We start from the raw sequence: 144,179 nt of genomic DNA on the forward strand, positions 1-144,179 counted from the left end.
CACAAAATAAAAACTAAGGTCCAATTTGTATTAAAATTTACTGATTAAATTTGTGTAACCAAAAATTTGATTGTTAGATTTGTTGATATCTAACTTTATATCATAGTAAAATGCATCAAGTCTAATAATACTGAAAAACACTATTGTTAGTCTAATATTAAAATTAAAAAGTGACATTTTTCTTCATAATATTTATGTATTTCTGTACTTTTATTCGTAAATTATGATAGTTTGAGCCAAGGTTAAATGTATCAGAGAGAGATTTTGTTTTTTCCCCTTAATAAATTCATAAATTAATATTTTCTAAATAAAAGGTCAAACATGCCATTATTATTCTTGTTTTCCCTAAGAAAAATTTATATTAAGCATGGCAAGCCATTCGTTTTCGGACAATAATTATTGAAAGTGATGTTTTCGTAAGATACATGAGGCTAAAACAAGAATGCATCCAAAAAACAGCACATATTAATGGCATAAGAATAAAATTTATTCTTCTAATAATTCATTAAATAAGTAAAATTTTATATATATTTTGAAAACATTTAAAAAATATAAAAATTCCAAAATTTTCTTTAATTAAAAATTTGAAGAATAATTAAAGACTTCCAACCACTTTTATATTGTAGTTAAGTTCTTTTATATATATATATATACACAAACCTTAAGTTTTTATCTATAACACACGGATATTAATACTGACGTAAAATACGACACGAGACATGTAAATACATGAATTTTAAAGTCTTATAATATATAGAAATATGAGATATATATAAAATATAAATTAATTTTTTTTACTATTTTTAATATTTTTTATTAAATAAACTCTTTAAAATATTTTTTATTTTAATAAATAATAATATATATTATTCATACACTAGCGCAAAGACATAGCCAGACCCAAAAAGAATAAAAGCCCACACAAGAGATCATGCCTCCTCTATAAGGTGATTTTCTTTTCTACTATAAATATACTAATACACTCAGATATATTCAAAACCCAATCTATTAAAAAACCTGCTTTAAACCCTTACTAACTTAAGCATTGGAGTCCCTTGCAAGTACCACTCCCACCTCCTCACAAGGAACTCGGACCGTAGTACCTCGGCATCAGCAGAAATCAGGTGCTGCTCTAAAAGGAGTCTGGACCTCACATTCAAACCCAAAAGCAACTCCGTTTCAGGTAACTCCTAGAACATTAGTGCCGTTGTCGGGGAACTGGAAGTTTATACCCAACCATGGCGGACAATCAGTTCAAGGATGGTCACACGGCGTCTGAGTCAAAACCAGAACCTCACAACGATGACTAAGTACTCATGATACCTATACGACATAAAAGAACGAGTGGCCCCCACGGAAAGGGTATATCGGAAAATTCTCCACCACAGTGAATCCATTTGAAAGTTCATCCACCCAAGGATGAGGAGCCCCCTCATCCAACAGAGATCATGGGACTTGTACACGGGCACCATGATCGATTAGAGCAACTTGAGCAAGAGATTGAGTGACAAAGAGAGGCGAAAATAGATTTGCAAAAAGAGGTATGACGACGAAGATAGCTGGAAGAAAAGCTCTCAAAATTAGAGGCCGACCTTTGAAGTTGGAGTAATTGGAGAGGATCCGTTCATTGAAGAGATCATGCGAGCTAGGGTTCCTAGGAACTTCAAAAGTCCCGACATAGATCTCTATGATGGAACGACCGATCCAAGACACTACCTTAGCAATTTTAAAAGTCGAATGTACCTAGCTGACGCGTCCGATGCAACTCGCTACAAAGCTTTTCCGACGACGTTAACCAAAGCAGCGATGAAGTGGTTTGATAGTCTACCACCTAGGTTAGTAACTTGTTTCGACGACCTAGCAAGAAAGTTCCTCACCTGCTTTTCGATCCAGAAAGGTAAAGTCAAATATGCTCCTAGCCTACAGGGGGTCAAACAAAAAGTCGGAGAAACTCTTTGAGTTTACATGGAGCGATTCATCAAAGCCTGTTTGGAGATCTAAAATTTATCCACAGAAGCAGTAATAATGGGGTTGGTTAACGGCCTTGGAGAATGGTCGTTTTCTCAATCTATATCCAAGCGACATCCAACCTCTTTGTATGAAGTACAAGAACAGGCAGAAAAATACATTAACATGGACGAGCATTGCCGATTTAGAGAACCAGTTCCAAGGTCAAACCCTCCCTCCCAAGTTCGGGACAAAGATAAAGAAGCAAAGAAAAAAGTGGAATACAGCTCGGAGAAGCCTCAAAGATATCATAATCTGAGTTTCTCTTGTCGACATCTACAAAAAAATCTGCCACACTAAAAAACTTCCACCTCTTTGTCCTATTAAGCATAAGAAAGTTAGAAGTCGGAAGGAATATTATGAGTATAATAAACTATATGGGCATTCCACCAATGATTGCTATGATATGAAAAATGTGATAGAGAAACTGGCCAGAGAAGGTCGGTTAGAAAGATACATTGCCAAAAGGTCAGCGATCTGGGAAAAAAGGAAGAGAGGTGATGAAGATAGGGGACGACGAGATTGGTCATCACAAACGCCTGATAGGCACATCCACATGATAGTTGGAGGATTTGCAGGAGGAGGGGTAACTAAGTCTTCTCACAAAAGACATCTAAAAAAAGTCTACTAAGTCGGTGAAGAAAGTGAAGTTCCCGACTTAGCTTACCCACAATCTCATTCACTAAAGAAGATACCCAAGGAATAACTCTAGGGCATGATGATCCTGTTGTAATTATAATGATACTTGCCAATGCGAATCTCCACAGAACTCTGGTAGATCACGGAAGCTCATTCGACATCTTATTCAAGCCTGCTTTTGACAAGCTTAGACTAGAAGAGAAAGAACTAAAAGCCTATCCCAATAATCTTTTTAGGTTAGGAGACACATCCATCCAACCCCTCGACTTCATCTCCTTGCATACCACTTTTGGTAAGGGGTTGAAGTCCAGAACTTTGAGCATAGACTACATTGTAGTCGACGTAGCATCAGCTTATAATGCACTGATAGGTCGGACAACTTTGAACCGACTAGCTGCAGTTATTTCCACTCCTCATCTCTACATGAAATTTACGACTTCAGAGCAAATTGCCACCACAAGAGGAGACTAGAGGTTGGCATGAAAATTCTATAATAAGAGCATGAATCTGCAGTAAAGCATAAACAGTAAAGAAGTCAACATTATTGAGCTCAGCAGTGTCTGAGCATGAGAAGAGCTACGACCCTAACCTGGCAGAAAAATTGTAGAGGTACAAATTGGAGACCAGGCAGAGAAAACAACGACTATCAGAGCCAACATTCAGAAAGAGTTAAAAGCAGACCTCAATAAGCTCTTATAATAAAACTCCGACCTCTTCACCTGGAAAGCTTTGATATGCCTGGGATAAACCCTAACCTCATGTGTCATAAGCTCGCTGTCTACCCAGGGTCACGACGTGTTCAACAGAAGCAATAAAAGCACGGGCCTAAAAGAGCACAAGTCGTAGAAGAATAAGTACAAGCCTTATTAGAAGCTAGGTTCATAAAGGAAGTGAAATATTCTTTGTGGCTAGCTAATGTAGTCTTGGAGAAGAAACAGAACAGAAAGTGGAGAATGTGTGTTGATTATACTGACTTCAATAAAGCTTGTCCCAAAGATCCATATCCTCTTCCTAGCATTAATTCCTTGGTAGATTCAGCTTCAGGATATAGGTACCTTTTCTTCATGGATGCATACTCGGGTTATAACCAAATCCCGATATACAAGTCGGATTAAGAGAAGACCTCTTTCGTCACTCTAAAATCTAACTATTGTTATGTAGTAATATCTTTTGGATTGAAGAATGCTGGAGCCACATATCAACGATTAATGAACAAGGTATTCTCACCTCACCTTGGAAAATTAATGGAAGTGTATGTGGACGAAAGACGAATACTATAGACCAGATGCTACAATGGGCAATAGAGTTATCCAAGTTCGACTTAAGGTATGAAAGTCGGACAGTAATCAAATCTCAATATTTAGTTGACTTTGTGGCCAAATACACTGAAGCCAAGGGAAGCCCTACATCTTGGAACTTATATGTAGACGAATTATCCAACAAAGATGAAAGTGGAGAAAGAGTTATTCTAGAGAACGAAGAGGGAACTCGGATAGGACTTTCATTGAAATCCGAGTTTCCAACTTCCAACAATCAAGTCGAGTACGAAGCCTTACTTGCTAGCTTGAGGCTAGCCAAAGAAGTCGGGGCAGTAAAGTTGATTGTGTTTAGTGATTTTCAAGTAATAACCTCTCAAGTTAATGGGACTTATCAGGCTAAAGATCCCAACATAAAGAAGTACTTAGAAGAAACATGAGAATAATTAGCTTACTTTTCCGAAGCAGAAATCCAACATATAGCTCAGGAAGAAAATAACCGAATTGATGCCCTTTTCAAGTTGGCCAGCACCAAAACAGGGGGAAACAATAGAAGCTTGATCCAGAAAACTCTCCACACACTATCAGTAATTAAGGAAGGCAACAAGTCGGGCATAATGGCCATATCCAATCTAAGTTTAGAGTGGATAACTCCCATCATCGAATATCCCAAGTTTGAAATCATCCCTAAAGAAGAAAGGGAAGTAAAGAGGCTTATAAAGGAAGCACAAAAGTACACCTTGGTTCACAACGTCCTCTATAGAAGTGGAATATCAACACCTCTACTAAAATGCATCCCGACCTCCAAAACTAATGATGTTCTAGAGGAAGTCTATAGAGGCATATGCGAAAACCACTTAAGAGCACATTCACTAGCTAAAAAAGTTATTCGAGTCTGCTTTTTTTGGCTAACCTTGCAAAGGGAGGCAGCCGAATTCGTCAAAAAATGTCCACCTTGCCAAAAACATGCTAACTTCCATGTAACACCTCCAGAAGAGCTCATTAGCATCACTTCACCTTGGTCATTTGTAAAATGGGGTTTAGACCTCCTCGGACCATTTCCACAAGCCCCCGGACAAGTAAAGTACCTCATAATAGGTATCAATTATTTCAATAAGTGGATCGAGGTAGAACCTTTGGCAACCATCACAGCTCAAAGAAGTCAAAAATTTCTCTACAAGAACATTGTCATCCAGTTTGGAGTTCCACACTCCATTACCACGGACAATGAAACTCAGTTCTCCGACTCAGCCTTCAGAAGCTTGGTGGCAAGCCTCAAGATTAAGCACCAGTTCACATCGATAGAACATCCTTAAGCCAATGGACAAGCAGAAGCTATGAACAAAGTCGTGTTGGTCGAGTTAAAACACCGACTACAAGAGGCAAATGGAGCATGGGTAGACGAGCTTTCTCAAGTCTTGTGGGCATATTGAACAAACCCTCCACTCAACAACAGAGGAATCTCCTTTCTGACTTGCTTACGGCATAGAAGTTATGATCCCTATAGAAGTCTCTGAAGAATGTCCAAGGGTTAGATTCTATGACGAAATAGAAAATGTCTGAGCTCAAAAGGAAGAACTAGACCTCCTCCCAGAAATCCGAGAACACACTCGGATAAAAGAGAAATCACTAAAATAGAGAATGGCCTTAAGGTACAAAAAGAAGGTCATCAAACGAAGCTTTCACACAAAAAAAATCTTGTACTAACTCGAAATGACATCGAAATACGAAAATCGGGTTATGAAAAACTGGCTGCAAATTAGAAAGGACCTTACAAGATCATTGAAGTCTTATGAAAGGGTTATTACAAAGTGTCCGACCTAAAAGGGAGCGGGTTCCCAAGGTCGTGGCACGCATGTAACCTAAAGAGGCACTACAATTAGAAAGCGCATCTTGTTCTCTAGTGTACTCTTTTTCCCGATTTCATGATTTTTTTTCCGAGAAAGGGTTTTTCTGAAGGGGTTTTAACGTGGCACCATAGCAAGAGCTAAGAGTAACAAAAACTCTTAATAGCAACAAAACTTATGTAAATAATTTTTTATTAATGATAATTCGTCTTCTCATAAAGTTTTTCATTTCAAACACACTAATTTAAGTTCGAAAAACTGCGAAAATCATTGCCCGACCTACATGGTTAGCAAGATGAAACGACGAGGTACAAATTAGCATAAGAAGTTATATAAGCATATCGGTCTGACCTCATTCAAAACATAATAGTACAAAATGGGTGGATCTAAAATGAATCACAAAGTAACTTGTTAACACCGACTACTTAAAGTTGGAATAAAACTAAGGAAAGTACATAGTCCCGATCTTATGCAAAGATTAATAAGGACCGACTTACTTCAACCAACATCTTTAGCAACTTAACAAAATTATCATTAAAAGCTATTAAGAAACTTCGGTTTTAAGTCACAAAAAGCTAAAGAAACAACACCAAGCAATATTAAAGTAACATTCATCCATACTAAGAAAGAGAGGAAAAGTTTTTTAAGAATAATAAAACAAAAAGGAAATTGTTCCAAACTACAAATATTACAAAGCTAGATTGTTCACAAAAAACCATAAGACAAGCCATCCAAGTACTTAGAAATTAAAAAGCTAAGGAAGAGGGATGTGTTCACTGGAAGTCATGTCTTCGGGTTGCGCGAAAGAGATCGGAAGAATTTTTGGCTGAGAAGGAGTAGGCCTGTCGTCCATCCAAGGAGCCCCTCAGCTCAGACATCAGAAGCCTTCAGGTCGGGCATAGGGGTGTCCTCCTCATCCTCAGGCGCAGGGACTATCTTCCCATTCACTACAACATTGTCAGAGCTAATGAGGGAAAGGTCCACCTTAGGAGCTATAACTTGGAACTAGGCCTTCAAATTTTCTACCAACTCCTCCATTCCTTCTGCAATAGTCCCCTCCATCTTCACATATTTCTCCCTAGACTTGACGACCTTGTGCACCAAATCAAGTTTTTCCCCAAAGACCCTAGTGTAACTCTCTTCAACCCTTTTTTTAAGCCCTTCACCATAGCTAAGGCGGCCTTAGATTGTTTTACCCTCTCCCGAGCCTTGCCAAGGTCAGAAATAAGTAACTCCTTCTTGCCCTCCAACTCCTTTTTTTATTCCCTTAAAAATGTCACATCAGCTTGTAGATCAGTCAAAGTACGTTGAGTGGTGCCAAGGGGGTCTTCTCTAATTCTCTCAACAAAGCTGCACACACCCCGACCGTCCGAATTCTACCTCAGGAAAGCACTTGAAGACTACTTTTTACGAAAATATTATCCAGGCTAATAAATCTATTTGTAAGGATGTGTTTCTCGCACCAAGGTACTGCATCAAAGCCTTGCTCATAAATGCCCACCGATTCTGTAGTCTTACGTTTTTTAAGGTTCAGTTCTGGATTGGGAAGTGCAAGAGGAATTGTTTGCTTCCCTAAGCTAGAAGGGGGGAGTCGGGTCAGTAATAATTCTTACCGAAGCTGAGGCGACTGAGTCCAATTTAGAAGGAGAGGAGAGGATGCCAGATTCACCAACCTCGTTTAGCTGTATGTTTCGAGCAACAACATTTTTTCTGGTAGTTCGAAGAGTTTTCTTAGCAGCCTACTTGGGAGCCATCTTTTCTGTACGACATTAAAGTCAAGTCATATTAGCCACAAAAACAAATCAACAAAACTATATCTACAAAAGTACAAAAGAAGGCTACCTAGTTCAGACTGAAGTTGGCTTGAATTTCCTAAAAATTTATTGATATCCAGATAAGGAGTTCGGCCCCAACACTCCTGGAACAAACCGACTACGCTCTTCTCAACTTCATCTAAGTCATCCAAATTATACTTAACTATTACGGGATATTCTTCCCAATACAAAGGAAAAAAGGGCTCATCTCCCTTACCCAGGAAGAAGGGTCAGACACCTTCAACAGAACAAATCTTAAAAAAGTAATTTTTAAAGTCATAGAAAGAATCATCAAAAATGACAAAAATCTTCCTCCTCTAAATAGCTCAGAAAGAGATCCAGCCTTGTTTTTCGGAGCTGAAAGGTTTGGTCAGGACAAAAAGATAAAAGAAAACCTTAAGCGAATGAAGGACATCAAGTTCCCGACAAAGAAGTTGATATATTTTTAAGAAACCCCTGGAATTAGGATGAAGGTGGAAAGGGACAACATTAAAGACCTTAAAGACCTCAGATTGAAAATTGAAAAATGGAAGGCTAACTTCTAATTTTGTGAAAAAGCAATCATACACGTAGATGAAATGATGCTCTGACTTATCAAGTCGGGAAAAACAAACACTCTTCTCAGCGTCGATAACCACAATTTCGTATCTTCTCTCATCCTCCCGATTCAAACATAACCTATGATGCCTATCAAAGGTTTCAGCATACTCATTATTAATAACAGGGACGGGAGTAAGAACAGATATATCTACCCAAGTCAGGTCGAACGGGATTTTAGAAGACATGTTGTGAATTACTGGACAAGACATAAAAGCTATACCTACATTACAACAAACAAAGGGAAATCATCACAAAAAGTTGAAAATAATTTGGATAGAGCAAAGTATCTACAAAATCACAAGAAGTCAGGTCATCATCAACCACACCAACAAACGATATCGTTCTTGAAAATTCTCATAAACATAGCAACCACCACCACATTATCAGATACAGAAATGGTGCTATCTTCAATAGATAAAGTTCCACCATTTAGGGGGACACAGTGCAAAAATCCCACTCAGATTCGCAGTGGTGATAACAAGTTCAAAACCAAGAAAGAGGAAAAATTTCAAAACTAGCAATATTTCAAAACCACCATTCTTTCCAGACAAACACAGATTCATTACCAGATCATAAAGGAGAAAGATTACTACCCAGAATGCTGAAATAAATAAAAGAAGCTCAAAAAGGTTAAAAAAATCAACTTTGAAGAGAATGCGAAGCAGAAATGGTGCACAATAACAAAAAGCTACAGGTAAAGCCTCCTATGCCTCAAGATAGAGACAGTATTGAAGGAAAAATAGTTGTAGAAAAAGAAGTTGAAGAAAAGGAAGAAATGAGCGCAAACATTTCAGAAGAAAGGCGAAAAAGAAAAAAGAGAAATGAGCTTTTTTGCCATGCTTCAAAAGTGTGGCCATAAAGAATAACAGACACGCTTTTAAAAGGTGCCAACAGAGTTACATTACGGTAACATTTTTAAAATCTTGTCACCATGCTTTTTATTGCCACCCTTCAAAAGTGGTTTAAAGGGATCAATCATCACGCTTTTAAAGCGTGACTTTTTTTTTGTTTTCATCACTTTTTAAAAGCGTACCCGTTTCCTATATATATATATATATATATATATATATATATTGATGAGTTTGGAAAACTCTTTCTAAATTAGTGATGATCAAACATTATTAATGTGATTAATTTAATTTTCATATGTTGATTTAAATATTTTTGCAATGCAGATTTTAGTGTTGGGCCGAAAAATATTAGCTAGCCCAATTCATATACTCAGCCTTGGAATTGAATTTATATGGCTAAAATAATGGTTGTGTTAGTTGGTCCAGAATTGATGAATTAAGCCCAATTGATCTTATCATTAGCTTTGATATAAATAATCAAAGAAGTGTGGCTGAAATATTTTGAATGGGCCAGATTCAATTCACACTATTATTAGCCCAACTCAAAATCTTGGTTGGATACTCCAATGCTTGATCTGGAAATATTTCATCAGGAAAGCAAATGTTACTATTTGCTTTATGCCTTCCAACGGATCTAAGCCTATTACCATGTGATGGATCCCAAATTCATTCAATTATCATTTATTGCATGGGGACAATGAGAGAGAAAAAGGGACATCTGATTTGATTGCAGCATCTAATGCTACACTCTACTCAAAGGGAAGAATCATTTCAATTAATTTCATTCTCTTTCCTAATTCAATGATGTTCAAATTTCATTCTTCTCTCTCATCACTTTCCTTCTCTTCTTCGGTCCTTACACAGCAAACCATGGAGACTTTGAGCTATCACAATGATGGCAAGAAAACATAAAAAATGTAGTGGCTAAGATCTGCAACCATAAAAGGAAAGATACGGTGATGGGATCTCAGCCTTTCCATACCAAAAATGGTTAAGGAGATTCAGCCAGCAGGAAAGAAGATCTTGGAGGAGATGGCTTGTCACTACTTTTGAGTTCACTCATCACAGAAGGTAGTTAGGGTGACTACGTGAGGAAGGAAGCAAAAGTGGAGCAGAAGAAGTCATCATCATCATGAAGCATCAAGGGCCAGAAATCCATCTTGGAGAGCAAGCCAAGGATGGAGAGCTCGGATTGATGAAGAATGATGACCAAGGAAGGACTAGAGGTAATTGCATGTTGGTTATTGCATGGATTATCTCTTCTCTCTCTCTAGCCGAACCGGTTTTGTTACTTGGAGAAGAAGAAGTTGGCTAGGTTTGTTGGTTTCAACCTTGGAGGCTTCTCCCTATAAGTAAGGGTGAACAGTCAGAGTTTGATTCAAGGAGAAAGTGTGAGAGTGCAAGGCATAGAGTTCTCAGAGCTACCTGAGCTAACAGATTTTTCTTCTCCTTCAATGTATTCTGTTTTGTATTTTTCTGTTTAATTTTGTCATGTCTTGTGTCTCATGAAAAAAGGCAAACAGTGAGGTTTGTATGAAAAAGCCATAGAGCGGAAAAAGGCAAAGAGAGCAAAATTAAAAGAAAAAGCCATAGATGTCCTTAGAGTTCCTTTGTTCATCTATGTTGTATTTCATGATTCTGTGAGAATCCCCTTGTAAGCTGGGTTAGCACTTTACAGTCTGTAATCAGGAAGATTATAGTGAAATTCCATCATGTTTGTGATGGAGACTGGATGTAGGCTGCACTGCACTTAGCAGCTGAACCAGGATATATCTGGGTGTAATTTTCTCTCTTATCTACTCCATTTCTGTTTCTACTGCACAAGAGCAAAAACCAAAAATATCTCGTGTCAAGTGACGAGACAAAAAGAAAAGTCTCGTGGCTGGGGATGAGACATAAGAAAAAAGTCTTGTGGCTAGTCACGAGATAAAAAGACAAGAAGTTTCCAAAATTGGTTTCAAAGGTTAGCAAGTATTATCAAACAAAAAGGGGGCTAAGATTCAACCCCCCCTTCTCTTAGCCACTAATAACCATCAATTGGTATCAGAGCTTGGTCTCAAAGAGATCAAGCTTTGCAGCTTGGAGTAAAGATCCTCATGGCAGAAAACAGTGGCTCAAATTTGGTATCCTACAATCTGACCGAAGGACAATCAAGCAACAGACCCCCTCTTTTCAATGGGAAAAACTATACCTATTGGAATGAGAGGATGAAGATATTTGTACAAGCAGTGGATTACAGACTTTGGAAGATCATCCTGAAAGGCCCTCAATATCCAACTGTTACAAGTGCCGAAGGAGTTGTCTCTCTTAAACCAGAAGCAAGTTGGACGGATGAAGATAGAAAAAAGGTGGAGCTCAACGCCAAGGCCATCAATCTGCTCAACTGTGCTATCAGCTTTGAGGAGTACCGATGGGTATCACGTTGCACAACAGCAAAGAAAATCTGGGATAAACTCCTAGTCACTCATGAAGGAACAACCATTGTGAAAAAGACCAGGATTGATATGTTGAACAGAGAGTACGAAATGTTTGCAATGAAGGAAGGAGAATCCATTGATGAGATGTTTGAACGCTTCAACACCATTATTGTTGGCTTGGATGCTATGGGAATCAAGTATCCTAAATCTGTGCTAGTGAGAAGAGTGTTGAGATGTCTCACAAAAGAGTGGAAAACAAAAGCTTTAATTATCTCTGAGAGTAGTGGTCTTGACTCTATGACTTATGATGATTTGAGAGGAAATTTACTTGCTTTTGAAAACACCTACTTAAAAAAAGATTCAAAAAAGAAAGAAATAGCTTTTTCATCTGTCACTAACCCTCTGGATGATGAATCCAATGATAACTCATCTGAAAATGAATTTGTGTTGTTTGCAAAAAAATTCAGGAAAATGGTAAAGCTCAAAGGCAAAGGCAGTAGCTCAAGGAAAATGAAGAAAGACCTTAGCAAAGTAACTTGTTACAACTGCAAGGAAATGGGTCATTTCAAATCTGATTGTCCCAAGTTAAAGAAGGAAGAGAAGCCAAAAAGAGGAAAGAAGAAAGGACTGATGGATTCATGGGAAGATTTGGAAAATGACTCAGATGATGATGATGAGGAATCCGAGACCAAGTCACAACCGTGCCTCATGGCAGATCACATAGATCAGGTGTGCCTAGCATCCAAACGAAAAGAAAATATGTGGTATATGGATAGCGGATGCTCTAGGCATATGACCGGAAAGACAACCTTCTTCATAAAGCTTGATGAATATGATGGAGGACTTGTCACTTTCGGTGATGATGCAAAAGGAAAAATAGTGGCTTTTGGGAAAGTTGGTAAAAATTTTTCATCTTGTATAAATGATATTCTTCTTGTACATGGTTTGAAACATAATTTACTTAGTGTTAGTCAATTGTGTGATTTAGGCTTTGAGGTTATTTTTAGGAAGTTTGTTTGTTTAGTTGTTTGTGAGAAAACTGGGGATATTTTATTTGAGGCTAAAAGATGCAATAATGTGTATGGATTGACTCTTGAGGACCTAAAAGAACAAAATGTGACATGTTTCACATCTCTTGAATCTAAAAAATGGCTATGGCATAGAAAGTTGGGTCATGCAAGCATGTACCAAATTTCTAAGCTTGTTAAGAAAAATCTGGTTAGAGGAATTTCAAATATCAAATTTGATAAGGATCTTACTTGTGATGCTTGCCAATTGGGCAAACAAGTAAAATCCTCTTTTAAACCTAAAGATGGAATCTCAACCAAAAGGCCATTAGAAATGTTACATATTGATCTTTTTGGACCAACAAGAACCCAAAGCTTAGGAGGTAAACACTATGGACTTGTGGTGGTAGATGATTACTCTAGATTTGGTTGGGTACTTTTCCTTGCTCATAAAAATGATTCTTTTCATGCCTTCTCCACTCTTTTCAAGAAAATTCAAAATGAAAAAGATTTAAAAATTGCCCATTTGAGAAGTGATCACGGAAGAGAATTTGAAAACCAAGATTTTAAAAAATTCTGTGATGACTTAAGAATTTCTCATAACTTTTCATGCCCTAGAACACCTCAACAAAATGGGGTGGTTGAGAGAAGGAATAGAAGCCTTCAAGAGATGACTAGGGCTATGCTTTGTGAAAATGAGATTCCAAAATTTTTATGGGCTAAAGCTGTGAATACAGCCTGTTACATTTTGAATAGGACAATCATTAGAAAAGGGTTGAAGAAAACCCCTTATGAGTTATGGAAAGGAACCCCTCCAAATCTTAAGTACTTTCATGTTTTTGGATGCAAATTCTTTGTACTCAACAATAAAGAAAATCTTAGAAAATTTGATCCAAAATCCTATGAAGGAATGTTTGTTGGATATTCCACCACAAGCAAGGCCTATAGAGTTTATCTCAAAGAGCATAAAACCATAGAGGAATCCATACATGTTACTTTTTGTGATTCTAATTTAATTCCCAGTACTATGATAGATAATGATTCAGATGGTGAAGAAACTGGAACAAGTAAAGAAAATCCCATATCTATCCAAAATGAAGAATCTGCCAGTCCAGTTTTGTCTCGTCAGATTGGAGGAGATATTTCCATTTTGTCTCCTGAGCAGGCACGAGAAACTGAAACAGTAAGACCACCAGAAGCTCATCAAAGCTCAACACCTGTCCGAAAGCCTAGAGAATGAAAGTCCATGAGGGGTTATCCTTATGACTTCATCATTGGTGATCCAACTCAAAGTGTAACAACAAGATCTTCCACCAAAAGGCAATCTGAACCAAGCAATTTTGCCCTCTTGTCACAAATGGAGCCCAACAATGTCAAACAAGCTCTTGAAGATCCATCTTGGGTCAAAGCAATGCAAGAAGAGCTTGCTCAATTCGACAAGAATGAGGTTTGGACACTAGTACCCCATCCGGATGGTAAGAAAGTTACAGGTACTAAGTGGGTATTTAAAAATAAACTTGGTGAGGATGGACAAGTTGTTCGTAACAAGGCTAGATTAGTGGCCCAAGGTTATGATCAACAAGAGGGTATAGATTTTGATGAGTCTTTTGCTCCGGTAGCTAGAATGGAAGCAATTAGGTTGCTCCTTGCCTATGCTGCCCATAAAGGTTTCAAAATGTTTCAAATGGATGTTAAATGTGCTTTCCTTAATGGCTTTATTGATAGAGAAGTGTATGTGGCTCAACCCCCCGATTTTGAACATAAAGATTTCCCAAATCATGTTTTTAAACTATCTAAGGCTCTTTATGGTCTTAAACAAGCTCCAAGAGCTTGGTATGAAAGGCTTAGTGCTTTCTTGTTGGAAAATCAATTTCAAAGGGGTACCACCGACACTACTTTATTTATTAAAGCATCTAATGATGATATACTCCTTGTTCAAGTTTATGTTGATGACATTGTATTTGGATCGGCCAACGTATCCTTGTGTGAAGAGTTTGGAAAACTTATGACTAGTGAGTTTGAGATGAGTTTAATGGGAGAGCTAACTTTCTTTCTTGGTCTCCAAATCAAACAAACTCCTAGTGTCACTTTTATTCACCAAGGAAAGTATGCAAAAGAACTTATCAAAAATTTTGGCCTAGAAAATTCCAAACTAATGGGTACACCTATGCATCCTAACACAAAACTTGAAAAGGATGATGATGGCCAAGATGTGGATGAAACAAGGTATAGAGGAATGATAGGTTCACTTATGTACCTTACCTCCTCTAGACCGGATATTGTCCAAAGTGTGGGTGTATGCTCAAGGTTTCAATCTCACCCAAAAGAATCCCATCTTACGGCTGTTAAACGCATTATTAGATACATTAAGGGGACTTGTAATTTTGGATTCTGGTATCCTAAATCTGATGACTTTTGTGCAGTAGGGTTTTGTGATGCAAATTATGCGGGAGATAGATTGGATAGACAGAGCACATCCGGCATGTGTTGCTTCCTTGGAAGCTCACTCAACATGTGGTCAAGCAAGAAGCAAGCTGGTGCACGAAATTACAAACACACTTTTGCAACTCCGCACAACTAACCAGCAAGTGCACTGGGTCGTCCAAGTAATACCTTACGTGAGTAAGGGTCGATCCCACGGAGATTTTCGACTTGAAGCAAGCTATGGTTATCTTGTAACTCTTAGTCAAGATATCAATAATTCTCAGATTTAATTGTAAAAAGTAAAAGAACATGAAATAAATACTTGTTATGCAGTGATGAAGAACAAGTTGAGGCTTTGGAGATGTTTTGTCTTCTGAATCTCTGCTTTCCTACTATCTTCTTCTTCATGCACGCAAGACTCCTTCCATGGCAAGCTTTAAGTTGGACATCACCATTGTCAATGTCTACTTCCCGTCCTCTCAGTGAAAATATTCCAAATGCGCTGTCACCGCACGGCTAATCATCTGTCGGTTCTCGATCATGTCGGAATAGGATCCATTGATCTTTTTGCGTCTGTCACTACGCCCAACACTCGCGAGTTTGAAGCTCGTCACAGTCATCCCTTCCCAGATCCTACTCAGAATACCACAGACAAGGTTTAGACGTTCCGGATCTCAGGAATGGCCGCCAATAATTCTAGCTTATACCACGAAGACTCTGATTTGAATCATGAGGCTAAGAGATATGCATTCAATCGAAGGTAGAACAGAGGTGGTTGTCAGGCACGCGTTCATAGGTGAGAATGATGATGAGCGTCACGGATCATCACATTCATCAGGTTGAAGTGCGAATGAATATCTTAGAATAGAAGCAAGCGTGATAGAATGAAAAACAGTAGTAATTGCATTAATTCATGAAGAATAGCAGAGCTCCTCACCCCCAACAATGAGGTTTAGAGACTCATGCCGTAGAGAATACAATAGGAAACATGTAAAGTGTCATGAGGTACAAGATGAATCACTAAAAGTAGTTTTTATAGTAAACTGGTGACCTAGGGTTACAGGAAATGAGTAAGCTAGGGTGTTTAGTGTAAAAATCCACTTCCGGGGCCCACTTGGTATGTGCTTGGGCTGAGCATTGAAGTTTTCATGTGTAGAGACTTTTCTTGGAGTTAAACACCAGCTCTTGTGCCAGTTTGGGCGTTTAACTCCAGTTTTTATGCCAGTTCCGGCGTTAAACGCCATAATTCTTGAGCCAACTTGAAACGCCTGTTTGGGCCATCAAATCTCGATCAAAGTATGGACTATTATATATTACTGGAAAGCCCAGGATGTCTACTTTTCAACGCAATTGAGAGCGCGCCAATTGGACTTCTGTAGCTTTAGAAAATCCACTTTGAATGCAGGGAGGTCAGAATCCAACAGCATCTGCAGTCCTTTTTCAGCCTCTGAATCAGATTTTTGCTCAGGTCCCTCAATTTCAGCCAGAAAATACCTGAAATCACAGAAAAATACAAAAACTCATAGTAAAATCCAGAAAAGTGATTTTTGTTTAAAAACTAATAAAAATATAATAAAAACTAATTAAAATATACTAAAAACATACTAAAAATAATGCCAAAAAGCGTATAAATTATCCGCTCATCACAAGCCACAGTGGCTTTATCCACGGCTGAAGCAGAATACATTTTTGCATCTTCATGTTGCTCTCAATTAATTTGGTTAAAAACACAATTGGAAGATTACAAATTAAAGATCAATAGTATACCCTTATTTTGTGATAATATGAGTGCTATAAACATTTCAAAAAATCCTGTTCTGCACTCAAGAACTAAGCACATTGAGATAAAATATCATTTTATTAGAGAGCATGTGCAAAAGGGTACCATTGATATTCAATTTGTAAAATTTGAAGATCAAATTGCTGATAGTTTTACAAAACCCCTCTGTGAAGACAGATTCTGCACCTTGAGAAAAAGTTTGGGAATGTTTGATTTAAGTTCTATTGATAACTTATAAATATTTGACTCTGTTCAGTTTTGTCTCGTAGGTTTGGACGAGATAAAAATGAGGGCATGATGGAAGAGCTATAATCAAGGGGGAGGCAACGCAGAATTCAATTTTCATGGGCCCTACCAAATATCTTTGACCCCACCATGACAGTTTTGTTAGTTCCTCATTTTTTTTGAAAAATAAAATCACAAAATCTCTTGGTTGTCTTATCAAATCTTGTTGGAAGAAGCATGTTGTCAAATCAAATCTTTCCTTCCAACTAATCCCTTGATTCAAGAAAACTCCTTTTCAGTTTTTTGAAACTTCCCTGGTTAATAACCGCGCCCTTAATGGTTAATAACTCCCTCCACTATCTCTTTCCAATCAGCATTTAAAGTCCCTCTAACCTCCCTCCACTCACCTCACCATTTGGCCATCTCTCTCTCTCCAACTTCCATCACCATTCATCTTCTTCATAATGAAAAAGAAAACAGCACCAAGAAAGAGTGAAAGAATTCGTCTCTCTCAAAAGCCTTCCACTCCCCAAACACATACACACATACACATTCACTCTACTTCTTCAGCTTCTCCTTCACCTCCCACCAAGAAATCCGAACCAATGAGGCACAAAGTTATAGCCCAGAAATCCTCTAGAAGGAGGAAAAGCGACAAGAACAAGGAACCAAGTATGGAAGAAGAGGAAGAGGAATCTCATACATCCCCTCCTGCTTCACCACCGAAGAAATCCACTCCCCATGCATCCGAAAAAAGCTCTCAAAAGACCAAGGGTTTCGTGTTTCACGAGACCAGAGAACCCGCAAACCTTGGATCAATGGAGTTCAAGAACAAATTTCATAAGCCACACTCTCATTATGATCCTTCAAGATTCTCTACATGTGCATTCTATGAACTTCACAAAGAGGTTTTGGAAAAGCGGCATCTGTGTCCCTCATACTTGGTGAATCTTGATTCTCTGGCTGCCAAAGGAATTAATTTACATCCTCTATTTGACAATCTCAAATGGTCTCCATTGCTCCTCATTCACAAAATGGTTTACCCAGGGTTGGTAACACAGTTTTATGCGAATCTGAGATTGATTGATGGTAGTCTTCACTCCTACGTGAAGCGTGTGCATATCACTCTAAATGCTGAGACCATTGGCTCTGCCCTTGGTTACACTGATGAAGGGCTGAGGGTTTATATGACTGACAAATGGGATGCGCACGTTGGGGTCGCATACAAGCAAGTTCTTCATCAAATTTGTGAAAATCTGTCTGGACTAGACGGCACTGTTCCTACTCACAAGGCTCTTGGACCAACCAACTCACTACTGTACCGCATCATAACTCACATTCTTACCCCCACAGAGTGGCTCTCATAACAGGGTAACCGTATCTGATTGTCTCATAATATTTACTCTCGTTACTTCATCTTCTATTTCATTTAGTTATCTCATGATTAGACATATGTGGGAGTCTATAAAGAGTACAAAAAAGGCTAATTTACCTTATGGAATGTTTCTCACGTGCATCTTTGAGTACTTTAAGGTAGATTTAACAAATGAGGATGTAGAAAACAAAGTCTCTATGATCAAAGGAGGCGGCGCTGTTAAAAAGGGAAAGAAATCTATGGCTTCGGATGATGATTTTGAAAGCCGGCCAGAATCCTCAAAGGCGACTGATTCCCTCAGAGACATTCTCATAAAATTCTCAAACATGTCCGATCTCATGGTTCAATTTCATACGTCTGCACACAAACTTGCATATGAAAATGAGTCGGCCTGGAAGAAATGTCAAGAAAGGGTCTGTCTAATGCTAGAAAGCCTGGATGATGAAGTGGGTAGTGAAGCAGGGGCCGAGGGATCTGACGTTAATCTCTCTGATGATTAAACTTATGTTTACTGTTTGATATTGGCACACTTAGGCTCAATTTGGTACTTTGTTTTGGCTTGTTTCTGTTGGAACAATAACTCTGTGATACTTTGTAGACACTTTTGAGTTATATTTTGCATATTATGTTTTCATGTTAAATCTTCTTGCTGGTGCCCCTTTGAGGACAAAAGGGGGAGAAAGTGCTGAAAATTGAAATAAAAAACAGGGGATGAACAGGGGAACAGGGGATGAAATTTTCGTTTGAAAATTCATGATCACCCTTGTTAAAAGGATACATGTTGATAATATTTGATATATGTCACTTGTTTCACTGTGATTACTACTGCTGGAAATGCATTTGGTTTATGAGGTTTGGCAATACATTCGTTTTGATTATATGAATGCCTAGTTATTGAGTTATCTTGATTAATATGCATGCTTCAATTGAAATAGGAAGATTCTAACTCATCTTGGTAAACATGCTGGCTTGATAACTTATTTTTGGCAGTTCCTTTAAATTGTGTAAAATCAAACAGCTGCCATGTTTTGATGTGATCATGTGTGGTTCAAAATTTTTTCCTTACCATAATCATATTGCTCTGATATTGTGACTAGAAAATATTTGAAAATTTTTTTTGAACAAACATTTTTGTACTAAATTGATATGTATAATGTTTGAGCAGAAAATCAATTATTATCAATCCAACTCTGCTCATAAATCAAGCATTCAACATTTCAAAATTAATATGTTGAATAACATTGTTACTTTAAGCTTGATTAAAACTGTTACAGGTTAGTGCTTCCCTTGATAAGAATGACATATATTAAGAGGGAGTCTTGTGACAATTTGAAAGGGGGAGAAAAACAAATCTTCAAAGGGAGTACTCTATACTCTAATTCTTAAATTTCTTTCCATTTCAATTTTAATAATGTTTGTCATCAAGGGGGAGATTGATGAGTTTGGAAAACTCTATTTCTAAATTAGTGATGATCAAACATTATTAATGTGATTAATTTTAATTTTCATATGTTGATTTAAATATTTTTGCAATGCAGATTTTAGTGTTGGGCCGAAAAACATTAGCTAGCCCAATTCATATACTCAGCCTTGGAATTGAATTTATATGGCTAAAATAATGGTTGTGTTAGTTGGGCCAGAATTGATGAAGTAAGCCCAATTGATCTTATCATTAGCTTTGATATAAATAATCAAAGAAGTGTGGCTGAAATATTTTGAATAGGCCAGATTCAATTCACACTATCATTAGCCCAACTCAAAATCTTGGTTGGATACTCCAATGCTTGATCCGAAAATATTTTATCAGGAAAGCAAATGTTACTATTTGTTTTATGCCTTCCAACGGATCTAAGCCTATTACCATGTGATGGATCCCAAATTCATTCAATTATCATTTATTGCATGGGAACAATGAGAGAGAAAAAGGGACATCTGATTTGATTGCAGCATCTAATGCTACACGCTACTCAAAGGGAAGAATCATTTCAATTAATTTCATTCTCTTTCCTAATTCAATGATGTTCAAATTTTTTTCTTCTCTCTCATCACTTTTCTTCTCTTCTTCGGTCCTTACACAGCAAACCATGGAGACTTTAAGCTATCAAAAAGAAGCGAAGGCAAGCTACAAGACCATCACAATGATGGCAAGAAAACATAAAAAATGTAGTGGCTAAGATCTGCAACCATGAAAGGAAAGATACGGTGATGGGATCTCAGCCTCTCCATACCAAAAATGGTTAAGGAGATTCGACCAGCAGGAAAGAAGATCTTGGAGGAGATGGCTTGTCACTACTTTTGAGTTCACTCATCACAGAAGGTAGCTAAGGTGGCTACGTGAGGAAGGAAGCAAAAGTGGAGCAGAAGTCATCATCATCATGAAGCATCAAGGGCCAGAAATCCATCTTGGAGAGCAAGCCAAGGATGGAGAGCTCGGATTGATGAAGAATGATGACCAAGGAAGGACTAGAGGTAATTGCATGTTGGTTATTGCATGGATTATCTCTTCTCTCTCTCTGGTCGAACCGGTTTTGTTACTTGGAGAAGAAGAAGTTGGCTAGGTTTGTTGGTTTCAACCTTGGAGGCTTCTCCCTATAAGTAAGGGTGAACAGTCAGGGTTTGATTCAAGGAGAAAGTGTGAGAGTGCAAGGCACAGAGTTCTCAGAGCTACCTGAGCTAACAGATTTCTCTTCTCCTTCAATGTATTCTGTTTTGTATTTTTTTGTTTAATTTTGTCATGTCTTGAGTCTCATGAAAAAAGGCAAACAGTGAGGTTTGTATGAAAAAGCCATAGAGCGGAAAAAGGCAGAGAGAGCAAAATTAAAAGAAAAAGCCATAGATGTCCTTAGAGTTCCTTTGTTCATCTATGTTGTGTTTCATGATTCTGTGGGAATTCCCTTGTAAGTTGGGTTAGCACTTTACAGTCTGTAATCAGGAAGATTATAGTAAAATTCCATCATGTTTGTGATGGAGACTGGATGTAGGCTGCACTGCACTTAGCAGCTGAACCAGGATATATCTGGGTGTAATTTTCTCTCTTCTCTACTCCATTTCTGTTTCTACTGTACAGGAGCAAAAACCAAAAATATCTCGTGTCAAGTGACGAGACAAAAAAAAAGTCTCGTGGCTGGGGACGAGACAAAAGAAAAAAGTCTCGTGTCTAGTCATGAGATAAAAAGACAAGTTTTCAAAATTGGTTTCAAAGGTCAGCAAGTATTATCAAGCAAAAAGAAGGCTAAGATTCAACCCCCCTTCTCTTAGCCACTGATAATATATATATATATATATATATATATATATATATATATATATATATATATATATATATATATATATATATATATATATATATATATATATATATATATATATATCCTAATTTTAATTATTATTATATATATTATCTATTTAATATATTTATTTCATTTAATTTTATTAAATATATTCATAATTTAATATATAAAATATTCCATCTAGGGGAGATACTCGTTTATTCAGTATCGGACCATCCATATTAGTTATATCCATTATAATAAGCTATTCGGTAATTCATTTTGGATATAATTTTGTTTTATCCAATCTCAATATCGGTGTTTTTTTATGGATTTCTATTTCGAGTATTGCTCCGATTGAGTCGCTTATAGGGATGGCAGCAGTACCCGTACCCGCGGATACCCGCCCCGCCCCGCCCCTACCCGTCGGGACGGGTTTGAACCTGACCCGGAGCGGGGCGGGTCTGACTCGTGGCGGGTTGATGAGCGGGGCGGGGGCGGGGTCGGGTTCAGGCTAAACCCGCCCCTACCCGCCCCGGAGTGCATATATATATATATAATTTTTTAGTGATTAGGGTTAGTTGGCTCAGTTCTCACTGCCACTCAGTTACTCACTCGATTAGGGTTAGCTCACTTCCTCTGTTCCTCAGATCTTCTCCTCTCTAAGACCATAGCCTTGCCGCCTCGGTTCAGTTCAACCCTCCCAGTGCTTGCCGTCGAATCTGCTCCAGTTCAGCGTCTCCTTCAAGTCGCCTGTGCCTGACTGCCTGTCGCTCCTCCTCCGCGCAACTCGTGACCGCGTCTCTTCCGCGTGACCGCGTCTCCCTCAAGCCGCCATTGCCGGTCGCTCCTCCTCTGTGCCGCCTCTCAGTCCGAAATTCTCTGCACTCCATCCGGCCTCCAAGTCGCGCACTAGACGAGCCACCCCCGTGCCTCCTCTGCATCGGAATCGACCCTCATCCAGTCGTCCGCGCCTCTCCTGGTCCCGAAACGCGCCACCTCCACCAGATTCTCCCCGCATAGCATCGGTACAGTTCATACCCCTATTCTGTTTCCTTGGTTAACTTTGATGTCATTGAGTTCCTTCATTCAATAATCTTAGCTCAATTACTTTGGAGGAATGTGTCTGTGATTCTGTGAACAGCTTCCAAATTTTTTTTATTGCCTTTTCACTAATTTGCTTCTTTTTTTTCTTTTTAAATTTCTAGGAAAAGTACTTTTGTTTTTCTCATGGAAATAATATCCAACTAACTAGTAAAATAACGAACTTCAATTTACAAGAGGAGCAAATACTCTAACTTAAAATTTTAGAATTTGTTATGTTAATAAGTTTTGTGGATTGAGGCGACCAAATTAGATTGAAGAATAATGTAACTGTTATCTTTAATGATGGTTTATTCTGGGACTTCAGGTAATCTTGTTAGCTAATATACATTTTCGATATATATTGCTGATTTGGTTGTAAGGAGGTGTCATGGTGCAAGTAGTTGTCAAAGTTTGTCTGACCTGTGTGCCTATTCTCTTCCATTATTGTACTCTTACATACTTTGGACAAATTTATGTTGTTTCAAAAATAATGTAATTGTTATCTTTAATGATGGTTTATTCTGGAAGTGGCTGCTGCCTGCTGAAATTAGATATTCTTGAAGCATAGATATTCTTTTATTGCTAATGATGCCACTTTTGATTAAGTTAATTATACAGAAGAGGTAAAACATGTTTAGTATCCCAAGAAGGAAAAATTTAAAGAAAGCAAATGGTAAAATCCACATCATAGTAATATCAGAAAAGTAATAAGTATGGAAGTCAATTCTCTAGTAATATCTACAATTAAGAAAATGCGAAGAAATAAGTATTAAAAACAGAAGTCGATATTCTTTTACAAATGAAAACATTTTATGCATGTGCTAGTTTATTACAACTCATTTTTTTATAATGATATTTCTCTTTTTCTTGATTAATTTGGTTAGAACTCAAACACTTAATAGCTAATCTTATTACTTCAGCAGACATACAATAAGTTCACTCCATATGTTATACCTTAATTACTTCTCAGTTTCTTGTTTGAACAATTCTACCGGTACAACACCAATAGAATCATAATTATTACTGTCCAATATATCCTTATCCTGCTTCTCAAAAACCAGAATATGTATTAATTCAATTGAACTATCAAACATTAGTCATCACATGCTCAATAAATTAATTATATGTCATGAAATGAAACTTAGAAAATATTTTTTTGAATCATAAAACTCTAGAGAATGAAAAACAATTACCAGGTTGTTTTAAGATCAAACAGTTTCTTATCCATTTTTCTATGACCATCAATATTATTTTCTAGCATTGTAACTGATATAACCTTGTGATTGTGACTCTGGTGGTTATCTCTTGCATTTAGCTTGATTGATTGACTCTGGTCTCTCCTTGGTTCATTTTGATCCAAAGTTTGCAATCCAAATTCATCCAATCCACCAGTTTTGTCACTTGGAAACTACTTTAATTGTGCGTTCTGATTTGGTTTATTCTAATTTTGTAATTATGCAGTTATGATATGATTTATGTTAATTTTATACCCTCATGTATTTTAATTTTATTGATATAGGTGTTTTCAAATTACTTCATGGCTAGTAATGCTAGAGAAGACACACAAAGCAACAGTGCTGCTCCAAATGATAATGAAGATGTTGAAAGTGATCAAGAATAAGGGTTGAAGATCATTTTATATCTAATATTGTAATTTCTTTATTATGGTGTTAAATTTGTAGTGATCTAACAATATTTTTTTTAATTTCAAGTTATTTTAACTAATGACATTGTATGAATTTTATGTTTGTATTTTAATTTATCTATGAATTTTAAACTTTTGTCTTAATTTATATATGAATAGGTAAAAATTAAAATATTTAATTTTTATAGGGGCGGGTCGGGGTGGGGCGGGTACCCGCAGGGGCGGGTTCGGGTTCTGTTATTTACTACCTGCAGGTAGTGATGGGGGCGGGTAGTATATGCATGTCAGGACGGCGGGGCGAGGTCGGGTAGGGCAAAAACCCGCCCCTACCCGCCCCACTGCCACCCCTAGTCGCTTAGATTTATCCATGATTTGTTTATTCCTATCCCAAGAATTCTATTTCTTAACAAAAGGGTTTTTTTTATCTTATACGATGAAATTTATTTTATATGTATGTATGTATGTATGTATGTATGTATGTTCAGAAACCCTAATTCCCTAACCTTTTGTCATCACTCCCTCTCCTCTCACTCTTCTCATCTCTTCACTCAACTCACAGCAAAAACACATTTAACCCTAACACAGTCATAACTCGCTCTCTCCCAACAACGCTGCTATCTACCTCTCTCAACCTGTCACATCCCCTCCCTCCAACCTGTCGCAACACCTCCGTCCAACCCTCCCTTGCGTTGTCATCTCCTTCTCCGTCAGTCTTTGCGTTGCTGTCTCCCTCTCTGAAGTTGTCTTGCCGCCGTCTCCCTCTCCTTCACTCATCACGCCTCTGTTTCCCTCTCTCAACCCTCATTTTCACTACCCGTCAACGCCAACCGTCAATCACGTTCAGCGTTCACAGCGCCTTGGTGTTCTGTCCAGCCTCTCTGTTTTCATCCATCTGTCGTCCCCTCCATTTTTTGTCATTTTCGTCTCCCCTACACTTTCCACTTTTCTTGCACTCTATCTACATCTAAAATAGTGTTAGATGAATTATTTGGTCAAATTTTTTTTTATCAGCATCTCATTCACCCGTTTTTTTATTCCTTGAGACATTAATGTACTTATATTTAAATAAAATAAGTTATCTACATACATAATTTTTTAACGGACTTAAAAAATAAAAGCTATATATATTTTTTCTTTAAAAAAAATGTATTATTAGACAAGAACTTGTGACTTCTACATTGATGTGATAATACTTTGTGAAATTTATAAAAATCATCCTCCAGTGCTAACTCATTCCAAATGACTGAGTTAACGTGGTTAATTGGTTATTGTCTACTTATATATTCTAGGGTTAGCTACACTCTTTGAAAATGTACAAATGAATTAACCATTTAAATATTTTTAAATAAAATAAATATAAAAAAATTAATAAGTTAATATTAATTAAATTTTTATCGTAAAAATGTATGTTATTCCCAATCTTTGGAGGTTTAGAATCTAGGGTTATAATTTAGAGATCAAAATTTAGGATTTTAAGATTTAAGATGACTAATTTAAAAGCACAAATGAGTGTTTGGCATTGAAAGGTGTGTTTGAATGAAAAAAAAAAGTAAAAAGGAAGATTATGAAATTATAGATAAAAAATATTTCAAAAAATATTGGTCGATGGAATGTCATTTTTTTTTTTTGGATTCTTTTAAATATATAAACTCATTTCTTTAATTTTTAAGTAGTCAACATTGAATAAATACTTAAATTGGTTTGTAAGATTGTATGTGTTTCAAATTGGAATTTAAAATTTTAACTTAATTTAATCCTCAAAGTTAACATCGGTGACTTATATTTTTTTTTCAACTATTTTCTATTAACGGCATATTTACTTGACATACTGATATGAACCGTCAATACCACATGTGAAAACATGGTTCGATCACGTATAATGAAATAATAATTTATCCGCTAATTACACGTGGCATGTCAATATATCACATGTACAGTGGTGCCACTTGGTAAAATATGATTTGTTCACATACCGTAATATTATTAGGACATTTAAAGTTTTATATTGAGATGTCTCCATATATATATATATATATATATATATATATATATATATATATATATATATATATATATTTTGGGTATTGTTCTCCCTATATAATATTAAGGGCAATGTACTGAAATAAATTAATTGAGTGAATCCTTTACTTATATACATGATTTAGAAACTGGTTACGTGCATGTGCAATTCTATTATTATGTAACCCGTGGGAGCCAACCACGGTTTCAAGTTTATACATAAACCGTAGCTACCTGGCACGGTTTACGTTTGAAGAAGATGGATCATAAACCGTGGCAAGCTACCACGGTTTACTAAGGGAGACAAATGTACATAAAATCTTGTAAGCAGCAACAGCTTATGAAGGACTTTCAATAGGCATAAACCTTTGTTAGCTGCAACGGTTTATGAGGAGAGAAATTCTATATATATGTGAGTGACATTCAAGCTGCTGAAGAGATCATTGTCACCATGGCAAGTGAGGAAGAGAGTTTTCTTGTCTTAGTGCATTGCTCTGGAAAAATCCAAAGAAGCAAAAGATATGGTGTGAAGTTCACTGACAGAGAACCACTCAGTGTATTCATCAGTTCATCAAGCACTTTGTCAGATGCGAAGAACACCATCTTGTAGAAGCTTGGGGTATTTTGGAGCAAGTGGGTGAAGAAGCTATTCTACAAGATTTCCATCGCAGTTGTCTCGACTGGTGTTAAGTATGATACGTTTGTGCTAGCGCCTGATGAAGATATTAGGGTTCTGTTTCATTGTGTTAGGAGTTTTCTGGAGGTTAGAATACACGAGTTGTTCGCAAAGTTGGAGGTTGGTGTCAATAGTTCTAGGGCATCAGCTCCAGTTCATAGCTCGACTGCCGCAGGCGGTGCGTCTAGTTCGATGCCTGCGGTTATACCATCTGTTCCGCAGGTCGCATCCCCTTCATTCGCGGCTGATTTAGATCGAACGGAGGTTGTTGGTTCTGTACCTTTAGAGAATCTAGGGGTCTAGTAGCAGGCATTTGAGGTGGCCACTGGTAGTGGCTTGATTCATGATGTGCAAGGCTTCGGAAAACCTGATCGAGTAGAGAATGCAATGCGGGACGATGACTCTGACCAGGAGCCTGTAGATATCATTAGGGACAGCGATGATGACACAGCTCCCAATCCACACACACAGCATGGGCCTTCAAGTTCTAGCACACAGCAGTACCCTCCACACTTCTCCACTCTAAACTTGGAGGCTATGGGTCAACAGCCGGACGGTGGTGCAACATTTGAGGGTTCTCCTACAGAATTTCAGATTGGGCAATCATTCCAGAATAAAGATGAGGCTGTGCTGAGCGTGAAGGACTATAGCATCCGTCGAGGTGTTGAGTACAGAGTCGTCGAATCGGATCATCTGAAGTATCATGGAAAATGCAAGGAGTTCGGCAAGGATTGTACTTGATTGATTCGCGTAGCACTGCGTGCACGAAAGGGCACTTAGGAGGTTAAGAGGTACAACGGTCCACACACTTGCTTGGCAACCTCTATTTCCAGTGATCACCGTCAGCTGGATTACCACGTTATCTGTGCAAGGATTCTTCCGTTGGTTGGGGCGGATGCTGCGGTTACGGTAAAGGTCTTGCAACAAGCTACAGAAGCCGATTACGGGTTCAGGCCTAGTTACAGGAAGGTTTGGATGGCAAAACAGAAGGCTGTAGCACAAATATATGGAGATTGGGAAGAGTCGTATGTGGAGTTGCCACGTTGGATGCTAGGGGTACAGTCGACCATGGCTGGCACAGTCACTGTGTTGAAGACCTCTCCTGTTCGACTTGGGGGTGAGGTCGATGAGTCAACAGTGTACTTTCATCGACTTTTCTGGACATTTCCACCCTGCATGGAGGCCTTCCGGAATTGCAAGCCCTTCGTGAGTATTGACGGTACCCACTTGTATGGCAAGTATGGAGGCGAGGCACACTGCTGTTGGCGTTAGCGCAAGATGGGAACTCGAACATCCTCCCGATAGCCTTCGCCCTTGTGGAGGGAGAAAATGCAGAGTCATGGTCATTCTTCTTGCCCAACCTACGATCGCATGTGACGCCACAGGAGGGTATCCTTGTTATCTCTGACAGGCATAATGGCATCAAGGCTGCACTTGAGGTCCCAGAGAATGGTTGGCTGCCTCCGCGCGCTTTTTGAGCGTACTGTATTCGTCATGTGGCTGCGAATTTTGCCCTTAGCTTCAAAGGTAAAGATGCAAGGAGGATGCTGGTCAATGCTGCCTATGCAAAAACTAAAGCAGAGTTTTATTACTGGTTTGACATCATGCAAACTGAGAATCCAGCAATGTGTAACTGGGCCAACCGGATGGAATATGACAAATAGACCCAACACGAGGATAGTGGCAGACGGTTCGGGCACATGACAACCAACATTAGTGAAATACATAAGTGATGAAGGTCCAGGCATGGCCGAATGGCTAGCCCCCATGATCTAAGAACTAAACGTCCAGAGATGAACTCCAGATCATAAGATGTTCAAAAGATATAAATACAATAGTAAAAAGTCCTATTTATACTAAACTAGTTACTAGGGTTTACAGAAATAAGTAAATGATGTAGAAATCCACTTCCGGGGCCCACTTAGTGTGTGCTTGGGCTGAGCATGAAGCTTTCACGTGGAGAGGTCATTCTTGGAGTTGAACGCCAGTTTGTAACGTGTTTCTGGCGTTTAACTCCACTTTGCAACTTGTTTCTGGCATTTGACTCCAGAATGCAGCATGGAACTGGCGTTCAATGCCAGTTTGCGTCATCTAAACTCGAGCAAAGTATAAACTATTATATATTGCTGGAAATCCCTGGATGTCTACTTTCCAACGCAATTAAGAGCGCGCCATTTGGAGTTCTGTAGTTCCAGAAAATTCACTTTGAGTGCAGGGAGGCAGAATCCAACAGCATCTGCAGTCCTTCTTCAACCTCTGAATCTGATTTTTGCTCAGGTCCCTTAATTTCAGCCAGAAAATACCTAAAATCACAGAAAAACAAAAAAACTCATAGTAAAGTCCAGAAATGTGATTTTTAATTAAAAACTAATAAAAATATACTAAAAACTAACTAAATCATACTAAAAATCATGTAAAAACAATGCCAAAAAGCGTATAAATTATCTGCTCATCACAACACCAAACTTAAATTGTTGCTTGTCCCCAAGCAACTAAAAATCAAATAGGATAAAAAGAAGAGAATATACTATTAATTCCAAAATATCAATGAAACTTAGCTCCAATCAGATGAGCGGGACTTGTAGCTTTTTGCCTCTTGAATAGTTTTGGCATCTCACTTTATCCATTGAAGTTCAGAATGATTAGCATTTATAGGAACTTAGAATTCAGATAGTGCTATTGATTCTCCTAGTTCAGCATGTTGATTCTTGAACACAGCTACTTTTATGAGTCTTGGCCGTGGCCCTAAGCACTTTATTTTCCAGTATTACCACCACATACATAAATGCCACAGACACATAACTGGGTGAACCTTTTCAGATTGTGACTCAGCTTTGCTAAAGTCCCCAATTAGAGGTGTTCAGGGTTCTTAAGCACACTCTGTTTTTGCTTTGGACCTTGACTTTAACCGCTCAGTCTCAAGTTTTCACTTGACACCTTCACGCCACAAGCACATGGTTAGGGACAGCTTGGTTTAGCCGCTTAGGCCAGGATTCATTCCTTTAGGCCCTCCTATCCACTGATGCTCAAAGCCTTGGATCCTTTTTATTATCCTTGCCTTTTGGTTTTAAGGGCTATTGGCTTTTTTGCTCTTGCCTTTTGGTTTTAAGAGCTTTTGGCTTTTTCTGCTTGTTTTTTCTTTTTTTTTTCTTCCCCTTTTTTTCGCCATTTTTTTTCTTTTTTTTTTCTGCAAGCTTTTGTATTCACTGCTTTTTCTTGCTTCAAGAATCATTTTTATGATTTTTCAGATTATCAAATAACATGTCTCCTTTTTCCTTATTCTTCAAGAGCCAACATATTTAACATTCATAAACATCAACTTCAAAAAGACATATGCACTGTTCAAGCATTCATTCAAAAAACAAAAAGTATTGTCACCACATCACAATAATTAAACTAGTTTCAAGGATGAATTCGAAACCATGTACTTCTTGTTCTTTTGTAATTAAAACAGTTTTCATTTAAGAGAGGTGATGGATTCATATTCATAACTTTAAGGCATAGACACTTAGACACTAATGATCATGTAATAAAGACACAAACATAGATAAACATTTAACATAAAAAACGAAAAATAGAAAATTTAAGAACAAGGAATGAGTCCACCTTAGTGATGGTGGCGTTTTCTTCTTGAGGAACCAATGATGTTCTTGAGCTCTTCTATGTCTCTTCCTTGTCTTTGTTGCTCCTCCCTCATTGCTCTTTGATCTTCTCTAATTTCATGGAGGATGATGGAGTGCTCTTGGTGCTCCATCCTTAGTTGTCCCATGTTGGAACTTAATTCTCCTAGGGAGGTGTTGATTTGCTCCCAAAAATTCTGTGGAGGGAAGTGCATCCCTTGAGGCATCTCAGGGATTTCTTGGTGATGAGCTTCTTCATGTGTCTCTTGAGATCCATGAATAGGCTCTCTTGTTTGCTCCATCCTTTTCTTAGTGATGGGCTTGTCCTCATCAATGATGATATCTCCCTCTATGTCAATCCCAGCCGAATTGCATAGATGGCAAATGAGGTGAGGGAAGGCCAACCTTGCCATAGTGGAGGACTTGTCAGCCACCTTGTAGAGTTATTGAGGTATAATCTCATGAACTTCTACTTCCTCCCCAATTATGATACTATGGATCATGATGGCCCGGTCTACAGTAACTTCAGACTGGTTGCTAGTGGGAATGATTGAGCGTTGAATGAACTACAACCATCCTCTAGCTACAGGCTTAAGGTCCAATCTTCTCCGTTGAACCGGTTTGCCTTTTGAGTCAATCTTCCATTGAGCTCCTTCCACACATATGTCCATGAGGACTTGGTCCAACCTTTGATCAAAGTTGACTCTTCTTGTGTAGGGGCGTGCGTTTTCTTCCATCATTGGTAGGTTGAACGCCAGCCTTACATTCTCCGGACTAAAATCTAAGTATTTTCCCCGAACCATGGTGAGCCAAGGCTTTGGATTCGGGTTCACACTTTGATCATGGTTCCTAGTGATCCATGCGTTTGCATAGAACTCTTGAACCATTAGGATTCCGACTTGTTGAATGGGGTTGGTTAGGATTTTCCAACCTCTTCTTTGGATCTCATGTCGGATCTTCGGATACTCATTTTTCTTGAGTTTGAAAGGGACCTCAGGGATCACCTTCTTCTTGGCCACAACATCATAGAAGTGGTCTTGATGGGCTTTGGAGATGAATCTTTCCATCTCCCATGACTCGGAGGTGGAAGCTTTTGTCTTCCCTTTCCCTTTTCTAGAGGTTTCTCCGGCCTTAGGTGCCATCAATGGTAATGGAAAAACAAAAAGCTTATGCTTTTACCACACCAAACTTAGAATATTGCTCGCCCTAGAGAAAGAGAAGAAAGAAAAGAAGAAGAAGAAGAGAAAATATGGAGGAGAGTGAGGGGGAGGTGTATTCGGCCAAGGTATAGAAGATAGGGTTGTGTTGTGTGAAAATGAAGGAGGGATGGAAGGGTTTATATAGTGAGGGGGAAGGGAGTAGGTTCGGCCATATTGGGTGGGTTTGGGTGGGAAAGTGATTTTGAATTTTGAAGGTAGGTGGGGTTTATGGGGAAGAGTGGATGGATGTGAGTGGTGGTAGGTGGTAATAGGGAAGAGAGATTGAGGTGATTGGTGAAGAGTTTTGAGGAAGGGTGTTTATTGGGAAGAGAGGATGAATGAGAAGAGGGGAGAGTATGAGTGGAGGTAGGTGGGGATCCTATGGAGTCCACAGATCCTGAAGTAATCCTGTGGGGCCCACAGATCCTGAGGTGTCAAGGATTTACATCCCTGCACCAATTAGGCATGTAAAATGCCTTTGCATGCATTTCTGGCGTTTAAACGCTGAAGTGATGCTTGTTCTGGGCGTTCAACGCCCATATGCAGCATATTTCTGGCGTTCAGCGCCAGCTCTTCTCAGGGTGTATTCATGGCGTTTGAACGCCAAGATGTTGCTTGTTTCTGGCGTTCAACGCCAGATCCATGCTCTGTTCTAGCGTTGAACTCCAGCCAGATGCTCCTTACTGGCGTTTAAACGCCAGTAAGTCCTTCCTCCAGGGTGTGATTTTTCTTCTGCTGTTTTTGATTCTGTTTCTAATTTTTGGATTTATTTTGTGATTCCACATGATCATGAACCTAATAAAACATGAAAGAACAATAAAAATAAAAATAAAATTAGATAAATAAAAATTGGGTTACCTCCCAACAAGCGCTTCTTTAATGTCAATAGCTTGACAGTGGGCTCTCACGGAGCCACACAGGTGATCAGGTCAATTTTATAGACTCCCAACACCAAACTTAGAGTTTGATTGTGGGGGCTTTATTTGACTCTGTACTGAGAGAAGCTTATCATGCTTCCTCTCCATAGTTACAGAAAGAGATCGTTGAGTTTTAAACACAAGGTTGTCTTTATTAAGTTGAAGGATCAATTCTCCTCTGTCCACATCAATCACAGCTTTTGTTGTGGCTAGGAAGGGTCTTCCAAGGATGATGGATTCATCCTCATCCTTCCCAGTGTCTAGGATTATGAAATCAGTAGGGATGTAACGGCCTTTAACCTTTACTAACACGTCCTCTACTTGTCCATAAGCCTGTTTCATGGATTTGTTTGCCATCTCTAATGAGAATTTGGCAGCCTGTACCTCAAGGATTCCCAGTTTCTCCATTATAGAGAGTGGCATGAGGTTTATGCCTGACACCAGGTCACACAGATCCTTCTCAAAGGTCATGGTGCCTATAGTACAAGGTATTAAGAACTTTCCAGGATCCTGTTTCTTCTGAGACAATGTCAGTTGATCCAGATCACTCAGTTCATTGATGAGCAAGGGAGGTTCATCTTCCCAAGTCTCATTACCAAATAATTTGGCATTCAGCTTCATGATTGCACCAAGGTACTTGGCAACTTGCTCTTCAGTAACATCCTCATTCTCTTTAGAAGAAGAATACTCATCAGAGCTCATGAAGGGCATAAGGAGGTTCAATGGAATCTCTATGGTCTCTAGATGAGCCTCAGATTCCTTTGGTTCCTCAGAGAAGAACTCCTTATTGATCACTGGACGTCCCAGGAGGTCTTCCTCACTGGGATTCACGTCCCCTTCCTCTTTTGTGGCTTCGGCCATGATTGTTATATCGATGGCCTTGCACTCTCTTTTTGGATTCTCTTCTGTATTGCTTGGGAGAGTACTAGGAGGAGTTTCAGTGACCTTTTTACTCAGCTGACCCACTTGTGCCTCCAAATTTCTAATGGAAGACCTTGTTTCATTCATGAAACTTAAAGTGGCCTTGGATAGATCAGAGACTAAATTTGCTAAGCTAGAATGATTCTGCTCAGAATTCTCTGTCTGTTGCTGAGTGGATGATGGAAAAGGTTTACTATTGTTAAACCTGTTTCTTCCACCATTATTAAAGCCTTGTTGAGGCTTTTGTTGATCCTTCCATGAGAAATTTGGATGATTTTTCCATGATGAATTATAGGTGTTTCCATAAGGTTCACCTATGTAATTTACCTCTGCTATTGCAGGGTTATCAGGATCATAAGCTTCTTCTTCAGAAGATGCCTCTTTAGTACTGTTGGATGCATTTTGCCATCCATTCAGACTTTGGGAAATCATGTTGACTTGCTGAGTCAACACTTTGTTCTGAGCCAATATGGCATTCAGAGCATCAATCTCAAGAATTTCCTTCTTTTGAGGCGTCCCATTATTCACGGAATTTCTCTCAGAAGTATACATGAATTGATTATTTGCAACCATGTCAATAAGTTCTTGAGCTTCTGCAGGCGTTTTCTTTAGGTGAATGGATCCACCTGCAGAATGGTCCAGTGACATCTTGGAGAACTCAGACAGACCATAATAGAATATATCCAGAATGGTCCATTCTAAAAGCATGTCAGGAGGACACCTTTTGGTCATCTGCTTGTATCTTTCCCAAGCTTCATAGAGGGATTCACCATCTTTTTGCTTGAAGGTCTGAACATCCACTCTAAGCTTGCTCAGCTTTTGAGGAGGAAAGAACTTAGCCAAGAAGGCCGTGACCAGCTTATCCCAAGAGTTCAGGCTATCTTTAGGTTGTGAGTCCAACCATGTTCTAGCTCTGTCTCTTACAGCAAACGGAAAAAGCATGAGCCTATAGACTTTAGGATCTACTCCATTAGTCTTAACAGTCTCACATATCTGCAGGAACTCAGTTAAAAACTGGTAGGGATCTTCTGATGGAAGTCCATGGAATTTGCAGTTCTGTTGCATTAGAGCAACTAATTGAGGTTTCAGCTCAAAATTGTTTGCTCCAATGGTGGGGATTGAGATGCTTCTTCCATCAAACTTGGAAGTAGGTGTAGTATAATAACCAAGCATCCTTCTTGCATTATTATTATTATTTTCGGCTGCCATCTCCTCTTCCTTTTCAAAAATTTCTGTAAGGTTGTCTCTGGATTGTTGTATTTTAGCTTCTCTCAGTTTCCTCTTCAGAGTCCTTTCAGGTTCAGGGTCTGCTTCAACAAGAATGTTCTTGTCCTTGCTCCTGCTCATATGAAAAAGAAGGGAACAGAAAATAATAATAGGGATCCTTTTTACCACAGTATAGAGGTTCCCTTGTTGTTAGTAGAAAAAGAAAGGGAATAAGAGTGAAGAAGAATGGATAATCCAAACACAAGGGTGAGGATAGGAGCAGAGATATGAGATGAGGAGAAGTGTTAGTAAGTAATTAAATAAATAGAAGAAGGAGAGGGAGGAGTTTTCGAAAATAATTTTTGAAAAGGGGTTGATGATTTTCGAAAATTAAAGGAGAAATAAAATTAAAATTAAAATTTAAAATAATTAATTAATTAAAAATAATTTTTTGAAAAAGAAGGAGGTATTTTTGAAAATTAGAGAGGGAAGAGTAGTTAGGTGGTTTTGAAAAAGATAAGAAACAAACAAAAAGTCAATTAGTTAGTTGAAAAAGGTTTGAAAATCAATTTTGAAAAGATAAGAAGATAAGAAGTTAGAGAAGATATTTTAAAATCAAACTTTTTTGAAAAAGATATGATTTAAAAAGATATGATAGAAAGATATGATTGAAATTAGCTTTGAAAAAGATTTGAATTTTTAAAATCAAAATTAATGACTTGACTCACAAGTAATCACTAGACATGATTCTAGAACTTAAAGTTTGAATCTTTCTTAACAAGCAAGTAACAAGCTTGAAATTTTTGAATCAAAACATTAATTGTTGATAATACTTTCGAAAATTATGAGATAAAATTAAGAAAAAGATTTTTGAAAAATATTTTTAAAATTTTCGAAAATAAATAAGAAAAATGAAAAAGATTTGATTTTTGAAAAAGATTTTGAAAAAGATAAGATTTTTAAATTGAAAATTTGATTTGACTTATAAGAAACAACTAAATTTTAAAGATTTTTGAAAAAGTCAACTCAAATTTTCGAAATTTATGAGAGAATAAGGGAAAGATATTTTTTATTTTTGAATTTTTAATGATGAGAGAGAAAAACATCAAAAAGACTCAATGCATGAAAATTTTGGATCAAAACACATAATGCATGCAAGAACACTATGAATGTCAAGATGAACACCAAGAACATTTTGAATGTCAAAATGAACACTAAGAACTTATTTTTGAAAATTTTTAAGCAAAGAAAAACATGCAAGACACCAAACTTAAGAATTTTTCATGTATAGACACTAACAAATGGAAAATGCATAAGAAAAACAACAAAAGACACAAAACAAGAAATTTTAAAGATCAAACAAGAAGACTTACGAAGAACAACTTGAAGATCATGAAGAACATATGAACACACTTTCGAAAAAAATGCAAGAAGAATAAAAACATGCAATTGACACCAAACTTAAAAATTGACTCAAGACTCAAACAAGAAACACAAATTATTTTTTATTTTTATGATTTTATAAATTTTTTGGTATTTTTCGAAAATTATTTAGAAAAAGCAAAATAAGGATTTCAAAAACTTTTAATAAGAATTCCAGGAATCTTGCAATGTTAGTCTAAAGCTCCAATCCAGGAATTAGACATGGCTCACTAGCCAGCCGAGCTTTCAGTGAAAGCTCCGGTCCAAAACACTAGACATGGCCAATGGCCAGCCAAGCTTTAGAATACAAATCAGTCATACAGCAGCAGATGGATTAGGAACAGCTAGCTTGCTCTTGTGATGATAGTTTGAAAGTCTCAGTCCATAAGAAATTAGACATGGCTTTACAGCCAGCCAGGCTTCAATATTTTTCATGAAACACTAGAATTCTTTCTTAAAAATTCTGAAGAAAAATATATTTTTGAAAATAAAAAAAATTATTATTTTTTTTTTCGAAAATAAGAATAATAAAAACAAAAAGTTTAAAATTAAAATAAAATTACCTAATCTGAGCAACAAGATGGACCGTCAGTTGTCCAAACTCGAACAATCCCCGGCAACGGCGCCAAAAACTTGGTGTGGCGAAATCGTGATTCAGATGTAAAATTAGTTGTTTGAAATTGATTCCCTGGCAATGGCGCCAAAAACTTGGTGCACAATACCATGGTCTAAACATAACTTTACAACTTCGCGCAACTAACCAGCAAGTGCACTGGGTCGTCCAAGTAATAAACCTTACGTGAGTAAGGGTCGATCCCACGGAGATTGTTGGTATGAAGCAAGCTATGATCATCTTGCAAATCTCAGTTAGGCAGATAATAATTGATTGTAGAGTTTTAGCATAATAATAATAAATAAACAGAAAATAAAGATAGAAATACTTATGTAAATCATTGGTGAGAATTTCAGATAAGCGTATAGAGATGCTTTCGTCCCTCTCAACCTCTGCTTTCCTGCTGTCTTCATCCAATCCTTCCTACTCCTTTCCATGGCAAGTTATATGTTAGGCATCACCGTTGTCAATGGCCACCTGTCCTCTCAGTGAAAATGGTCCAATGCGCTATCACTGCATGGCTAATCATCTGTCGGTTCTCGATCATACTGGAATAGGATCCATTGATCCTTTTGCGTCTGTCACTATGCCCAGCACTCGCGAGTTTGAAGCTCGTCACAGTCATTCAATCCCTGAATCCTACTCGGAATACCACAGACAAGGTTTAGACTTTCCGGATTCTCAAGAATGGCCGTCCATGGGTTCTAACTTATACCACAAAGACACTAATAACTCGGACTCGGTCCCCTGTATTAGATATCCAAGAGATATCCATTCTAGCTTGTTTGCATGTAGAACGGAAGTGTTTGTCAGGCACGCGTTCATAAGCGAGAATGATGATGAGCATCACATAATCATCACATTCATCATGTTCTTGGGTGCGAATGAATATCTTAGAAGCGGAATAAGCTTAAATTGAATAGAAAAACAGTAGTACTTTGCATTAATTTATGAGGAACAGCAGAGCTCCACACCTTAATCTATGGTGTGTAGAAACTCTACCGTTGAAAATACATAAGTGATGAAGGTCCAGGCATGGCCGAATGGCCAGCCCCCATGATCTAAGAACTAAACGTCCAGAGATGAACTCCAGATCATAAGATATTCAAAAGATATAAATACAATAGTAAAAATTCCTATTTATACTAAACTAGTTACTAGGGTTTACAGAAATAAGTAAATGATGTAGAAATCCACTTCCGGGGCCCACTTGATGTGTGCTTGGGCTGAGCATGAAGCTTTCACGTGGAGAGGTCATTCTTGGAGTTGAACGCCAGTTTGTAACGTGTGTTCTGGCGTTTAACTCCACTTTGCAACTTGTTTATGGCATTTGACTCTAGAATGCAGCATGGAACTGGCGTTCAACACCAGTTTGCATCGTCTAAACTCGGGCAAAGTATGGACTATTATATATTGCTGGAAAGCCCTGGATGTCTATTTTCCAACGCAATTGAGAGCGTGCCATTTGGAGTTTTGTAGTTCTAGAAAATCCACTTTGAGTGCAGGAAGGTCAGAATCCAACAGCATCTGCAGTCCTTCTTCAACCTCAGAATCTGATTTTTGCTCAGGTCCCTTAATTTTAGTCAGAAAATACCTGAAATCACAGAAAAACATACAAACTCAGTAAAGTCTAGAAATGTGATTTTTAATTAAAAACTAATAAAAATATACTACGAACTAACTAAATCATACTAAAAACCATGTAAAAACAATGCCAAAAAGCGTATAAATTATCCGCTCATCACCAGGCCAGTGCCGTCGAGCCCCAGCTATATCTACCCAAGTCGTCCAACGATGCCAAATAAGGAAACCAGCGAAGGTAGACCTGGTTTGCGTTCTTGTCTGCAAACAGCTGAGAGGACAACAACATCGGAATATAAGCACGCGCGTATATACGCACGGTCTCCTCACTAGCATCTGCTGGGAGAACCCGAAACCTCTCATGGAACCATGTGTAGCACACTGTCATATGCCTGACTTTATTCTACGGAGGTAACTCCCCAAACAACTCGCGAAACCACACCTATGCCGGTCTTCCATTTTCCAACAGGTTCTCAAACTCAGTCAGGCACCCACTAGCGGGCTCCCCATCGATTGACAAACCCAGCTGATATGCCACATCTTGCAAAGTGATAGTGCACTCCCCAAAGGGCATGTGAAAGGTATGCGTCTCAGGACGCCACCTCTCAATGAATGCGCTAAGTAGAGGCTCATCAACCAAGAACCACTGACTGTTCAGCCTAGCCAAGTGATACAAGCCCGCTGTCTCCAGATACGGTATAATCCGGTCGTGTAAAGGCATATTCTATTGTCTCCTAACACCGCTAATAACCCTAGTAGGCTGCAAAATGTGGGTAACAAAATCCCTCAACATACGACCAATACTAATAACATCAAATATAATTTAGAAAAAATTATTACATACCGACATTGATTTTCTATTTTCTCTAATGATAGTAATAACAATAAAGAAACAATAGGAATAATAACAATACCAACAGAAATAATTCTACTAACAATAACAATAATTATAATATTGATAGCTCCCAATACTAGTAAAAATAAAAATAATAATAACAACTACCATTATCATAATAGTAATAAAAATAATAATAGTAATAATGGTACTACTACTAGCAACTCATTATAATAATAAAAATATAAGTAATAAAATAATAATAATAATAATAATAATAATAATAATAATAATTAACCTCTTCGTCGATGTATCCAGCCACGTGGGCAATGCCATTTAGCCGGTATAAGCGAGCTTCATTCTCCATGAATCCACCACCCAAATCTCACCAAAACCTTCAAATCTCTCCCTCAAACTCTCTGAACCACCAAGGTATAACTCACTTTGATTTGGCACAAATGATCCGTGATGACTACCCACAAATTCTATATTTATACTACCTAACATGTAAATCGTGGTAGCCAGGGGGTTTACGTACATGACTTCTTCTTCATAAACTGTGGAGACCAAACACGGTTTATGTTAGCTTTTTTTTTTAATAAACCGCGAAAAACAATTACGTCCTAACCTCCAACGATTTATGTAAAAATTTAAAACCGTGGTAGACTTTCACAGATTACATAATAATAAAAATGCACATGCAGATAACCAATTTCTAAATCATGTATATAGATAAAGAATTCACTTAATTAATTTATTTTAGTACATTGCCCTAATATTAATATTATTGTTGGAAATGTTCACGTTTCATGAGATCATAGCCAATACTTAAGCGCGCAATGGTGCTTCTCGGCGTGTTGTCAAAAGGACATTGTGCATGCTTAAAAACAAATTAACTTACAAAACACTAAAAAGGTCTACATCTCCTTAGATCAGAGCAAACCTATACTTTGTGCCAATCATAATCGTAGAAGTATATAATAATTATATTAATTTTATTAACAAATAGCCATTTATATTTAGGGAAATGCTAAATTTATTTAAATCTTACCAACCAAGAACTTAACTACAGTTGCACCTATGGCTGTAAGTTTTTCTTTTGTGAAATGAATTGAACTAAAGCTAGCGTTTGTTTTCGGAGACAGGACATAGTGATATAGACAACGAATATTTAAAATGTATTTGGATACATTGTCTCCAAGACACTATTTTATATTTTTGTGTTTACTTTTCTACAAAAGACAATGATGGATACGAAATTTAAAAAAGTGGACACGGACTTTTTTATCAAAATTTTTTTTCCTTTATATCTATAGATATTTTTTATTATTCTACTATTATCTCTTCTTATTTTTCCTAATTTTAGCTTCTTCTCTACATCATAGTTCTTTCTCTGCATTCTTCTCTCAGATACTCTCTTTTTTTTGTAGGCATGCTATATTAATAGAGACTTAATTCATTTTTCTACTTTATGTTACTTTATTTATTTTTAATTTTGTTACTTTGATACCATTTTTATCTTATTGGTTCATAGACCAATTCTTCTTGTAATTTTCTGTACTCCTACATACTCTTATTTTTTATTAAATTAATTTGTACTTGATGTAAAAAATTTAGAATCACGTGACTATTTTAGTCATTTCACATAATATCTTAATTTTATCCATATCTATCCAAACATAATACAAAATATTACATTAGTGTCTTGTCCATCGTATCCAACACAATACACAAAAAATAATTTTTAGTGCTCCATTCTATTATCTCTGTCTTAGTGTCATGTCATGTCTTGTCTTACCCCTATAGTCTGTTATTTACTAATTCAAGTGAGTTACATCCTTTCAGTATTAACCTACATGTTTTAAATAAGGTTTTCATGCATTTAATCTAATTTACATTACACAAATGAAAACCTATATGTGTAAACTATAAACCTCAACAATCATAACACCACCAGCACCAAAAAGATTTGATCTGAGAAGACACACAAACCATTAAATCAAACCTAATTAGATTATGGACTTGAAATCTCAGGTCAATATATATGATAAATATCATTGAACATTTTTATCATATAACAGATTATTGCGTTCTCAACAAGCCAGAAAATGATGCTTGTGAATATGAAAGCTCAGAAGTTGAATTAATCAATGCTTCCCAAGCTCTAGCACCAGGAATAAATTTTTTTGCAGCAATTTTCTTCACCAGTTCAAGTGCTTCAGTAATCAAACCCTTTTGGCACATCTGAACTATGATATCATCAAATGCAGAAGATCTTGGATAAAAACACTTCTCCAACATTTCCTCAAGCAAAACACAAGCTTCTTGAATCTCATCTTTACCAACAAAACCATCAAGAATGATCCTATATGTATGCAAGTTCATCTCAATACCCTTCAATCTCATCTCTTTCACTAATCCTCTAACCTTACTTAAATCATCAGCCATAAATAATGCACCCAATAAAGTATTGTAAGTAACAACATTTGGTTCGCAACCTAAGTCTTCCATAGAAGCAACAATCTTAAGTGCGTCGTCTAAATTATTCTGCTTACATAAACCATTTATATACACATTATAAGTATAAACATCAGGGATTATCCCCAGTACCAGCATTTCTTCAAAGAGTTCATCTAGCTTCACATAATCACCTTCTTTTACAGTTCCATTCATAACAATGGTGTAACAAACACTGTCCGGCTTGATTCCATCTTTTTTCATCTGATTCAGAATCTCAAAAGCATCCATAACCTTCCCTTCCTTCACCAAGAACCTCATCAAATTTGTATAATCCATTACACCAGGTGAAAATCCTAGTTTCTTCATATCACCCCAAACAACCAAAGCATCTGTGCCAGTCAAATCGCTTTGTTTGCACATTGAAGATATTATCGAAGAACATATCTCCGCATCCAAACTAAACCCATCATGAATCATAATTTTCATCATCTTAACAGCATAACCCACCATCTTCATCCCACACAGTGCCTTAATCAAAACCCGAAACGTGGATTCCTCGAAGCGAACGCTCATGTGCTGGCTCTTCAGCAGTACATTCGGCACCATCCCAATCCACTTGGGCCTCCTACAGAGCAATGAAAGCAACAGGTTCAATGATCGAACAGTTGGTGTGCACCTGAACCTTGGGATCCTGTAAAACAAATCAAGAGCATATTGGACCATACCAACATGACAATAGAATCCAATAAGGTGCATTAACATAAACTCGGGTGTTTCAAAACTCTCCATGTTCTCAATGTGGTCAAGAACAGGTGGAATATCTTGAAAATGGGAGTGTTGTGTTAAGGTTTTGATGAGAAAAAAGTAAGCCTTTGGCGTTGGGTCACAGCTATAAGACTTGAAAGAGTCAATAAGGGTAGAAAGAAGAAATGGGTGGTTGTTGTTGGAACCCAATTCAAGTGTTGCTCTTTTGAGAGTTTCCATGGCTTGTTCTTCAGCAAAATTGTGGTGCCATGAAGTTTTGTAAGGAGAATGTGGCCATTTTCTGAACTTTCTGAGGTACTTGTTTGCACGCTTGGATAAATGGTTTCTTACCATTTTCTTGAATTTGATTGGAGAAACAGAAGTTGTAGAAGGAAGAAGGCTCCGAATTCAATGGCGTTCAAATGTTTTGTTCCATTATTAACTAATGTGTTGACTTTTTTAGCAATCTACTATATAACTTAATAGAACGAAAATTGTAGCAGATCATGGATGACGTGTCCTCTCCTAAGGCAAAGGGTATCTCATATTCCCTCCATCCTTCCTTATTCCTCCATTCAGCTACCTGTCCCATTTAGGATATATTTATATTCATATAGCTCACATGGCTTGCTTTGTGCGCATTTATGCGTATTGTGGAACTAGCATGTATAACATGTTGAATATATGACCAGAGTTTTGACCGCTTGACTCACAGCTGCAAACAAGAACAGCAAACAAGATGGATTCAAGAACAGGAAACAATCAATTACACAATAAGGCTATTCTTCTGAGACATGTAAAGAAAATGCATCGATCACTCCATAGTACTCATTATTTTGCAATGCTAGAAGCTTATTAAAAAGTTAAAAGGGAATAAATAGGAGTACTTGAAAAAAATTATCCAATAATAAATATAATTACTCAATAACTTAGATAGAGATTTATGCTAATTGCTAAATAACTAAGAGACTTGTGCTAATTTCCCAACAGAAAATTTCTTCGCCAAGCTGTGAGGTTAAATTGATTGATGATTTGTGAGGCAGGGCAGGGAGAGTAGTAAGCAATATGATATTCATGAGAATGCCAAAAACCAGGGACAACTAATATCATAGGGCAATGGAATTGAATAAAACTATCAAGTATCAGCAAAGTCTAATCATGCACAAACAAATTAAGGCTCTATTTGAGCAGCACAGATCACAAATATTAATCACGTTCTGCTGAATTGAATAATGGTTAATCACACACTGTTTCACACCTCACAAAGAAGCAAAACCAGAACTAACCCATATTCTTAACATACCCAATCAACAATATTCAGTTGCTCGCACCTGCGTCAGCGGCTCCTACCTCCCCGCCTCTGAAGACATCGTTTCTCTTCTTCTTCTTTCTGTTTGCGCAGACAGTGGAGAAATCGAAAACCAAAAAGGAAAAAACAGAATCAAAATGAGAAATGAAGTAATGAACTAACCCATATACAAGGAATTAGCTGAGAGCCCCAGAACCGGAATCGAAAGAAAACAAACGTTCCGTGGGCCACCTAATAAGAAATTAAACATGACATTCACTCCAATAAATTAAACATGACATTCACTATCTCATCACCCTTCTCCTTAGTATCCACCATCAATAATGTCTCTAGTAGAAAATCAAAATAAAGTTCACAAAAATTCATCATCTAAAATCATGAATGTAGAGGGGGATGCATCAATTCCATTGACACTTCTTCATGAATTTCACCAATGTCATCATCAAATCTAATACCGAGAGATATGGATTACAAGAAACTATATGACGATTCAAATGAGAAGTCCCGTAACTATTCTTGGTTTTCGGGTTCCTCCCAATTTCGTATTCATGATTACAAAAGTTGCATGCATCATGCATCCCTTTCAATACCATCTCTATCTTTTCCAATCTTCTTAAAAAACCTCCAAACATTAGAATTTTTGCCAGAATCAACACTTGAAAGTTGAACAAGAGTCTTAGAAACAATCTCATCATTCATGTTTATAAATTTCCTAATCATATTTAGATAATCTCATCAAAACACCATTTATAAATATTTTGAACTGCTGCTACTTTCATAATAAAGAAACAAAAATAAACAAACAAACAAACGCAAAAGAGGTCATCTACATTCAACACAAACCATAATCGGGAACTGGGGATTAAGCAATAAAAATAAAGCATAAAAACTTCCAATAATATGTATTAAAATTCTACAAGGTTCTTGATTTGTTAATAACTAGAACTAGAAAGGATACATTACATTATACTAGATTACCAGTTCAAACTACAACAAGCATGAAAAGAATTATTATCTGATAAGAGGAATCTTCAAGAGATGAATAAGACCCACAATTTTTATCACTGAAAAGAACCAAACTTTGGAGTAAAGTTTCAATCTCGATCCTTCCATTCAACATTCAACACAAAAGGAGTCATCTACATTCAACACAAACCATCATGGGGAATTGGGGATTAAGCAATAAAACTAAACATGAATTATAAACCAAACCACGAGAGGGATTGTAAAGTGTATCTATAAAACAGAAAAAATACATAGAAACAAAGCAAACACCATTACTATTAAAAAAGTAAAAATTCGTGAATGCAAGAAACAGAAGAGAGGCAAAGCAAGTAACGAAGCAGACTCGAATCGTGAAGTGAGCAATGGAGAAAATTGAAGGTGAGTGGAAGTGACTGACCTCAGAGACTGGTAATCTGTGTCTCCAGAATCAGAATCAGCACCACCACCGCGTCGTCCACTGATTATGTCTTCTCCGGCAGAAATGGCGAGTTGGCGACAAATCGAGAATGCACAACAACTCCAATGCACAGGCACAGCAACTCCGACGAGAGTGAAAGGATGCACAGCGACTTCTAGTCTTCAACGAATCAGACGAAGAGTCGAAGACGATGCACAGCGCAGCAACTTCCAAATTTTTTTAGGGCTTTTGGGACCAGCCCTATCTCTGTTTTTTGGGGGGCTTATTAGAATCATGCCTTGTAAAATGTGTTTTTGTAGTTTTAGGACTGTGGGCTAAAATTAAGTTGAAGGATTTAGAACCAATCATAGAATCTTGGACTCAATTGACAGTTTGATACCACTATTTTCGGGGATTGGAATTTCTGCCGTTCTGGGTCTGTGTAGAAGAAGATTGTTAGGGCTAATTTTGTTGTATATTGAAAAAATTTTGGTATAATACTCAATTATTAAATTTTATGGTATTTTTAAAAATTGTGGGAGCAGGACAATATAGGGATGGCAAAATTTTCCGAGACGCGGGGATCCTTGCGGGGACTGCCCCGAATGGGGATCCGATTGTGGAGAATTTTTTCCGCGGGGATGGGAATGGGGGACAAAATTTTCCCGAAGCAAGCGCGGGGAACCGAGCGAGGATCCCCGCCCCGTCTCCGCTATTCCCCGAAATTTATGAATTCCCTGAATTATCTTTAATAGTTTATTTCTCATATATATTTTTTAGTCATTTCTCACACAGACATATATATAGAAACCTAAAACTCCTAATCTTTATTTGCATAACCCTTCTTCAATTCAGAGATCCCTAAGGTTGTCTATACTCTATCAAACCTCTCTGCAGCCGTCCCCTCGTCACCCTTCTCACCGCATCGTCACACCTCACTGTGCCATTACCCTTACCGTGTTGTAATTTCTATTTGCGGCGTTCTTTTTTGTAACTCTGCCGTCGTGTCCATTCTCCTCTCTGTTGTCGCGTCTCCCACCTCGTCCACTGTTTTGTCCTTTGGCTCGTCGTTGCGTTCCCCATTGCGTTATTTCGAAAGAAGTCATCATCGTGTCATTTAGATTTTTTATATAAAATCTTACAGTTTTTGTATAAGATAGATACTTGCAGCTCTATTCATATGGAAATTAATAATTAGTTAGAACTATTATGTAGATGGGGAATGGGGTCCCCGCGGGGAATGGGGATGGGGAGCAATATTTCCCCACGGCGGGGAATGGGGCGGGGATGGGGAGCAAATCTGAGGGCGGGGATGGGGAGCAGGGAGGCATCCCCCGCCCCCGTCCTGCCCCATTGACATCCCTAGGACAATACGTTAATATACAATACAAGAGAGAGTATTGTCAATACAAAGGGACGTACTATTCTGCTCCCACAATTTTAAAAAACACCATAAAATCTAATAATTGAGTATTACTCCAAAATTATACCAATATATAAAAAATAAACGGATTGTTAGTTCTCCGAACAAAAAAAAAGAAGAAAAAGAAAAAGAAGAAGAAGAATAGAAGATAGTTAATTGTAATTTTAAATTTTTTAAATATTATTTTAAAAATCTAACTTTTTAAAATCCAATTAAAGGAATCTAATTCACATAAATGATTTTGATGCAGTGATTAAATATATTGTAACTAAGACGATGCCATTATTTATGCAACATAAGGTCAACAATAACAATAATAAAGCTGTCCCACTAAGTGGGGTCGATTTAGGGATGGCAACAGGTCCCATGGGGGCGGGACATGCCCCCCGCCCCCAATATCTGTCCCCGTCCCTGTCCCGTCCTCATGACGGGTAACGGGGACTTGTATTCGGCGGGAACCTTGGGTCTCTACTGATATTTGCGGATTTTTGTAAAAATTAATAAAAATTAAAAAAAATTAGAAAAAATCAAAAATAATCCTCAATTGTCATTACAAAAATAATATACATAGTCTTTAAAGACTTAAATAGCAATAACAACAAACATAAACATCCAAACATATCTATAAACAACCAAATATTATATAAACAACCAACCATATTCATAAACAATCAAATAAAATTCATGACATCATAAAAACATAATTACACCATCTCAATCTTCCTTTCATCCTGTAATGGTAGTGATGATAGATTCCGACTTACTTGAATCCTACAGCGACAAGAAAACAATTTAAAGTTAAAATCATATAATAACTCAATGAGTCAATAATATAAAAACATAGTGTGTTATATGTAATTTAATAGTTTACTTACGTCAACATCTCCTTCAATGTTATGAATTGTGTAGCACTCAAATCCTATGTTAGTTGTGGTGCCAAGTTCATTCCAAAGCCAATCTTGATTACACATTAGAGCCTCTAATGTGTCCAGATGCAACCTACTACGATGTGGCGTAACAAATCGACCACCCGTAATAAATGAAGATTCAGAGGCAATGGTAGAGATAGGAATCGCCAAAAAATCCCTAGCAATAGCTTGCAAAGTAGAAAACTTCGCTCCATTTGACTTCCACCAATTTAAGATATCAAAATTATGTTCAGTTTGTGGTACCGGTCTCTCTTCAAGATAATAATCTAACTCACTCTTTGTATTAATAAATGTGGATTCCTCACTTACATGTGCAGCAAAATCAGCTTGCCAATCTTCATGACTGAACTTCCTCCCCTTTGAACTTGAAGGAATTGATGGTGGTGGCAGCATATCTAATTGAGCAGCTTGGTCTCTCTCTCTTCCCTTTGTTGCATATTCTAAAACTAAATCTTGCACTACCCTTTTCACTTGACCAATTACAACACATGCCTCCATCTCTCCATATATTTTACGAAAAAAGAAATTCAATAAATACATCTCGTACCTAGGATCCAAAAGAGTCCCAATAGCCATAACTGTATTAATCACATCCCAATACTTTTCAAACTTAGTTATCATACTAGTAGCCATCATTTCAATTATCTCATTTCCACAATTTTTCCACTCCATCAAAGCCAACTTAATCACACAAACCTTAGAAAAATAAAGATTTGATGTAGGATAAGTTGTTCCAGAAAATAATTTAGTCATATAAAAAAATACCCTCAATCTTTGAAAAATCTCATCCGGCATATCCCAATCCTTTTCACTAGGCAAAGATTTATATTGACTCTCACACAATGACAATCTTTCAAATACATCTCTATACATAATTGCAACTTCAAGCATCAAAATGTTGAATTCCACCTAGTTTTACAATTAAGACAAAGATTTTTTGTGTAGGGTATTTTAAGTTGCGCACGTGTTTCCTTAAATTTTTCTTCTCTTTTAGGTGTTGCAGTCTAATAATGAACACTATCCCTCACCCTTTTAATAACATGTGAAATAAGTTGTAACCCATCCTTGACAATCAAATTTAATATATGCGCAGAACATCGCATGTGAAATCATTTACCCTCCAAGATAAAGTTTCTATTTGACATTTTAGTCAAAATATTCTCAATCATAACGTCATTAGTACTGCAATTATCAACAGTCAAAGTGGATACCTTCCTATCAAGATTCCAATCCATCAAACAATCCACAAGAACCTCTAAAAGTACCTCAGCCGTGTGGGGAGCCGGCACATATATAAACCTGTAATGATAAGTTAGTACAATTATAAACAAGACAGCTTTGCAATTATATAAACATTCGGAAGAATCTATAATAATAATATTATTACCTCACAAGACGGCTTTGTAATTTCCAAGAATCATCAATGTAATGAGCCTTGATAGCCATATAACCTTTGTTTTGGTTGCTTGCTGTCCACATATCAGTCGTAATTGCAACTTGACTTTTATTACGCTCAAGGACATTCATTGTCTTCGATCTCTCATCATTGTAAAGCTTCAAGATGTCACTTTTTAAAGTATTGCGAGTAATCACCTTGAAGAGAGGTTGCAATGCATTGCAAAATCGTCGAAACCCAATGTGGTCCACAATAGATAGCGGATACTCATGAAGACAAACCATAACTGATAACTCTTTCCTTGCATTTTCTTGGTCGAAGGTATATGCACCAACCACAACTGTTTTTCCACTAGTTGTTGGAGTTGTTTTCATCATACATTGTCTTATATCTCTAGTGGTGCGGAGCTTGCAGCTTTTGAAGTGATCACATAAGTGCGAAGTGCCTTATTTTAGGTCACCAAGTAGCTTCGACTTGCAATAATTGCATTCAGCCTTTAATTTTCCCTTGATTTCCACAATCTTGAAGTGATTCCACACTTCGGAGGTTAACTTCCTCTTTCGAACACCACTTGTAGAGTTTGTCGTTCCTTCATTAGTAGTTGCGGTATCCGTTGGGGGTTTTTGAGGTTGAGATTGAGGAGCCTCTTGTGTAGTTTGAATATTAGTGCCTATAGGTTCTTCCGATGGAGTACTCTTCTTAAGAGTATTACTCAATACATTCGAAGAAGACATTCTATAAATCATGAAATATAAATCATGAATCAAAATCACATTAATCCAATGTATAAATCAGAAAATTCAGAATCAAATCAACTCTAATTCAGAACTCAGAACCTAATTACCCTAAATCAAAAATTCAGAATCAAATCAACCCTAATTAGAAATCAGAATTAGAAAATTCAGAACTCAGAACCTAATTACCCTAATTCAAAAATTCAGAATCAAATCAACCCTAAATAGAAATCAGAATCAGAAAATTCAAAACTCAGAACCTAATTACCCTAATTCAAAAATTCAGAATCAAATCAACCCTAAATAGAAATTAGAATAAGAAAATTCAAAACTCAGAACCTAATTACCCTAATTCAAAAATTCAGAATCAAATCAACCCTAAATATAAATCAGAATCAGTAATCAAAATCATATCAACCTAACTCAGAAATATAAATTACAAAACCAAAAATTCATAATCGGAATCAGATTAACCTAACTTCAGATTAACTTAATATTAACTCAGAAATATTAATCAGAATCAAATTCATATCAACCTAACTCAGAAATATAAATTACACAACCAGAAATTCATAGTCAAAAATTCATTAACCTAATCAGAAATTCAAAAATTCAGAAATTCATTAACCTAATAAAAAATTCACAAATTCAAAACTTAGAAATCCAAAAATTCAAAACAAAGAAATTCAGATTAATTGGAATCTCATTAATTCAAAACACAGAAATTTCTTACCCTAATTCAGAAATCTAAATTCAAAAAAGGAGATGGAAGACTAGCGAAGACCAAGGCTAACTTACCTGAACCTGACGGAGAAAAGGGGAAGACAACCGGCGATGCGAAGAGCAGAAGATGACGACCCGCGACAAGTCTGCTGCCACCAGGAGAAGACGACGACGTTGATGAGTCTGCTGCGACCAAGAGAAGAAGACGACGTTGCCGGAGCTCGCAACGGTGAGCTCGACTGCCTCGACACCTTCAGTGAGCGACCGAGCCACTCAGGGGGTCTGGGGTGGGAGGCGGTGCTGAGGGACCATAGGGTGGAAGGTGGCGAGCGACGGTCGGCGGTGAGCGGGAAGGAGCCAGGAGGGGCTGAGGGTTTGAGGAGGAGTGGAGAGTTTCAGTTCAATTCTCGTTCTCTGTCTCTCTGAAGCAGGGGAATGTGACGGCTAGGGTCAGGACGTTAGGTTATGTTCAAATGGCTGATGGTTCACATATTATATATATATATCAGGGCATTTTTTTCTTTTCACACAAACGGGGATTTAACGGGTCCCTACAGGGCAGGGATCTCTACCCCTGCCCCCGCCCCGTTTATTATACAGGGCCTCGTCCCCCGTCCCTGCGGATAGAAATTACCCCCCATACCTGCTCCCTGATGGGTAAATCCCCGCAGGTACCTGCCCCGCCGGGGATTTTTGCCATACCTAGGTCGACTACATGGATCAAACGACGTCATTGAGCTCTATCATGTATTGTGTTTATAGAAATACCGTTTACATGTAGATCTCATTTGACCACCTCATGAATGGTCTTCCTAGGTCTTCCTCTGCCTTTTACCCATTGTCTATCTTCCATCTCATCTATCCTCCTGATTGGGTGCTCTGTCGTTCTTCTTCTCACATGTCCAAACCACTTAAAACGTGATTCTACCATCTTTTTCACAATAGGTGATACTCCAACTCTTTCTTTTATATATTCGTTCTTTATTCCATCCAATCGCGTATGACTTTCAGCACCTACAATGCACACAAATGATGGCAACATTTGATTGGATGTACAACATTTTTTTTAACGAAGTTAGGAAAGGTCATGCAATAATTACGTGAACTAGAAAAAATAAATTCAACATTAATTTAACTAGCATATATTAACACCCTTCAACTATTGTGTTTGGTTCATGGTAGCGGAACCTAACTAGGGCAGCAGCTCAAATTAATTCATAAAATCACCAACAAGCAAACATTAATACTCATGGAAGTTAGTTAACGCTATCAAAGTTTTCAACAAATAGGGACCCTAAACATTACACACAACACACACTAGTCTGATTTAAATATTCGATACCTTTACTTCCCAATCTGTTGGTTCTGGTGCCACCTCTTTAGCACCTTTCATAGTCTGACTTTGGGTCGTTCCAATTATTGGCTCCCAGTTGGCTTGTGTCTCCTCTTCATCCTCGGATCTAATCCTAGTTTTATTTAATTCTGCTTTGCCATGATCATCGAATCAGATATTTGGGAATGAGTCACCCTTAAGATAGGAAAATTCAACCACATTCATTAAGTTAAAAATAGATTCTAACACTAATTGGCTTTTATGTATAATAAAAGATCTCCAACTAACCTTATAACCACCATACTCCGTGTTGACCATAGGTGCCCTCTTTGCCTCGGTACACCGCCTCTTTGTATGACCAGTCTTCCTACAGTTAGTGCACTTCCTCTTCTTATCCTTCTGTCGTCTCGAACTAGGGGTTCCCTTAGTACAGACCACTACGGGATCCTTAACATCTGCATCTGGCTTTAATGTTGTTGGAAGCACACCAGGCCTACACCTTACTTCAAGCTCACAGCACAGGAACCTTATAACTCTCATGGCCTTCTTAAACAGAGATTCATTTTTTACCCCCACAAAAAGCATCCATTGGGCAATTGTGTGTAGGGCGCCATGTCTCAACAAAAACCCTATATCACCCAAATTTTCATTTTTTTGTTGTACTCGTTGATGACCTTTGCATTCTTCCTCCATCTTTTAAGTATAAGTCCATTTGGAATGGTCATTAAATGTTCATGTTTCATGACAAAGAACATATGCTGGCATGGAAACCCTTCTTTCTCCTAGAAACCACACCAGTAAACTATCTTGCTTCTGCTTGAATCAAACAAGGTGATGACATTGGTATTAAGATTGCCATATACCTCGGTTGTGTATACCATGGTTGTAGATACCATTTCTTTACTAACAAAATTAACAGTCTCAACCACATCGATCTGCTTCTTAACTTGTGTAGATAGATGAAGCACACTTTTCTATGGAGTCAAGGCATGTTGTCATCACGGGCACACTGTACATAGAATTGAATTGTGCTACCAACTCGTTGTTTCTATATTCACGAACAAGTAACTCTAGATTTTGAACAAGTTCAAGTATGGTGTGCCTTGAGTAAAGAGACTTTTTCACATGAGAGTTAATTCCCTCGCATCAGGAGGTTGTGCGAAAACCTGCATAAAACTTTTCATGCAGGTATGCACTCGCCTACATCTTCCTCTTCTCATACATCTACATTGCCCAGCACGTATCTCTAAACCCAAACACATTTGCAGCTTTCCCCCATTCATGCTCAAAGTCCACAATCTCTATCTTCGCATAGAGCCACTTTGAGAACAAGTCACGAAACATCTGCTCATTTGCATTGGTCATCACATTCTTCTGCAAGTGTCATGCATATAGCCAATGGGTGGCTTTAGAAAACATTGCCAAACTACTGCAATCATCGACTCATCCCCATTAGTAACCACAATGAAGGGCATTTTATGACACATCACCTCTAATAGATTCTCTAACATCCATTTGTATGAGGCAATTGTCTCGTCCAACACCAACCTAAACCCAAAAATTGTTGTTTGCTTGTGATTGTTGGCGCCTGAGAAAATGATAAGTAGCATGTTGTACTTGTTTTCTTATAAGTTGAATCAAATGCAACATCCCCAAAGTGTTAAAATTAACCCTGTTGGCTCCATTAGCCCAAAACAAATTTGCTAGCATACCATCCTCCGTTAAATTGTACCATGCCATTAACATTGGATCAGCTGCTAGCTTACCTTGCAAAAAAAATATCGCAGCATTTGTGTCACCATCAACAACCTTTGCATGCTTTGTACGATCGATGTAAATGTACGCGTCCTTTTTGTGAAGCCCAACAAAGAATACTCACCAATAATACCAGTCATGTACCCCAATATCTTTGATGTTGGCAATCCACAGACATGCATTCCATCCATGTGAGCCTTTCTAGAGCTAGAGATCCCCCCGAAATTTCGGAATCATATGGACCATCCCCTTAGGTGTCAACTCATGGTTATGTTCGAGTATAACTTTTCGAACCTTCCAAATTAAACTACCCCTTATTCAAGTATATAGACAATAGGGCCTGACAATTTGTCCGTGTCTCCGGCCTATAGGATCTCCTCCGGTCTAATTTATTGTAGTGTTTTTCGTCCCTCAACCTTACCCTATTGCCAATGAGAAAGTTTTGGTATTCTCTTTCTCATCATTACATTCCATATGAAAAATTACACTGTCATTAACAATTTTATAACAAGTAACATTACCACAACAATCAATGGTAAAAAAATTGTTAATTAATAATTTATACTTCATATAATTTATCAAACCTTCATTCATACGTGAACAAATTATTACTACAATGATTTCTTATAATTTGCTTACCATATATTTCATATTGTATAATTTATAAAAGTAATTAACCTAAATACCGTCATTTAATTTCAAAGTTTTCAAGCTTCACAAATAGATACAATCAAGTTTTTTTTATTAAAATATAGATTTATCTAACTATAGGATACTTGCAAAAAATTATTTTTAACAATCTCATTTACAAACATTACACCATCCTAGACAGCCATATTTAATTTTACAAATTAATATGCAATTAATACCAACTCAAGAACTCAAGTTAAGAATATATTAAATGCAATCAATTACATTTAACATATTAATTTCAACTATCAAAGTAAAAAATAATATGCATCCACATATTACATTAATAATCAACGTCATAAGCTATTAAGATCAATGTTTAGCAGTAAGAATTTTTTATCCTCCAAATTTCTATTATATTCCTCACCTATCAACCTTATCCACCACATTAAAAGAATTTAATTCACCTTTTGACTTGTTTTAGTATACTCAATCACTAGCCTTCACACATGAAGCCCATTACCTTTGACACACCCACATTGTATAACATAAACAAATTCATTGTCACATTATAATTTCCGATAAACCCTAAATCACACACAAAATAATAATCAACATCACACCAATTAAATATAAACCCTAAACCACACTCACTCACACACTAAAAGATTCATTACACTATTATGTACTACTCAAAATGGCAAAAACGCTCCACAAATTCATATCCAACATCAATGCCAAATGAAACCGCAGCACAACAAGATAGAGTACTCCTCAATATGAATCCGAATGGAACGGAACACAACGCCTTCTTCTTCAATGGGACTACAACAAGAGCCACACGCACCAACGACAATGATGAACAATAATTAAGCAACCTCCATAATTAATGTACATTGCAATAGTGGATTTCAATAATGGCTTAAAAGGGGCTAACGGATTAACTTTGATGAATTTAAAGTATTTTTAATACTGCAACCTTTCTTTTTTTTTTTTGTCAGAGATACTATTTTAGAACATGTTACATGTCCAAAAAAGATTGGGCCTATGGACCGACTATATACCCAAAAAATAAACGTCCAACAACAAATCACTTTGTGAATATGACATGACCCAAAATGGATAGTATTTTACAAAAACAAAAAAAAATCATCCAAACTGAGGCCCATCAGCATAATCACACTTGCCATACTTAATTAGTAAGACTTTCACATGCTTCAGGGGACAAAGCACAATGAAACTCACCTTAATATTGTCAGACATTATCCTCAACTTCTCTCTCTAGACACTTGTCACACACTACTATTGATAACAAAAACATACATGTGTCTTCCTTCTACACCATAGAATCTCTCTATATATAATAAGAAACCTGTACATAGTTGGTTGGCTGACAAATGTTGGATTTCATTATGCGACAAGTGGCACTATGATAGTGTAAAAGTAACTTTCTCATTGTGTTGTTGCATCACCATATAGTAGATTGCTAAATACAAATAGTGCTAAATACAAACATCACTTATGCAGATAATTGGCCCAACCTATACTGAATATACGAAATTGTACACTTATACATACACAAGATTATACTTGATGTCACATAATAATAATAAAGCAAAAATTAAAATCAGTTGGAACAGAGGGAAATCTAAAGTGGACACACAGGGACCAATTTTATGCTCAATTCAAACCTATTCTCAAATATATGAAATAGTATTTTTTTAAAGTATAATACAGTTATACATGCACAAAGTTATACTTGATGTCACATAATAATTACATAAAAATTAGAATCAGTTTGAACAGACCTAAACTCTAAACTGTACACACATAGACTAACTTTTTGCTAAATTCAAACTTTTTAAATAGGAGAACAGTGCATAATAGGAGAGCAATACATAGACTTTTGCTGTGGCTACAAATACCGACATTTTGCTCTATCTTGACCTAGTGTTCTGCCATTACTCTGTATAATTTTATCTTTAAAGAAATAGGCTAAATATCCCTCTGAGGCACCAAAAAATGCCATTCCATACTATCTCATACAAATACTAACATCCAAATGGCCGAGCACGTTGATTACCTACTTGACTTGAATCCAACAAAACTTGCCTGGAATTTCAAAGTTTATGTTATCATGATCTGGGGATCCCCAAGCAAGTATAATGAGAAGGAGGTTGGGAGAATTCAAATGATTCTTCAGGATAGTAAGGTTTGTACACTATGTGTTTAAATATTTTCTTGCGACTTACTAAAATATTTATGCTTGACCAGTAACTAACACCAAATATTTCTAACAGGATGGTAGTATGCGCGCTAAATTCCCAGATCTTTTTAGTCAACAAGTGGAAGGGTTCTATTGTGTAGTTTCAGAATTACCAAATGACCCACTTCATTGTTGTTGCTAATGATATGGGCACAATCATAACTCCGAGTAAATGGATACTTTGCTTCTCCTACAGAACACGAGTCATCCATGTGGAGAATCCATACTTTCCATTGGCATCCTTCCATTTCAAATCTATACCAGATTTACTCAATGCTGATAAGTTGGATGACTCTGAGGATTTTGGTAAGTACATGTCTTTTAAACTAAACATGTTACCATACTAAGTTATTAGTCAGATTGATAAAGAACATTTGTATTCTCAGATGTCATTGCCGAGGTAGTTGGCAAGGAGGATCCTAGACATTTGGTCACCAACAAAGGAAAAAAGATTAAGCATTTTGTGGTTGTCCTAGAAGACCTAGAGTATGTTGTCAAACTCCTTTGATGTTTAGAATTATTTTACAAAATAAAGATTTGCACTTTGTCAAAATCCTTTGATGTTTATAATTATTTTATAAAATAAAGATTTGCACTGTTTAAATCTGTCGATTAACTTCTTGCAAGAGCAACAGAATAAACTGCATTCTATTCGGGAACATGGTGGACTAGATTCTTCCACAACTTGAAGATGGAAGGGTAAAACCCCATATAATTTTGTTTCAATACTTCAGAGCAACAAGGTGGAATGAAAAGACATCTATTCAAAACAACTTTGATGTGTCTCAGATGCACTTTGACAACAACTTAAAAGAGATCGTGGAGTTTCATAAAAGATTAGCAGAATCTTAATGTATTAATAACTCTAATGTAAATATTTTGCATTCAGTTACATATTTTTACTCATTATTTTTCATTTGTTCACCTTAGGCTGCTTAGTGTGTCGCCATCAAGTTATGTGAGGATTAGTCAAGTGTCTTCACAGCATGCATGGTCAAGAGCTGATGAACTTAATCAAGGTTCTGTTTTCATAAAGACAATCAAAGAAGCACTTAGCTTGGTTTAGGAAGGTCCTTGCTGGATATCTGCAACCATTGTGGTTAGAAATGCCACGAACAAGGATTGGTTCTACAAGGCATGTAGGAGGTGCCCGAAAAATGTAGAACCAAGTATCGGTGATAGATACGAGTGTAACAAATGTGGCCACACTCATAGTTGTATAGCTTTGAGGTATTATTTTGTTTAATTTTCTTTACTTATCATGGTTCCATACAAGTACTAGGTTTAGAGTTGTTCTAATTGCTAAGATATTTTTATACTGTGAAATGGTAGATTCAAGATGGAGGTCATGGTATATGACGGCACTGGAAGTATGAGTTTGCTTCTATGGGACAGAGAAACCACTCAGTTGTGTGATGATGACGAGATAATATGATAGACAAAAGGGTGCTTTTTTTAGATTAATGTAAAATATGCAAACATTAATCATAAAAATCAAGCCTACACTGTCATGAAAGTGTGTGATGATGACAAGATAATTTAGAAGAATCTTCCAAAAGAGATGCAATCTAATCAGTCTATTAGTGTTAGTGTATGGTTCAATGTTTATGTTAATTTATTAAAGAAGTTATATTTTTTAAATAAGCATGGTTCACAAGTATATTTAAACAAAAATATGGTTTCGGATTATGTAGAAAATTAACTGCAGCAACTCGGTTGATATGTCTAAAAATGTTATTCATCTTAATATTGATGTTGATCCTCACTTTTCTGTGGTATGAAAATTTGGCTTTTGCTTCCAACCTTCTTACTTATCGTATTTTAAGTAGTTTTCTTTAATTGTTTAATTACAATCCTAATTGAAAAAATAATTGACTGTCAGTTCTATGGTTATATGTAGGATGTTTTGGAAGAGTATGTTTCCTCCCTCAAACACAAGACCCCATCTAAAAGAGCTTCTAGTGGGGTGAAGTCTAGGTCTAATAGCGCAACTAATAACAATGAGGATGGATAGTTTTCAACCCACTATGACAAAAATCATTTTTAGTGCCAAACTTTTAGCGGGCATAATACAATGGCAACTATTTTTCTTATTTAACGTATGTTTTTGTGGCCATTATACATTTGCTATTATTAATATATATGTTATAATGGTAATTATTATTATTGCCAATAAATTATTATCTTTTTACTTTTATTTTTAATTTTTTCAAAATTAATAATGGCCATTATTATTGCCAGTAAAAGGTGTTCTTAAATTAAATTGATTGAAAAAGAGAAAAAAAAAAGCTATATTCATTTTTCCTAGGTAAAAAGTTCATGTCCTGGGTAAAGCCACAAAATATACTCTCACTCTCTTCCGTCGAACTCACTTCAAGCATAAGGGGCAGTCTTCCGTTTCTTTTATCATTTGTTAGAATCACTAAAGTACTTGGATGGAAACCTAGGTATGGTTTAGTATTTGTTTGTATAGAGCCAGCCATGCATTCATAAGATAATCTTACACTTTTGGCTAATTGTTTTAACCCAAAATCAATTTCTTCCAAGATTTTGCTAATAGGTGAACTGTTCATTATAGATTGAAACAATTCAAGCATAAAATGTGATTTAGCATAAGATCATAGCATAGGTGAACTCTTTTGCGGCTCTCAGCTCTTCCACATGTTTCATCTTCAGCTATGGAGCACATGCAAAGTCCACTATTGGAAGACTTTCTAGGACAATCATTGTTTCTTGATTTTGGAAATGGATCTGCCAGAAATTCTGACATAGAAATTATTAGCAGTCAAGAGGAACTAAAATTCTATTACCAGGTAATAACAAGTGTACTTCTGTGTTCTAGGAATTTAACGGATAAATGCATTGGATGAATGATCTTTATTTATATTAAAAAATTTCAAATGTCTCATTTATTCTCTTGAAAACATCTTTGTGTATGTTGGCACTTCTTTCATCCCTATCTTTTTAGTGTAATTTATTGGTGTTTATTGCAGATTCAAAAGTTTATAAGTTTATGTTGGCGCTTCTTTCATTCTTATCTTTGTGTATGTTTGCATGAAGAGGATCATGGAATTCTTTGGAAGCATCAAGACTAGAGAATTGGCTTAGCAAAAGTTTGAAGGTCTAGAAGGCTTTCAGTATCATTTATATGCACGGTGGCTAACTATGAGTATGCATTTTTTGGCATTTTTATCAGGCAAGTAGAATATCACAGTTTGATTTGCCTTTTTCTTGTTGCACAAATTCACTAATATCAAATGATCACTCTTTAAACATTGTTGAAAGTAATGGTTTTTGTTGCCCAGGATGGAAAAATTGAAGCGCTTACTGGAATTCTCAGCTTAGGAGCATTGATGCATGGAGAGCTTTGAAAATATGGAACCATGATTGCTCCAGGTCTATATGCTCCAGTTCATCAACACTTCTTTGTTGCTCGCATGGACATGGCTGTTGATTCTAAACCTAGTGAAGCTTTGGCCTTTCCTTGAGTCTAAAGATGCCAAGTTTACCACTTTGTAGCATAATATTTCATTTTCAAGTTAACATTGTTACTCTGTCAATATGTTTGGTGACCATAATGTTCATAATATTACTTTTAGCATAGTTATAGGCTTGTAGCATTTTTTGTTGTTTAGATTTGTAACATGATTTATCACTTTTCAAGAGAAATTTATATATCAATATTTGAGTTTAATGAAATATCTCTTTTTGTAGTAATTAGTTTTAGTATATTTATATTATGCATAATGATAATAATTGTTGGCAAAAATAATTGAGATTCTAGAAAAAAAGATAGTTCGTTGCTTCTAAGAAAATGAGTATAATATAACTAAAAAAAGTCTTAAGATTTTAGCGGCAATAGTAATGACAACTAAAAGTGAATAACATTACAATTTTAGAATAATTTTTAATGGCCCTATAAATTTCCGGTAAAATAGGTTTTGGCGGCAATAGTAATGCCTACTAAAAGTGAATAACATTGCAATCTTAGAATTACTTTTGGTGGCCATATAAATTGCCAAAAAAATGGCCGCTAAAAGTTATATACTTTTTGCGGCCATTAAAAAGGTCTCTACCGACAAATGTTATAATTGCTGCTAAAACCTTTTAGTGATAAAGCATAAGACGTCTAATGTCTAATTGCCGGTAAATGTATTAGCAGCTATTTTTATTGCAGCTAAAACCAAAATAAATGGCCGCTAAAAGTGATTTTTCTTGTAGTGACCAATAAGTTTAGCAGAAAGTCTAGAAAAGGACACAAGATTTAAGTGATTGAAGGGGATGAGTGATGTACTTATAAAGGGTTTTGAATATTCACTACTACAATTTAGACATTTACTAACATTTTTTATTTAACATTTTTTAAAATGTTAGCTATACTAATAAAATTGTACTTTTAGTAACATTTGTAAAATAAATGTTAAAAAATATATTTTTTCTTAAAAGAAAGAAGAAAAATTAGATGTAAATGTTACCAAATGTGTAAATATATAAAAATTATACTAAGGCATTTTTTTTTAATCTTCTTCACGTTCTTTTCTTTACAGTTCACAACGAAGGAGAAAACCACTTCCAAGTTCCATCGCATCTCCTTCCTGTACACTTCATCTTCTTCCTCGATCTCAATCGCAATCTGAATCATTCTCCAGATTCGGATTCTCCTCTCAATTTTGGTAAGCATTTACTCTCTTCTTTAACTTTTTTCTATTCACTCAGTTCTTCAATTTCTCATCTATTGCTGATTTCGATCCAGATCTGAATCATGCATATGTAATTTCTCGCCTCTGGTTCATCTTCTCATCGCCTGCGCCATCGTCTTCTCCCTGCGCAGTCTTCTTCTCGCCGGTTCCATCGTTTGCTCATCCCCCCGACTTGGTGAGTTCTAATTCTCTTGTTCAGCTATCTTCTTGCTCCTTCAATCCTCTTTAATCTTTACTTGATAATTAATCTGTAATTAATTTGATGTATAATTATTAGTTAATTTAGGTTTTTAATTGGTTATTTAGTAGTTAGGTTTTAATTAAGTTGTTTATTTGAATTTAGGTTTTGAATTTAGGTATAAATGAGTTTAATTACACTGTCTTTTTAATTATTATTCATTCTGTTTTTTCATTTGACTATAACAATTCTAGTATTTAATTTTGGTTACTCCTTTCAATTTTTGCCACATAAGTTTCGGATTTTACACCGATTCTGTTTCTGAATTACCAAGTCCAGAGAGAACTAGACTGACGAAGAACACGACAAGTTTCTAGAAGCTCTTCAACTGTTAGTCTCTAATTTCCATGATTCTATTTTATTTCTTATTTTATTTCTTCTTTTATTAGGACAAAATAAAATTGCATTTGTATGTTCCTTGACTTGTTTTCGTGGTTTCTATTGCCAATTTAGAGTTTTTTCCCATCATTCTTAGTATCTTTTTAAGTTCAAACACCTGATTTAGTTGACCTTTTTTTGCTGAGAGAGAAGAATAAGAAAATAAAAAAGAGAAAAGAAAGAGAAATTGGTCCTTAGTATTTGCCGTTTGCTAATTTCAGATAAGAATGTATTTTCAATTGTTTAATTTTACTTCTCATAGTTTATGCTTAATGGTAAAAAAGTAGTGTGATTGTTATATATAATGTTATGACTAATGCTGAAATTTAAGCAAAGGCTATTCTTCATTCTTGAAGTGTTGAAATAGGCTCCTTTGTATTAATAAGTATGGGCATAAATTAGTGAAGTGCTTGAATAGGCTCCTTTGTATTAGTGATGAGCATAAATTGATTCAAGCATTTTATAGGAGACTAGGGATGGCAGTTTTCCCCGGCGGGGCGGGTATCCGCGGGGATTTACCCGCCAGGGAATGGATTTGGGGGTCAATTTCTCTCCACGGGGCGGGGAACGGGTATCCGTTTAATAAACGGGGCGCGGGCAGAGGTAGAGATACCCGCCCCGTGGATACCCGTTTAATACCCATCAATATCAATGTACCAAAATATCCCAGTATATATATTTTTCACAAACCCTAATACCCTATTCTCATTTCCCATTTCACTCACTCTCTCAGTCTCTCTGCTCGAGCCTCAGTCTCAGTCTCTTAGATCCTCTCCTCACCACTGCCTCCACCTCCGTTGCTCACTTCCCAGACACGCCGCGAGCTTCTCCCCCTTCGGCGAGGTCGCCTCACCTTCCCCCTTCCTTGTTCCCCTTTTCTCATCAAGTTCTGTCTTCCTTTTCTCCCTTTTCTCATTAGAGCTCCTCCTCGCCTGCCATCCTTCCTCCTCCTCGTCAGATATCATCAGCACCACAGATCTGCCCGTCTCCGTCTCCACCACAGATTTGCATGTCGCCATCTGCGCATCGCCGATTTTGTCGCCATCTATTCCGTCTCTGGGTCTGCTTCTCGCCGCTGCTGATTGCAATTGCCTCGTCATCTACAGATCTGTGTGTTTAATTTTTTTTTTGAAATCTAATGTTAATTTGCATTGTTATAAAATCTGCATTATATAGATCTGGGATTTTTTAAATTGTTCTGAAATCTGTATTGTTAATCTTCATTGTTATAAAATCTGCATTGTACAGATCTGGGTTCTTTGAAATTGTTCTGAAATCAAAATTGTTAATCTCTATTGTTATGAATGATGTATTGTTAATATGCATTGTTTCTGAAATCTGAGTTCTTTGAATTTTTTAATTTTTTTTTAAAGGAAGATCCGCGGGGAATGGATATCCGGCGGATATCGGGTATCCGCCACCCGTCACGGATACGGGGCAGGGACGGGGGGCTTTTTGGGGTCACAGGGCGGGGGTGGGGGGCATGTCCCCGCCCCATGGGGACCCGTTGCCATCCCTATAGGAGACAAGTTACATTATTAGTTGCCTTTATACTCATCATTTATGGCACAATTTATTATGTTTCACATCAGTGTATAGATTAGCCTCTGAACCAAGCAAATAATTGGTTGACAATGACATGCAATTTCTTGTACTGAATGTTATATTTGTTAGCTTTGGGGGCAAAGTTAGCACCTAGTATGCTGTTAAGGGATCACACAAATAATTTCGGCAGGAGCTTCTCCACCAGTTGAAACTCATCTATTAGGTATGAAATCTAAAATTCTTTAATATCTCAAAAATTTGGATCACTGAAAGAAGCACTAAGAAATACTCGAGCTGGTTTTGATTTGCATGGCAGCTAGATGAAATTTTCTTTTTGTTCTTGCTAAAACTTACTGAGTTGATTGTTTGTAATCTCGTGTTAAAGAATTTTAGGAAAGCAGGCCACTCTTCTTAGTTAATTGGTTGTGTTTAAGAATAAAATTTGTTTTTGGGTGAAATAATAATAAACTCATATCATTTGAAATTTGGAGCTACATCTGTGTGACTATCAAAGACACAAGTAAAGGCCTCATCAAATGTAGTTGGCTTTATTTAGTGTGATAGGGCTCAGGTGTTGTTATTGCTGTATTAGTTGTTCATGTCCCCTGCTTTGAGCTAGTATTCTTGACTTGTTTAACTCTAGGGTTGTAGCTGAATTTTTTAAAAGTCGAATTGTCCCAATTTTGGAAGACTCTACTGAAGATCTCAGCTTGAATAAGATCTTGGAAGGGAAAACTAGAAGGATCTCAGCTTGCATGTTCTATAGCATATTGGTGAGTTTTCAGAAACATTTCTAAATTTTACATAATAACCATAGTTATGCAACATGAATATGCAAGAGGATACTGATAATAACCTAAATCAGATTATGCTTTTGGAGAAGAGGTAGAAAGAAGCTGTGTTTTCTAGAAGAATATTGAATTTTTTGATATATATATATATATATTCTCTATTTTAAAATAAATCTACTTTAATATATTTGAAGTCATGGAAAAGAGAAACTTGAAACTGAAAGCTCTTATTTACTACAAGGATAAGAGCCTCTAGTTATATCCTCTTGCATTGTTTCTCTTTATTCTCTCTTGATCTTGCCCCTTTTTTATTGAGTTTGAAATGTTTAACATCTTGGTCGCCACTTTCTATAGTATGTTGTATATGCTACACACCTATGAGCTGCCCTATGAATATAAATGGACCATCAATTTCAATTACACTATTGGTTAATTAGTTCTAGATTCTGTTTAGGTTTTTCTTGAATGCTTTCTCTCACTTTCTAGTCTCTAGGTATTCTACATAATTAATAATCTTTATCAATCCTATTATTCTGGTTTATAATAGTGCTATGGCAAACAAAAAAGACAAAGCTTTAAGGTCAAGCATCTCAATGAGAGATATCATCTATGAACAAGAAGAGCAAATTGAATTAGGTCCTCGTCAATCCTGATTAATATCATCTATGAAGAAAAGTAGATGATTGAAAGGTGGTTCTATGGTTAATATCATTGGTGAGCTAGAGGATACTGCATCAAGCCCTTCACAAACACCTTTAATACTGCATACTAATGATGACGGTAAGTGATCCTTTATTGCATTTTTTTTAATTTGAGTGTTGTGACTATTATTGATTTCATCTTAAGATGTTTGTTAAAGAATGGTTTGGTCTTCTTTTCGTCTAAGGTAACAAGTACCGGGTTGGGACAACTTTGACGCTCTTTTGTTCCACGACCGAAGGAAAGCGCTAAGAGATAATGCTTCCAATGCTACTAGCGATGTGTATCGGCACGCACTTCTTTTAATGTGTCGTCTTTGTTTTTCGTAAAATTTGAATATAGTAAGTAAGGCTAGCGCAGAGCGAAGTCGGATAATCAAAAGTGAGAAGGAAAAGAACCAACAACGAGCAAAACTCTTCATCTCCTAACAGATAGCGAAGAGAGGGGCTAAGGGATCATGAAATCCTCTTTTTCCACCTGCGTCAAGTGAGATGTGTGATAGCTGGCATGTTTACTAGCAGCTAATTGTGCTATGAAAGGATTTGGGTCTCTAACGTAGAAAACGATCGATCAAGTCAATGCTTCGGTTTCGGTAGGACTAGCATACCCCAGTCGCTAGCTTTAGTAAACTATTTAACCTCCCGATCTGGTTGGCAGAGCGCACCAGAAGTCAATAAAGAAGGACTCGAGATCCCGAAAGAAGAGCGGCATGCTCGCATAAATGCTATTATGTAGTCAGTCTCGAATCTCTCCCTTATGTGATTACTTCGTCGATCAATCTCAAGCTGGTGGAATTTTAAAAGAGTTATAAAAGTTTTAGTTTCTCAAAATACGCTGAGTTTGGCTATGCATTGGATCTTAAGTTCACAAATATTCTTTAACACACACACACACATGCACAGAGTGAGATCATCACACTCTAAGAATTGATGAAATTGCACTTTTATAAGATTAGATTGAATGAATAGATAGATGTCTTTTAGAAATTCTCTCCTCTCTGTTCTAAACTTTCTCATTCTTGATAATAGGACCAGCTTTAGCATCCCAAGCTAATGATAATGATAATAAGTAATCATGTTTTATGTTTAGTTTAATACTAATAATAAATGTGTAGTATTTTTTGTATAATTGCCTTTTATTTATTGATTTCCATATCAGGACTAGCAACTAAGAGAAAAAGGGGTCTGACAAAGTGCCTTAAAACTCATGGTTTAAGCTATGAGGATCGGTTGCCAATTAGATTAAATAAGCATGGTCAACCAATTGGATGTAATTGCGCCAAGTTAAGCAGTCATTTGGGGACTTTGGTTAGAAATGCACGCCTTGCTCCATTGACATACACAAGTTGGCATGGACTTAAAGATAACTGGAAAGATTTGTGGGAAGCTACCATTGTATTACATTTTTACACTTTTAACTTAGGTGTTTTTCTTTTATTGATTTTAAAAACTAAATATTAATTAACATATCTATGTTCATTATAGTGTAGGAAAAGTTTGACATCGGAGTACTTGGTAAAGTGTGGGTTTTCAAAACTTTGGATTTATCTTGGAAGACATATAAAAGTCGGTTGAAAAAATAGTATTTTAAGGAAAACATGTCACTAGCTTACAATATGAAGAATTGTCCTCGTACTGTTCCACTTGATCATTGGAAGATTCTTGTTCAATTTTGGAGCCTTGATATGATTAAGGTATACTAATTCTTAGCATGTAATTTCCTTCATACTATAATTAGTTATACTAATTAATTTTTCTATTTTTAGGCTTAATTATTCAATTATCTTTTTATGATTTTAAAGGAACAAAGCAAGAATAATAAAGCTAGTAGAGCAAAGAATACAAGTCAACATACAACAGGATCAAAAACATTTGCTGAAATATGTGAAGAGGAGGTAGAATTAATGTGTTTACATTGTCTTATTTGCATTGGTTCTTTTTTAGTTAATTGTGTTTTTTCTTAATAGGCAATGAAAAATCCTGATAGAAGAGAACCATTTCGGGTGAACATGTTCTTTTTAACACACAAGCCAAGAGATGGAAATTCATTGAGTGAGGGAATAAGCAAAATTTTTGTAAGATATGTATTTCTTTTAATATATATTTTGTGTGATATAGATATTTTGTCATAAATTAATGTAGTTTGAATTTTGGATTTTAGTTAGAGCTTGAGGATGCCATAGCTTCACATCTTGAAAAATTAGAAAGTACAAACCAAGATGATATACTTTGCCAAGTGTTGGGGAAAGATCAACCTGGTCGTGTCCGAACTTATGGTAGAGGTGTTGTAGCTTTAGATTTGTGGGGACCTAAATCTCAAGTTGAGACAGATAGGTTAATTGAAGAAGTTAAAGAGAATGCTCAAGCTGAAATTCAGAATATACAACAAAAATGCAAGAGGGGATGGAAACAAAACTTCAAGAAAGAATAGAAGTCATGAAGTAACAGATGTTGTGTGGATTTAATATGTTTTTAAATCAGCTACAAAAAAGCCTCCCAGGAGTAGAGATTCCAAATCTCTCTTTCATGTCAACTACTCTATATGAGAAGAAAATAGAAGCTACTGCAACAACACATCATAAAGTTACTATTGCTACTGAAAAACAGGTGTTTATATCTTTTTTTTGTATTTTTTTCTTAATAGTTAATTATAAAATTTACTCTTCATAGTGTTGTTTTAAATGTAGTCAATTATTTAATCTACACTAAAATAACTCCAATCTTAGCATTTATAGACTAATAATATCACTAATTTGTCATTTTCACATTTATAATATTAATAAATTTATTACTGTGTATGCCAATTATAACTTTTTAATTTAACTAAATAATGTAAACATATATAACAATTAGTATATATAGGTGAGAAGCATATTGTTGCATGTGTATTTATCTTTAGATAAAAAGTAAGTAGTAAATTATAGGAACTTCATTAATGGTTTTTATTTTTACATAAAAGTTAATTAGTAATGTGTTTGTGGATAATTGGTGTCTTGAGAGTTGGTTTTAAGTTAGGCATATATATCTATGTTAATTTGGCATTTTTGTATAGTAAAATAAAAGCTGAGATGGAATAGTGTGTTAAGCGATGTGGCAATGAGAGAATGATGTAGATGATGCGTTATGGGACATGACTTGAATGTATGAAAGAGATAGATAGATGGATAGATAGAAAGATATAGAAGTAGTGGCAGAGGAGCATAATTTGTAGCAGTAGAATTGGAACAAAGAGATAGATAGATAGATAGATAGAATGAAGAAAGAAAGAATGATTTTAATTTATTTATTGAAAAAGCTGCATAATCATGCTTTATATAGAAATTTACATGTCAAATAGATAGCATACATACACTGATCATCATATGCTCTAATGATAGATTTGATGTTTATTATTTTCTTATGTTATAGGTTCTAAGTAAATCAAAGTCAGTTAGTAGAAATATTCTAGAATCATCTACTATTACAAAAGGTGTTTTTAAGTCTCAAGCTAAGCTATTACCTCGAACAAAGGAGAAGAATGTGATTGTTTCACCTAATCAGAAGCATGTATATTTAGAACTAAAATGAAGTTAAAATAGCATCTGTGATTCATACTTTGTAATAATCATATTGAGATTAGTTGAAGTGATATGTTTTACCTTTAAATAAAGTTGATATTACTTTTTCCTTCTTGTTTAGTGAGAATATTAGTATTGGTGTCTTAAAATAGTTATCTTTTTATAGGCTCTTTATTCTTCTTCAAGAGATTCTTAACTTGAAATTGAAGAAAAAGAAGCTTAATCAACATAAGAAAAGATTAAAGAAAAAAGTGGTGTGTTAGCAATATTAAGATGACAAACTAAAAAAGATTAGATTTTATGTTCTAATTTGTTTGTTTGAATTGTTAATGTTGATTGAAGATGACAAAATAGAGAAGATTTGGATTTTATAATCTTTTATTTATTTTAGAATTGTTCTGTGGTAATTTTAGACAATATTAAAGAAAAGAAATTTAATTTTCTTATTAATTTTCTTTTTATTATACTTTAATTTGTGTTTATTATGAATTTATCTTCAATATTTTGTGCATTTAAAGTAGTGGCAATACCCTTCTACTGTATATAAAAATAAATAAATAAATGGTTACATATTAAAATATGAATAGTAAATAGATATTATAGCTATAAATGTTACCAAAAATTTATGGTAATATGTTTTTATTGTTAAAGAAGATTTTTTGTAACATTTTTTCAATGTTAGCAAAAAAGATAGATCGTAACATTTCTTAGAGTGTTGTTATAGAAGATTTATTGTAATATTTTTTAAGTATTACAAAAAATATATATGGTAACATTTTCTTAACTGTTATTATGAATGGTCTATTGTAACATTTCTTCTATTATAGAATATCTTTTGTAACATTTTTACTAAATGTGATTAAATTTTTAGAAAAATATTAGTAAAATTATTTAGTAATATAGAGTATATTTAACATTTGTAAAAATATTACTAATATACATAGGTAACATTTTAATATGATGTAATAACATTTTTTAAATGTTAGTAAAAGTCAACTATGTAGTAGTGATTGATGAATTTCCATTTAGCATTGTTTTGGTTAACATATTTATGTTTTAGATAGTTGTGCACAAATATGTGATAACATATTTAGGGTGAATCTTTCTTTAGACTCCATTTAATTTATATCCTTGATGAACTAATCTAATTACCATGGATATTATCCAAAAATTTAAAACGAGCTTGTCAGTATCAATGTCTTTATTTTGACAATCTTATATGATAAGAAATTCCTATATATGTTGTTATATCTATAAGGGATTCATATACATATTTATTTTATACCTATATTGTAACAAGTCTATTGGATAAAGCGATATAAAATTAAGATTTTATGAGAAATAGATGGATACTATCCAAATAATGATAAAGAGTTTGCCAGTATCTAAGTCTGCATATTTTGACAATTCTATATGAAGTCTACACAACTAGAAATTTTCTACTCTTTCAATTGTTATTGTTATTAATTATTATATATATGTCGTTGCATTGAAGCAGCTCGTATATATGGAGTTCAAACTTCAAATAAACTCGATTTTACCCAATTCTAGATTACTTTTCATATATATATATATATATATATATATATAAACTAATAACAACATTCTATATATATTTCAAATGTTCAATGAAAGATCGGATATATAGGAATATGTAAAGATTAGTAATTATCACAATTCACAAGTATTTCTCAAATATTCTCGAGCCCATTGACTGTAATGGGCCAAAACCTCCTTTATAATTATCACCTCTGTTCTTTATAATCTGTATATTACATGAATTGCCTTTTGATTAAATGATGCACACTATTAGAATTTAAAATAAACAAAAATTAAAAAGAAAATCACATCCAGTCATACCTTGTTTTTATCAATCTCATTAGCTTTCCTTTTCATTTCATCATTTGCTTCTCTAATCTTGTCCTCCCTCATCTGTCTGTGCAGCTTCTCTTCATGACTCTCCATTTCACAGTATTGCTTAACTTGTGCAACAGTCACATTTTCCTTGTGCCCAAGAGAGATTACTTCGTTAAATGCAAAAATCAAGTCAAATGCACATTTGCAAATACTTTCTTCAAAGTAGTCAGAATATTCAGGTACCTAAAATGTTAAGGATTAAGGAATAAACTAATTGTAAGCTAAATTTTGACAGAAATTTCATCAATGGTTCCAAATCAGAGATCAAAGCTAAAATATCCTCCCATCCCAAAAACCATTTGGTCAAATGTTAACCATTCTGAACCTTACTATAAAGATTAATGTTACTAAATACAACCTCCGAAGTAAGAATGCAAAGTCATGTACCAAAATATTTTACCATTAAAAGTTAGAACTAAAAGGGAAAACAACAGAAAGAGAGGAAACTTAGAATACAAGGCATAGAAAAAGTCAATGAAATAACTGATTTAGGTGAACAAGCTGTATAAGTTCAAGGACAAAACTGACATTGCACATATCCAGAAGACTAACCAATTGAAATTTAAGAACATACTTAATATCTACCAAACATATAGGTTCAGAAGAAGGATACAAGTTTCGACAAAATTTTGGAAGGAGATGCTCTCCGACTTCCCAACGGATTTCTCTTCTATTGAATTTAAGGATTCTGCTTGATTTGCTATTGTTTACCTGCATATTCAAGTTACAACAAGGATGCAAACATTGTTCATTATTCATCACAAGAGCGCATTTGCTAATAAGTACAACTAAATAAACAAACAAAAATTTGGTATTAGTTTATAGCTAATGCTGAAGCACATTCCTGATTAGGACCATAATCGAAAACTTGATAAACGGCTATGACAAGAACTCACAACACCGTGCATTAAGCGGCAGTAGAACTCATCAGAATTGCCAATAACTCTGTCAACAACCAAGCCTGCATTCTTAAGCTCCCTGGAAAAGACATTGCTGCAATCAAAGTCTTCATCTCCTTTAAGAATCGCCTCTCTCTTAGGAATCACCACACAAATCTCAAATACCAGTTCCACATTCTCTTTCATTTTCCAAATCCCAGTGAAACAAAACAAAAATTCCCCTCCTTCAACAAGTATTTCCAAGAAGGGATTTAAAAAATAAAGAATGAACCTTTAAATGAATGTGAAACTCAAATGGCGAGGCATTCTAAGAAAGTCATAGAATAAAATAATAATAAAATGGAAAGGGGCATATGAAAGATAATAGTTTATTCTAAGAAAGTCATAGAATAAATTTTACAAGTCTCGTTTCATTTCCTTAATTACCAATAATAAGAAGGATCGTAGTTAATTCAAAGCCATATGAATTCATGTAGCAAAGGGGCATGCAAAACGTCCCTTTCAAAAGTGCAAAAGGAAAACATTAGAATGAGTAGAAAAAATTAATATGATGATGAAGATGAAAAGTTTAACTGAATGTCACTCACAGAAGCAAATTCATGGCCAGGAAGAATAGCAACAATGTCCTCCAACATGGAACCCAGTGTCAGTGAAGGACATCTCCTGAGAAAGGCACACGCCTCAGAAGCCTTGGCCATGGCAATTTTCTGGTCCTCAGCAGTAACAAAAGGCAGAATTGGTGCCTCACCCCAACCCACAGAGCCATTGCTGAGCTCAATTCTAACGGCCACGTTCTCTACCATCTCCAACCTTGATGATGCAATGGTAAAAGGTGCAATCAAGGGCACGTTCAGTGGCCTGTTCTCTGCTCTGTGCACATCAACAGTGAAAGTTTCCATCAAATTCTTAAAGCCAAAGGTGATGGCTGCTGCTGCTGTTGCAGGTGCAGAAGAAGAAACCATGATTTTAGAGAATAAAGCAGCAAAGGAGCAATAAAAAGACAAGGAGGTTTCAATTGTTATCAACAATTTCTTTTGTGAATGAAACATATCATGCTCCAAGCTATAGCTTTAACTGTTACACAATGATGCATCATAACAGAGAATTGTTTCATAGAAGCTGCAATTCTTCCTCTTTAACTAAAGTAACAAAAGATATGTGATTGATTTGTATCTAAACCCTAAACCTATTGCAAGAGCTAACTTGATTTTGACCTAAACATCAAGACTGAAATCACGACCAATAGATAACAAGAAATTACAAGTTGATATCAATTCTGAATGAAGAAAATGGAATCGAGAAAAAGAAAAGGCTTACAGCGACGATGTCAGGGTCACACTAGGGAAGCTGGTCTTTGCCGGAGAAGAAGTTACCAACGGAGTCAACTATCATTCCAAGCTTTGCCATTCAACAACAACCACCGAGTTTCCACCGAGTTTCACGAATCGCTGCAGAAATGACCGACCAAAAATCTCTTTCTTCGCTGATAATAAAATAATTGATAAACCTACAACAAGCTCAATCAGCATCAACAGCAACAAGAAGATAGAAACTGCTAAGGAAAATTGATAAACCTAAAATTGCCACAGAAAAATTGAACCCTAAGGACCAGAATCACAAAATCAGAGTATACCTGAAATTCACTAAGGGAGTAAATGCGACAAGAGCGGAGGCGTAGAGAGTTCTGTGACGACGGCAATGAAGGGAGCAGATGCGACGATAGCGGCGGCGGAGAAGCTCGTGCGACGCGAATGGCGGAAAAAGCTCATGCGACGGAGAGAAGAAGCTGTTAGTGCGACAGAGAGAGGAAGAAGCTTGTGTGGAGTGTGAATGAAGGTGGAGACACTCGGGTTAAATTAGGTTTAAATCAAAATTTTCGACGGAAAGTTTTAAATTACAGACGAAAAATTCGTCTGTAATAATTTAATAAAATGCAACATTTTGTTCATTTAATTACAGACAGATTTTCTGTCTGTAACTATTTCTCACAAAAAAAAAATTAAATTTTCCGACAAAATTATCGATGGATTCTCTTTTCCGTCTGTAATTTATGCTAATTCATTTTTTTATTTTCCGACAAAAAATCCCTCTGAAATTCCGTCTGTATTTCCGTGGGATAAAATTCATCGGAAATATCCGTCTGTAATAACTAATTTTCTAGTAGTGCTATTGGATAAAATGATATAAAATTAAAAATGTATGTGAAATGGATAGGAGAAGTTGTATAATAAATACTCTCATAGATATTATCCAAACAATTTATGTATCTAAGCCTTTTTATTGACAATTCCATACGAAGTCTATTGTATAAAGATATGTATAATTAATTAACAAAATACCAAAACTATATGGGACCGTTTGTATACTAAATGTTCTCAAAATTATATCAAAATGAGAATAGATAAGTTAACACTTTCGGATAGCACCACCAAATAAAACTTACAGTAATTATGAAAGTGCATAGCATAGATCCATGATTTCAGCATACATGGCACAATATATACAAAAATTCTAATATTGACGGTTGTGTTGTTAACTCTGTGTATATAAGAAAAACAAAATAGTCAAAAATTGTTAACATACACGAACACCATATATGTTTTTAAAGGATAATAGATAAAGGTATGCAAAACAATTAAGCCAAATGTCATGATAACAAGCATGTATAATACATAAAAGGCACACCAATAAACATATAATAATACAATTGTAATAAAAACCATCAGCTATACTCATAATGAAACATAGTGTTTTTATATTGTTTACCTTTTACCTCATAGTATCAAGGTACTGTCATGAGTGGTTAGCACTTTGTTAACAAAATCTTATCTACAATCTTGCTAATTTTCATCTAAATATCATTCTATCCACAATTTTCAGGAGCAGTACTCTCCACATAAATAAAAAGGAGAACACATAATAAAAATCAAAAAATTATTCTATATAGAATTTACAGAAACAATAACAATAGATTTAATTTAATTTGTTAAATTTAAAGATAGAGGCATAATCTATTAATTTACAGAAATGATAATAATATATCAAGTTATGCAGGCACATTTCGAGAGTATCACTAACTTACTTATAATCATCTGGTGAAGAAGTAGATCGACAAAAATCCTATAATCAACCTTGTCAAACTTATTAGTGTCATATGTAAATCTACAATATCTTCGCATTAGATAAACTATGTTAGAGGAAACCAACATGTATAAAACTAAACTTATTCAACAGAAACCTTACTTGAGAAATCAAAAACAAAAATAATATAATTAGGTAATCCCCAAAAAAAAAAATACACGTATGATTATTAGAAATAAAGCGTACCTATAATCGGAGACTCTCAAAACAAATCTTATAAGTACTTACTCAAACAACAAAGTGATCTATTTCTTTTGATTTTCCTTAATGTGTGCAATTAGCGACTGAGAACTTCGGCAATGATCAAAATCTACTCAAACTCAAGAACCATATGTTCCTTATTTGATGCACCTTTTCAACTCTTGAGCATCCCAATTCTCCTGACTGTTTATTACTCTAAACTATTAAAAATTGTATCTTTTTGTTGATTGGTGGAAAGATAGGTGCGAATTTAATATTGAATAGTGGTAATGGTAAATGTATGTATAACCATATATACAAATGGAAATGGGAGAGAGAAAGATATGTATTTTTTATTATTTTTAAAGTGTCTTATTCATAGCAACAAGTTTGTAGGTGAATTTTTAGCGAAAATTATGATCTGGTGTAATAAATACAATTCAATTTATGCATGTAATATTATAAATAAATTTAAATATTTAGTTCACCAACTATTAGAAGGGTATAGTATAGTCATCCAAAAAAAAGAATAAAATATAATTTTTGTCTTTAAAAATTGTAAAATATTTTAAAAAAATTTTTAAATTTTATTTTGTTTCAATTTTATACTAAAAAATTTTTATTTGCATTAAATATACCATTGACGATTGATTTTTTATAAAATTTAGAACTAATTCAGCAACAATTTCACAAGAATAATTTTCAACACAAGTAAATCAAATATAGTTATCATACATTATTGTTGGATAGGTCATAAATTTTTTAAAAATTTAACTGTCAAGAATATATTTAATGCAGATTGAAAACTTCAAGAACAAAATTAAAACAAAATAAAATTTTAAAATATTTTTAAAAATTTTAACAAATTTTAGAATAAAAAAATATCTTTACTCTTATTAAAATATATCAACTTAAAAGTTATTTTTTTTAATTGACGTAACAACAAACTTATAATTCTTTTGAATAATTATTTCTTATTAAATATTAAATTTCTTTCGACTACAAAAATCCACTGTCCTTCAATTTTATTTCAAATGATACGTGAATGAATTTTTTTATGAAAAGAAATAATGGACTTAACGAATATTTTGATGTATAAAATAGCCAAATTATTAACTTCAACGAAATAATATATTTAGGTAGGAGTCAATTTTGGGTTATTATTTTCGAAATCTATTATTGTTAAGTCATATCACTACAGTTCACAATTTATATATTTATATTATGTATATAATAATTCAATCATACAATATGATAAATACATAATCTGCGTACAGAGCGCGGGAAATAAACTAGTTGGCCATATTTAGATAGTCTAAGAAGATTCAAGTCTAAAGGTATGGTTGGTCCAGCTTATTTTTGTCATTAATATACGGTGCAACAAAATTAGGCAATTTTTGTCTTTTTCTAAAATAAAAACCTAAATGATGATAACCCAAAAAATAATAAATAAATACTAAAATTAAATCAATTTGGATTGGGCGTCCTGTAGTTAACATTAAAATTCTATAGTCACGATTATTTAAGATTAGAATTTTTAGTCATAGTTATCATTTTTTTTTATCAAACACTACTTTAGATCACTGTTTGAATTAGTGATTATAAGTTACTCTAAAGTCAAGTTCAAATTTTGTCAAAACTTAAAGGTTAAATATTGATTAAAAATACATCAAACTTAAAACGTCCTATCTGTCTATCTATCTATAACAACAAGGTTAACAAACATTTTCAATTTATTACATCTAACGTAAAACCAGAGTAGTATATATACAACTAAAATCATATATAATAACAGGTATATGATCCTAATGTTCCACGCATAAAGCTTAACTAATTTTTTTCCGTTGTGAAGTTCCTCCTACGTTCTTCTCTTCCTCCTCCTACTGATGTAGTCATCAAGTGTCACGGTTAGAGCCACTACGAACGCGTAATCAATGTTTGGAGATATTGTGACCATGAACTTTTCTCTTCTAAAAAATCTACCCAACTTGTGCTTTATCTACAATAATAGCAATTATATCATCATAACTTTGCGTTTATTATAATAAGTACATCTAACACGACCTTTAATTTTGACAAACAATAATGCTACACTTTCGGTTTAGTTCATGGGATTGGAATGTGAAATTTTAACTATTTTAGATTAGAATAGGTTTTGATATACTCTTTAATTTCCTTCTCTCTCCCACCAGGGTCAATTTCTTCTTTAAATATAAAAGAAAATAACATATGAATAAAAAAAAGGTTGTTTAGATAAATTTATATTTGTATTATATTCTAGCTATATATTTCCTGTAGAAAAATACGCAATTTTTCATATAGTTGCTTGTATGTTACTGGTTATTTGAATTGTTAACATAGTGTTTTCATTAGAAAAAAAATAACACCTACTGTACAATATAAAAATCTTTCAACTATATAGTTTAAATTACCATTATTAATGAAATTTCTATTATTTTTTATGGCAAAAATACTAGAAAATTAAGCTGATTTCTTTTAACCAATTTCAACCAAATTGAATTTATATAGTACGTTTTTTATTATTTTATTCTCTTTTTTTTTTTTCTTTCTACTTCTCTTCCTCCATCTTTATTATTATCATTTCTCCATCATCTCCTGTTTTTCTTCTTCCTCTTATTTGATTTTTTTTTCTCTTTTTTTTCCTCCTCTTTTATTATCATTATCATCACTATTATTATTGTCATCTTTTTCTTCTTCTTCTTTTAGTTCAATATCAAATAATTAATTTAACGATAACAAAATATATAGAAATTTAGTTAATGACACAAAAAACTATTGAAAATGATATAAAATTTTTTTTATAAAAGACACAAAAAATCTTTAAAAAATCACAAATTCAAAATTTTAACTCGTTCAACCAACAAAATACATTCAAATATATTTTGAAATAAAAAAATACATCAATTTATTATAAATAACACAGAAATGACTAGACCTCTTATATATAAATTCAATACTACTTAATTTGTTCAATAATAAAAAAAATTGGTTAAAAATTTTTCTATGTCACAGTTAGGAAATTCAATGTCAAAATTAAGAAACTTCCTCCGTGTCACAGTTAAAAAATTTCGATTCTATTTTTCTAATAAATTTTACATAATTTAAAACTTTCCTCTTTCTTCTTCTTCTTTAGTGTTATTCCTAATAAATTCTGTATAATTCAAAATTTTTTCTCATCTTCTTTCACATTCTCATAATTCTTTTTGTTTTATTCTGTTGACAAAAATCTTTGTCACGGTTAAAAAAATTTAGTATCAAAATTAAGAAACTTCCTATGTCGCGTCACAGTTAAAAAGTTTTAGTGTTATTTTTTTATAAAAATTATGTACAAGTCAAAATTTTTCTTCCTTCTACTTCTTTTTCATTATCATCTATCATCATCTTCTTCTTTTTCTTTTTTATTTTCTCCTTCTTGTTTTATCTTCTCATAATTCTACTCATTTCTCTTTCTTAATAAAAATAAAATAAAAAAAATAAACAAAAAAATATAATAAAAAATACTGCAATAACTAACAGGAGAAAAAGGATGTAAAGAAATAAAAAAATTAGTAACAGTAGCAGCAATAAAAGAATGACAATGAAGAGGTAAAAAAAAAAAAAACTCAAAAAAGAAAGTGAGTAATTTTTGTTGAGTTTAGGCTGATTTAATTAGATTTAGGTGACAAAAATATTTCAATATGTAACGGGACACTGTTTTTACTGTGACTGATCGGACTAATTATGAAAAGTAATAGTTTTGTTATTCTTTTATTAGAGGCAATTAATAATAAAGCTACAAGTTATTTTTAGAGTGTTGTGATGATAAATTAAATCAAATACACAGTTTGTACTGAGATTTTACTCTCTTTAAAAAAAAAAAAAAAAAAACTATAAGTTCTAACGTTATGTATATAACCATCAGATCTCTCATATATATTACTCTTAAATAAAAAGACATAAATAATTATTTATATCTAGCTAGCCGTTAATTTTTTAAAGAGTAAAGTATCGTTTTTGTCCTTAACGTTTGAGGTAAGTCTTATTTGTGTCACTAACGTTTAAATCGTCTTATTTGTATCCTTAACGTTTATAAAAGTGATTTAATGTTATCCTACTATCAATTATACTAACAAATCAGATTATATTTTTCAATTATTCTCACTTTGATGCATTCATTTTCAATTAGGTCTCACTTGAATGTGGTCGATTTTAATATTATATCCACTATTTGTGTTTAGATTCAATTATGTCCCTAGAAAAGTGAATTATGTAAATTTTATAGGAATTAGTTTCAATATTTGATGAGCTAGTTTTCGAAGTAGATCATTCATTCTATCTCAGACATTTGTATTCTAATTTCAAGAAGAAATTTTTAAAACTCAAACTAAAGCGCTCATGATGTGTAATTGACGACAGGATAACATTGAATCACTTTTACAAACGTTAGGGATACAAATAGGACGATTTAAACGTTAGGGACACAAATAGGATTTACCCCAAACGTTGGCGACAAAAACGATACTTTACTCATTTTTAAACAATGAGAATTGGACATAAATTCAGAAATTCAAGTGAGAAATACAGGATTCTAACCACCAAATCAAAGCAAAAACTGGAAAAACGAGAAGAAAATAAACCTGGGCAACAACAATGTCAGATTCAGCGATGTTAACAACCCAAGTTCGTGCAAAGAAACCTGCTTCAACGAGCTTGAAGTCACAAACTCCAGTGATGTTATTTGCCAAGAACACATCCAATGTGGTCCTTAGCTGCAACAATGAGGATTGCTTCCGAGTAAAGATCTCCAATTGTTCCATATTTTGGCCTCTAAACGCTTTCCATCGATCTCTAAATAGCTGCAAATAACAACAAATTAAATATAGCGCCACTTTCATGTTAAATTTCAGTCTTGGATGTAAAATCTTATAAGACTGATTAATTAGGATTCGGATTTCCATGATTAACTAAAATTATGAACTTGAGAACAAATATTATCCATTGATTAAATCAAAAGTATCGATAGATACTCTTTTCATTTGAATTCGACTTCAAATTGTAGTACAGTTTGTTAAAAAAATAATAATTATAAAAATAATTTTTCTTTTTATTGTATAATTGAAATTTAATTTATAATACTACTCTTGCAGTTGGAAAATACTAGAAAACAAATAAATATATGTATAAAATTATTTTTGCACGCAACAAAATTAAATTCATAAGATAATGAAAAAATTATAAGGACCAGAAATTTTATTTTATATTAGCTCATAATTTTAGTCATTAGTTTAATACTCCAATACTTTAGTTTATCAATTCAATAATATATTTTTAGCGAATAATTTTAAACATTATTGACTAACTGTGGCCAAAACTCAATAATTTTTGTTAGTCCTCTTATATTACCTAAGATAAATATTATAAAATAATTAATATCTAATATTTTTCATAATTAATTACCTCTCTGCGAAGATGGAGGATGGTGTTTCCAAGAGCGTCACGTACATAACGATGCTGGTGCATAGTGAGGAAAGGGCTAGTAACCGTAAAAATAACGTTGTCGTTGATGTCTGTTACCGTATACTTATGAAGAATAGTCTTCTCTTTCTTGAGTACAAGGCCAACTGGATATGGAGCACAGTACTGAGGGTGGATTATGGCGGTCGGAAATGGTGATGGTGGTGTTGTTGGGGTTGTGAATGGCATCATGTGAGGGTGGATTATGGCACTCTCAAATGGTAACGGTGGTGCTGTTGGTGTTATGTATGCCATAATGTTCATTTTAGGACGTGATTAATTTTACTTTGCTTTTTATAATTATATTAGAATAGCCATGTCTACCATGAAAAGTATAAGAATTAACTTTTATCCAGTCAATATTAGCTAAAGTTTTTATTTTAAAAACTTTTATTTTTTAATTTAAAATTTATATTTATAATTAAAATTTATGATCTAAAACTTAAAATAAATAAAATAATTTTAAAAAAATTAGTTAATATTAATTAAAAAAAATTAACTTTCTAACATTACTCTTATTGTATATATAATATAAAAGTATAAAAATATTTGACATAAAAATTATTTTTTCTAAAATGTCCTTATTATATATATAAATTTTAAATTTTAAATTTAAAATTTTTTAGTTAATGGGTACGAAATGTTTATAATTTTAATTAGTTTTATCTATATTCATTAATTTTGGTACATATTTAATAAATAAAAAATTAAATTAATGGGCTAACGTGCGTTGGGTACTCAAAAAATTTTGTGTTTTCGTAATTAATTTTAAGGTGTTAATTTAATATTGTATTACGTCATAAGTAGAGGCGAATTTATTAGAGGAGACCTGCATGGACTATGGCTTCTCTAAATTTTTAAAACTTAAAATATATTAATATAATGTGTAAAATTTTTAATATTATATTTTTTAGTTCAATGATTAAAGAAAGACATTTTATACTCAACCACATGGATTTAAATTCTATTTCATGTATTTTAAATTTATTTTTTTTATTCTTTTAATTTTTTTATTTTTTTTGTAATTTTTTTATTTATTATTATATAAAAATATTTTAATTTTTATAATAATTTTTAATTAAATGTAATAAAAAAATATATATATAAAATTAAATTAGATTAAATTTTATTTTTTATGATATTAAAATAAAACATATTAAGTAAATTATTTATTAATACGAATAGATCTCATATATTATATTTATTAATTTATTTTAAATATATATATATTAAAAATATTAAAAAAATAAATTTATATTATTTATGTTATATTTTTTATAATATAGATAAAAATTAGAATTTTATAAAAAAATTTAATATAAATAATTTTTTTAAAATTAATGTTAATTTAAAATAATATTAATATGATACTTTTAATTTTTTTTCTATTTTTAACTTCTTTTTATAAGATTTCTAGATTCGACACTGGACTATATATATATATATATACAGTTTGATATGAATTTACTAATGAAACTACAAGCATATATACTGATGTATGTATAGTTTATGGAGTCTGAACAAATTGGTCAACTTTGATGCAGTTTCTTGGCGCGTAAGAAGCTAAGGATAATAATATTGAAGGGTTATTATATTATATTAAAGATGATCAGTAATGTAATACTATACATCTTCTGACTTCTATATTACTGGCGGCAGATACATTGGTCCGTACAATGTTTTAAACCGATCCACCATCCACCTTTACTTTCTCCTAAACAACTTTTTAATATAATAATGAGTTTAATTTTAATGTCCATAAAATATTTTATACAATTATATAATTATATTTATTTTTTAAATAATTATTTATATAATTAATAAAAAAATAATTATTTTTATTAATAATACATTACGTAATTAATTATATATATATAATTATTTTACATTAATAATATATTAAAATTAAATTTATAATAATAATAATTAAAAACTAAAAAATAAAATAAACATTAAAAATTAATAATTATATATATATATTTTATATATTTTAATATATATTTTAGATGCCGAATCATTAATTTTTTATATATATATCGTATGAATTTTTATTTACAAAATACATTTTAATTATATATTAAGAGGTAATTAGATGACACTATATATTATAAGATGCTACAATGTTATTTTAGAACGAAGGCTAGCACACATGTAAATTGTAGCTGATTAGATTACGCTATTATATATATATATATATATATATATATATATATATATATATATTGATCCCAAAAATGATGATATTATATTGCAATAATGTTAGAAAACTAAGAGGGTACTAGCCAAAAACCAGCCAAATGTCTTTGGGTGAATCTAAAACTTTTATATGGATGGTGTTTATGCTAGGTATTAGAATGTTTCTTCTACTAAGTATCAGAATGTTTTTTTTTTATACTAAATGGATATTCTTTTATATATTTTTTGAATTTTTTTGTATTGCAAATGTGAATGTTTTGATTTCTTTAAGAATTTCATAATTTTTTTTTAATTTTTATAGATATCTAATTATTTTTGTAAAAATATAACTGAATATTTCTTTTGTTAAACAATAAGCACTACAACAAATTCGGGCTGAGGCAACCCTTTAAAAATGTTGCTTATAATAAGAGAAAGTGTTGCCTTTGATAAAAGGCAACACTTTCCGACAAAGGCAACGCTTTTTGGGGGTTGGCTATACGGCCGTTACCTTTGATCTAAGACAACGCTTTTGTATATTAAAGGGAACCCTTTTTTTGGCAACCTTCAAAAAACGTTGCCTTTTCTGCAAATAAAGCAACTCCGCGAAAGGGTTGCCTTAGAGCACCCAAACACAACGCTTTATATGAAACGCTATGGCAACACTTTTTACGAGTTGTATTTTCTAATATATAAAGCAACACTTGTCCAGAGTTTTTTAAGTTGCTTTTTCATATACCTAAAGCAACACTTGTACAAGTTTTTTTAAGTTACCTTTTCCTCCACCTAAAGCAACACTTGTCCAGGTTTTTTTAAGTTGCATTTTCATATACCTAAAGCAACACTTGTCCAGGTTTTTTTAAGTTACATTTTCATATACCTAAAGCAACACTTGTCCAAATTTTTTTAAGTTGCCTTTTTTATAGACCTAATGCAACACTTATGTAGGTTTATTTACAGTTGTCTTTTTTTAATACCTAAAGCAACACCTTATTGAATTTTTCTTAGATTCTCTTTTTTAATGTCTAAAATAATATTTTTTTATCTTTGTTATATTTATATGACATTTGAAGAATATATAACACCCGCATTTGAATAAGATAATAATATATATTGCATATATATATATATAGAAAGGTCTTTCAAGTACCAATTAACATATATACTTTCTAATAAGTTACCAAGTCAAATAAATAATAAACCTAAGTAAGCAAAATACATGTTTTTCTGCTAATGAACTTAAACAAAAAAGAAATTAAGTTGTCCACTTAAAACTAAAAAGACTTTGTGCTTCACCATTGTGGCAAGAATTGTCTTTATGTCTTCAGAAAACTTCCTCCAACAATAAGAAAGCTGTAGTCAAATTTAAATGAACAAAAAAATTATAGTCAAAACATCAGCTATACAATAATATGTATACTCAAGTGGTACAACAATTTAGCATACATATACCTAATCATGATTTGGTATATGAGTCGATGGAGGAGAATGCCGAGGAACTAAATTTGGATCTTGTGCACTATTTGCAGACGATTGCTTAGATCGCAAGAGAGAAAGTGCTTCATCAACATTCATACCAGGAGAAGTTTGTTGCAACATAAGTTTCACAATATCTTCCAATCCTTGCAGTCGTTGCTTATGGTCGTCTAATTCAGTTTTTAAAGCTGTTACCTTCTCTTCACTTTGTTTTTTGATTTCATCTATTTCTTTATTTTTCTTAAGAGAAGTTTTTGTAACAGTTCTTCCATAACATCGAACTCTTCCTGGATTCTCTTTGCCAAAAACTTTTTGAAATGCATTAGTAGGAGTTTCTCCAGCTTCTTGGAGATCATCAAGTTCATCCTATACACACAAATATATGATATGTCTATTTTTAGTGATAAAAATTCAATGAAAGAATCCAAAAACCTATTGATAACTAATAGGGACAGCAATCCAAAATAGCCATAAAAGATCCATAAAACAGCAGTCCATGATAGCCATAAAACATGGTTGTAAATTGTCATAGAACAGCAATTAAATCAGCCATAAAACAGCCATGAAATAACCATAAAATAGCAGTCCATGATAGCCATAAAACATGGATAAAATAGCCATAGAACAGCATATAAATCAGCCATAAAACAGCCATGAAACAACTATAAAATAAGAGCCATGACAGCCATAAAATAGCCATAAGTAGATACTAAAACAACAACCACGATAGCCATAAAACAGACATAAAATAGCCATAGAACAGCAGCTAAATCAGCCATGAAACAGCCCATGAAACAGCCATGAAATAGCCACAAAATAGATACCACAAAACATAGAAAGCAGCAAGTCAGCAACCATGACAACCACAAAACAGCCATAAAGTAGATACTAAAACAACAACCATGATAGCCATAAACCAGTCATAAAATAGCTGCCATGACAGCCATAAAATATGCATAAAATAGCCATAAAACAGCAACTAAATCAGCCATGAAACAGTCCATGAAACAGCCATGAAACAGCCACAAAATAGATACCATAACAATAATCACGATAGCCATAAAACAGCAAAAAAAATAGCATCCATGACAGTCATAAAACAACAACTAAAACAAGAAAATTATAGAGGAACTTACAATAACAGCTTGTGTTTCTACATCAAGTGTTTTCCCTTTTAGTCCATTCCGAATTGCAACAAACATTTCAGCTTGATTTGGTTCCTCTTTGTTCTCTTTTTTCTCACGCTACAGATCAAGATAACAATTACAAAGTTATAACATACTAAAATTAGGGAGAAGTAACAAGTACAGAATTTTAACTTAAATGTGACCTTACCAAATCAACACGCACTCTTGCAAAATTAATTGGGCCCATTTTATGCCTCCATTGTTGCTTCTTGCGATTTTCAGAATTTATAACACACATGGCCTGTGTTTAAAATAAACAATGATGAAAAAAATATAAAAATTGAAAGAATTATACTTGATCATATCAAATAATAATAATTGAAATCCTCTAGCTCACTTTGACAGTTGGAATACTCCAATATGCAATTAGCTTCCGAAATTGTATTTCTGGAATTTCCAAAGGACGATTCACCAACATATCCTCAATATTTCTAGAATATGGTTCAAAATGCTTCTTTTTTATTCTTGTTTTGTAACGCTTCCATGCTCCTTGAACACCAGTCATCACCCATAACTTTGAAGATTTTGGAAGAATGAACTTTGACTACAAACACATCAATTTCATCATATCATATGCATAAAAAGATTATTAACATATGGCATAAACATAAAGATAAATGGAGCTTACATTAATATACTTCCAAATGCGCTTTTTGATTTGCTTAGGCACAGCTTTCCAATTAGTGTACATCAAGGTAATAAAATCATTATTCCTTCCCATTGTTCCAATAAAATTAGTTAAATCCTTCACTCTTTGAGCTGTTGGCCCCACGGCTGCTCCCTGATCAAAAGTCACTTCCTCCCTTTCTTCCCAAGTTCTTGCATAAATCTTTAGGCATCTTGTTTTTCCACGAGTCTTTTTAACCTTTAAAGTATCTAAATTAAAAATTGAGAAATAGTACAAATTAAAACCAAAGACAGCCGTGAAAGGTTTGAAAAGGGCAGCCCCATGCTCATAGATAAAAAGAAAATGTAAAACAAATAGCAACAAACTAAATTACATCACCTTCTACATGAGCCTCTTCCATAACTTGATCTCCTTCTACATCAAAATTGTCACTTTCATGTTCACCAATATAATCTTAGAGGGGATATGAACATTTTCTCCATTATTCGGGGATGGCCTAGATCTAGCATCCTCAGTAGTTGGAACTTCATTATGTTCCTCTTCTCTTTCCACATGAATTCCTTGGTCACCCAAAAAAGCATCAAGAGTCATGGCTGGACGCTTTAAGTTATTTTTTAAGTTTGTCAAGTTAGCTGGTTCTTTTTCAGTAGCTCCAGCATCCTCACCAATTGACTCAAAGTCATCTTCCTCTTCTCTTTCCACTTCTACTCCTTCTGTATGCAAAAAGGCATCAAGAGCCATTGTTGGACACTTTGCCTTGCTCTTCATCTTCTTAGAAATTGGTTGTTCTTCTAGTTGAACATTACTCCTCACTTGGTTATGGGAAGACCTCAAAGACCGGTTCATAACATTGTCTACAAGTGTTTTATTTCTCCCTTCCATTGAATTCTCCCTACTATATTTGTCTCCAATTTCTGAAATTTTTCTCTTAGGCTGTTGTGCTATTTTGGCTTGATTACTTCCTTTATCACCTTTGGTTATAAAATTCCGAACTAGTTTCGCAGCAGAAGATACTTCCTTCATTTTAAATTCCTTAACTTTTGCATGAGCTTGATACTTTTTTACCAGTCTTTTCCTCTTTGAAGTTGCTCCATTTTCCATTAAGTTGCTGTATAAAAATATTAAAACAGCCATAAAATACAATTGCATATGCATCTAATAAGGGGAAGAGGTAAACCATAACAAATAATTACCAAATTCTGTATCACAATATTCAGCAAAAGAGGAAAAATGCAGAAAAATTCAGAAAAGGCAGAAAAATATGTCCCACACATACTCATAAGGCAGAAAAATACAGAAAAAATTCAAAATGCAGAAAAATTCAAAATGCAGAAAAATATGTCCCACACATACTCATAATCAAGATGCAGAAAAATTCAGAAAATTCTAAGAAGCACCAATCAGAACATAAAAGAGGGAAAACAAGTTGAAAACTGCTAACATAAAGCGATAAATCTGACTTATATACCATAAAAGAGGGAAACAAGTCACTCAAAAAGTCTTCAGAATCATATTCTTCACTCAAAAGGCAAAAAAATGCAGAAAAAATTAAAATGCAGAAAAATATGTCCCACACAAACTCATAATCAAGATGCAGAAAAATTCAGAAAATTCTAAGAAGCAACAATCAGAACATAAAAGAGGGAAAACAAGTTGAAAACTACTAACATAAAGCGATAAATCTGACTTATATACCATAAAAGAGGGAAACAAGTCACTCAAAAAGTATTCAGAATCATATTCTTCACTCAAAAGGCAGAAAAATGCAGAAAAATTCAAAATGCAGAAAAATATGTCCCACACAAACTCATAATCAAGATGCAGAAAAATTTAGAAAATTCTAAGAAGCAACAATCAGAACATAAAAGAGGGAAAACAAGTTGAAAACTGCTAACATAAAGCGATAAATTTGACTTATATACCATAAAAGAGGGAAACAAGTCACTCAAAAGTCTTCGGAATCATATTCTTCATCCGATCATGTGTTATACTCTTGGGAAAAATAGACTTCTTTTGCGACATCGACCAGAACTTCATTCAAATCATTCCTTACCAAGTCTACTTCACCATCATCATTAGGTATAGAAGGAACCGTCGAATTATCAAATGGCTCATTTTCATAAGTATCTTCAGCATCAATGGCAACTTGATCACTTATGCTAAATAGGTCCCTTGGAACAGTCTTCATTACATAATGTTTATTTTTATCAAATGCATCTGGCACATAGAAGCATTGGTGCACTTGACATGCCAATACAAAAGGCTCTTCCTGATAGCACTTTTTGTTAAAATGCACATATGTCGAGCCATAAGCATCCTCCCTAGCCTCATACCAATCACATTTGAACAATGTAACCTTAAAATTTCCATAGTAGTCCAACTCAATGATATCATTCACTCTACCATAATAAGAAACGTTTTCATGAATTGGATTTGCATCCTTTGTGCTTGCAAAGCTTGTCGTTAATGCTACTAAAGTAACACCACTATTTTGTGTCTTGCGTCTTACCTCACGTTGCCTAGTGTGAAATCTATATCCGTTGATAAAATAACCAGAATATCTTTTTGTACATTGGGTTGGTCCTCTAGATAGCTCTTTTATCCAATTGGGAACATCATGCCGTAAAGCACGTGTTTTAAACCATGAAGGAAAGTTTTTGCTATGGTTTTTAGCTCTCATCCATCGTGTTCCTTGTTGATAAGTCTCATGCTCACTAAAACTCAAAAGTATAATATTTGTAAGTATAAAACAGACCTATCAATTTCTAATTAAAATACCAAAATATAGTAGAATTAGTATGATTTACCTAACATAGTCGTCTATTTTGTGACAATTCAATAATATGTAGCTATGAACTTGCTCTCGAGACTTATCGTCAAGGAGAAAAGGTTCACCTTTCTTTGCACCCAAAGGAACACCTCTTTTTGGAAATAGATTCGAAAATGCATCTGTAGTTTCCATCATAGAATTATTAGGTTCATCATTATTTCTGGGTTGTCTATTCAATTTTGTTTGGACACCAGAATGTAAGTAACGCGAGCAAAATGTCAAACATTCTTCAACCAAATATGCCTCTGCAATAGATCCTTCAGGACGACTTCTGTTTCGAACATAGGACTTCAAAGTACACATGTATCTTTCGGGAGGATACATCCACCGAAATTGAACTGGACCTCCCAATCTCACTTCATTAGCCAAATGAATAGGCAAATGAATCATTATGTCGAAGAAAGAAGGAGGAAAGATCCTCTCTAATTGGCATAATATTGTGACAATATCCTCTTCTAATTGATCTATCTCTTGTAATGTGATAGACTTTTGACACAATTGACGAAAAAATGAGCTAAGTCGAATAAGAGGAACTGCAACTTGATCTGGAAGTATTCCTTTGATAGGAATTTGTAACAAATAGTGAAGCATGAAATGAGCATCATGAGTCTTATAACCAGATATTCTTCTCTCCAAAAGGTTCACACACCGAGAAATATTTGAAGCAGAGCCATCTGGCAACTTTGCTGTCTTCAAGACGTCACAAAAAATTGACTTTTCAGCATTGGTCATTGAGTAGCATGCCTTTGCCAGCTTCACCTTTTTCCTACCATTTGTTTTCTTGGGGTGAAGGTTTTTTCGAATGCCCATTTCTTGCAAGTCATATCGAGCATTTGTGTGATCTTTTGTCTTGCCAGAAATATCCAAGAGAGTTCCAAGAATACTATCAACTATGTTCTTTTCTATGTGCATCACATCTAAATTGTGTCGTGATGTGTTATACTGCCAATAAGGTAAATCAAAGAATATTGACCTCTTCTTCCATGGACCATCTTTCTTTGGTTTTAGATTCCCAAATGAATTATCCACATACTCCAACTGACTTAAAGCTTCAGTACCCGACAATAATGGTGGAGCTTGCCTATATTCTACTTTTCCATTGAAAGATCTCTTATTAGCTCTCCATGGATGATCCTCAGGCAAAAAGGCACGATGACCCATATAGCATGTCTTGCGACTATATTTAAGATAGTTAGAACAAGTCCCATGGTTACAACAAGGGCAAGCTAGCTTCCCTTTTGTACTCCAACTAGATAGTATTGCGTAAGCCGAAAAATCACTAATTGTCCACATAAGAGCTGCATACATTTGGAAGGTTTCATTTTTTGATGCATCATATGTTTCCACCCCAACCTCCCACAACTCCTTTAACTCCTCGATCAAAGGTTGCAAGTAAATGTCTATATCATTTCCTTGTGACTTTGGTCCAGGGATTAGCAACGACAACATAAAGTATTCCTGTTTCATAGACATCCATGGCGGCAAATTATAAGCCATTAAAACAACAGGCCACGTGCTATGAGATATGCTCATGGTTCGATATGGATTGAATCCGTCACTTGACAAGCCAAGTCTCACATTACGGGGATCGAGAGCAAAATTTGTATGACGATTGTCAAAGTCCTTCCATGACTGCCCATCAGCGGGATGCCTTAACTTCTCATCTTTTCTGCGTTCTTCGTCATGCCACCTCATGCTTTTAGCTGTTGCTGAGCACATGAATAGTCTTTGAAGCCTGGGAATTAGGGGAAAGTGTCGCAACGTCTTCACAGGAATATTGTGATATTTTTTTGAAGGCAAAACATCAGCTTCAACTACAGGATGCACAGTCCCAATTCTTTATTCACAATCAATGCATTCAGAATATTCATTCCATAGTAAAATTAAGAAGCTTCCTTACCAACCTGATGTTGAAAAAAATCTAAGTAAGAAGCAAAAGATGACTCTATACTTGATATATGCTTTCAATTTTGTTTTATCTAGTTCACGAAGATAAGAAAAAGAGAAAAAGCAATAAGAAAAGTTCATACCAAGTAGTCAATACTGGTGGTTCATTGCATGAAGGCACTGGACAATTCTAAGTACCACGCCTGGTCTCATCAACCGCAAACTGCTTCTTTCCGTACCTTAACACAGCTTTTAGAATAGAAGCTGCAATAAAAATATAATAGTGGGAATTTGTTTAACCAGGGTCAAAAAGATGGAACTGAAAAAGCACTAGGAAGATGTTGATCCACATGAAAACTTCAGAAAAAAATTGAAAGCAAACCCCTAAATTCAGAATTATTGAGAAGCCCCAAAAAGACATGCATTCAGAAATTCGATTTACATACTAAAATTCAGAACAGTCCCAATTCTTCATTCACAATCAATGCATTCAAAATATTCATTCCATAGTAAAATTAAGAAGCTTTCTTACCAACCCGATGTTGAAAAAAATCTAAGTAAGAAGCAAAAGATGACTCTATACTTGATATATGCTTCCAATTTTGTTTTATCTAGTTCACAAAGATAAGAAAAAGAGAAAAAGCAATAAGAAAAGTTCATACCAAGTAGTCAATACAGGTGGTTCATTGCATGAAGGCACTGGACAATTCTAAGTATCATGCCTGATCTCATCAACCGCAAACTGCTTCTTTCCGTACCTTAACACAGCTTTTAGAATAGAAGCTGCAATAAAAATATAATAGTGGGAATTTGTTTAACCATGGTCAAAAATTCAGAAATGAAAACGCACAAGGAAGATGTTGATCCACATGAAAACTTCAGAAAAATTGAAAGCAAACCCCTAAATTCAGAATTATTGAGAAGCCCCAAAAAGACATGCATTCAGAAATTCGATTTACATTACTAAAATTCAGAACAGTCCCAATTCTTCATTCACAATCAATGCATTCAGAATATTCATTCCATAGTAAAATTAAGAAGCTTTCTTACCAACCTGATGTTGAAAAAAATCTAAGTAAGAAGCAAAAGATGACTCTATACTTGATATATGCTTCCAATTTTATTTTATCTAGTTCACGAAGATAAGAAAAAGAGAAAAAGCAATAAGAAAAGTTCATACCAAGTAGTCAATACTGGTGGTTCATTGCATGAAGGCACTGGACAATTCTAAGTATCACGCCTGGTCTCATCAACCGCAAACTGCTTCTTTCCGTACCTTAACACAGCTTTTAGAATAGAAGCTGCAATAAAAATATAATAGTGGGAATTTGTTTAACCAGGGTCAAAAATTCAGAAATGAAAAAGCATAAGGAAGATGTTGATCCACATGAAAACTTCAGAAAAATTGAAAGCAAACCCCTAAATTCAGAATTATTGAGAAGCCCCAAAAAGACATGCATTCAGAAATTCGATTTACATTACTAAAATTCAAAACAGTCCCAATTCTTCATTCACAATCAATGCATTCAGAATATTCATTCCATAGTAAAATTAAGAAGTTTTCTTACCAACCTGATGTTAAAAAAATCTAAGTAAGAAGCAAAAGATGACTCTATACTTGATATATGCTTCCAATTTTGTTTTATCTAGTTCATGAAGATAAGAAAAAGAGAAAAAGCAATAAGAAAAGTTCATACCAAGTAGTCAATACTGGTGGTTCATTGCATGAAGGCACTGGACAATTCTAAGTATCACGCCTGGTCTCATCAACCGCAAACTGCTTCTTTCCGTACCTTAACACAGCTTTTAGAATAGAAGCTGCAATAAAAATATAATAGTGGGAATTTGTTTAACCAGGGTCAAAAATTCAGAAATGAAAAAGCATAAGGAAGATGTTGATCCACATGAAAACTTCAGAAAAATTGAAAGCAAACCCCTAAATTCAGAATTATTGAGAAGCCCCAAAAAGACATGCATTCAGAAATTCGATTTACATTACTAAAATTCAAAACAGTCCCAATTCTTCATTCACAATCAATGCATTCAGAATATTCATTCCATAGTAAAATTAAGAAGTTTTTTTACCAACCTCATGTTAAAAAAATCTAAGTAAGAAGCAAAAGATGACTCTATACTTGATATATGCTTCCAATTTTGTTTTATCTAGTTCATGAAGATAAGAAAAAGAGAAAAAGCAATAAGAAAAGTTCATACCAAGTAGTCAATACTGGTGGTTCATTGCATGAAGGCACTGGACAATTCTAAGTATCACGCCTGGTCTCATCAACCGCAAACTGCTTCTTTCCGTACCTTAACACAGCTTTTAGAATAGAAGCTGCAATAAAAATATAATAGTGGGAATTTGTTTAACCAGGGTCAAAAAGATGGAACTGAAAAAGCACTAGGAAGATGTTGATCCACATAAAAACTTCAGAAAAATTGAAAGCAAACCCCTAAATTCAGAATTATTGAGAAGCCACAAAAAGACATGCATTCAGAAATTCGATTTACATACTAAAATTCAGAACAGTCCCAATTCTTCATTCACAATCAATGCATTCAAAATATTCATTCCATAGTAAAATTAAGAAGCTTTCTTACCAACCTGATGTTGAAAAAAAATCTAAGTAAGAAGCAAAAGATGACTCTATACTTGATATATGCTTCCAATTTTGTTTTATCTAGTTCACGAAGATAAGAAAAAGAGAAAAAGAAATAAGAAAAGTTCATACCAAGTAGTCAATACTGGTGGTTCATTGCATGAAGGCACTGGACAATTCTAAGTATCACGCCTGGTCTCATCAACCGCAAACTGCTTCTTTCCGTACCTTAACACAGCTTTTAGAATAGAAGCTACAATAAAAATATAATAGTGGGAATTTGTTTAACCAGGGTCAAAAAGATGGAACTGAAAAAGCACTAGGAAGATGTTGATCTACATGAAAACTTCAGAAAAATTGAAAGCAAACTCCTAAATTCAGAATTATTGAGAAGCCCCAAAAAGACATGCATTCAGAAATTCGATTTACATACTAAAATTCAGAACAGTCCCAATTCTTCATTCACAATCAATGCATTCAAAATATTCATTCCATAGTAAAATTAAGAAGCTTTCTTACCAACCTGATGTTGAAAAATATCTAAGAATCAAAAGATGACTCTATACTTGATATATGCTTCCAATTTTGTTTTATCTAATTCACAAAGATAAGAAAAAGAGAAAAAGTAATAAGAAAAGTTCATACCAAGTAGTCAATACTGGTGGTTCATTGCATGAAGGCACTGGACAATTCTAAGTATCACGCCTGGTCTCATCAACCGCAAACTGCTTCTTTCCGTACCTTAACACATCTTTTAGAATTGAAGCTGCAATAAAAATATAATAGTGGGAATTTGTTTAACCAGGGTCAAAAATTCAGAAATGAAAAAGCACAAGGAAGATGTTGATCCACATGAAAACTTCAGAAAAATTGAAAGCAAACCCCTAAATTCAGAATTATTGAGAAGCCCCAAAAAGACATGCATTCAGAAATTCGATTTACATTACTAAAATTCAGAACAGTCCCAATTCTTCATTCACAATCAATGCATTCAGAATATTCATTCCATAGTAAAATTAAGAAGCTTTATTACCAACCTGATGTTGAAAAAAATCTAAGTAAGAAGCAAAAGATGACTCTATACTTGATATATGCTTCCAATTTTGTTTTATCTAGTTCACGAAGATAAGAAAAAGAGAAAAAGAAATAAGAAAAGTTCATACCAAGTAGTCAATACTGGTGGTTCATTGCATGAAGGCACTGGACAATTCTAAGTATCACGCCTGGTCTCATCAACCGCAAACTGCTTCTTTCCGTACCTTAACACAGCTTTTAGAATAGAAGCTGCAATAAAAATATAATAGTGGGAATTTGTTTAACCAGGGTCAAAAGTCAGAAATGAAAAAGCACAAGGAAGATGTTGATCCACATGAAAACTTCAGAAAAATTGAAAGCAAACCCCTAAATTCAGAATTATTGAGAAGCCCCAAAAAGACATTCATTCAGAAATTCGATTTACATTACTAAAATTCAGAACAGTCCCAATTCTTCATTCACAATCAATGCATTCAGAATATTCATTCCATAGTAAAATTAAGAAGCTTTATTACCAACCTGATGTTGAAAAAAATCTAAGTAAGAAGCAAAAGATGACTCTATACTTGATATATGCTTCCAATTTTGTTTTATCTAGTTCACGAAGATAAGAAAAAGAGAAAAAGCAATAAGAAAAGTTCATACCAAGTAGTCAATACTGGTGGTTCATTGCATGAAGGCACTGGACAATTCTAAGTATCACGCCTGGTCTCATCAACCGCAAACTGCTTCTTTCCGTACCTTAACACAGCTTTTAGAATAGAAGCTGCAATAAAAATATAATAGTGGGAATTTGTTTAACCAGGGTCAAAAGTCAGAAATGAAAAAGCACAAGGAAGATGTTGATCCACATGAAAACTTCAGAAAAATTGAAAGCAAACCCCTAAATTCAGAATTATTGAGAAGCCCCAAAAAGACATTCATTCAGAAATTCGATTTACATTACTAAAATTCAGAACAGTCCCAATTCTTCATTCACAATCAATGCATTCAGAATATTCATTCCATAGTAAAATTAAGAAGCTTTCTTACTAATAAGCAGAGGAGGAGGAGGGGGGTTACAGCCCTTGCAAAGAGGAGAAGGCGAGATAGGGGAAGAAGTGGAAACGGGAGAAGGAGAGGGGTTTCTCGAACAAGACCCTGTACGTGGAGCCTAGATAGGAAGAGGGGGAGCCGTGGAGAAGCGTGCATAGAGGACAGCACTGCGCCGATGCCCGTGGAGGAGAGCACCGCGCCGACACCCGTGGAGGAGAGCACCGCGCAGGAGCCCGTGGATGAGAGCAACGTTCCGACGACCGTGAAAGGGAGAACCGCGCCGTCGCCGTTTGGAGTGGACAACACTGCGATTGAGAGTTGCGGTCGATGAGGAGGAGAGCCGCGATCGGTGGTGTGGCCGTCTGTGTGATAATGTTAGGTTACAGTATCTGATGAAATGAGGAAGCTAAGTGATGAAGGAATGAAGTGATGAACTGATGAAGAGCATTGTGTCTTTTCTTTCCCTTTTTTTTTAAGTTCTTTGATTGGAAAATAATTGGTGGGAATATGAAAAGTTTCCCTCTAAAATTTGTAACTGTGAATAATTTTAGGCAACTTTTTATAAATGTTATTCATTTAATTTTTTTATAACTTTTATAAAATGTTGTATTTTTATTTAAAAATGTTGTCTTAAATATTTTATATTGTAACATTTATTGAGTGTTGTTTTAGATATCAAAGACAACAATTTTTGTGGGTGGCCAAAAATTTAGTTATCTTAGCCTTATTCAAAGGTAACATGTCAAAAATGTTGTCTTTGCCTATCTAAAGCAACTTTTGTTAAATGTTACTTCGAATAAGGGTTACCTTAGGCCAAAAATGTTGTAGTGAGGATTTTTTTTTCATATTAAATGAATATTTTTCTATATTTTTATAATTGTTTATGATCTCAAATCTTCATTCACTTGAAACTATGGTAGATTATTTCGACTGCTTGAAACCTTCACTCGCCATGGAAATGCCATAGTCTTTCATATTTCAACCTATCTACAATGGTGTATCTTCTAGCTAGTTTCAAGCAAACAATTTCTGTAAATATGTGAAGAGAACAAGGTTGAATAAATACAAAATAACCTTCACTGTTGAAAATGAACATAGGTATATGATGCGATCAAGTACGGTAGAGGAGTGACGACGGCGACACAACTTGAGTTATTGGGTGAAGACAGTGGAGGAGGTAGGCGGCTATGCTTTTTGGGGGAGAGAAAAGGAGGACGGCGCTAGTTGGAGAGGAAAGGAGGATAGTGAGACTGAAGGTTCACTGGGTCTGTTCTGTGATTTTCTCCTGGAATATCACTAGCGTATCTCCTATTCAAATTTGAATGTGGTTAACAATAATTTAAAAAATATTTTAAATTATAAATTAATAAAACTAATTATAATTAATTAAGTTGTTCCATTTTTGACTGATTAGAAGTTGGTTCCATATACTTTTCCATTATATTGTTGATGCATGTGGGTAACAATTAAATTTTTATATAATTATTTTTTAATTTTAATTTAAATTTTAGTTTAAAGTATATTACCTTTGTCCCTGTGAGTGGATATGACATTTCTGGTAGAATTATATTTAGAGATATTATTTTTTGAATGTGTAAAATATAGAAATAATTATTTTATTAGTATTTATAGGTTTTTTATTTTTAATTAGATTTTTATAATTTAAATATTTTTAAATCAAATTTTTGTAGTATAAAAAGCTTTTAACCAAGCCCTTATTTTATCCAACGTTACAAAAAAAAAAAAAAAAAAACATCACATGAAATTAATTTCATTTCTTAATAAATATTCCAAATTTATCCGCTTTCATGCACATCTCATACAATAACTACCCAGCATAAATTCTTACCTTTCCATCATTTAGAAAAAAATAAAAACAATATATCACTTTTTTTCATTATTTGCAAGAATAAAAGGTTTTTTATTTAAATTATTAAATAACTAAAACAAAGATTCTTTAATTTTCAAAATATTCATTACCTACAACATATGCCTATATTAGTTAATGTATTGGGCCAGTGAAAAAATGAGTTTGCATCCCAATTCATAAGAGGCACCCATGAAATAGAGATCTCTAAGCATGTGAAATGACCGATTTAAGCCTACAAAATGAGCTCTCATTTCCCTTCTAGTGCCCACGACATGAACTTGGCTCAAATCGGCCTTGGTGCCCACAAAATATAGACTATAGAGTCACGGGGAATGGAGTTTCCTTCGCAACCCTTGGAGGTATTTTTTCGTGGGCGCCTCCTCCGAATTGGGTGCGAATCTATTTTGCTGGCCCAATTCTAGATAAAATGAATATGCGTGTGAAAATTTTTGTGCCATGTAAATTTTAACAATTAAAGAAACTTTTTAATACTCACTAGAATATCTCTATCTCCATCAACTTGTGCAAAAAGAATGAAATCTCTCCTTTCTTTGTGAAATACCTTACCTCAGCCACCGTCATAAGGGGCGGTTTCGTCTGTGGAGAACATTCACGGTCTCATGAACTTAGGAAGTTCACTAAAAAAAAGGATAATCAAGTGCAATAAAATGTTAAAAAAGTCAGAACAAGAAGTGACGGATGTGAGTTTACAGGAGAAGAGTTGTTGGTTTCAAGGGAGGAAGATTGGATGGTGGGAGAGCAGGAGGAAGCACTAGCAACCAACCACCCTCAACAGTTGTTTGTTAATGCAGTCAAAGGAGGCAGAAGGCCATCGCTAGCAATAGAAGCAAAGGACCAAACCCAGAAACCTGATGATGAGGTGAGTTTAGAAAAGGAGCACTCCGAAAGAAGCAAAACACAAAGCCAGAGTTCTTCTGCAACTGCCATGCACACAGCCGATGGGTGACTTCAGAAAATATTGCCCGAACTACTGCAATCATCAACTCATCCCCATCAGTAACCACAATGGAGGGAATTTTATGACATCACCTTTAATAGATTGTCTAACATCCATTTGAATGAGGCAATTGTCTCGTTCAACACCAACCCAAATCCAAAAATTGTTGTTTGCTTGTGATTGTTGGCACCTGAAAAAATGACAAGTAGCATGTTGTACTTGTTCTTCTTATAAGTTGAATCAAATGCAACAACATCCCCAAAGTGTTGAAAGTCAACTCTGTTTGCTACATTATCCCAAAACAAGTTTGCCAACATACCATCCTATATTAAGTTATACCATGCCATTGACATTGGATCGGATGCTGCCTTACCCTACAAATAAATTATCGTAGCATTTGTGTCACCATTAACAACCTTTGCATGCTTTGTGCGATCGATGTAGTTTGATGTAGTTGCACATGTCCTTTTTTGGTGAAGCCTAACAAAGAATACCCGTCGGGAATCCCAGCCATGTACCCTAATATCTTTGTTGTTGGCAATCTATAGGCATGCATTCCATCCAATGCGAGCCTTTGCAGAACCAGAGATCCCCCGAAATTTCGGAATCATATGGATCATCCCCTTAGGTGTCAACTCATGGTTATGTTCGAGTATAACTTTTTGAACCTTCCAAATTAAACTACCTTTATCCAAGTATATAGACAACAGGGCTTGACAATTCGTCCGTGTCTCTGGCACTACAAAAAAAAGAGTTTAAAATGGCATTTATATTATGGTGGTTTTGAAAACCTGCTATAATATTTGGATATTGTGGTGTTTTTTATTGCTGCCGTTAAGTGATTTGTCCTTGGTGGCGATTTGGGTCATTACAGCGGTTCTAACCCACCGTATCTCCCATATATATAAAAGCCCAATTCATTCCAACCCTAATTTCAGAAACACTAGGTCGTTGCTGAAGATGCGTGCATACACTACTGCTTCCATTGTGTGGCAATCTCTGATTCTATGCGTTCCTTGACGATCTCCTCCGGCGGCATCTCCTCCTCCGGCGACGATCTCCGCTGGTGATGTCTCCTCTAGCTTCTTGCTGTCCTTCTTCTCTGCCAAAATCCTCAGTGCCTCCCTTTTGTTCTCCCTTTCCTTCCATTGATGGTACTTCTCTCTCTCTCTCTCTCTCTCTCTCTCTCTCTCTCTCTAGGTTCGCTTCTCACTCGAAAATTTGTTGTAACGGTGAAAATGTGATGTGAATTTTGATAAGTACAGTGTCTGATGATGGAAACCTAGCGCAGGAGAATAGCTTCATATATGTGAGTGCTATTTCTTCTTTTTCCAGCTTTGATTTGTAAATTATAGCTTAAATTATAGCTTAAATCTTTATAGAACTAATTAACTTGAGTTGATAATAATAATTACTAGTCTCTATGTTCCTGTCACAAATGCAGTTCAAATTTCTACATTAATTATTACTCTTTCTTTGCTATATCATGTAATTTAAGGGCTGGTGGAGTGGAGGATTTGGATATGGACTGTGAATTGGGATCTTAGATCAGAAGTAACTTGATGCTAACTGCAGTATTGATTTGAACCTAGATTTCAATAGGTATTTTTATTTACTCCTTTTTATTGTTTTCTCCATTTGTTCACTGCTTATTATCAGAGATTTTCTTTATTTAGTCTTTTTCTTTAAGTTGTTGCTTATTAAGATGGAATAAAATTTGATGGTTGTTACTGTTGTTGTCATATATTGATTTCTAATATTAATTTTTGTGTTCAAAATTTCAAATGCTTTGAATTTAATTTAGCTATCAAATTTAATTTTGTTAAGAAAATTGCTTACCCTGTATCTGATTTCTGCTACTGTTCTCATTCACTCAGAGTTTAGTAGTGTTTTCATATGTGATGTTGATATCTTTATTCTTTTTGGCAGGGTTCTTCCTTGTAGAAATCTCCAATCTGTAGTATATAGGCTATACTTGGAACTCCTCAAATGACATGCTTTTGAACTTAAATCTCAGATAAAAAGGTCTCATTATCAAAAGTAAGCTTTAGTCTATATAACATTTTTTTCTTTCAGAAAATTAGTTAGTATAGCCAATGTATACATGCCAATTAGATTTCTTTACTTTTAAGTCTTTTGGCCGTTCCTTATAAAGATTGAAAGTTTAGATATGAATTATTAATAATTATGTGTTGGTAATGTCTAGTTAATTAATTATACGACCAAGTCAATCTTATCTTCTTAGTCATGTTGTTGAACCGTTATAAATTTCTGTTTTACCCTTATGACAATGTAACATTAGCATTCTAGTGTTCACTGGTGGTTAATCAGAGGTGTATTTGGAAACTGTTACATTATCCTGCATCTATAGCTTTATAATTATATTCCTAATTAATTTTATTTTACTATGTTAATCTTGCACATATTGGATGATGTTTCCAACTTCCAATAGATACTTCTTCTTGTTACAATTTTTTGTTCAGAACTTCAGATATGCAACTGATTATCAAGCAAGAAATAAATTTTAAAAAAAAAGAAAACAAAAAATCCAAATGGTATTGTTCTACTCAATGACAGTGAACAATTATATTTACACAGTCCTAGGAATTTCAGAATTAGTATAGTTACTCCACATAACTTTATATTAAATTAGTTTGTATAGATATAAATTACACAAAAATGAATTATCAATATGCAGAAGGAGTGTATCTTTTTTTGCACATCATGAAAATTAGTAGAAGCAGCTACTTTTATTTTTAAATTAACTTTGTTATTCAAATTATTTTACTGTGCCACATGCTTATTCTCAATCTTGCTTATTTTTTCTTATATTTGCAGCATAAAGATTTTTGTTCTAGTGACTGTGGTGGCACTCCTGATTTTGATTCCAGTAAATGTGTCAAGTGGGACATTATTTTTCTTACGAAAAGAATTGGTAGTGAGCGACATTAATAAACTCTCAATATCGAATGTTCCTCCTAAATCCACAAGGTATGGTTACTGTTTTAATTACAGATACAGTACATATTGCTGGTACTATGATTTAGTACTAATGCAGTTACTTGTTTGTTTCAGATATTTTGTTCACATAGCATTAGAATACCTGTTCACAGCATAGATTTGTTTCCTGCTTTAAAGAAATAAAAAACTGTGTTAAAGGGTGAATCTTCCATAAATCTATTAATATCGAAAAGTAAAAACTGTATCTAATAATGAAAAAGACTAATTGATTCCTATGAAAAATTGATATACATATAACAAATTAAAAGGTGCAAGCAAGAAAGTTAAGAAACATTTTAAAGAAGCTAAGTTAATCCAAAATTAGATCGAAGTAGTAGCTAGTAACACACAGAGTAAGTAGTACACATGTTGTTTTATATTATAGTAACATTATTCTTGTTGTTTCTCCTCATTAACAAACTCTTATGAATTAGTTTCTCCACCACAAACTTGAAACTGTTACTAGTAGCACTCTTCTTCATGCTTCTAGCACTTAACTTGGCCATTATGATTATGATAAAGAGTAGAATGAAGTAGTAGCTCTGAATTCAAGTAGTACTGTATAAAAGTGCAGTTTGTGTGATTGTATATATATATAGAGTGAAAGTGGTGGTGGTGATGGTGTATGTGGTATATGGCAGTTTTAAGTTAAGATATAATTTGGAGGGTAGCTACATGGATATTTATTTGACAAAACAGAGAGAGATCGATGGTTGAAATAGAGTTAAATTAGTGTGAGTTTTCTTTTCCTAATTCCCAAAAAACAGAGGATTTATTGTGCAAATAGTTAGTGTATGTGAGTTTTCTTTTTTGATTGAATAATTTCATATTAATAGTTTCAGATTCAGTTTTATATCCTTTTTTATTGTGCTCATAATTATATTTTTGTTGTAGAGATTGGATCAAGAGAGTGAGATTCCATCACCAAGAGAGTTAGGAAGTAAGTCTTCTGGAGCGAGAAACAAAGAAGCATGATCTTGTATGATAAAGATTTTATGTATTAAGTATTATAGATATATGTTAAGACAAATTATTGAAAAATGTTATCTTTGATACTTTGTTTTTGGATTATGATTTTCTATTTTCGGAGACTATGTATGAATTAAAAATCTTGTTATGATGTTTGTTTTAACGTTATGCTTTTTGGTTATTATGAGATTTTAAAGTTTGAGTTCTAAAAACGTCACTTTAAATACGTAGTTTCAATCTCATTTTAAAAAGTATAAAATTGCAATTAGGTAAAAACGACGGCTAAAAACGCCATTTTAAACAAAAATGGTGCCATTATATCCTGGTAAAAATGGCAGTTAGAAAATGTCATTTTAAACGAAAAGGATGCCATTAAACCCTGGTAAAAATGGCGTTTAGAAATGCCATTTTAAACGAAAAGGATGCCATTAAATACAGGTAAAAACGGCGGTTAGAAACACCATTTTTAAAGAGAAGGATGCCATTAAACTCAGGTAAAAGCGGTGGTTAGAAACGCCATTTTAAACGATAAGGATGCCTTTAAACTGAGGTAAAAACGGCGGTTATAAACCGCCATTTTAAACGAGAAGGATGCCATTAAACTCAGGTAAAAACGGCGGTTATAAACCGCCATTATTACAGTAAAAAAACGCCGTAATAATCAGAATGGCGCCCAGAATACCAGCGTTTCTTGGAACTGCCGTTTTTGGTCATAATGGCGGTTATAACCGCCGTAATTCCCATAAAAACCGCCATTTTAACCTTTTTTTTTTTTGGTAGTGCGGCCTGTGGGATCTCCTCCAATCTAATTTGTTGTAGTGCTTTTCATCCCTCAACCATGTCCTATTGCAAAAGAACCTTCTTCTAATTACATTTCCAGCTTCATTCTTCCCGTAATCTCCTTGATAGATACCAAATCCATGACATTTCTCCAATTTCATGTAGAACTCGTACCCGCACTCTTCGGTTCAAAAGACCTTCTTTAGTATCTCATCTTCACTAAACCCAACACATCTTCATATCGAAAAATATCCTCATCAGAATGAGCTTGGCCGTTTTTATAATCATTCTCATTATCTTCCGAAGAATTGTCTACTTCAACTTCACTTTATGCTAAGGAGAAAGTTTTGGTATTCTCTTTACCTTTATTACATTCCATATGAAAAATTACATCATCGTTAACAATTTTATAACAAGTAAGCATTACCACAGCAATCAACAATAATAAAAAATCATTAATTATAATTTATACTTCATATAAGTTATCTAATCTTCATTCCTACATGAACAAATTGTTACTACAATGATTGTTTATAATTTTTTTACCATATATTTCACATTTTATAATTTATAAAGATAATTAACCTAAATACCGTCATTTAATTTTAAAGTTTTTAAACTTCACAAATAGATACAATAAATTTTTTTATTAAATATAGATTTATCTAAATATAAAATACTTGCAAAAAATTATTGCTAACAATTTCATTTACACAAAATACACCATCTTAAACAACATATTTAGTTTTATAAATTAATATGCAATTAACACCAACTCAAGAACTCAAGTTAAGACTATATTAGATGGAATTTATTACATTCAACATATTAATTTCAACTATCAAAGTAAAAAATAATATGTATCCACATTTTACATTAATAATCAACATCACAAGCTTTTAAGATCAATGATTAACAGTAAGAATTTATTATCCTCCAAATCTCTATTATATTCCTCCCCCATCAACTTTATCTATCACATTAAAGAATTTAATTTACCTTTTGACTTGTTTTATTATACCGAGCCACCTTCATAGCCCTCCCACATAAATTCCATTACCTTTGACACACCCATATTGTATAAAATAAACAAATGTAATTCATTGTCACATTATAATTTTCGATAAACCATAAACCACACACACAAAATAATAATCAACATACACCAATTAAATATAAATCCTAAACCACACTCACTCACACATTAAAAGATTCATTATATTTTTGTGTGCTGTTCAAAATGGCAAAAACTTTCCACAAATCCAGATCCAACATTAGCGCAAAAAAAAAAAAAATACCTCCGTGATGAAACCGCAACACAAGAAGATAGAAAACTCCTCAATATGAATCCGAATAGAACGGGACAAAATGCCTTCTTTTTCAGTGGGACTACAACAAGAGCTACACGCACTGACGACAAGGACGAACAATAATTAGGCAACCTCCATAATTGATGTATATTGCAACAGTGGATGCCAATATTGGCTTAAAAGGGGCTCACGGATCAACTTTGATGAATTTAAATTGTTTTCAACAGTGTTACTTTTTTTCTTTTTTTTTGTTAGAAATACTATTTCAGAACATGTTACATGTCCAAAAAAAATTGGGCCAACTCAAAAAATAAACGTCCAACAATAAATCACTTTATGAATATGACAATGATCCAAAATGGATAGTATTTTACAAAAACCAAACAAACTCTCCAAACTGAGACCCATCATCATAATCACACTTGTCATACTTAATCAATAACCCCTTCACATATTTCAGGGACAAAGCACACTAAAACTCACCTGAATATTGTCAAATATTGTCCTCAATTCTTTTTCCTTTAGACACTTATTACACACTACTATTGATAACAAAAACATACATGTGTAAAAAAAATCTTTCTTCTACACCATAAAATTGGTCATAGTCTAAGAAGAATTCAAATCTAAAAGTATGATTATAGTCCAGCTTATTTTTGTCATTAATTCACAACAAAATTAGGCAATTTTTGTCTTTTTCTAAAATAATAACCTAAATGATGATAATCCCAAAAAAGAATAAATAAAGACTAAAACTAAATCAATTTAGGTTTGTCGTGTAATAATTAGCATTAAAATTCTATAATCACAATCATTTAAGATTAGAATTTGTAGTCATAATTATCATTTTTTTTTATCAAACACTTTAAACCACTGTTTAAAATAGTGATAGTAAATTACTCCAAAGTCAAGTTCAATTTTTATCAAAACTTATTAAAGCTTAAATATTGATTAAAAATGCATCAAACTTAAAACATCCTATCTATCTATCTATAACAAGGTTAACAAATATTTTCATTTTATTACATCTAACTTAAAACCAGAGAATAGTATATATAACTAAAATCATATATAACAGGTATATGATCCTAATGTTCCATGCATAAAGCTTAACTATTTTTTTCCGTTGTGAAATTCTTCTTATGTTCTTCTCCTTCTCCTCCTCCCCTTCTTCCTCCTAATGTAGTCATCAAATGTCACAGTTAGAGCCATTATGAACGCGTAATCAATGTTTGGACATATTGTAACTATGAACTTTTCTCTTGTAAAAAATCTACCCAACTTGTGCTTTATCTACAATCATAGCAATTATATCATCATAACTTTGCGTTTATATCTACAATAATATTATAATAAGCACATCTAACACGACCTTTAATTTTGACAAATAATAATGCTACACTTTTGGTTTAGTTCATGAGATTGGAATCTGAAATTTTAACTATTTTAGATTAGAATAGGTTTTGATATACTCTTTAATTTCCTTCTCTACTCTCCCACCAGGATCAATTTTTTCTTTAAATATAAAAGAAAATAACATATGACTAAAAAAAGTTGTTTAGATAAATTTATATCGGTATTATATTCTAGCTATATATTTCTTGTAGAAAAATACGCAATTTTTCATATAGTTACTTGTATGTAACTGGTTATTTGAGTTGTTAACAGTGTTTTCATTAGAAAAAAAATAACACCTACCGTACAATATAAAAATCTTTCAGTTTAAATTACCATGATTAATGAAATTTTCACTATTTTTTATGGCAAAAATGCTAGAAAACTAAGCTGAATGCTAGAAAACTAAGCTGAATTTTTTTAACCAATTTCAACCGAATCGAATTTATATGGTATTGATTTTTACATTTTTGTTCTCTCATTTTTGTTTTTTTTCTTCTATTTTTTCTTCATCTTTATTATCATCTCTCCGTTATCTCCTTCTTCTCCTCTTTCTCTTATTTATTTATTTTTTTTTCCTCTTCCTTCATTATCGTTATCATCACTATCATTACCGTCATCATCTTCTTCTTCTTCTAGTTTAATATCAGATAATTAATTTAATGATAACAAAATGACATAAGAATTTTTGGTTAATGACACAAAAAATCTATTAAAAACGATACAAATTTTTTTTATAAAAGACACAAATCTTTTAAAGAATCACAAATCCAAAACTTTAACTTTCTCAACCAACAAAATACAATACATTTTGAAATAAAAAAATATATCAATTTATTACAAATAACACAAAAATGACTAGACCTCTTATATATGAATTTAATATCATTTAATTTATTCAACAATTAAAAAAATTGGTTAAAAATTTTTCTGTCACAGCTAAGAAATTCAGTGTCAAAATTAAGAAATTTTTTACGTGTCATGGTTAAAAAATTTCGGTACTATTTTTCTAATAAATTTTACATAATTTAAAATTCTCCTTCTTCTTCTTCTTTGGTATTATTTCTAATAAATTCTGCATCATTAAAAACTTTTTCATCTTCTTTTACATTCTCATAATTCTTTTTGTTTCACTCTGTTGACAAAAATCTTTGTCACGATTAAAAAATTTCAATATCAAAATTAAGAAACTTTCTGTAACACCCTACTATACTTAATCTTATGCTTAAGTCATAAGACTGAGATAGTAAGGTATTACGACCTCTAAAAATAGTAATATATATATAATAATAGAGAAAAGATACTTAACTAGGAGCCTTGAAAAATGGGTAAAACAAAAATCACAAAACAAAAAGCGCAACGCTCAGGAAAGGATTACTTGCGTGCTAAGAAACCTAATAGGAACATGATAAAGTTAAGCAAAAGAATAAAGGAAAGCCAAGGAAACAGCATAACTAGCCCCTGACTTAGCCTGCGAAGCTAAGGCTGGCCAGAGGATATATATATATATATATACATATGAACATACATAGGTATCCCCAAAAATATACCAAAATACCAAAATAAACTCCTATCTCTCCCTCAACCTCTAAGAGGAGCAGCATACACAAGTTACTTGGAGAGTAAGCTAAACAAATATATACATATATAAACCAAAAAACCAAAATACACCCAAGGACTACTTCGCTTCCCAAGATCCAGACGTCTAGCGAGGAGCCTCTCGACCTGCATCTGAAAAACAACAATACAATATGAAATGAGAACCGGAGGTTCTCAGCATGGTAAAAGTGCCACGCGCATAAGAAATACGGTCTTGAGAATGCCATAGGCAATCCTAGAACTCCGTTATTCAATTATCCAACTTAAGTACTAAACAGAAGCCATAAACAGGGGTAGGTATTCTAAATCTGCCTAACTTACTCAAGTTCAAGCTTAACCTAATACCAAACCATTTCCTCCGTTTCCTCCATCCTTTCATCATTCAGAATGCAACAGAAACAAGCAACCAAACAAGTTCACGCACAAGTAATGATCAAATAGTACAAATAGCAAGTATAACAAATAGCGGGTAATATATATCAATTAAGCATACCCAAAAAATGCATAGCAATCAATACAAACAAATGCATATGATGCATGCCTGTCCTATGGCTGATGGGGCCCATCTGTCGGTTATCCAGCCAACCCGACAAGTCCGAAAACCTTAGACTGTCCCCCGTCGCGCATCCCCAAGAGTCTATGCATAGAGTTCACATTCATATTTCATAAAATCACTCAATGGGGGCTATCCATACTCGGGAATTTATACGTGCCCGGTCACCCTTACGACGTAGGGTCAACAGAGTATCGAGATTCAACCTGGAACACGTGATGGCGAGCCACGCTTCTTACCCAGGGAACTCGTATCTCAGATAGCATTATTCATAAGTCATTTCATATTCATAATCATTGTTTAATCATTCATCAAGCCATGGCATATTAACTCCTTTTATTAACAACCTCCCTTTCACATTTTTCATCGTCATTCCCTTATAATTCATCTTGATTACCCTTTCCGGGTCCTGACCAAACTTTTTATCAAACTCTTCTCATCCTTCTTAATATCGAATACTCTTAAAATCAACCAAACTCTAACATTAAATCAATCACATCACACGAGGATTGAACTTTAACTTCTCGAACTCATGACTATCACTAAGACATCCTCGACACTCTATTTTCTTTTCTGTTTCTAATATAGAAAATGAACTCAGAATTGCACAAACTTTATGTCCAGGCGTTCATATTGAAATAAGCTTTCTAACAAACTAAATATCATAATTTTCTGATTTTTCTAGCCTCAATAATAAAGGAAAAACCGTGACTGCTCTGCAGTGCATAAAACCAGAAAAACAGCAGCAGCATGTGATATTCAAAATTCAATATAAAATCCAAGTTAAATCCAATGACTTTGAAAATTAATTTAGTTAAACTTTACTCATCCAGGTTTCTTTCTCAATTGGTTCTGAGTCAATACCAGTTTTAATGAAAAAGTTACATTACCTGGAAGTTAAGTAAAAATGAGACAAAATCTGTTTTAAAAACCAACAAGCTTAGTACCTTTCAATTGGAATAACTTTTATTACAAAACTCCAATTAAGCTAAATTTTGATTTGAGAACCCCTAGCTCATCCAGAAACAAGTGTGTCTTGGTTACAATCCAATTTCTATTTAATTCTAAGAGTTACAAGCATTGGAAGTTGATGCATAGCTTGCTGAAATCTGTTTCTTTTCAGTTTTGCCCACCAATATTCAAAAATTCACAGCTCCCAATCCTCAACTCTTAAAATTCTGAAATTTTAGAGAAATAAAGCAAGTTAATCAAATTTTATAACAAAATTGGTTTCGCTCCAAAACTCAACTCGTAGAAGTCGCAGCAAGACAAACAAGTTGCTGCCCTGTTTGATCTTTTCTGCTGCTGGACAGATTTAACAACCTAACTTTAAAAATTTGCCATAAATTGTATATTTAACAAAAAGGTCCCAAATTTTTCAGTTTAGTTCCTTATATTCCCAAGTTTAGCGCAAACTTGGTCTCATGCAATTCTGATCATTACATAATTAGTTACAGCATATACAATACCACCACAACACAACTCTACATCCTTATTAACAAACACCAATTCTAATCCATCAAAATAAATATAAGAGCACACCATTAATAACTTTCACACCTCATAATTCTAATATATAAATTCACTAACAAATCTATTCTAACAACATTACAAGGCTAATCATTAAATACAACAAACAGTCCAACTTATTCTATGGTTCCTCTAACCTAAGTTTTCACAACACCGTAAATATTAAACGTGCGAAACTTAAACCATACCTTGGCCGATCACTTAATTCACCCAAGGCAGCCTCACAACTCAAAATTACAGCCCCTCAAACTCAATCAAACAGCCCCAAACCAAGCTTGATCACCAACAAGCCTCCAACAAGCATCAACATTCACATACACACTACCTAAACCACAATTAACACATCCAAACATAACAACTCAATACCCAAATTCCTAAATTCAGAAATTTCATTAGGGTTTAAGATCTCTTACCTTTACCCACTGATCCTTGGGCAATACCCACAAGAAATCAAGTCTAGTGGACCCCTAAAACATGAAAATCATCAAGGAATTGAGTTTCTCAAACCTTAAACCCGAAATTCATACCAGCAGAAATGGAGCTAGGAAAAAGCGATTCACTTACTGTTTTATTTGAATAGAATTGAAGAACTCAACGGGCCCGACGCGTGGCCGCAAACGGCTCGTCAATCGGAGCTCCGGATCAAAAGTTATCAAAGAAAGAAGATCAAGCTAGGTTTTGGAATTCATTCTCTTCTTCTCCATGCATTTACGCTGCTTCTGTTGTGTTCTAAGGCAGAAAATGAGCTTTAGCTCATTTATATACTGGGCTGGTTGGGCCCGCGGGTCTGGTTTGGGCCCGGTTCAACCGGCTCGGCCCATTTGGCTCAATTTTGGGCCAAATTTTTTCGAAAGTGATATCAAAATTCTCGTTTTGCCGAGCTCTATCCTATTTTGATATTAGTTTTGCATATTTAATTTTCCTATTGAAAATTCGATTTATTGACTAATTATATACTGATTTTAGCGGGGTTTACATCCTACCCACCTTATTAGGAATTTTGTCCTCAAAATTCAGAGTGCGTTACCTGAATAGAGGTGTGGGTAGTCCTTCCGCATCTCTGTCTCAAGCTCCTAGGTATATTCTTCAATACTAGCCCAACACCAAGCTACTTTCGCTAAGAAAGTCTCTTTCCCGTGTAAACGCTTAATGCTGGTATCATCAATTCTAACGAGAGTTATTGGAAACGTCAGATCTTCTCTCACTTGAATTAATTCCGGCTTTAGGACATGACTAGGATCAAATTTGTATTTACGAAGTTGCGATACATGAAACACGTCACGCAGGTTCGAACGGATTGTTCTTTTGCTAAGGGATTTAGCTTTTTAGTTTTTTTGATTGATCATCCGATTCTAGTTCATTGAAGTGATCTTCAGAAATAGGTATCCCCTTTCTTCCAACTTGAGAAGTCTTCTTCTTAGATCCACCTAACTCTTTTGTCGGCTTTCATAGTGAGAATTCTAACTTAGATTTGCGTAACTCTTCCTCTGTTGTTTCGGCTGTCAAATTCAGGAACTAAGACGTTTGATATTCCAGTTTTCGGTTAATTCAAAGGTGTTTAGCATACTGTGAAGTCTCACCTTCTCCCTGATGTATAGTCTCTTTGATATCCCCAATAAGTGGTTTACTCCGATGGGCAAAACGGGCCTGGTCGCTTGATCCACAGTTCCCTAACAGTATCACCTTTTGTTCTAGTCTTCGGTAACCTATTATGAAATCAATGGCTATTCCCTTTTATCTTTAATGTAGAACCTTCGACGGTTGTGGCATTTCGAACAGTTTCTGGTGGTCTTTCATTTCTTTCTCATACGTCAAACTTGTAATCACATAGATTTCCACCTCGTTCTTCATTTTTGTCTGCTCAAAATATCTTCTTTGATTCGTGGTAGGTTTTAGAAATCTCAAGGTAACTTCAAAAATTTTCTCCTGTAAGCTTCGAACAACAGTTTCTTATTTCAACTTCCGACCTCAACACATAACCCTCTCTTGGTGTCTTCTGGATTCAACCGGTTTCAGTACTCTTAGTAGCCCCTTATCACCGTTATTGCACTCCTTAAGTCTTTGACTTTACAATCTCTATTTCGACATTAAACATATAAATCTTTTCTTAGTTCTCTTTCGTTTGCCAGACTTCGACATCCTCGGTAGGTCTTTATCGTCCCCTCACGCTTCCTGCATTTCGTCTTTGCTATGTTTTAAAACCGCAATAGATTTAGTTTGACTCCTTTATCTATACCCTTAATATCCAATTTAAAGTTCCAACTTATCTAGCCTTCCATTCTCCGAAATTTATATCCAAGCATTTCCCCAAAAATTTCTTACTCAGGACATCTGTTACCACTTCACGATGTTGTATTTACACGTATCCTAAACCCCTCTGGTAATGTATCGCACTAATTCCGAGTTGTTAAATAAGTTCGGGTATTCTAATTACTGGATTTGGGGTTAATCCTTCTCTTGGAGTTTGAAAGCTCTCTTCATATTCGGGTATCTATGTAACCGGTGTATTTCTAGCGCATTAAACTAATCATAGGCTTTGTGGTCGACAAGAATTTAAAACTCCAAAACTCTTTTTGACGGTGCACGCTTACCTGCTTCATCTTCCATATCCAAAAGTCATGCTCTTAAGGAATCAACATCTCCACAGTCACAACTATATTTTATACGTGATACTAATATAGGCTCGAGTTGATTTTCAAAAGGACATTAAGCTCGAAAAATGAATGAGCAATACAAACGGTGTTCGTAATGAGTCAAAAAGGAAATTTTGTACACGGTTGTTCAGGATTATACCGAAATGATGGAATACACAAGGAGAGGAACCTAGGTGCATCTCAAGAAAAGAGTTCAAATTAGAGACCTTTGGTAGGAAGAACAGAGCGTACAGAGTCAAAGAAGTCTCAGCTGATTCTGAAGAACATGGTTTGCGAATAGGGGCAACTCTAGTCATAGCGAGCACACAAGATTCAAGGATTATGCGCTTATACCAAGACAAGCTCAGACTCATCCTGGAAGAAATAATATTCATGTGCATAAGGAGTAAAGTTAGAAAGGTAGTCAAGCTATTTAGGAAGAGCTCCGGATCGAATGTCAATGTAGGTTTCAACAGAAGGATTAGATCGAGTCGCGAAGGTTCGTTAGCACACTCTCTCTACATAAGGTTTCTTACCGTTCTCTTCCTTCTTCTCCAGCATAACCGATGCTTCCCACAAAGAAATAGTTGGTTAGGTGATTCCCTCTTCTAGTACTCCCTTCTACTCAATCCTAAATTCTACCGGTTATAATGATGTCTTCACTTGTAGTGCGATTGAAGTTAATCCGATTTCCGGTACTAAGCCTATCGCAAACTCGCTTCTCTCTGGAATGGAAGTTTTGACACACCTTCAAGAATTGTCTTAGAAACTCTCTCGTATAGAGATTTGGTTTCATCTCCACTTACCTCTGAACAATTAACATCTAAAGGTTGTGTTCGCTCTACTCCTCTTCCTCAAAGTTTCACCGTCACTAAATTTCAAACAATAACTCCGCATAACCCTCAACACTCCTGATTCCTTAGATATGGTCCAACCTGCTTCCACTACGTCACTTAATCCTTAACCTTCAAAAGTCTAACCACCCTGATTCCACTGCGTCATTCTGACTCTCATCCTTTAAGAACCTAGTCACTCATCTAAGTTAGTTAAGTATCGCTCTATCTTAACAACTAGTAGTCTTCGACTAACCATCGGTTCGGACTCCACGATCATCAAAACTTGTCGTGCTTCACAAATAGATCATACATATATTAATGATACGCAAGGTAGTTAAAAACTCAACTGCTAGCTTATGATTACCTCGGGTCTGAAGATCGGATTCGATTGCATCCTGGCGTTTCTTGTGTGGACAGTCTCGAGCTATATGCCCCGACTTCTCGTACTTGTAACATACGCCTAATCCGGCCCTGCACGGTCTGTTTGGATGGTACTTCTTGCACCTTGGGCACCTTAAATCATTCAGTTGAGTACTAGTTTTCCCTTTAGCATTCGGATCCGAACGGTTATCGTTCCTTCGGTCATTGCTCCAGTGCTGAGAATGTGAAGCGACAAAGCGATTCTTTTTGAAAGTTTAGCTCCTCGGTGTAATCTTTCCCTTTTTCTTTGTGAAGGGTTCTCGGTGATTACTTCTTGCTACCTCAGCCCTCCTTGAGCTTTCTCCCATTTTCTGACCCACATTAACCTGCTCCAGATAACTAAGTGGTACCCCTGTATTCGGAGCATTATGTCCACCTTCATATTCATTATCATCATTGTTGCCAGTTCCAGCTTGTGGTTCCATTCCACCCATTACTCGGATGGTCGCGGCCGCAACAGTACCAATGGCAGCAGCAACACTCGTCATTGCGGTCACGATATCGGTCAAACTATCTATTGGTATGGTTACCTCATTAGCTCTCCGTCCTTGATCCCGATTACGCTCATGACTGCGCACACGAGATGCCATTTGGTTCCTGTTCACACCAAACAAGTGATATCAAGGTGATCAGTCTCAATATCTCTAGTTTAGCATTTCAAAGTCCCAAATGCATGCTCATGAACATTCATGCCTCATATATCAGTTAGATACCCTAAATAGCATGTATAGACACCTAGAGTATGCCCAGAGGCATAATCAGTCCGTCCCTCAGGCTCTATAGGAACGAACTGCTCTGATACCATAATGTAACACCCTACTATACTTAATCTTATGCTTAAGTCATAAGACTGAGATAGTAAGGTATTACGACCTCTAAAAATAGTAATATATATATAATAATAGAGAAAAGATACTTAACTAGGAGCCTTGAAAAATGGGTAAAACAAAAATCACAAAACAAAAAGCGCAACGCTCAGGAAAGGATTACTTGCGTGCTAAGAAACCTAATAGGAACATGATAAAGTTAAGCAAAAGAATAAAGGAAAGCCAAGGAAACAGCATAACTAGCCCCTGACTTAGCCTGCGAAGCTAAGGCTGGCCAGAGGATATATATATATATATATACATATGAACATACATAGGTATCCCCAAAAATATACCAAAATACCAAAATAAACTCCTATCTCTCCCTCAACCTCTAAGAGGAGCAGCATACACAAGTTACTTGGAGAGTAAGCTAAACAAATATATACATATATAAACCAAAAAACCAAAATACACCCAAGGACTACTTCGCTTCCCAAGATCCAGACGTCTAGCGAGGAGCCTCTCGACCTGCATCTGAAAAACAACAATACAATATGAAATGAGAACCGGAGGTTCTCAGCATGGTAAAAGTGCCACGCGCATAAGAAATACGGTCTTGAGAATGCCATAGGCAATCCTAGAACTCCGTTATTCAATTATCCAACTTAAGTACTAAACAGAAGCCATAAACAGGGGTAGGTATTCTAAATCTGCCTAACTTACTCAAGTTCAAGCTTAACCTAATACCAAACCATTTCCTCCGTTTCCTCCATCCTTTCATCATTCAGAATGCAACAGAAACAAGCAACCAAACAAGTTCACGCACAAGTAATGATCAAATAGTACAAATAGCAAGTATAACAAATAGCGGGTAATATATATCAATTAAGCATACCCAAAAAATGCATAGCAATCAATACAAACAAATGCATATGATGCATGCCTGTCCTATGGCTGATGGGGCCCATCTGTCGGTTATCCAGCCAACCCGACAAGTCCGAAAACCTTAGACTGTCCCCCGTCGCGCATCCCCAAGAGTCTATGCATAGAGTTCACATTCATATTTCATAAAATCACTCAATGGGGGCTATCCATACTCGGGAATTTATACGTGCCCGGTCACCCTTACGACGTAGGGTCAACAGAGTATCGAGATTCAACCTGGAACACGTGATGGCGAGCCACGCTTCTTACCCAGGGAACTCGTATCTCAGATAGCATTATTCATAAGTCATTTCATATTCATAATCATTGTTTAATCATTCATCAAGCCATGGCATATTAACTCCTTTTATTAACAACCTCCCTTTCACATTTTTCATCGTCATTCCCTTATAATTCATCTTGATTACCCTTTCCGGGTCCTGACCAAACTTTTTATCAAACTCTTCTCATCCTTCTTAATATCGAATACTCTTAAAATCAACCAAACTCTAACATTAAATCAATCACATCACACGAGGATTGAACTTTAACTTCTCGAACTCATGACTATCACTAAGACATCCTCGACACTCTATTTTCTTTTCTGTTTCTAATATAGAAAATGAACTCAGAATTGCACAAACTTTATGTCCAGGCGTTCATATTGAAATAAGCTTTCTAACAAACTAAATATCATAATTTTCTGATTTTTCTAGCCTCAATAATAAAGGAAAAACCGTGACTGCTCTGCAGTGCATAAAACCAGAAAAACAGCAGCAGCATGTGATATTCAAAATTCAATATAAAATCCAAGTTAAATCCAATGACTTTGAAAATTAATTTAGTTAAACTTTACTCATCCAGGTTTCTTTCTCAATTGGTTCTGAGTCAATACCAGTTTTAATGAAAAAGTTACATTACCTGGAAGTTAAGTAAAAATGAGACAAAATCTGTTTTAAAAACCAACAAGCTTAGTACCTTTCAATTGGAATAACTTTTATTACAAAACTCCAATTAAGCTAAATTTTGATTTGAGAACCCCTAGCTCATCCAGAAACAAGTGTGTCTTGGTTACAATCCAATTTCTATTTAATTCTAAGAGTTACAAGCATTGGAAGTTGATGCATAGCTTGCTGAAATCTGTTTCTTTTCAGTTTTGCCCACCAATATTCAAAAATTCACAGCTCCCAATCCTCAACTCTTAAAATTCTGAAATTTTAGAGAAATAAAGCAAGTTAATCAAATTTTATAACAAAATTGGTTTCGCTCCAAAACTCAACTCGTAGAAGTCGCAGCAAGACAAACAAGTTGCTGCCCTGTTTGATCTTTTCTGCTGCTGGACAGATTTAACAACCTAACTTTAAAAATTTGCCATAAATTGTATATTTAACAAAAAGGTCCCAAATTTTTCAGTTTAGTTCCTTATATTCCCAAGTTTAGCGCAAACTTGGTCTCATGCAATTCTGATCATTACATAATTAGTTACAGCATATACAATACCACCACAACACAACTCTACATCCTTATTAACAAACACCAATTCTAATCCATCAAAATAAATATAAGAGCACACCATTAATAACTTTCACACCTCATAATTCTAATATATAAATTCACTAACAAATCTATTCTAACAACATTACAAGGCTAATCATTAAATACAACAAACAGTCCAACTTATTCTATGGTTCCTCTAACCTAAGTTTTCACAACACCGTAAATATTAAACGTGCGAAACTTAAACCATACCTTGGCCGATCACTTAATTCACCCAAGGCAGCCTCACAACTCAAAATTACAGCCCCTCAAACTCAATCAAACAGCCCCAAACCAAGCTTGATCACCAACAAGCCTCCAACAAGCATCAACATTCACATACACACTACCTAAACCACAATTAACACATCCAAACATAACAACTCAATACCCAAATTCCTAAATTCAGAAATTTCATTAGGGTTTAAGATCTCTTACCTTTACCCACTGATCCTTGGGCAATACCCACAAGAAATCAAGTCTAGTGGACCCCTAAAACATGAAAATCATCAAGGAATTGAGTTTCTCAAACCTTAAACCCGAAATTCATACCAGCAGAAATGGAGCTAGGAAAAAGCGATTCACTTACTGTTTTATTTGAATAGAATTGAAGAACTCAACGGGCCCGACGCGTGGCCGCAAACGGCTCGTCAATCGGAGCTCCGGATCAAAAGTTATCAAAGAAAGAAGATCAAGCTAGGTTTTGGAATTCATTCTCTTCTTCTCCATGCATTTACGCTGCTTCTGTTGTGTTCTAAGGCAGAAAATGAGCTTTAGCTCATTTATATACTGGGCTGGTTGGGCCCGCGGGTCTGGTTTGGGCCCGGTTCAACCGGCTCGGCCCATTTGGCTCAATTTTGGGCCAAATTTTTTCGAAAGTGATATCAAAATTCTCGTTTTGCCGAGCTCTATCCTATTTTGATATTAGTTTTGCATATTTAATTTTCCTATTGAAAATTCGATTTATTGACTAATTATATACTGATTTTAGCGGGGTTTACACTTTCTGTATCACAGTTAAAAAATTTCAGTGTTATTTTTTTGATAAATTTTACGCAATTCAAAATTTTTTTCTACTTTTTCATTATTATCTATTATCACCTTTTTTTTCTGTTTCATTTTTTCCTTCTTATTTTATCTTCTTTTAATTCTATTTGTTTTACTATCTTAATAAGAATAAAAATAAAAAAATTAAACAAAAAAATAAAAGAAGAAATAAAAAATGCAATAATAACTAATAGGTGAAAAAGGAGGTAAAGAAATAAAAAAAGTTCAGTAACAGCAGCAGTAATAAAAGAAAAATGAGAAAGAAATGAAGAAGAAAAAAGAACTCAAAGAAAAAGTGTATGATTTATGTACAATATTATATAAATAATTTTTGTTGAATTTAGTGTAATTTAATTAAATTTAGTTGACAAAAATATTTGAATGTGTAATGAAACATCGTTTTTACGGTAATTGATCGGACTAATTATGGAAAGTAATAGTTTTGTTGGTTTTTTATTAGAGGCAATTAATAATAAAGCTACAAGTTATTTTTAGAGCGTTGTGATGATAAATTAAATCAAATACAGAGTTTGTACTGAGATTTTACTCTTTTTAAAAAAAAATTAAAAAAACTATAAGTCCTAACTTTATGTATATAACCATCTGATCTCTCATATATATTACTCTTAAGTAACAAGTCATAAATAATTATTTATATCTAGCCGTTAATTTTAAAAAAAATGAAAATCGAACATAAACTCAAAAATTCAAGTGAGAAATACAGGATTCTAACCACCAAATAATGAAAGTAAAAACTGGAAAAACGAGAAGAAAATAAACCTGGGCAACAACAATGTCAGATTCAGCGATGTTAACAACCCAAGTTCGTGCAAAGAAACCTGCTTCAACGAGCTTGAAGTCACAAACTCCAGTGATGTTATTTGCCAAGAACACATCCACATTCCGAGTAAAGAACTCCAATTGTTCCATATTTTGGCCTCTAAACGCTTTCCATTGATCTCTAAATAGCTGCTAATAACAACGAATTAAATATAGCGCCGCTTTCAAGTTAAATTTCAATGTTGGATGTAAATTTTATAAGACTGGTTAATTAGGATTCGGATTTCCGTAATTAACTAAAATTATTTATAAAAAAATTATGAACTTGAGAAAAATATCATCCATTGATTAAATCAAAAGTACCGATAGATACTCTTTTCATTTGAATTCAACTTCAAATTGTAGTACAGTTTGTTAAAAAAAAAATAATTATAAAAATAATTTTTCTTTTTATTGTATAATAGAAATTTAATTTATAATACTACTCTTGCAGTTGGAAAATACTAGAAAACTAATAAATGTATATGTAAAATTATTTTTGCACGCAACAAAATCAAATTCATAAGATAATGAAAAAATTATAAGGACAAGCAATTTTATTTTATATTAGCTCACATTTTTGGTCAGTAATCCAATACTCCAATACTCCAATACCTTTAGTCTATTAGTTCAATAATATATTTTTAGCCAATAATTTTAAATATTATTAATTAACTACCGTCAAAACTCAATAAATTTTATTAGTCCTTTAGCATTACCTAAAATAAATATTAAAAAATAATTAATATCTAATATTTTTCATAATTAATGACCTCTTTGCGAAGATGGAGGATGGTGTTTCCATGAGCATCACGTAAACAACGAAGCTGGTGCATAGTGAGGAAAGGGCTAGTAACCGTAAAAATAACGTTGTCGTTGATGTCTGTTACCGTATACTTATGAAGAATAATCTTCTCTTTCTTGAGTACAAGGCCAACTGGATATGGAGCACAGTACTGAGGGTGGATTATGGCGGTCGGAAATGGTGATGATGGTGTTGTTGGGGTTATGAATGGCATCATGTGAGGGTGGATTATGGCGGCCGGAAATGGTGATGGTGGTGTTGTTGGGGTTATTAATGGCATCATGTGAGGGTGGATTATGGCACTCTCAAATGGTAACGGTGGTGCTGTTGGTGTTATGTATGCCATAATGTTCATTTTAGGACGTGACTAATTTTACTTTGCTTTTTATAATTATATTAGAATAGCCATGTCTACCATGGAAAGTATAAGAATTAACTTTTATCTAGCCAATATTGGCTAAAATTTTTATTTTTTAAATTTATAATTTGAATTTATAATTAAAATTTATGATCTAAAACTTATAATAATTTTTTTAAAAATTAGTTAATATTAAGTTAAAAAATTAACTTTCTAACATTATTATTCTTATCGTACATATAATATAAAAGTATAAAAATATTTGATGTAAAAATTCTTTTTTTTTTAAATGTCTTTATTATATATATAAATTTTAAATTTTGAATTTAAGATTTTTTAATTAATGGGTACGCAATATTTTTAATTTTAATTAGTTTTATATTCATTAATTTTGGTACATATTTAATAAATAAAAAATTAAATTAATGGGCTAACGTGCGTTGAGTACTCAAAAGTTTGTGTTTTCGTAATTAATTTCAAGGTGTTAATTTAATATTGTATTAAGTCATAACTATATATATACAGTTTGATATGAATTTACGAATGAAACTTCAAGCATATATACTAATGTATAGTTTTTGCCTTTTTGGAGTCTGAACGAATTGGTCAACTTTGATGCAGTTTCTTGGCGCGTAAGAAGCTAAGGATAATAATATTGAAATTATATTGAAGATGATCAGTAATGTAATATTATACATCTTCTGACTTCTGTATTACTGGCGGCAGATACATTGGACCGTACAATGTTTTAAACCGATCCACCGTTACTTTCTCCTAAACAACTTTTTAATATAATAATAAATTTAATTTTAATGTGGGTAAAATATTTTATATAATTATATTTTTTTAAATAATTATTTATTCAATTAAAATAAAAAATAATTATTTTTATTAACGTCACGTTACATATAAAATTATTTTATACTAATAATATATTAAAATTAAATTTATAATAATAATAATTAAAAATTAAAAAATATAAAATAAAAATCTAAATCTATAATTATATATATTATTTTATATATTTTAATATATATTTTATATGTCGAATCACTAATTTTTTATGTATATATTGTATGATTTTTATTTACAAAATACATTTTAATTATATATTAATAGGTGATTAGATGACACTATTATAAGATGCTACAATGTTATTTTAGAAGGCTAACACATGTAAATTGTAGCTGATTAGATTACGCTATTATATATTTTGATCCCAAAAATGATATTAAATTGTTGATGCAGGTGATAGTTAAATTTTTATATAATTATCTTTCAATGTTAATTTGAAGTATATTACTGTTATGGATCCGGCCCACGGATCTCACGATCCGGAATAGTCCTCAAATTCGGTTATTTGGACTCGACCCACCGAAACCTTTTAAGAAGGCCAGGAATCAGCCCACTAGAGTTCCTAACCAACTTTCGAATTCAAACGTCTCCCTTATCTTATTCAAATAAGATAAGATAAGATAGCTACCATCACCTATAAATAAGAGGACCCAGATCCCTCCAGGTATTCATTCATTCCTCACACCTTCTACCTCTTAGATCCATTCTGACTTGAGCGTCGGAGTGTCTTTGCAGGTACCACCCCCCATTGTTCCAGTCAAATAATCCGGCATCCGCCTCGACCTGCAAGTTTCCGATCCATCTCTCAACCCGTACCGGAGGCATCCAGTACATTGGCGCCGTCTGTGGGGACTTGCGCCGATTGAGCCGGGATGGGGGACGTACTTGAAGAAACCTCCCTAAGCCAAGATAACTCCCGAACAAGAAATCCGACCCCCGAACACCAGGAGGTCACGAACCGTGGAAGGATAGCGAGCACCATCCACCATGCCACCCCAGCGCAGAATAAAGAAAACGAACACGTCGTCGTGGAACCACGGCACCCCGAAAACACGGGAGACAAAGCGGCACAAATAATCCAAGATCTCTGCCTCCGAGTCCAGGAACTCGAAGGCAGAGTGGCCACCAAGGAAAGATACAACACCGAAAACGGAAGCCACACAACCTCTAGGTCAAAATCTCGCCGCGGCAGATCGCCAACCCGGCAACACGACAGGAGAGACAATCGCAGCGCCTCGTGCGACCCCAGGCGGGAAAAGTTGCCAGAACGGCAACACAGCAAAAGGCACAACCGCAACGCTTTCCGAGATCTAAGTCATCAACACGACTCAGATGAAGACCGATGACACCGAGAAATCAAGCGCACGAGAAACGACCACACAATAATGGGAGCTACTCCCTTCACGGAAAGGATCTTAAAAGCAAAACTCCCCAAAGGTTTTGATAAACCCACGGACATGGATTACGACGGAACTAAAGATCCCTAGGAACACCTAACGGCCTTCGAGGCCAGGATGAACCTAGAAGGTGCAGCCGACGCAGTCCGATGCAGAGCTTTTCCGGTGACCCTAGCAGGGCTGGCAATCAAATGGTTTAACGCCCTCCCTAACGGATCCATAACCGGTTTCCACGACATTTCACGAAAGTTCATGGCCCAATTTACAACCAGAATCACTAAAGCTAAACACCCCATCAGCCTGCTAGGGGTCACACAGAAACAGGACGAGTCCACAAGAAAATACCTCGACCGCTTCAACGACGAATGCCTAACGGTCGACGGGCTCACAGATTCCGTCGCAAGCCTCTGCTTAACCAACGGGCTCATGAACGAAGACTTCCGCAAGCACCTCACCACCAAACCAGTGTGGACCATGCACGAGATCCAGAACGTCGCCAAAGATTACATAAACGATGAGGAGGTCATCCAGGTCGTCGCTGCCAACAAACGGCAACACAACAACACCCAACACGGCAACCCGGCAACCCGGCATAACCCGCCACCCAGAGAAAATCAGAGGGACCATCCCAAACCAACAAACACAAACCGACCACCCAGAATCGGAAAATTCTCTAATTACACACCCCTGACAGCCCCAATTACCGAGATATACCACCAAATAGCAGATCGAGGTATCATCCCAAAAACCCGACAACTCAAAGAAAGAACGGGCGGTAACAAAACCCTTTACTGCGACTACCACCGAGGTTACGGACACAGGACACAAGACTGTTTCGACCTTAAAGACGCTCTCGAACAAGCCATAAGAGATGGCAAGCTCCCAGAGTTCACCAAAATCATCAGAGAACCAAAACGCGCGGAAAGAGACAGGTCGCCAGAAAGAGAAGGACGCAACCCGAGAACGCAAAAACAACCCCCTAGGGAAAACCCAGAGGAAGACCCAACCATAATAGTAAACGTTATTATAGGCAAAGACATATCGGGCAAGTCAAAATCAACACTAAAAAAGGAACTCAAAGTCCTGGCCGTCAAAAACCAAACTCCAACCACCACTGCCGACAACACGGTAACTTTCCTACCTGAGGACTGCCAGCACGACACCTCGGCCGAAGACGCCCCTTTCGTCATCTCGGCAAGAATCAGAACAGGACTAGTACGAAGAATTTTGGTGGACACCGGCGCAGACTCCAACATCCTCTTCCGAGGAGCCTTAGACAAGCTCGGGCTCCGCAAAGACAATCTCCAAACACACCGCAACGGCGTCACGGGACTCGGAGACAACTTCCTCAAACCGGACGGTTCCATCACCCTCCCCCTCACCATAGGGACGGGTAACCAAAGGAAGACAATTCTATCCGAATTCGTGGTCCTAAAAGACTCCACCGCCTACAACGTCATTCTCAGAAGAAAAACAATCAACGACTTCTCCGCCGTCATCTTTACCAAATACCTCCTTATGAAGTTCACAACGGAAGACGGCTCCATCGGTACTATCCATGGAGACCGGGAAGTCGCAGCAGAGTGTGACAACACCAGCCTAGCTCTACGAAAGAAGTCACGCGACGCGGCTGGGATATTCCTAGCCAACCTGGACGCACGACAAGACGGCCAACCTAGGCCAGAACCAGAAGGCGACATGGAAAAACTACAAATAGGGCAAACCAAAGACGAATACACCTTCATCAACAGGAACCTCCCGTATGACCTTAAAGAGGATCTTTCCTAACTCCTAAAACAAAATCGAGACTTGTTCGTGTTCACACCAACCGACATGCCTGGAATAGACCCCGACCTAATATCCCACCGGCTAGCCGTAGATCCCAAAGTCAAACCCGTGGCACAAAGGAGACGAAAAATGTCCCCAGACCGAGCAGCCGAGGTCAAAAGGCAAGTTAAAGCCCTACTTGAAGCAAATTTCATCAGGGAACTACCCTACACGACGTGGTTAACCAATGTTGTGCTAGTAAAGAAATCCAATGGGAAGTGGTGAATGTGCGTCGACTACACGGACCTCAACAAAGCCTGTCCAAAGGACGCCTTTCCCCTACCAAACATCGACGGATTAGTAGACGCCGCATCCGGCCATCGATACCTCAGCTTCATGGACGCATACTCCGGCTACAACCAAATACCTATGCACCGACCTGACGAGGAAAAAATGGCATTCATCACCCCCGACGGGACGTACTGCTATACAGTCATGCCCTTCGACCTGAAGAACGCCGGAGCCACCAACCAAAGGCTCGTCAACAAAATACTCCAGAACCTGTCCGGGACCAAATTAGAAGTCTACATAGACGACATGCTCACCAAGACCGAATCCGGCGAGCAACTCATCAGCGACCTCAAACTCATAATGAACACCCTACGGAAACACCAAATGCGACTCAACCCGGCAAAATGCGCCTTCGGAATGGAGGCAGGAAAATTCCTCGGCTTTACGATCACACAACGCGGAGTGGAAGCTAACCCAGAGAAATGTCGTGCCATCCTTGAAATGACGAGCCCAAAAAACCTTAACGATATCCAAAAGCTCACCGGACGGCTCACTGCGCTATCCCGTTTCCTCGGGGCATCGGCACAAAAAGCAATTCCCTTCTTCAAATGGATCCGGCCCACGGATCCCACGACCCGGGATAGCCCCCAAACCCGGCAACCCGGGCCTGACCCACCTGCGGTTTTTGCGGTGTGGTTTTAGCGGGTTTTTAAAATTTGGCGGGTTCAAAATCTCATCTCGACCCTCCTTTTTCGACGGTTTTGGCAGTTTGACCCGTTTTATCACCGCTAGCAAAATTTACTATATTTAGTTATGAAAGTAGTTTTATCTTAGTCTAATGGATGCATGAGGATCTGGTTATATCCAGAATATGCGTTCATAAAACTTAAAGTGCCAAAGCCAGATGAATTATCAACTAAAGCATCAATGGATGGTAAATGATATACATCTTTAGGACATGGTTTGTTTAAATTAGTGAAGTCGACACACATACGCCATTTACCATTATGTTTCTTTACTATGACAACATTAGCTAACCATATTATGAATCTGATTTCTCGAATGAAATTTGCATCAATGAGTTTTTGGTCTCATGTAAGGATGCTTCTTTCTTTTCCAAGCGAAGATTACGCTTTTTCTGCGTTATAGGTTGGATTGATGAGTTAATTGCCAGCTTATGAGATATTGCAGAAGGATCAATGCCGGGCATGTCAGCGGGAGTCCAAGTGAAGAGGTCGGCATTTTGTTGAAGAAATTGGCTAAGCTTTTCTTTCTTGTTGTTTTGCATGGCTGATCCTACAAAAGTGAACTTGTTTGGATTGTTAGTTAAAGAGATTTTTTTTGTAATTCCTCCATGGGGGTAGGATGATCTTGAAACTCAGCTAAAGAATGAAGCTTGAGCGAGTTGTGGACGACATTTATTTGTGCACCTATAGCTCGTGAGATATAGGCATTTTGAGATTGATGTTATAGCAGTGCCGTGCTTCACGGTAGTCACTGTGAATTATTGCAACAAGTTGTTCTGCACATGAGACTTAACACAGAAATAAATTGTAGAGACAATTGCACTGAACTTATTCAAAAAAAGGTCGGCCAAGGATTAGGTTATAAGGGCTAAAACAATCAACCACAAGGTATTGAACATCTAGAGTTTTGGTTAGAGGGCTCTCACCAAGTGTGGTGTGTAACTATACCGATCCCAACATAGGCATTCGTTCACCTGAAAATCTGACCAGGTCTCCAGTTGATGGTTGCAATATGTTATCACTCAACTTCATTTTTTGAAATATAGAGTAAAATAAAACATCAGTGTTGCTTCCTAGGTCCAACAAGACTTTGGAAACTATTAGGTCTCCTAGTAGAATGGAGATGACAATGGGGTCATCTAAATTAAGTTTGGTTGAATTGAAATCGGACGGTTGGAACGCCATTTCAGGCAAGTTGGGCAAAGTCTGATGATTTGTTGATGGTGCTTTTCACAGCGAGCATAGCTCAGTAAGTGTGTTTGGGAGCAGAGCTTGATACCCCGCCACCAGCGAAGCCCTTAGAGGTGCAATTAATCATACCGTGGGGTTGATTGGGTGGAGCAGTATGTGCTTTGTCCTTGTCTCGAGAAGATTGACCTGCAGAAGATATGTCAAATGGATGTGTAGTGCACTTTTGGATGTTGCCACCGATGTATTTGTCCAGATGTCCTTACCGAGCTAAGTGCTTAAGCAAGTCTTTGGCTACAACACACTCATCAGTAATGTGCCGGTGTTTTTTATGAAAAGCACAGTACTTAGTCTTGTCCACATTCTTCGTATCTTGGTAGGTTTCAGCCTTCCGAGGAGGTTTGATTAGCTTCGAGTTCAGTATTTCCTTGATGATTTCCTCCCTTTTGGTGTTGAACTGGCTATAAGAATCATAACGCAGTGTCAACCGGAAAGGTTTCTTGTTGTCCCGAGCTTTATCGTCATTCTTATTGTTTTGGTTCTTCTTGGATTTCCGAGCTTGGAACGGTTCTTCAATTTCTATTTTACCCTTGGCTTTCTCCCGAAACTCAGCCAAGGTTTTGGGTTTGGCCACTGTGATGGCCTCCTGGAACTTCCTAGGACGGAGTCCACTCTTTATAGCATGCAGGTGTACCTCAGGGTGAAGGTTTGGGATGCTCATCGCTACTTTAGTGAAGCGGGTGACATACTCCCTTAAACTTTCGTGCTATCCTTGCTTGATAGTGTTTAGATAGTCGGAATCATGTAGATAGAGGGAAGAAGCATCGAACTTATCTTCGAATTGTTTAGCGAGCTTCTAAAAGTGTGAAATTGAACCTGCAGACAAAGATGAAAACCACTCAAGTGCAGGACTGTCTAAAATGGTAGGAAAACAACGACATAAAATAGGATCAGAAACACCGTTCACTATCATCATAGATCAAAATTTCTTGACGTATTTTTTTGGATCTCCCATGCCATCGTTGGGACTCAAAGTGATTCGTAACACGAATATCCTAGGTAGCTTGAAATTCATGACGTTGGCCATGAATGGTCCAACAGTATTGTCTAATCCATCATCGTCATCGTTTTGTTGTTGGTCTCCCTTTGGGTGTTGAGTTTCAAAGATATGTATTGGATCAGAGTTTTCTTCATCGTCATATTGCCGTTCATTATGATCATCATTATGAGCAATCCGAGCATTGGTTAGCTCGACTATCTGGTTTTCCATTCGTTATTTATCTTCTGTCATATGCTGATTAACTTGTTACCATTCGAAGAAGCTCGGATGCTGTGGGAGGAGGTTGGTCAGTCATGAACAGGAATGGGAGTTTTGGGATCTAAAGAAAGAAGGGTTTTTGTTTCTAGGCCCCACGGTGGGCGCCAATTGTTCTTGTGGAGGTTGACCGTTGTATAGCTCATCCGTCAATGAGTATTTGCAAGCTTTCCGTCGAATGAGTTATACGTCGGCAATGAGAGAACAAAGGGTGGGTATCTGCAAAAGATACTTCGATGCTCAAGTCAGTAAGTGAATAATAGGCTTTGCAAATTGTAATCATCTGAACGACATTCTTACCCTTTCTTTTGTATTTGAAACGAAGAGTAACAGTTATGTCTCTGAATAATTTTGCTTTAAACGGAAAATAATAGCATATTTGAGTTGCTTTGATGACTGTTATTAATAACCGACTTATAACGCTTCCTTGGTCATACCAAGGTGCCATTCCATGGGTTACATGGAAAGATTTAACTCATCTAAAGGAGTCTCAGGTGCCGCATTACGGTCCCGTTTTGGAACAGGTCAATTGGCGGCCAGCTCTGAACCTTACTGCTGGCTTTTCACTCTTTCTTTAGCTCGATGGAATAAACAAAAATTTGCTCCAGTCTTTTTCTTTTTTGTCATGTCTTATGCTGCCGCGATAGGCCAGCATTGATCCTGGAGCCGGAAAGAAGGATTTTCTGTCTAGTTTAGACGGTCTTATCTGTGATGGAGTATAGAAATGTAATATTTGTTCTGTCAAGTTTAGATAGGATCAGTAACCACTTCGACATTCTCTTAAATAGGGCAGGGCTTATTTCTTGAGTATCCAGAGTAGTCTGTAGCAAAAAGCCTTTCTCATAGACAAGGCAGGAGCTAGAAGCAACTTACCAGACTCGAACTGGCACGGCTCACATCAAACTTATTCTTCCCTCAATAGAGTTTCTTTTGTTACGCAGTTCGAAAGCCTAAACTTTTTGACATCTGTATATAGCTGAATCATGACGTATATCCAACCTATAATGGTCGGTCGTATAAAAAATTAATTTCATTTTTTTAATAAATATTTCAAATTCATCCGCTCTCATGCACATCTCATACAATAACTATCCAACATAAATTCTTACCTTTCCATCATTTAGAAAAAAAATATATATCACTTTTTTCATTATTTGCAAGAATAAGAGGTTTTTTATTTAAATTACTAAATAACTAAAACAAAGATTCTTTAATTTTCAAAATATTTATTACTTAAAAATTTGTCCAACATTTGCCTATGCTATTTCATGCATTGGACTAGTGAAAAAATGAGTTTGCATCCCAATTCATAAGAGGCACCCATGAAATAGAGATCTCTAAGCCCACAAAATATGGAGTCACCGGGAATGGAGCTCTCTTCGCAACCTTTGGAGGTTTTTTTTTTTTTTTTTTTGTGGGCGCCTCCTTTAAATTGGGGTGCAAATCTATTTTGCTGGTCCAATCCTTAAAAGTTAAAATGAATATACGTGTGAAATTTTTTGTGTCATGTACATTTTAACAATTAAAGGAATTTTTTAATTTATTTAAATAAAGATTAACATATCGTTTTTGTCTCTAACATTTGGGATATGTTTTAAAGTTGTCCCTAACGTTTAAATCATCCTATTTAGATTCCCAACGTTTCAAAATCATCTCAATGTTGTTCTGCCGTTAGTGATTTTGTTAACGGAATTAATGGTGAGACAAAATTAAGATAATTTTAAGACATTAAGGACTTAAATAGGACAAAAATATTAGGGATAAAAATAATACATTACTCTTAATTTAAAATATTACAAAATCAAGTAAAATAATAATAAATTTTAATAGAATGAAATACATTACGGATTCAAGATTTTTACTCATACTTGTAGAGTGACTAGAATATAAATTTTCAGAAAAAGAATAAAAAAGAGTATGTATATATACAATAAAATAAAAATTATTATATCTTTTTGTCTCTAATATACTGAGCTTCTTTAATGTTTAATTTAATTAAATTTTATTTTTAATTTTTTAATAAATTTTGATTTTTTCTTCAATAATTTTCATTTTTTACAACAGATAATAATTTAATTTATTTTTTAATTTTACTCTTAATAAAAAATAAATTTACTTAGAACAAAAGTAATGTATTTAAGAGTAAAATTAAAAAATAAATTTATTTAGAATGAAAGAATGTGATTAAGAGTAATTTACTTAGATGCAACTAAAGAAATAATTAAATAATTATTTACTATAAAAAATTAATATTACTGAAGGATAAAATTAAAATTTATTTTAAAATTAAAATTAAAGTTTAACTAAGTTAAACATTAAAGAATTTCGGTATGTTAGAGACAAAAAATATAATTTATACTTTATTGTATATGTACCATGCTCTTTTTTTTTCTTTTTCGCAAGTTTATGTACTAGTCATTCTACAAATATTTCATTATGAGTAAAAATCTTTAAGAGTAAAATTTAAAAAAAAAATATTTATAATGAAAGTAATATAATTAAGTATAATTTACTTAGATGTGATTAAAAAATAATTGAATAACTACGTACTATAAAAAAATTGATATTATTAAAGGATGAAATTAAATTTTATTTCTAAGCTAAAAATAAAATTTATTTAAATTAAACACTAAAAAAATTCGATACATTAAAAAAAGGTATAATTTATTTTTTATTTTATATATATATATATGTATCATATTCATTTTTTTTATTTTTTTAAAAGTTTATCTATTAATCATTCTAAAGTTCTTTGATGAGTAAAAAAACTTAAATTCATAATACAGTTCATTCCGTTATAATTTATTTTTATTTTACTTAATTTGATAATTCTTTTAAGAGTAATGTATCATTTTTATCCCCAATATTTCGTCCTATTTAACTTCCTAACGTTTCAAAATCATCTCAATTTTGTCATATCGTCAATTCTGTTAACAGATTTCTAACGGTAGGACATCATTGAGATAAATTTAAAACATTAGAGACTTAAATAGGACGATTTAAAACAATTTTGAAACTTTTTCCAAATGTTGAAGACAAAAACAATATTTTACTCTTAAATAAAAAAGCCAAAATAAGATGTGAATAAAAATATATAAATTGTTGCGCTAATGTATTAGATAGTTGAAATAAAAATACCAACTATACTAAGAGTATACTAAAATTAGTTATTAGTGTATAATATATTTTAAAATATAAAATATATTAAAAATAAATGAAATTATATATATTTATATATAAATACACGATGATTAATTTTAGTGACGGATTTTAGTGGGTAAACAATATTTTTGAAAAAATACTTAATGAAATATTCTATCTATTGCGTTGTTTTTATCACGATTAATGAAGTTAGATTTATGGATGTAATAAAAAAATTAATATTAAATAATTAAATGGTTAAATAAATAATTATTTGTAAAAAATTAAAATATATATTGAAAAGTAGAAAGAGAATGAGAGGAATTCAGTGAGTATCCACTAGCTAGCTATATACACAAGATGAGAAAATAAAATTAAAAAAGGAGGCAAATTACAACCATATTATAGCTGATTAGCTGTCATCCAATAATCAAGAAACAGAGTAGACACCATACCGAATTCACACTAATTATTGAGGGGAAGAAACAGCGGCGGTTTTCCTTAGCTTGAGAACTTTGCCAAGTCACTATGGCTGAGGTGGTATTCAAGAGTCACAGTTAGCGCCACTATGAATGCATAATCAATGTTCGGATACACTTTTACCATGAATTTCTTTCTGCTAAACCAAGTGAACACTTCATGTGTTATCTACGAAATAAAAGAAAAAAAGATGTCATCATTAATATTAACTATTTTCAGCAATATTATATATTATCACTTTCATATCCAAAAACTTAAAATTTATTATTGTCTTATTTGTCCTTGCTACAATAAAATTAATTTTTAGTGACAAATTTTTAATAACAATAATATAATAACCAATTAATTATTATATATTTTATTTAATTTATATTTTTACAATAATTATATATTTACATTATAATTACATATTATAATAATAATTATATACTTTTTTATCTATTAAAAAAGTTTTTGTCGATAATTATATAATTATCACTAAAATTTTTTAGCAACAACATAAGATAATTAATGTCTAATTATCAATAAATATATTAGTGATTATTTTTATTATTGCTAAAAATAAAATTAATGACCACTAAATATAATTTTTCTAATGGTACCTCTAAGAAAATGATAAAGTGTCTTTTTAGACAATGTTATTATTAATATATTCCCTCTTATTGAAAATAATCTTGTTATTTAATGCATTATTAAAATATTATTTTAATAAAATATCTTTTATAATATTTTTAAGAAAAGTATTTTTATTAATAAATCTTTATGTGAAGATGATATTAAAAATAGTTAGATGGCTCACTTAACCATATCAAATTATCTAACATTTTTAAAATATAATTTTGAGTAAATTACAAAAAATAGTAAAATTTATATCGCTAACAAAAATAATCCTAAAAGATACTAATAACAAATAAACTCTTGTAAGATTTAAAAATGCAACAAAAAAAAATTAGATAATATATATATATTTTAAATAGCGACTTTAAAGATTATATTTTCATATAAATTTTTGCAAGTATTATTAAAAAAAAGATCTTTTATATTATGTTAAGTAAATTTTTTAAATTTTTTTCTACTATGAATGCATGACTAAATATTTTCAAAAAAAATCTAGAAATCAAATTTTATTTTAATTTTTTTAAATATTTATTTAAATATTATTACAAAAAATTCGAATCAAAATCATTTATTAAATACAAAAATCTTGTTATTTATATCTTATTTATTAATTTTTTTTAATTATATTTTAAAATTATTTACACACTATTTTATCAATAATATCTTTTAAACAGTTTTTTTACGAGCGCCTGAATCTTTGTTCCATTAACCACCTATTTTTAATAAGTTTCTCTTAAGATAACGATCTAATAAAAACCTGGGCAACGACGGTGTCTGATTCGCCGATGCAAACAAGCCAAGATTGACCGAAGGAATTTTGTTTGAGAATCTTGAAGTCACAAACTTGTGTGGTGTTATTTGATAAGAAAACGCCCATGTTGGCTTTTAGCTGGAACGGTGGCGGTTGTCTCCGACTGAAAATCAAATCCCTTTGTTCCGTACTTTCACCTCTATATGCTTTCCAAATATCCTCACCTATCTGCACTCATTCACATCCAACATATTAAACACTCATCACTTTTAAAGATAAAAGGTGAAAAGGTGGGATTCACTTTTGTATTTGTGTCAAACTTCAAATTATAATAGTGAAAAAAAAAACTCCTTAAAGAGAAATTAATACAAGAAAAAGTGTTGTGTTCTGTTGGGAAAGAAAGAATATAAGCTCAAGTAGAGAAAGTCTAAACAAGAAAATGGCAGAGTTGTAATAAAAGTGTATTTGATGGATCGGAGAAATTATTACCGCCTTGCGAAGACGGAGGACGGTGTTGCCACGAGCGTCGTGCAAGAAACGTTCCTTGCGCGGCATGACGAAGGTAGCAAGAGGACCCATAACGGTAAAAACAACGTTCTTGTTGATGTCTGTGACGGTGAAGTTATCATCGCCGCCAAAAGTTACCTGCTTCGTGATTATAAGATCAACTTCATGGGGAAGACAGTACTGATGATTGATTATGGCTGTGGCAGAGGGTGGAGATGATGATGATGTTGGTGATTTTGACATGATAATAACAACGTTTGAGGTTCTATATATGAGTGGCACAAATTTGAGATATAATTGAATTGAATTGAGTTGGATAATGATTAAGAGTGGCACAAATATCGTTCATATATAAAGGGGAGTATACGGAAGCTTTTCTAACTTGACTAAGTTCATGTTTGAAATCGATAAGGTCAAAAGTAGGGGATCTTCCAATTTTCTTTGGTGATATATAATATATTTAATACTCAATTTGTTTTTTAAATTTATATGTAAATTTTAATTTAATTTTTAATATTTTAATTAATTTTATTTAGTCTTTTATAAATTTATAAATGGGATTTAAATTAGTTTTATGTAACAATTTTGGTACATAAATGTTAATGGAGCGTTGATATTGATAATTAGATATCACAGTTAGAACTTGTAAAATAATATCGTTTTGGTTTGGATAATCAAATAGTCAAAAACCGATGTGGTATCATTATTTTTGGAGAAAAAATTGTTATAAACACTACTTACGATATTATTTGTAGACTATTTGAATATCAAAATTAAAACAAAATCATTTTACAGAGTCTAACGTCATATCCATGTTAGTGTTCCAGTTAGCGTCTTTGTTTTAAAAATTATTTTAGAGACTAACATAAGTCAAGTTCTTAAAATTTAAGGATTAAACAGAAAAAATCAAAATTTTAGAAACTAAATTAAAATTCATTTATAAATTTAGAGACTAAATTAAATATTATCTCTATATAAAATAAGAAAAAATATTTGTCTTCAAAATATTAAGATTGAGGAAAATTACAGAAACTTACTTTCTCTGAAGTATCTTTTATTATTATAAAGTTGGGTAGTCCCCTACAGTGGACAACTATCTAGTCCTTCGACACCTGTTTTTAATTTTACTATTACATTTATTTCTAAAATTTTAAAACTAAAATTGGAAAACAAAAGGATTTAGGTTATTTCTCTTTACCCTTTGGTTGAAGCACTGCACCACCAGCTGGAATTGGGAAAAATGGGGAGACGAGATGTTAAGGAGGGACATTAGCGTAACGTGACTTTTCTCTACAGTGTTAAGCTTCGGCAATCCTGAGACGAGGTGCATTAGCGTAATGCGACTTTTTGATTGGGTGATGATACGCGAAAATTAAAATTTCACGTTTAACCGGCAAGTATACCGGATCGTATCAAGTAGTAAAACTTACTGGAGTGAGGTCGATCCCACGGAGATTGGTAGATTAAGCAACTTTAGTTAATTGGTAGTTTAGTTGAGCAAACATGGTTTTGATTTCATGAGATTTGAATGCTTAAAAGAAATTGCAAAGAATTAAATGACAAGAAAATTTAAGAACTAAAGTAAGGAAAGCAATTAAAATGACCGAAAGTAAATAATGAAAACTTAAATTGCAAGAAACTTAAATGACATTAAAAGTAAATTGCAAGAAAGTAGAGTGCTGAATTGTAGAGAGCGGAGAAGTAAATTGCAAATAATTGAAACTGAATCTAAATAGCAGGAAAGTTAAATTGCTTGAATGTAAAAGGGAATTGGGTAATGGGTATTCAAAATAACTAAAGAGCAAAAGAAATGAGAATTAATGATGGAAGAGATCATTAAAGATCAGAGATACAAATTCTCATGAATTGATGTTGATCAATTCCTTCTCAAACATGGGTATAGATCCATGGCAGATTGTAGGTAATTGAGTTCCAATCTCTTGGTAACTCAATTTCTCTCAACACAACCAATTGCCACTCTCGTGATCTAATTGTTCATGAGAAGAGATGGAGCTCATTAACTAATCCTTCAAGCCACACAATTCCCAGGATCTCAACCAAGGGTAGTTACATCTCACATACCAACCCAAAGTGTATTAATCAAGAAAATTATGAAAGGATGAACTCTAAACTGAATTATATGGCTTTTTTCTCAAGGTCACCACACAATTCATATAGATTTAACCCCTCTCTCGATGGTGATTAAGTCTTTGAAGAACAAGAGTTTCCTCTTGGATGAACCACTTGAATTGAGAAGGAAAAGAAAAGTTATCAACCCAATCAAATAAACAGAGCTCTTCCCCTTAATGAAAGTGGGGTTTAGTGAATCATAGCTCAAATTTCAACAACAATTGCAAAGATGAAAATTAAACTAAGTGTAGAGAAGAATGAAGAAGAAGAAGAAGTTCTTAAAACTGAAATTCAAAGTTGCAAGAAAAATAAAATAGAAGACCGGTGAGAAAAAGTAAAGAGTAAAAAAAATGCTAGTGTAATAGAAAAATATCTAAGTGTCCAAAAAAAGTCCCCTTTCAGTATAAGACTCTTCTCTATTTATACTAATCCTAAAGCTCTTTGAGAGATCCTTAATTGGGTTAGCAATTTGGGCTTCATCCTTGCTGAATTGGCTATCAACTCATTAGAGTAACGTTTGCTGGCCTTAGCAGAGAACAGAGAGAGCAGAGCTCATTTTCCTCAACTCTGGCCCATTGAGGGGCGTTACTGGCAAACACGCCAGTGTTGTAGCACGTTGGCAACGTGCTTGTGATTGTCCTGGGCTCGTGGCTCGGTGTTGGGCATTGTTAGCCCAAGTTGTTGCTAACAACTTGGCTTTTCTTCTTCTTAGCTCCACTTTTCATGCCTAATATTGTCTATAATTTGAGCTTCAATCCTCTGCTTCAATATAGACTATCATATATCATTGGAAAGCTCAGAATGTCTTCTTTCTAATGCACCTGGGCTCATCTCAATTGGATCTTCCTAGCTCAAGTTATGCTCCATTGAAGAAGGCAAGGTCAAGTTGCCTTGGATGTGGCGTTTTTATCAAACACGCCAGTTCATTCCAAGTTGGCAACGTGCTAGTGCCCTTCCTTAGCCCAAATTCTCTGCCCCTTGGCGTTGTTAATGAACACGCCTTCTCCTCTTTGCCTTGGTAACGTGCTCGACCTTCTTTGGGCTCATTCATGCCTCCTTGAATTTCAACTTCATGTTCTTGTTTTTGGGTCTAAAGATGACTCTGATTTGAGATTCCATTTCATGCTCCACTATAGACTATTGTATATGGTTGGAAAGCTCTGAATGTCAGCTTTCCAACGCAACTGGAAGCATGTCAATTGGATCTCTGTAGCTCAAGTTATGCTCCATTAACGATGACAAGGTCAGGCTGCCAGGGTTGCCGGCGTTTTTGACAAACACACCTTCACATTCTCAAGTTGGCAACGTGGGTTACCTTATGCTTCCTAGCTCCAAGCATTGCTGCATTGTTGATGAGCACGCCAATGCATTCCCAAGTTGGCAACGCCCTTGAGCTCTTCCTTGGCCCAGCATCCTTGCTTGCCTGCGTTGCCAAGGAACACGCCCCCTTTCTCCAAGTTGGCAACGCCCAAATGTACTCTCCAGGGCTGCCTTGCATTGTTGGGCATTGTTGATGGACACTCTAGTTCATACCCAAGGCAACAACGTGCTCGAGCTCTTGGTTGGCCTAAAATCTTGCTCTCGGCGTTGTTGCTGGCGTTGCCTTCAAACACGCCCTTGTTACTACAGGTGGACAACGTGCTCGAGGCTAGAAGTTGCCCTCAAAGGTTGCTTGTTGGCGTTGCTATGGATTGTTGGAGTTGCCCTTAAAACAGGCCATTGTAAATTCAAGTTGGTAACTTGCTTGGGGCTTCAAATTCACCTTCCAGGACTACTTGGCGTTATTGCCAAACACTCAAGTGATAATGCACGTTGGCAACTCCCAAGTCTCTTCCTCCTTGCCAAGCTTGCTATGTCCCCAATCTTTCTAGCTCCAATTCTTGCTGGCTTGACCTTTTTGCTTCATTACCTATCATTAACCAAAGAATTTACTTCAAAGTTTTTCCATTCTATGCAACAATTTTCAAGAGATTCATTCATGCTAATTCATTTGTCAACTCCTTGAATTCTTTACGCAAATATGGCCAAATTCCACCTAGTTCTTGGTTCATGAATGCATGGAGAGAAAACTCACACAAATGCTTGTTTATTTCAAAGAAAGTGAATGAAATTAAGCTAAAACTACTTAAACTAACTAGCTAATATAGCAAAGATGCAAATGCATCAGGTGATAAGAGAAATGCTACCTTCTGATTGGCAGATGATGGTGAGCCACGGATCCAGAGATGAAAATCTGAGGTATAGCATGATTAAATCTTTTAAATTGGCTCTAACTTTCAAATCTGGCGCTCTTTTCTTTCTTTTTGAGAGAGTGGTGTTTAGGGTTTGAGTTCCAAACAGTGTTCTTCGTATCGTCTATATATTCTATTCAAATTGAATTTGTGAATATGTGTCCGATTCAAATTCCATAGCTTTTACAAAAAAATGACTTTTATATACTTGATAGAGCTCTGCCTTCCTGTGTTTTGCTATGCCTCTCATGAATCTTGTTGATGCTCTAAATCAAAAAGTGGATGCTATTGCAGATATCAACCCAACGAAGCTGGCTTGGAATCTGAAGGTCGGGATTGTGTGCCTCTACGAGTTTCCTAGCATGGAGTTGGTGCTTCAAGATGAAAGGGTCAGTTACCAAACCCTAAACTTTTCTAATTAGATTCACTTTTGAATTTTTTTATCCATTGTGGTTTATTCTATTTGCTTCTTTTTGGCATAGGGTGATCGTATACATTGCTCCATCCCGAAGTCAAATATGGCGGTATTTAGGACTTTGATTCGTGAGCATGAACTTTATGTAATAAAAAATTTTATTGTTCAAGTAGTAGGACAATCTGTGCGAACAATTAGCCACAAGTATAAACTAAACTTTTATACCAAGACCTCTGTCAGATTGCTTCCCAGCGGTAGTTTTCTGTTTAATCCTTTTCAGTTTATCTCATATGAGAATATTGAGGCAATGGTTGCTGTGAACAAGAACCATTTGCTGGGTAAATCAAGTTACTGATTAGTTATTTTGTTCATTCTTTTAATGTTATTGTATAATGTTGGTTACTTATTTGGTTAAATTTGTATGTATCTTTATGAATCTCTTTGCTCTTTGGGTTGCTTTGTGTAATCTTTTGTAGACTGCATGGGTCATGTCGTAGGAAGAGAGGATGTTACACCATTGGTTACAAAATCAGGAGAGGAGAGTAACTTCATTAAACTACACTTGGAAGATTTAGAGTCCGTTTCCTATTTATTTTCAATTCTTTTTTTGATTTTGTAATTTACTATTGATTTGTCATTTGGGTGGGCTTTGTTTACATTGTTTGTCCTTATATTTTGTTCCACTTAAAAAATTAGGGAAAACATCATGAAGTGTACCCTCTTTGGTGAATTGGTGGACAAAGCCCTTGGCTTATTTGATAAAGATGATGGTCAGCCTATTATCTTGGTGGCACAACTCTTTAAGCCTAATTTCTATCTCAATGAGGTCAATGTTCAAAATAGCCTTTATGCCTCTCGCTTGTTTTTTAACTCTGAGATCTCCGATGTTCTTGCATTCAAGAATAGGTGTGTTGAAAGTCTGTAGTCTGTCCTCACTTAATTGGCTCCCTTATCTCATTAATTTCACTATAATGTTTTCCTAAGTTTATTTGCCTATTTGATCTCATGTGCTTCATGTAAGACCCAAAACCTTTGAAAGAGGGCTATCATTAGCTAATTTCAAATTCAGTGTTTCTGTAGCTTTAATTTCAGAAACTTCTCTATTAAAGAAAATTAAAGCAAGTTTTGATTTATTGAATTTGAAATAAATTGAGATTATTATCCAATTTTACAATTATTGAATTATTTTCTATAATTATATTATAAAGTTGGTAGTTATAAAATAATAAGGATTTTTATATGATTTGGGTTAGATAATTAATATTCTAAATATTAATACTGTTACTTTAGAAAATAAAGGGTTTAATTATATTATTTCTAATTATTTTGATTTGGGCATTTAATGGGAAATAATTTGTAAGATTGATGAGCAAATAATATTTTCTATATGCAATTAGTGTTGGATTTAAATTTGGGTTCAATTACTATATTATCCACAATTTTATTAGAAATTACTAAAATGCCCCTAGCCCTAATTTTCTCAAAAACCCTAACCCATGACCCGGTTTCCTCCTCACCCAACCTAGCAGCAGCAACGCAATTGCTTTTCCCCTTTCCTTAAACCAATACTACCGCAGCAGCAGCTGCAAGATGAAGGAAGGAAGAAACGAATTTGAGGGAGAAGGAAAGGAGTTCCCCGCGTGTGGAGAGAGAGAGAGAGAGAGAGAGAGAGAGAGAGAGAGAGAGAGACGCCGTCATCCCCGTTGCCGGAACCGCGAGGAGCGTCGCCGCCGAGCCCGTCACCGTGTCGTTGTCTTCATCGACGCCAGCTGAAGAGAGATGCGACGGAGAGAGAGAGAGAGAGAGTCCGCGGAGGGAAGCGCCACCGCTCCCTGAGGTTGCACCGTTGTCGCTGTCCTTGGTGACCCACGAGCCGAGAGCGCACGTGCGGGAGGGGAGGACGGCGCTGCTGTCGCCGCTGCTTCCATGTCTTCCAATGGCGCTGCTATCGCCGCCGTGAACCGTGGCTAGAAGAGGGAGCGAGAGATCAGGGGAGAGGTGTGTCGCGCTCTGCTGCAGTTGAGTCGGCCTTGCTGCCTCCGCTGTTGGGGATTGCCTCCGTCACTGTCGCTGGCGAGGAGAGAGCAGTGCGGGAAGAACAGAACGCGAGGGAGAAACCGGTCCGCCATTGAGCCGCCGCGTCAGAAAAGGGGTTCATGCCACCGGAATTCCCCTGCTGCCACCGTTGCCTTTGGAAGCCACTGTTGAGGCCAGGGTGCTATGGTGGTTGCTAACCGAGTCGCCGTTGATGATTGCGTGCGGCTATGCTGATTCTGAGTCGCCGTGTTACTGCCAAAGTAAGGAAACTCACTGGAATAGCATCATCGGAGCTGCTATGTTCAGTGATTTCTGCGAGTTCCGACTTTGCGGTAAGGGTGTTAAATTTGTGGTTTCTGTCATTTTGGGTTTCGAAAAGATTTTGATGCTGTGCAGTTTTTTATAGTTGATCCACCAGAGCTTCTGGCCGCCGCCGGAGCTATTGCCAGGCCTGTTCAAAATCGCAGCTGCTTCGTTTCACTAGTTCAGTAAGTATTTATATTTCGGAAAAGCCTCGCGTTAGTATTCTGTTGTGTTCGGTTAATGAATAAGAGTTTTGATAACGTGGGGTTGAGTCCTGATTATTGTATGTTGCGATTAGTATTGCTATGGTTATTGCGAACGTGACTGGGAGCTGAGGTTTTGGTTGCCGTCAGTTCGGGTTGAGGCGGAAAGGACTCTATGAGACGTTTGGATTATGGAATTTGCGTTTTGAGGTAGGGGCGCTTTCCAAAAACTATATTTTTATATATTGGAATTATTACATATGGATACTGATATGAGAGAATGTGTATTTGGTGATTGTATCGGCCTTATGTATGGCTTGATTTGCCATGGTTGGTTATGATCGTCTGTTGGTTGAATTGTTGTGCGGTTTTGTGAAATGTAATGTTTTGAAGTGATTCTTTAAAGATTTGAAATCTGAGTTTAATCCGTTGAGAATTGATTTGATTTGAGTCAATTATTTGATGATGTGAAAAGTCGAATGCGCTTTTGAATTCAGCCTGGTTTACTTTAATTGACTTGATCTTGGACAAATGATTTGTTACTGAACCATTTCTTTAAAGCTTTGGAAATGAGTAAATCGGTTGATATTGAGTTGATTTTGAAATGGTTTTCTTGAGATATGCCACTGAGGTGACTGTTGGATTTAGCTTGCTTTGAATTGATTTCTGGTTTTGAGCTGTTGAAAAGGAACGAGAAACGGTTTAGTTGGGACCCGAACCGGGTGGCAAAAGTCCAAGTTTTAGGGGAGGTGCTACCGAAATTTCTACAAAATCCTAGTCTTGTTTGAAAAGTTATTTAAAAAGGATTGGATTTGAGAAGCTGTATTATTTGATTCATTAAGAGAATATTTATATTTTCAAGCTTAATTTATTTAGTGAACCTTATGCCTTGAGTTTGACTTATTTAGAAATGAACTATTTTTACCGTTTGAATCACTGAAGGAAAGAATGATGCTCTAATATTGATTTCAATATAAAAAGGAGCTTTTAGTGATTTCAAAGGAATATAGACTTTTGATTGAGTAATTAAGTTTGAGGCATTTTGGAAGAGTTAGAAAAATGGGTTCCAAAAAGAAACCTGAAAGTGGTTTGATTCAAATGAACCGGTTCCTTTTCAAATGAGTTGATTTTTGGACCGGGTTGGAACTTGTGATTTTGTATGGTCGGTTTCATAATAAATTCAGTTTTATTTACTTGAACCGAGAATCCATGATTTTAAGAGTTTCAATGAATTTTAAGGAATTGATATAGGTTGACCTTCCCTAAAGACTTGGGACTTTGCCGAGAAGCTTTTATTATAAAATCCCATTGTTGGATGGGTGGTTTTGAATACTTTGAAATAAATCTTTAACTTGCCATGGTTTCGGAAGTTTTGGAAAGAGAATGCCGAGAATGGCTTTTGTTTTAAACAGGGAACTCACTTTGAGTAAATTTAGCTTATGAGCCTGAGATGATTTGAGAAATGGGATCTTTAAAGCCAAGGCTGAAAAGAGTTGAAATTTGATTTCAAAGTGAAATAGCTTGAGAAAAGTGATTTGTGGCTTAAATGCCGATTTTATGAATTTGATGATGTTGAATGGTGGAAGTGCTGTTTTGTTATGGGCCAGAATGGCTGTGTATGATTATGAATATTGGCTGGTTCTGGATTGAACTGTGAGCCGGAATGGCTGTGTATGATATTGATTTATGGCTGATTGCCGGATGAGTTATGGGCCATATGGCTGACTATGAATTATGAATTTAAGCCGGATGGCTGAGATGGATGTTGATCCATGGCTGGGACTGAATGAATATATGCTTGAGATACCTGGGTAGTAGCAAGGGTTGTGGTTCGTCCCACTTGCTCCAGGTCAGAGACTGTGACGCCTGGGTAGTAGCGGTAGTAGTGGTGATTCCACTTGCTCCAGGTTAAGCTTTTAAACACCCGCCGTGGTAGTAGCCGCAGTAGTGGTTATTCCACTGGCTTTGGGTTGAGCGGGTAGTAGCAATGGGGTTGTAGCTCAAACCTACTTGCTCCGCGATGGGTGTTTCTGTCCATGGTTAGCTATCAGGACGTGTCGGGTTGGCTATATAACCGACAAATGATATCATCAGTCACTAGGGACATGCATATTGTACTTGGTTTGCCTTTGTGACTACTTGTGATTAACTGCTATTTGTTCTACTTGCTGTAACTGTTTGTTTGTGCTTGAACTTCCTATCTGTGTTTGCAACTGGGACTCTGTTGGATTGTGGTGATTGGTTGATGGTTGGATTGTTTGGGCCTAGGACCGTGGTTGAAATGAGATGAGCCGATGGTTGATTTCGGCTTTGTGTTTCTGGTTTGAAAAAATATGAAAGGCTATTTTGGTTTAGCATAGATAAACATTTTTTTGAAAGGCTTTTGAGTTTTTGAGAATTGAACAGTTCTTCTTTCAGAAAGGATTTTTAGACTTTACTTTTATTGTAAACCGTTGTTTTTGAAAAGGAGGCATAAGACGGTTATTAATCACTGGTACGGTTTATCTTCACGTATCCTATTACAGTAATTCCCAAAAACCCTCTACTGAGAACCCTTTCGAGGATGATGTTCTCACCCCCCTACATTTTTCCCCTTTCAAGATATGGGCGCAGAAGTCACGAAGAGTTTATTTAATTGTTGTTGAAATGCTCTGTGTTGCTTTAGATTATTTATTGTACCATCGCCTTTATCTTGATATATTCTGTAAGAGGGATAGGAATTGTATTGGTTAATGCTTGTAATGTTATTTATATATATTTATGCATATATATGGATGTACTCTTTATGAGTTTCTGTAAGTTGTATGGTATGTATGGATGTACGTTGTATAGCGAAAGTATTTTTTGGGAGCGATATTACGGTTTAAAGTTTTAAACAGGCTCATATTTTAGTATTAAATAGTATAAGTGTCGTCATAATGTCCGAGCTATCAGAGTCGCGCAGCTGAAAGCGGGAGCTTTGGTAGTTAGGGTATTACATTATGGTATCAGAGCGGTCTTTCCTGTAGAGACTGAGGAATGGACCGACTATGCTTCGATTGCATACTCTGAGTAATTGTCATGTAATAGGTCTTGTCGAATGACGAGAATTAGAGCTTTATGCACATGACGATCTATTGATTAACGCCGTTAGTTTCGAGTTGCATGATTCCTGATATTAAGTTTGGCCGGCTTAATACTAGTGAATCATGTATATGAAAGTACTGATGGGTTATCATAGATGATATGCGAGTTTTGAGTAAAGCGAATCACGAGTTTTGGGAACGTTGGAAACTATTTCTCGAGGCTATTCAGTTGTGTGTCTTGAATTCTGTTTGAGTCAACCTGTTCTTTCATGTCCTAATTTGAAGTTCTTGTTTGCTAATCCTTTTGAAAAGTAGTTTGATTTTTCAAATCTATTCCTCTATTCATATGCATTCTTGTTTGATCTTAATTGCATATGCTTGTTTGGAATCCTTGTTGCGTCTATCTTCCTCTGTTTGAGTTCTTCTTGATTTAGGTATTCTTCAATATAGCTTTGAACTTGTCTTAATGCACTGTGCCTTTTAACTCCGGGTTCTGAGTCCATTCTTTGAGAAATTGTTGATTCAGTTTTTCTCTTACTTGACAGTGATTACAACCAATTTTGAGATTTTTATAAAAGTTGCTGTTGACTAGATATATAGTTATCTATATGTGGAACTTTGAAGATTTCTTATACAGTTTAACAATTTATCTTTAATACCTCGCCTGTACTTTTACTGGTTTACGGAACTGCACTTACTTTAAAAGTAAATTGACTTTCTAGTAATTCTACTATAGCTCCAGTGCACATCTTCATTTGATTATGTATTTGGGTATTTTTCAAAATTCTGGAAAGAAAGGATTTTTCGCTTTTATCCCGGCTGAGTTCGTTTGATAAACTTTACCTAATTTATTTTTGACTGGAATTTGGTTTAGCATACTACATGGTTTATGCCATTATTGTTCTTTTGAAAATGTTGGACTCATGGCTTTCTTATGAGCGAACTCATTCCTTCATAAGCTTTTCACCTCTATGAATGTCATACGTGATTCTGTTTTTAATTATACATCTACCTTTTGGGAATACTACAATCAATCTCAACTTTCCTTTCTCTGGTGAATCTCATTCTTATGAGTTAGTTTGATTCGTTTCAAAAATAGTGCATCATTTATCCTCTCATTGTCTTTACAAGAGTTTTTAGTCAAAGATTTATCCTTGGGAAAATTACTAATGATTGAGTTGTATTTTCCTATGACTTTTGTACTCTTTTGAATCAATTGAAAGCTTGTTTGATGTTTCATGCCTAGTGGATCTTGTTTGAACTATCTTGGTTTAAGATTCTTTCTTGCATGGCTTGACTCCTTTTTAGTACATCTTAAACTTCTTGAATGTTCTTCTGAGATGGTGATTTCAAGAACACTTTTGGAGTCTTGTTTTGAACTTTTAAAGAAGTTTTGAATTCTCTTTGAAGAAATACGAAACGGAAATTATTTTCTGTTGCTTGATTGAGATTGAAACCATTGTTCAATTTTGACGAAGTTAATTTAAAGTTGGCATGCGCTATTTTAAATGAGGTTTTGGAAAGCTTCCTTGTTTAGTGGAAACTGGTTCGTTTGTAACGCACCACTTATTTTCTTTACCAAGTTGTAAGAAAATTTTTACCTCGGAGTTTCTTTTCTAAAAAGAGTTTAACTTCCTCTTTCGTCCTTGCTATAAATGTTATACACGCTTGTTTGAATATGAACTTTGAGGATTTTTGAACAAGCATTTGATTACTTCTGAGTTTTTATGAACTTCTTTTGGTTAGGCTGTACACCTAATTATCTTTCTAAAATATTTGAGAAAATATTTTAACTCTTAGCCAAACTTGTGTGCATTTTATT

The 144,179-nt window shown here is 34.9% G+C and overlaps 9 protein-coding genes, 3 long non-coding RNA genes and 1 other non-coding gene across 47 annotated transcripts; 4 read left to right on the top strand and 9 right to left on the bottom strand.

Annotated features, from left to right (window-relative positions):
- The first annotated feature begins 34,296 nt into the window (after positions 1-34,296).
- LOC112745239 (small nucleolar RNA R71) lies at positions 34,297-34,404 on the top strand. Its single transcript, XR_003173177.1, has one exon. It is a non-coding gene; the product is annotated as a small nucleolar RNA R71 (small nucleolar RNA).
- Positions 34,405-41,245: 6,841 nt separating this feature from the next.
- On the bottom strand, positions 41,246-45,688 carry LOC112743769 (pentatricopeptide repeat-containing protein At2g38420, mitochondrial). 7 transcript variants are annotated; one of them, XM_072214648.1, is made up of 4 exons: positions 45,167-45,610; positions 43,787-43,845; positions 42,807-43,170; positions 41,246-42,402 (listed from the first exon to the last, which is right to left on the bottom strand). In XM_072214648.1, exon 4 carries the CDS (start codon positions 42,315-42,317, stop codon positions 41,334-41,336), a length of 984 nt encoding a protein of 327 aa, XP_072070749.1. In that variant the 5' UTR covers positions 42,318-42,402; positions 42,807-43,170; positions 43,787-43,845; positions 45,167-45,610; the 3' UTR covers positions 41,246-41,333. The 7 variants fall into 7 exon arrangements, with proteins under 7 accessions (XP_072070749.1, XP_029148062.1, XP_072070748.1 ...); XM_029292229.2 differs by having other exon boundaries at positions 43,759-43,845; XM_072214647.1 differs by having other exon boundaries at positions 43,759-44,903.
- Positions 43,098-49,288, bottom strand: LOC140178684 (zinc finger BED domain-containing protein RICESLEEPER 2-like). Its single transcript, XM_072215906.1, has 7 exons — positions 48,906-49,288; positions 48,730-48,817; positions 48,284-48,427; positions 47,461-48,199; positions 47,354-47,360; positions 45,167-45,346; positions 43,098-43,170 (listed from the first exon to the last, which is right to left on the bottom strand). Exons 1-7 carry the CDS (start codon positions 49,286-49,288, stop codon positions 43,098-43,100), a joined length of 1,614 nt encoding a protein of 537 aa, XP_072072007.1.
- Positions 49,289-60,856: 11,568 nt separating this feature from the next.
- Positions 60,857-67,312, top strand: LOC112743772 (uncharacterized). 13 transcript variants are annotated; one of them, XM_072214649.1, is made up of 12 exons: positions 60,857-61,028; positions 61,109-61,230; positions 61,529-61,623; positions 63,346-63,439; positions 63,860-63,989; positions 64,555-64,787; positions 64,894-65,440; positions 65,865-66,100; positions 66,191-66,399; positions 66,508-66,600; positions 66,673-66,780; positions 66,867-67,312. In XM_072214649.1, the coding sequence occupies exons 9-12, from the start codon at positions 66,304-66,306 to the stop codon at positions 67,134-67,136; spliced, it is 567 nt and encodes a 188-aa protein (XP_072070750.1). In that variant the 5' UTR covers positions 60,857-61,028; positions 61,109-61,230; positions 61,529-61,623; positions 63,346-63,439; positions 63,860-63,989; positions 64,555-64,787; positions 64,894-65,440; positions 65,865-66,100; positions 66,191-66,303; the 3' UTR covers positions 67,137-67,312. The 13 variants fall into 13 exon arrangements, with proteins under 13 accessions (XP_072070750.1, XP_072070760.1, XP_072070751.1 ...); XM_072214659.1 differs by having other exon boundaries at positions 66,871-67,097; XM_072214651.1 differs by having other exon boundaries at positions 60,860-61,028; positions 61,568-61,623.
- A 2,637-nt stretch (positions 67,313-69,949) lies between these two features.
- Positions 69,950-72,974, bottom strand: LOC112743770 (L-Ala-D/L-amino acid epimerase). Of its 13 annotated transcripts, XR_011871113.1 has the most exons (7): positions 72,712-72,916; positions 72,396-72,585; positions 71,666-72,012; positions 71,076-71,576; positions 70,793-70,890; positions 70,123-70,362; positions 69,950-70,027 (listed from the first exon to the last, which is right to left on the bottom strand). XR_011871113.1 is itself a non-coding variant. In XM_072214666.1 (6 exons), the coding sequence occupies exons 3-6, from the start codon at positions 71,677-71,679 to the stop codon at positions 70,305-70,307; spliced, it is 252 nt and encodes an 83-aa protein (XP_072070767.1). In that variant the 5' UTR covers positions 71,680-71,948; positions 72,396-72,585; positions 72,712-72,916; the 3' UTR covers positions 69,950-70,304. The 13 variants fall into 13 exon arrangements, 9 of the variants coding, with proteins under 9 accessions (XP_072070767.1, XP_072070764.1, XP_072070768.1 ...); XR_011871112.1 differs by lacking the exon at positions 71,076-71,576 and having other exon boundaries at positions 71,666-71,948; XR_011871111.1 differs by lacking the exon at positions 71,076-71,576 and having other exon boundaries at positions 71,666-72,009.
- Positions 72,975-76,093: 3,119 nt separating this feature from the next.
- LOC112740540 (protein LURP-one-related 15-like) lies at positions 76,094-80,198 on the bottom strand. The gene is made up of 3 exons (XM_025789205.2): positions 79,857-80,198; positions 79,037-79,255; positions 76,094-76,398 (listed from the first exon to the last, which is right to left on the bottom strand). Exons 1-3 carry the CDS (start codon positions 80,175-80,177, stop codon positions 76,258-76,260), a joined length of 681 nt encoding a protein of 226 aa, XP_025644990.2. The 5' UTR covers positions 80,178-80,198; the 3' UTR covers positions 76,094-76,257.
- Positions 80,199-83,178: 2,980 nt separating this feature from the next.
- On the bottom strand, positions 83,179-95,253 carry LOC112743773 (uncharacterized). Of its 4 annotated transcripts, XM_025793110.3 has the most exons (17): positions 94,764-95,235; positions 94,377-94,497; positions 93,860-93,980; positions 93,342-93,462; positions 92,829-92,949; positions 92,311-92,431; positions 91,794-91,914; positions 91,277-91,397; positions 90,759-90,879; positions 90,240-90,360; positions 85,758-86,487; positions 85,380-85,627; positions 85,089-85,295; positions 84,900-84,992; positions 84,701-84,808; positions 83,541-83,930; positions 83,179-83,441 (listed from the first exon to the last, which is right to left on the bottom strand). In XM_025793110.3, exons 11-16 carry the CDS (start codon positions 85,777-85,779, stop codon positions 83,541-83,543), a joined length of 1,068 nt encoding a protein of 355 aa, XP_025648895.1. In that variant the 5' UTR covers positions 85,780-86,487; positions 90,240-90,360; positions 90,759-90,879; positions 91,277-91,397; positions 91,794-91,914; positions 92,311-92,431; positions 92,829-92,949; positions 93,342-93,462; positions 93,860-93,980; positions 94,377-94,497; positions 94,764-95,235; the 3' UTR covers positions 83,179-83,441. The 4 variants fall into 4 exon arrangements, 2 of the variants coding, with proteins under 2 accessions (XP_025648895.1, XP_072070769.1); XR_003813640.2 differs by lacking the exons at positions 83,179-83,441; positions 83,541-83,930; positions 84,701-84,808; ... (1 more) ...; positions 85,089-85,295; positions 85,380-85,627 and adding exons at positions 87,302-88,093; positions 88,187-90,113 and having other exon boundaries at positions 85,782-86,487; positions 94,764-95,252; XR_003813641.2 differs by lacking the exons at positions 83,179-83,441; positions 83,541-83,930; positions 84,701-84,808; ... (2 more) ...; positions 85,380-85,627; positions 90,759-90,879 and adding exons at positions 87,302-88,093; positions 88,187-90,113 and having other exon boundaries at positions 85,782-86,487; positions 94,764-95,253.
- A 1,654-nt stretch (positions 95,254-96,907) lies between these two features.
- LOC112743774 (uncharacterized) lies at positions 96,908-101,744 on the top strand. Its single transcript, XR_003172368.3, has 6 exons — positions 96,908-98,748; positions 98,860-98,903; positions 99,093-99,196; positions 99,524-99,634; positions 100,433-100,585; positions 101,489-101,744. It is a non-coding gene; the product is annotated as an uncharacterized lncRNA (long non-coding RNA).
- Positions 101,745-104,654: 2,910 nt separating this feature from the next.
- On the bottom strand, positions 104,655-118,964 carry LOC112743775 (protein LURP-one-related 10-like). 2 transcript variants are annotated; one of them, XM_072216109.1, is made up of 3 exons: positions 118,528-118,964; positions 117,716-117,904; positions 104,655-104,830 (listed from the first exon to the last, which is right to left on the bottom strand). In XM_072216109.1, exons 1-3 carry the CDS (start codon positions 118,912-118,914, stop codon positions 104,687-104,689), a joined length of 720 nt encoding a protein of 239 aa, XP_072072210.1. In that variant the 5' UTR covers positions 118,915-118,964; the 3' UTR covers positions 104,655-104,686. The 2 variants fall into 2 exon arrangements, with proteins under 2 accessions (XP_072072210.1, XP_025648897.1); XM_025793112.2 differs by having other exon boundaries at positions 104,655-104,946.
- On the bottom strand, positions 106,493-109,461 carry LOC112743776 (uncharacterized). Its single transcript, XR_003172370.3, has 4 exons — positions 109,295-109,461; positions 109,144-109,197; positions 108,919-109,055; positions 106,493-106,779 (listed from the first exon to the last, which is right to left on the bottom strand). It is a non-coding gene; the product is annotated as an uncharacterized lncRNA (long non-coding RNA).
- Positions 113,676-116,644, bottom strand: LOC112743777 (uncharacterized). Its single transcript, XR_003172371.3, has 4 exons — positions 116,478-116,644; positions 116,327-116,380; positions 116,102-116,238; positions 113,676-113,962 (listed from the first exon to the last, which is right to left on the bottom strand). It is a non-coding gene; the product is annotated as an uncharacterized lncRNA (long non-coding RNA).
- A 2,322-nt stretch (positions 118,965-121,286) lies between the features above and the next one.
- Positions 121,287-122,957, top strand: LOC112742977 (uncharacterized). The gene has a single exon (XM_025792215.1). It carries the CDS (start codon positions 121,287-121,289, stop codon positions 122,955-122,957), a length of 1,671 nt encoding a protein of 556 aa, XP_025648000.1.
- Positions 122,958-129,890: 6,933 nt separating this feature from the next.
- Positions 129,891-132,406, bottom strand: LOC112743779 (protein LURP-one-related 15). The gene is made up of 3 exons (XM_025793114.3): positions 131,956-132,406; positions 131,473-131,694; positions 129,891-130,265 (listed from the first exon to the last, which is right to left on the bottom strand). Exons 1-3 carry the CDS (start codon positions 132,214-132,216, stop codon positions 130,119-130,121), a joined length of 630 nt encoding a protein of 209 aa, XP_025648899.1. The 5' UTR covers positions 132,217-132,406; the 3' UTR covers positions 129,891-130,118.
- Positions 132,407-144,179: the final 11,773 nt, after the last annotated feature.

The sequence above is a fragment of the Arachis hypogaea genome, chromosome 14 (genome assembly GCF_003086295.3).
Source record: "Arachis hypogaea cultivar Tifrunner chromosome 14, arahy.Tifrunner.gnm2.J5K5, whole genome shotgun sequence".
Classification (NCBI taxonomy): domain Eukaryota; kingdom Viridiplantae; phylum Streptophyta; class Magnoliopsida; order Fabales; family Fabaceae; genus Arachis; species Arachis hypogaea.

Excerpts from the sequence above, each read along its gene's own strand:
- LOC140178684 (XM_072215906.1), bottom strand. The coding sequence starts at position 49,288 with ATGAAAACAACTCCAACAACTAGTGGAAAAACAGTTGTGGTTGGTGCA. Across the intron at positions 48,818-48,905 it reads TTACAAAGCCGTCTTGTGAG|GTTTATATATGTGCCGGCTC; the intron begins GTAATAATATTA and ends TTATCATTACAG. Across the intron at positions 48,428-48,729 it reads ATTGGAATCTTGATAGGAAG|GTGGAATTCAACATTTTGAT; the intron begins GTATCCACTTTG and ends TTGTAAAACTAG.
- LOC112742977 (XM_025792215.1), top strand. The coding sequence starts at position 121,287 with ATGAACCTAGAAGGTGCAGCCGACGCAGTCCGATGCAGAGCTTTTCCG.
- LOC112743779 (XM_025793114.3), bottom strand. The coding sequence starts at position 132,216 with ATGTCAAAATCACCAACATCATCATCATCTCCACCCTCTGCCACAGCC. Across the intron at positions 131,695-131,955 it reads TCCTCCGTCTTCGCAAGGCG|ATAGGTGAGGATATTTGGAA; the intron begins GTAATAATTTCT and ends GAATGAGTGCAG. Across the intron at positions 130,266-131,472 it reads CAGACACCGTCGTTGCCCAG|ATAACACATGAAGTGTTCAC; the intron begins GTTTTTATTAGA and ends TTTATTTCGTAG.
- LOC112743769 (XM_025793102.3), bottom strand. The coding sequence starts at position 42,809 with ATGGTAAGAAACCATTTATCCAAGCGTGCAAACAAGTACCTCAGAAAG.
- LOC112743775 (XM_025793112.2), bottom strand. The coding sequence starts at position 118,914 with ATGAACATTATGGCATACATAACACCAACAGCACCACCGTTACCATTT. Across the intron at positions 117,905-118,527 it reads TCCTCCATCTTCGCAAAGAG|CTATTTAGAGATCAATGGAA; the intron begins GTCATTAATTAT and ends TGTTATTAGCAG. Across the intron at positions 104,947-117,715 it reads CTGACATTGTTGTTGCCCAG|ATAAAGCACAAGTTGGGTAG; the intron begins GTTTATTTTCTT and ends CTATGATTGTAG.
- LOC112743773 (XM_025793110.3), bottom strand. The coding sequence starts at position 85,779 with ATGGAAGAGGCTCATGTAGAAG. Across the intron at positions 84,993-85,088 it reads GGAGTATTCCAACTGTCAAA|GCCATGTGTGTTATAAATTC; the intron begins GTGAGCTAGAGG and ends TTTTAAACACAG. Across the intron at positions 84,809-84,899 it reads CAAGAGTGCGTGTTGATTTG|CGTGAGAAAAAAGAGAACAA; the intron begins GTAAGGTCACAT and ends CTTGATCTGTAG.
- LOC112743772 (XM_072214649.1), top strand. The coding sequence starts at position 66,304 with ATGTCACTAGCTTACAATATGAAGAATTGTCCTCGTACTGTTCCACTT. Across the intron at positions 66,400-66,507 it reads GGAGCCTTGATATGATTAAG|GAACAAAGCAAGAATAATAA; the intron begins GTATACTAATTC and ends ATGATTTTAAAG. Across the intron at positions 66,601-66,672 it reads CTGAAATATGTGAAGAGGAG|GCAATGAAAAATCCTGATAG; the intron begins GTAGAATTAATG and ends TTTTCTTAATAG.
- LOC112743770 (XM_025793104.3), bottom strand. The coding sequence starts at position 71,977 with ATGGAAACTTTCACTGTTGATGTGCACAGAGCAGAGAACAGGCCACTG. Across the intron at positions 70,891-71,665 it reads CTGGCCATGAATTTGCTTCT|GTAAACAATAGCAAATCAAG; the intron begins GTGAGTGACATT and ends TTGAATATGCAG. Across the intron at positions 70,363-70,792 it reads CCAAAATTTTGTCGAAACTT|GTACCTGAATATTCTGACTA; the intron begins GTATCCTTCTTC and ends TTAACATTTTAG.
- LOC112740540 (XM_025789205.2), bottom strand. The coding sequence starts at position 80,177 with ATGAACATTATGGCATACATAACACCAACAGCACCACCGTTACCATTT. Across the intron at positions 79,256-79,856 it reads TCCTCCATCTTCGCAGAGAG|CTATTTAGAGATCGATGGAA; the intron begins GTAATTAATTAT and ends TGTTATTTGCAG. Across the intron at positions 76,399-79,036 it reads CTGACATTGTTGTTGCCCAG|ATAAAGCACAAGTTGGGTAG; the intron begins GTTTATTTTCTT and ends CTATTATTGTAG.